The 131791-nt window shown below is 43.2% G+C and overlaps 1 protein-coding gene across 1 annotated transcript; it reads left to right on the forward strand.

The window, feature by feature from the left end:
* The first annotated feature begins 53978 nt into the window (after positions 1–53978).
* On the forward strand, positions 53979–111631 carry DDA1 (DET1 and DDB1 associated 1). Its single transcript, XM_073592161.1, has 5 exons — positions 53979–54155; positions 84931–85011; positions 100695–100746; positions 102906–102967; positions 110172–111631. The coding sequence occupies exons 1-5, from the start codon at positions 54153–54155 to the stop codon at positions 110277–110279; spliced, it is 306 nt and encodes a 101-aa protein (XP_073448262.1). The 5' UTR covers positions 53979–54152; the 3' UTR covers positions 110280–111631.
* The last annotated feature ends 20160 nt before the right edge of the window (positions 111632–131791 follow it).

A 131791-nucleotide genomic window follows, 5' to 3' on the forward strand; every position in this document is an offset into this window, starting at 1 on the left:
GCGAATCTTCAGGAACCGGTTTAGATCTTTGAGACCTAGAATGGGTCTGACATCCCCATTTGGTTTTGGTACCGTGAAAAGGTTTGAATAAAACCCTGACCCCTGCTCTTCCACAGGAACCACCATGATCACCTTTTGCGACAAAAGTCGGTCTAACGCTAGAAAGAGAGACTTCTTTTTCTCTGGATCTTTGGGGACATTTGACCTGAGGAAACGAGGGTCGGGAACTCTCGGAACTCTAGTTTGTACCCTAGAGCTACTGTGGAGACCACCCATTTGTCCCAAAATTCTTCCTGCAAGACCTTTGAGAACTGCAGAAATCTTCCCCCCCACTGGAGCGAGCGGGGGCGCACCTTCATAAAGAGGCTTTAGCATTCTGTCTTGCAAGTTTCCTCCCCCAGGATTTCTTTTGTCCCTGGAGTTGACCCTGAGGTTTACCTCTTGAACCTGACGGTGGAGGCCGTCGCGACTGCCTAGAGGCTGATGCCTCTGGCACTGGAGAAAGAGCCCGTTTAAATGAGGGACGTTTACTCTTTTTCTTAACTGGCAAAAGGGTACTTTTCCCACTTGATATTTTTTGGATATATTTGTCCAAATCCTCCCCAAACAGCTTTTCACTGCGAAAAGGAAAACCAGCCAGGAGCTTTTTGCATGGCGCTTCGGCTGACCAAATTTTTAACCATAAGATTCTACGCATATGTACCAACCCAAGCGTAAGGCGAGAGGTTTGAAGAATAGAATCTCTGATTGTGTCAATTGCAAAGCACAAAGCTGCTGGCAGCTCAGCTAATTTCTGGGCCTGCTGTTCAGGGAACACCTTGGGGTTGATTTACTAAAGGCCAATAGACTGTGCACCTTGGAAAGTGCAATTGCACTCTGCAAGTGCAGCTGCTCCAGAGCTTAGTAAATGAGGCAAAGCTTCACTTTGCAAAGAATACCCAATCACATGCAAGGAAAATAAAAAAAACAGCATTTGTGCTTGCACATGATCGGTTGATGAAAGTCAGCAGATCTTCTGCTCATTTACTAAACTCTGGAGCAACTGCTCTTGCAGTGTGCAACTGCACTTTCCAAAGTGCACAGTCTTTTGCCTTTAGTAAATCAACCCCCTTGAGTACCTGTTTCAAATGGTCTTTCAAGGACTGACATACCCCAATTGCCGCCACTGCAGTTTGAGCCACTGAACCTGCCAGGGAGAAAATGTTTTTTAACAGGAATTCCAATTTTTTATCAGTTGGATCTCTAAGCATTTGCACATTGTCAACCGGACAAGTCAAACTTTTATTCACAGAGGATATAGCAGTGTCAATTGCTGGTATACTCCACATCTTAGTAAATTTTTCCTCCATAGGATAAAGTGTTGAAAACTTTTTAGGAGGAAAAAAGTGCTTATCTGGGCGATTCCACTCAGAATACATAAGCTTTTCTAGTAATGAATGGACAGGAAAGGCACGCAAGGCTTGCAGAGACTTTAGTGAACCCAAACAGGAAGTGGGCTCTTCAACCCACTCCGTTAAGGGTAGCTTAAATGTGGCGCGGACCATTTCAGTAAGAGAATGCACCAGCAACTTCTCAGCATGTGAAGTTGAAGAAGGTCCTTCCCCACTTGATTCCTTGGAAGAGGAATCAGCCTGTGCACGGTCCCCTGAGGGGGATTCATCTTCCCCCTCCCACAGTTCCTCCGTTTGAGGATCCTGGCCTGGGCGGTAGAAGGGGACCTAATGCATTTTCTTCCACTCTGTGAAGACGTGTGTAAAGCCACTAATCTTTCCTCTAAACCACTCATAGCTGAGGAGAAAACCTACTTAGTTATATAGACAGGGGCTGAAGTGTCGGAAGCAATTACAGACCCTGATGACCCTGATGGCTCACTCTGACCAGCCTCCTTAGATCGGGATGGTGTTGCAGAGGGAGGGTCCTTGGGACCTGAGGGCAACCCCTTTGTGTCCTTGGTCTTTGTGGCATTTGAACCACCTCCTCTGTTCATAGTGCTGAGCACAAACGCAGAGGTACCACCAAAAACATGCACCCACTGCTGAGCAATAGTCCAGCCGCTGCTATTAAGCTCAGCCTGATGCTTAAAGTAAATGTGCCTGGGAATGCCTGTGTAACTCACTCACATGCCACCTGTCGGCTCTGTGTCCCTCCTAGCTGTATGCACCTGAAAAAGGCGCATTTTATAGCTATGCAGCCCGAATTGTGGACGCTAAATCGCGCCAACGCCGCTAAGCCCCGCCCCTTCCTCCGACCACCCACTGCGCCCCCTCCCTCATCTATTTTAAAATAGAATGTTTTCCCGCTTGAGCAGGCTCCAATCCTGACCGGACCGCATGGAGGAGGACTGGGGTGGAGGAGACCTGCCAAAGGGAACCGCCGTAATGGGGGCGGGAGCGGCGCGGCACACTGCCGTCTAATGCCATGTTCCCTCTGCCTGGAGGAAAGCTATCCAGGTGGGGGGACATTCCTAGGAGAAGAAAACCCCCCTTTCCCATGACTTTACCTGGAGCCTGGGCCGGAGAAGCGTGCAGCTTGAGACACAGAGGTGAGACTGAGGCTCGATTCACACAGGGGCAACACGATTTCAGCGCGACTTTGTACGGCGACTTCAACGCGGCTTCAACGCGACTTCAGCGCGACTTCAGCAAATTACAACGCGACTTCAAGTCGCCTCCAGGACAGGCGACTTTGGCTGTGGCCAATCACAGGATAATCAGCTCTCTGGGAGGGAGGGGTTTGCCTGGGCAAACTAAATTTTTTCCCTGCAAAGTCGCTTGACTGTAGAGAGAGATCCGACTTGGAGGCGACTTCCATTGATTTCTATGGTACAGGTCGCCTACCAAGTCGGATCCAAGTAGTACAGGGAGTACGCTTTGAAGTCGGAGCGACTTCAGTAGTGTCTATTAAGACGCTCCCATTCACTGTAATGTGAATCTCTTTCTGGGGCGACTTGGGGCGACTTGAGGGCTTACAAGTCGGATCCCAAGTCGTCCCGAGCCTTACAAGCATGGAACAGGTATGAGCTCTTGACAGCCCCCGGTGGTGACTATAGGCATAGCAACATTTACTTTAAAGGAGAAAACCCACAAGAATTAGAAAAATTCCTTAGGAATCTCCCTTAACTTATCCAGCTGCAGGGTTCTGTGGTAACAGACCCAATCTTCACCTCTCATGGTGGGCTACGTTAGAAAACCTTCAGGGACTGGGGCCCCCTTTTTATCGGGGGATCCACAGCCCTGGGCCTGTAAAAAGCACCCCTCCAGGAATATGGCTGAAAAAACCAAATACTGGATCCTGGGGTCCAGCTGTCTAAAAAGAGAAGGTAAAACCATGTTTCTTCGGACACTAAGCCCGGGTACCATTCAATTCAGCCTGGAAAAGACACTTTGAATGGATCCAGTTGCATGACTTGCCCTAGTAAGAAATATTCCAGCGGAGCTCAGCACAGCACATCTTTACTCGTGACCAACACTTAAGACACTGGCGAAAAAACTGAGGTACTCTTGGTAAGGGGAAGGGTTATATGGGGAACTGAACTTCCTGTTTAGGGTGTGCCAGTGTCCATCACCTGAAGGTGCCATATAACCCTTACAGTTATTACTTTGGCTCTGTGTCCCTTGATGTACGATGAAGAAATACTAGTGGAACATAGCAGTAGGTAGGTGGAAGAACATGGAAATACCATTCCAGTCGCACAGAAACTGGTCCTACATGAGCAGATCAGCTCATGCATCAGCTTGCAATCTCACAGCCGAGTCTGTGTCATCAGCTTGCAATTTCACAGCTGAGTCTATGTCCTGGCACACGGGAAGGGGAGCCAATAACCTAGAAACAAATGACCTGCCTTGCAGAATTATTCTCATAGCAAAGTTGAGCATACCCAAAAAGGACTGTAAATCTTTCCTTGAACAGACGGGGACCTAACCACATTGTGAATGGTTCGTTATATCCTATCAAATTTCTCCTGGGGCAAACTAGCAATCATGAGATTCGTGTCTAGAGTAGGGATGAGCCCACGGTTCGAGTCGAACGTAAGCTTCGACTCGAACATCAGGTGTTCGTTTGTTCTTAAACGAACCGAACATATGGGGCATTTGTGGAAAATTAGAGCGCCACGGAACGCCCCATAATGCACTGCAAGATCGCATTGCTGTATGATGATTGGCCAAAGCATGCACCTGGCCACTAAAAGAGGGCAAGCAGCCTCTGTGTCTACAGTCAACAGTGGTGGTCGTGGACATGGTGCATCCTCTGCAGTTGGCCGTGGGGCATGCTTGTCCTTTTTTGCTGCTGCTGGCCGTGTTATTGAGCCACAACATGCAGAAGAGTTGGTGGAATGGATAGCAAAGCTGTCCCCATCCTCCGTCACCCAGGCTCAGAGTAGTATGCCTTCCAATGCAGATGCCAAAGTGGCCTATTTCACCGGCTCCTTGATCACAGTCACTCCTTCTATAGCCCTACCATCATGCACGGAGGAGTCCCCAGAATTATTCGACCACAGTGTCGGTTATATGCTGCTGGAGGATGCGCAGCGATTTGAAGGCTCCGATGTTGGTTCCCAGGTTTAAGAAGGGAGTAACGCAAGCCTAGAGAGAGGGGGTGCCGCAGAAGGACAAGAAACTAGCAGTCATGTTTCACAGCAGGGCCCGTTCTTGCGCTCAACAAGAGTATCTGTGAAGGGTGGTGGTGGTGCCACAACACTGTAACCCAAGGCCCAATTTCTCTGCCCCTGTTTAAAAGGGGCATGTAATTACAATTACAATTATAATTACAATTCTTGATATAATATTTCACAACAGGGCCCGTTACTGCGCCTAACAAGAGTAACTGTGAGGGCTTACAGTGTTCTGGTACCACCAACACCTAAGGCCCAATGTTCTGCAGAGTATATAGGGCAGGCCGTATAGTGTATATACTACTGTTCAGAGTATATAGTGCCTGGGGGACCCAAGCCATTTTTTCTTTAAATTTTGGTTCCCCTTAATATCTATACCAGATCTGAATGGTATTTTTTAGTATTTTTATCTATATTGCCAGGATCCGACAATATATTACAGCCGCAAGCAGTTTTAAATTACATTTTTTCCTTTAGAAGTGTAATTTTCCTGTGGCACTGTTATAAATATGGGAAAGATGCGCTACTTTACAGGCATACTAAGGACACCCCCAGGCACAATATTTAAAGGAATATTTCATTTTTATTGTTTCACTTTAAGCATTATTAAAAATTACTGCTCCCAAAAAAAAGTCAGTTTTTGAAACTTTTTTTGCATTGAAACATGTCCCCTGGGGCAGTACCCGGGCCCCCAAACACTTTTTATGACAATAACTTGCATATATGCCTTTAAAATGAGCACTTTTGACTTTTCACATTCGCGTCCCATATACTTTAACGTGTTCAAACAAATTTTTTGCCTGTTCGCATATTCTGCTGCGAACCAAACCGGAGGGTGTTCAGCTCATCCCTAGTCTACAGTAGGGATGGGCCGAACACCCGCGGTTCGGTTGGCACCAGAACATGCGAACAGGCAAAAAGTTATAGCGAACATTCAAACCCTATTAAAGTCTATGGACATGAACATGAAAAATCAAAAGTGCTCATTTTAAAGGCTTATATTCATGTTATTGCCATAAAAAGTGTATGGGGACCCAGGTAATGCCCTAGGGGAAAAAAAGTTTTTAAAAACGACCATTTTTTCAGGAGCGGTGATTTTAATAATGCTTAAAGTGAAACAATAAAAATGTAATATTCCTTTAAATATCGTGCCTGGGGGGTCCCCTTAGTCTGCCTGGTAAGTGGTGCATCTGTATGATTGTTTAGAACAGTGCCAAAGCAAAATTACATTTCTAAAGGAAAAAATGTCATCTAAACTTGCTTGCGGCTGTAATATATTGCTGGCTCCCGGCAATATAGATAAAAAAATCAAAGGAAAAAATGGCATGCGGCCTCCCCCTAGTCCATGACTTTAAGTGGAACTCCATGCCAAAATGGCCAGGGTTGTCAGGAAGAGGCTCTTGTCCCCATCAACATGGGGACAAGGTGCTTTGGGGGCAGGAAGGGGGTGCTCGCTCGTCCCCCCTCTTTCCTGGCCTGCTAGGCAGCTTGCTCGGATAAGGGTCTGCTGTGGATTTTGGGTGGGACCCCACACCAATTTGTTTTTAATTTTGCCGTGGAGTTCTCCTTAAAATTCATACCAGACACAAAGGGCCTGGTATGGATTTTGGGGGAACTCCATGCTGTTTTTTTTCTTAATTCTGTCATAGGGATCCCCTTAACCACTTTCAATATGCTGTATTATATACTCTGCACTATATACCCTGCACTGTGTATATATACACAGGGCCGCTATCAGGGGAGTACAGGCAGTACTTTTGTAAGGGGCCCGAGCGTTCCAAGGGGCCTGGCGGCGGGCCCGCTCCCCGCCACACTTGACATGAAAATACACTGTCATCTGATCATAGCCGCAGAGAATACAAGCCTCAGCCTGGGCGGCGTCCTCCACCACTCCCGCCTTTCACTAGCAACTCCCCCTCCCCTCAGCTGGTGATCGAGAACGACGCTCGATCCACTTCTATCCCTTGCTAAGGCGGAGCCTGCTAGTTGCTGCTGCTAGGTTGAAATCACATTGGCCAGTAGTGGTGCAGGGGACGTGGACAGCTTCTTAGCCCGGAAAGTGAACCCAGCCCTCTCGAGTGCATGAAGATATGACAGAGCGGCGTGGAGGGTAAGTCACAGAAAAATGGAGTGTGCCCCCTCACTTAGTAGAAGAAAATATTACAGCGCACACATGCAAAAAAGACATTTACCTCAAGCAAGGCTAGTTTAAAACACCTAAACATTTTCAAAAAAACATTATAAAAAAATATGGGGATTTGGTCACACCATATTGCTATATGGTGCTAAGCCCACTTACTGCGACAAAGTACCCCATAATCAGTGGGTCCTACACTATCCATGGAGTGGGAGATCCTGCATCTCTGAACCATGAGAGCATTACACTCTTCTAAATGGGAGAATCATAAGGTCTCCACCCATGACACAAGTGGACACTAATGAGAGGTACTTATGTGAAGGAGTGAGGTGCTCCGCACCCAAAGGGATTTGGTCAGAATCCATACAATATACAAACAAGATACTCACTTAGTCACTCACTTAATCCAATAGCCGGAAGTTGAACACTATTACATATTATTATTATAACACCTGAAGCTGGCATGATGGACTTGCGATGAACTCATATTGTGAAAATGAGGATGATTCTGGGTGGGGATGAGAGTTACATTGTGGAGAGCCTCTTCACTATGTAACTCTCATCTCCACCCAGAATCATGCTCAACCATTGTCACAATATATCTCCACCTCCGCCCTGAATCCTGGAGAGGGATGGATGATGTTGGGCGGAGGTGAGGATCAGTGGTGGCTGGTGCTCAAATTTTTTTTGGGGGGGGGGTGCAAACAAACTGAAAAATTCTGAAATAAAACCTCATCAATTGCAGCCTCACTGTACCATCAATTGCAGCCACTGTGCCATCAAACGCCGCCATTGTGCCCATCAATTGCCGCCACTGTGCCCATCAATTGCCGCCACTGTACCATCAAAAGCAGCCACTGACCATCAAACGCAGCCACTGTGCCATCAAATGCAGCCACTGTGCCCATCAGTTGCCGCCACTGTGCCCATCAATAGCCGGCACTGTACCATCAAACGCAACCACTGTGCCATCAAACGCAACCACCGTGCCCATCAAACGCAGCCACTGTGCCCATCAAAAGCAGTGTGCCCCCCCGCCCGCCGTCTGTACTTACCCTGTCTCGGTGGAGGTGGGACAGCTCCTCGATGTCTTCTCCCGTCCTGTGCTATGATTGGATGCCTGATAGGCATCCAATCACAGCGCCTGTCATTTCAGCCAATCAGGTGACGGGTAACAGATCCGAGCACCTAATTGGCGGAGAGGCGGTTTAGTGTTAGGAAAGCAAATATTAATTCGCTTTTCTAACACAGCTGAGTGACCTGCATGCAATAACTGCGGCGGTTGGTCCTTCAGTGGTTAATGGCTGTGTGTTGAGTTATTTTGAGGGGACAGCAAATTTACACTGTAATAAAAGCTGTACACTCACTACTTTACTAACTGCGGCGGTTGGTCCTTCAGTGGTTAATGGCTGTGTGTTGAGTTATTTTGAGGGGACAGCAAATTTACACTGTTATACAAGCTGTACACTCACTACTTTACATTGTAGCAAAGTGTAATTTCTTCAGTGTTGTCACATGAAAAGATATAATAAAATATTTACAAAAATGTGAGGGGTGTATATATACAGTATCTCACAAAAGTGAGTACACCCCTCACATTTTTGTAAATATTTTATTCTATCTTTTCACGTGACAACACTGAAGAAATTACACTTTGCTGTCCCCTCAAAATAACTCAAAACACAGCCATTAATGTCTAAACCGCTGGCAACAAACGTGAGTACACCACTAAGTGAAAATGTCCAAATTGGGCCCAATTAGCCATTTTCCCTCCCCGGTGTCATGTGACTCGTTGGTGTTACAAGGTCTCAGGTGTGAGTGGGGAGCAGGTGTGTTAAATTTTGTGTTATTGCTCTCACTCTCTCATAATGGTCACTGGAAGTTCAACATGCCACCTCATGGCAAAGTACTCTCTGAGGATCTGAAAAAAAGAATTGTTGCTTTAAATAAAGATGGCCTAGGCTATAAGAAGATTGCCTAGACCCTGGAACTGAGCTGCAGCACAGTTACACAGACTATATAGCGGTATAACAGGACAGGTTCTACTCAGAACAGGCCTCGCCATGGTCGACCAAAGAAGTTGAGTGCACATGCTCAGCGTCATATCAAGAGGTTGTCTTTGGGAAATAGACGTATGAGTGCTGCCAGCATTGCTGCAGAGGTTGAAGAGGTGGGGGGTCAGCCTGTCAGTGCTCAGACCATATGCCGCACACTGCATCAAATTGGTCTGCATGGCTGTTGTCCCAGAAGGAAGCCTCTTCTTAGAGCCCTTGCACACTGGGGCGGTTTGCAGGCGCTATTGCGCTAATAATAGCGCCTGCAAACCGCCCCGAAAGTGCCGCTGCTTTCATTCCAGTGTGAAAGCCCCGAGGGCTTGCACACTGGAGCGATGCGCTGGCAGGACGGTAAAAAAAGTCCTGCCAGCAGCATCTTCGGAGCGGTGAAGGAGCGGTGTGTATACCGCTCCCTTACCGCTCCTGCCCATTGAAATCAATGGGACGGCGCGGCTATACCGCCGGCAAAGCGCCTCTGCAGAGGCGCTTTGCGGTGATATTTACCCCTTTCTCGGCCGCTAGCGGGGGGTAAAACCGCCCCGCTAGCGGCCGCATACCGACGGTAAAACGCCGCTAATAATAGCGGCGTTTTACCGCCGACGCCGCCCCCCACCCCAGTGTGCAAGGGCTCTAAAGATAATACACAAGAAAGTCTGCAAACAGTTTTCTGAAGACAAGCAGACTAAGGGCATGGATTACTGCAACCATGTCCTGTGGTCTGATGAGACCAAGATAAACTTATTTGGTTCAGATGATGTCAAGCGTGTGTGGCGGCAACCAGGTGAGGAGTACAAAGACAAGTGTGTCTTGCCTACAGTCAAGCATGGTGGTGGGAGTGTCATGGCCTGGGGCTGCATGAGTGCTGCCGTAACTGGTGAGCTACAGTTCATTGAGGGAACCATGAATGCCAACATGTACTGTGACATACTAAAGCAGAGCATGATCCCCACCCTTCAGAGACTGGGCCGCAGGGCAGTATTCCAACATGATAACAACCCCAAACACACCTCCAAGACGACCACTTCCTTGCTAAAGAAGCTGAGGGTAAAGGTGATGGACTGGCCAAGCATGTCTCCAGACCTAAACCCTATTGAGCATATGTGGTGCATCCTCAAAAGGAAGGTGGAGGAGCGCAAGGTCTCTAACATCCACCAGCTCCGTGATGTCATCATGGAGGAGTGGAAGAGGACTCCAGTGGCAACCTGTGAAACTCTGGTGAACTGCATGCCCAAGTTGCCAGCAGTTTAGATATTAATGGCTGTGTGTTGAGTTATTATGGGGGACAGCAAATTTACACTGTTATACAGTTGTACTGTTGTACTGTTATACTCACTACTTTACATTGTAAATTGTCATTTCTTCAGTGTTGTCACATGAAAAGATATGATAAAATATTCACAAAATGTACACACACACACACACACACACACACACATACATACACACACATATACATATATACATGTATATATATATATATATATATATATATATATATATATATATATATATATTGTAAAGGAATACAGCTAATAGAGCAAATGTAGAGCTTTAAGAACACCGCCACTCGCTGGTTCTTCTTTTTAAGGGCTTCGTTTGCCCATTTTTATTAAAGGCAAGTTCAGCAAACAAACATAGGTTTCCCACGCAGGGATTTTTCAGCATTCCTTTTTCCATCAACAAAATGACATTCAGCCTAGTTGGCTCTCACTTGCAGCACTACTGCTCTGGCCTTACACTCCAGGCCCTTGTCTGTCTCGTACAGACTGTTTCGCCAACCACCTTGGTGCGATAGCTAGCAGCCTCTTGCTGCACTGGCTCCCATGTGGAGCCCTCCTGACTCCTGGTACTCAGACTTCCTATCTGCCGGGGTGGAGCCCAGAACCATGGTCAGGTTACTACTAAAAGCCCAGCACACACCTGACTAATCAGTATGCTGGCTGTTCTCAAAATCAGGACCAGGGACTTCATCCGACTTCATCGGATCTCTCAGAAATCCCCGAGCTCCAGGTACCAAAGTGGACTTTGCAAAACACTGAGGAAACTGAAAGGCCAGTTTCCTCTTCATGTTACAAGCTCCCTGGAGCCCCTCAACCCATCCGGTTGAGAATTCTGGGTCACAACCTCCTTCTAGACCCTGGCAGGGCAGCGCTCTTTGGCTGGCGTAACACACCAACCAAACCTCTTCAAAGTGGCACCTTTGTGCCAGCTATCACCCACAAGGGCCACACCCAGTCTTATCAGGTGACTTTGACCGTGTCCCCCTGCTACACTGACTTAGTACTACAAAGATACCCCTGTTCCTTTTTTCGGGTGCACTTCCAAAAACGCCATCTGCTAATTTTCTTTGGGGCCACACCTTCAAATACTTTAACACTAGGGAACTTACTAAGATCTTTGACATTTTTTCCCAACCCTTTTCTCTTTACTTCTAAAGTGGTCACATTTTTAAACAACCTTTTTAGCCATAAGTGTGGGCACTTTTATTTGGGAATTAAACTCTTTTAATGACGCCTTGTTAAGCTTTGGGCCAGTGTCCTCAGAACCTTTACTCTTACAACTTGGGAGGTTCCTGGACCTCTGGAAATCTTTCCCAGAATTACACTCCTGAACCTGTGTGGGGCCTATTTCTACTGCACATATTCCCTCTTCTGTGTCTGTCATACCACTATTCATCTTCCTGTATTTTTTAAGATGAACAGCAACCATGTCACCTTGACCATCAGGTCTACCCTTATTTTTGTTGTTACCCATGGTAACCAAAACATTTAGCAGTGCGTTACACTTTTTCTCATTGTCCGAAATATCACCACATTTATTTAGAACTCATCTCACCAGTGTTTTGCAAGGCAGTGTCTGGAGGAGAATCGCACAAGTGGAGTTGTTGTCTACCATGGCAATGTCACTAACCCTCAACTCCACTGCCACAAGATCCTCTTCCAGCAACTGTCCTGATATCTGATCATCATCATCCAATTTTACCTTTGGGTTGATGTCCCCAACCACATCACATATACTTGTGCCCTCTGTGACTTCCGCCCAGACTTCTGTCCTGTCCAACAGTACTCCCGAGTGCCTTTCATACACAACCTCCATATGAAGCAATCCAGCACACATTAACAATAATCGCATTAAATGCTTCCAACCATGGCAATCTCTGCATCGTACAGCCTGTAATATTCAGCTCCATTTATGCATGCCCATTGTACAAGTTCTCCAAACGCAGGAGAGGATGGCAGGATATACACTGGCTGTACACTCTAACATTCTAATATTTCTCTCAGCATATCTGTCATACAAAGGTGATTCCACACCTAAGACCTTCCCGGGGTCCTTCATGTCCCTAGGGATGTGGAAAGACTCATTTACTGATGCCTTAGAGGTGGCGCTTCTTAAATGGGCTTCCTCCCCACTGGAGGTATCCAATGCAATAAACTGGTGCTCTCCTAAAGCGCAGCCAGGTGTGGGAGTCACCACAAAACTCTTAGGCTCAGTGTCAATGATCTGTTCCTGGTCTTCTCTATGGATAACATTAGTTTGGTATACCACACCAATAACTCCTTTATGGGTTGTGGACACAACCTCTGCTATGTGCTCAATCTCTCTTGGCCCCTCCATCTCCTGAGGAACATCCTCTACAACAGCAGCAAGTGAGCCCTGGTCCTGTATGGATGTCACACCACTTCCTCAAACTCAACTTGTCCAAAACCGAGCTTATAATATTTCCTCTCCCATGTGTCTCTTCCCCTGACTTATCTGTCAAGAGCAATGGCACAACCATCCACCCATCAACACATGTCAGCATGCTAGGTGTTATCCTGGACTCTGAACTCTCCTTTCGACCCCACATCCAATCACTTTCCAAAGCTTGCCGTCTCAACCTCCGCAACATCTCTAAACTACGTCCCTTGCTAACCAATGACACCACAAAGCTCCTGATTCACTCCCTGGTTATCTCTCGCCTCAACTACTGCAACTCCCTCCTCATTGGCTTACCTTTAAAAAGACTATCCCCCCTTCAGTCCATCATGAATGCTGCTGCCAGTCTCATCCACCTTACAAACCGCACAGTGTCTGCTACCCCTCTCTGCCATTCCCTCCATTGGCTGCCACTTGCCCAACAAATTAAATTCAAAATACTAACAATAAGTTACAAAGCCATCCACAACTCTGCCCCCAGCTACATCACTAGCCTAGTCTCAAAATACCAACCTAATCGCCCTCTTCGTTCCTCCCAAGACCTCCTGCTCTCTAGCTCCCTCATCACCTCCTCCTATATCCGCCTCCAGGACTTCTCCTGAGCCTCGCCCATTCTCTGGAATTCGCTAGCCCAATCTGTCAGACTGTCTCCAAATTTATCCACTTTTAGGCGATCCCTGAAAACCTTCCTCTTCAGAGAAGCCTATCCTGCCTCTAACAACTGCACTATTTTCTCCATTAGCTCATCCCCCACGGCTTTTACCCTTTTGTATAACTTGACCCTCCCTCCTTGCATTAAGAGCTTTATAGACAAGGTTAACACTTTTCAACGTAAGGGTTTATTATAAAAAGGTCAAGTTGGTACAAATAAAACATTTACAGAAAAAAAGATGTTTCAAAAAGATGACAATATACAGCCACAAAGAAATAAGGTAGAATTGGGAAGGAAGAATACTTGCAATTAATGTCCGAGGGTTGATCAGAGTTCGATCGATGAGCTGGGTAATTGTTTCTCAAACTTATCAGATGTTCCTGCTTGGATGGTAAAAGGAGAACTTCCATCTAAAATAAATCCCTGTCCTCCACCCTGGACAAGCTCGCTCCCCTCACTACACGCAGAATCAGGCCTCGACCCCTACAACCCTGGCAAACAGATGACACTAAAATTCTCAAAAAACGTAGTCATGCTCTTGAGCGTCTGTGGCACAAGACTAAGTCTCTCAAAGACTTCAACCAATACAAATCTGCCCTCCAAAAATACTATTCTTTCCTTCACACTGCCAAGCAGACCTATTTTACAACTCTTATTAACACTTTCTCATCCAGTCCCCGTAAACTTTTCTCCACCTTCAACTCTCTACTTCGTCCTCCACCGCCTCCACCCACTGACTCACCCACTGTCCAGGAGATTGCTAATCACTTTAAAAACAAGATTGATACAATCTTGATTGATGAAATCTCCACTCTATAGGTATCTCCCCCAGTTAAGACCCCATATCAACAGGTACACTTGACATTGCCCTTATTCAAATCTGCTACTACAGATGAAGTTGCTCAACTCCTTTCTAACGCCCACCTAACCACCTACACCCTGGACCCTATTCCCTCTCAAATACTACGGTCGCCCTCTGACTCTATCCTACACTTTCTAACCCACGTCTTCAATCTCCTATTAATACTGTTGTGAATTGTAATGTTTTTTGACAATTGGGAAACTGTATTATTAGTGTGCACTGTGATGGGAGGTTTGTTGCTAGCTTTGCTTTGGTGGCAGTTAGTGGCAGATATGTTTAATTTAAATTGGATAATAACAAAGGGGGGTAGATGGTCGCATGTTTCCACTCAATGTGTGCTTAGCAAACCCCCTGCAAGCTTTAGATTTTTAGAGATGAGCTGATGACTGCGTTAGGTGGATGAGTGGCCCTTTCGCTGATGCTCAAGGTTTGAAAATGATGAGCAGAAAACAGGTAGGAAAAGGAAAAATATGACCTGTGTTTATGCTTAGATTGTGATTACTGCAGTAATATATGTGTTGAATTTAAATGTTGAGCTCTTTTGTTGGTTGTTTAGCTAGCTATTGGTGAGGAAAAGTTACTTGTATAGATGATATGTAAAAATGCATCTGGCTACCGATGTTTATCTGAGTTTTTGTATGTTTAACTGAAAAGATCAGTAGTTAGCAGGAATGGCTGCAGCTTGCAGCATCCCCCCCCCCCCCCCCCCAGACAATGGACAATAGTCCAGCATGTTGTGAAAGGAAGACCTGCAGCTGTAGACTGTTTGTATTTGTGAGAGTCTGCTTGGATGGAGACGATCCCTTAAGAGAGGGAGATTTCCCCTTAACCCCCCCCCCTCCTTAAAAAAAGCTTGTGCCTGTGAAAAGCAGGACAGTGTTGAGCATTTAAGAAATGCTTAATTATGTTGAAAAAAATAACATCCTAGTTGAAATTGTTAGTTTTTGTTATGTAAATCTAGGATTATTTGAAACAAAGAAAGTAAATGGCTGATTGATGTTAACACCCTTTAAAATCCTCAATAGCAGTCATGATTATTATAATTTTATTGGTGAATATAATAGTGTCATGTTCTAGGATACAACACTAATGTTTTTTTTTTCGTTAATACAGAAGGAACCAGATCTATTCCTAGAAGTTTCGTAGATCTGTATGGTATTGAACAAGAGGTTGCAATAGAAACATCAATATGAGTTTGGTGATGTATAATGTTTGTGCACAAATATGATGAACACCATATAATGTTCTTGTGAATTGTTTCAACCATGGTTAATGACAACTTTGAATGGACGTCCTTTAATGAAAATCCACGTTGGTATAATTAATTAAGTAAAATGAGCTCAATTAATATGGGTAATAAAAAGTGCACTCATGAATAACAGAAATAATGGCCATATGTTTTGTAGTTTGTGGAAAGTGTTGGTTAAATGTGTTTGTTGCTAACTATTTGTTACTTTCTAGGAAGGAACTGTAATAATATCACACTAAATATCTTTTATTTTGTTTAGTTCCTAGACAATATTAAACAGCATCAATCCACCTGTCTGATATGGTTTGATGTCCAAGAACTAGAGATGAAGATTACAGTCAAACTGAATAATTTATGTTGTTTTTGTTGTTATTTTTATGCAATATGCAAATGTACTGAAAGTTTTCATTGGAACTGATTGTAAACCAGAGCAGCTAATACTCTCGATGCTGCATAATAGATTTCTAAGGGTTTTTCCTGACTGAGTTGAATATAAAATGATATAGAACAAATAATGTTTGACTATTGATAGCAAGATTGTTTTGATATCTGGAATTATATAATACTTGTAATGGTTTGAAGGGTGTAAGAATATCCAACCATTTACATATTGTTCCTTTCTGTGTCTTCGTAAGCTAAATTATGGCAGCATCTACTTCTGTATATTCTGCCATAATTATTTTGGTGGAACTGTAAGGCATTACCACTGTGGGTGTGTGCCTGGGGTTTTACATATAAAGTACATTTTCCTGCATGACTGACAGTTTAAATTTAAAGTAATCATTTTGTTTATCAAGAAAAAAAGTACTTATGTCTACTTATAATTGTGCATTTAGGTTAATATTATTGCAATGAACACAATTTTTAAGTCTTTCAACATGAGGTGTTCTAGTGGTATATATATGGTCAGTTATATCTGACACTCAGTGATTCTTTGACCACCCTGTTCTATACACCTGATTGAGTTTTCATAAAATTTTCTTGGTAAAAAAAAAGAGTTATAAAATAGGTTCCCAGGTTTTGTTTTTCTCAATTCTCCTTGATTGCTTGGGGTGGGACTGGCATGTAGAGTACAGTGACACATAGGCATGGGCATATTATATGCACATATTGGGATCAGTATAGACAAGAGCCGGTTAGCCTGCCAGAATATCTTCAGAGTGTGGATTGAGATCAAAGTGCATAGAGGAAACACACATGAAGTAGTTTAAAGTTGGGCCTATAATTTGAGACAGAGTAGTGTATAGTTCAGGTGGGGGATAAGTAATATACCTGTAATAATATTTCACCTTTAATGTAGAAAGCTGAGTTTTTCAGTGTTAAGCCAGGTCACTAATGATTATCGATTTGCCTGTTCAGAAATCTATAATGGGCTATATGGGCATTGTTGTTAATTAAGGAATGTTGGACTGACATATTTGGTAACACACCTGCCATGATGTCAACTAGAAGCATATTGGAGAAAGGAGACAAACACTTTTGACAGCAGCAATGGTCTATAAAGTCTTTACCAATGATCAGCAGCTAAACTGTTGGTGCAAGTTCCACCTGTTCTGAGGGTCGAGTACCTGAACTGTTCCATCCGCTATCTGATGGTGACGTACTTGAACTGTTTTATCTGCTCTGATGGTCATGTGCCTGAACTGTCTGTAAAAGTTCCAGCCACTATGTGGTTATGTGCCTGCACGTCTATGACTTGTGAGCTGCAATAGTCCGAAGAATATGAACTTTGTAATCTACAGTTCTTTCAGTTTGCAGTGTTGCAAATGCTATGCTGCAGCTGCAATCTGGTAACCGGATGTCCAAGACCCTGCTGTCCATCACCAGATATGGAGGACTTTGACAAGTATCTATGTGTTTAAACTCTTGGAAAGGAAACTTTGATGCTCATGCCTGTACTTTCAAAAGGAAGTTTGGTGTTATTCTGTTAGTCCAACATATAGTTGTTTTTATAAGCTTGGACATTTTTTATATTTTTCAGCCCTAACATAGCAGAATGAGATTTCCTGGACAGGTAAATCAGACAGAGAAAGTGGGTCAAGAGATAGAACTTTAGATAAATAAGACGAGGTGCGGAAGGATGTAAATCTGTTATACATTGATTTACATGTGGAAAATACCCAAGGGGTGGGATATATGGGAGATGGACCATATTTAATAATGAGGAGTGTTTCGCATACATACTCATAATACTGGAAATGTGAAGGATGAAATTAATGAAGTTAGAAATGTTTATATTGGAGTACAAGCGAAAAGACTACCTTGAGTAGAACATCTTGATATATCTATAAGTAATCTTGAGTATTATAAACTAAACTAGGAATCTTGTCAAGGGGTGGAATGTAGTATGGGGTCTATATTCATATATAACTTTACTTGTTGAATTACAAGAGACTTAGTAATAGTTTTAAGGTGATTACTTATATAATATATATATTTCTATATATGTAAAATGTATGTTTCTGAGCTCACAGATGATCACTCAGAGAGGGTCATTGTCTCGAGAACATTATGGTTAGTCTTTTGTTAGTACAAGATAAAACCAGCTTTTTCGTGCCTTCCATCTAGCCTTTAAAAGGTCAGACAATAGAGAAGGCCAGTGGACTTCTTCTAAGGACATGATTGTGCCTAGAGTTTGAACAGACCATCGCCTTCCAGAACTTTCAGTAGTTATGGGGTCCCCTGGAATTGAATATGCTATATTTATCCTGTATCGTATCATCTGTAATACATCTTTAATCGAAGCTAAGTAAAACTTTTTATTACATTCTTTGTGTTGTGTGTTTTAATCATTGCATTTACTGACCACATATCTGAAAGGGTAAATATATGAATGAACCTATGAATAAATGTAACACAGAATTTAACCCCTTGTTACACCACCTCATTAAGAATAACCTTCTTGATCCCCTTTAATCTGGATTTCGCCCTCAACACTCCACAGAAACTGCTCTTTTAAAACTCACAAATGACCTACTAACTGCAAAATCCAACGGACACTATTCTGTACTCCCACTTCTGGACCTTTCAGCTGACTTTGACACGGTTGACCACCCCCTCCTCCTCAAAAAACTTTACTCCCTTGGTCTCCGTGACTGTGCTCTTCAGTGGCTCTCATCCTACCTATCCCAACGCACCCTCAGTGTCAGTTACAATTCTACTTCCTCCACTCCTCTTCCTTTCTCCGTTGGGGTCCGCAACATCTCTAAACTATGTCCCTTTCTAACCAATGACACCACAAAGCTCCTGATTCACTCCCTGGTTATCTCTTGCCTTAACTACTGCAACTCCCTCCTCATTGGCTTACCTTTAAATAGACTATCCCCCCTTCAGTCCATCATGAATGCTGCTGCCAGTCTCATCCACCTTACAAACCGCACAGTGTCTGCTACCACTCTCTGTCAATCCCTCCATTGGCTGCCACTTGCCCAACGAATTAAATTCAAAATACTAACAATAAGTTACAAAGCCATCCACAACTCTGCCCCCAGCTACATCACTAGCCTAGTCTCAAAATACCAACCTAATCGCCCTCTTCGTTCCTCCCAAGACCTCCTGCTCTCTAGCTCCCTCATCACCTCCTCCCATATCCGCCTCCAGGACTTCTCCCGAGCCTCGCCCATCCTCTGGAATTCGCTAGCCCAATCTGTCAGACTGTCTCCAAATTTATCCACTTTTAGGTGATCCCTGAAAACCTTCCTCTTGAGAGAAGCCTATCCTGCCTCCATCTAACAACTGCACTATTTTCTCCAATAGCTCATCCCCCACAGCTATTACCCTTTTGTATAACTTGACCCTCCCTCCTGGATTGTAAGCTCTAAGGAGCAGGGCTCTCTGATTCCCCCCTGTATTGAATTGTATTGTAATTGTACTGTCTGCCCTAATGTTGTAAAGCGCGGCGTAAACTGTCGGCGCTATATACATCCTGTATAATAATAATAATGAAGACTTTTGCTGTCAGCAGTGACAGACTGCAGTAACACATTGTCACCACAAGCAATTTCAGACATTTTAGTTTTACCATTTGACACATTATCACCAATGTCAAGTACCCTCTTATCCATCAGAGTGGCACCACAGTTGTCCCGGGCAACCTCTGGCTCCAACACACAGAGCTCCCTTGAGGTTTCTAGGGACACCTCTGCAGCCTTATATACTGTCGCTAAGGGGAATAGCCCATCCTGCTTAGCGATCACCCCTACCTCATTAAGCATCACATTATCAGCATTAGTTAACTCAATACCAGTATGATCATACTCCTCAGTAAGTTTCACATCATCACATTCAATTTTAACACTTGCCTCCCCACTGGACAGGGCACTGCAGTGAGGCAAGTCCTTTTCTGCACCAACAGTGGATCTCTCCTCTGGGATCACTTCCACTTCAGTGTGAGCAATCCCACAGTCAGTCTTTCCCATGACTTCTTACCATTCTCTTTGGCAGGTGTTGAAAGCTTCAATTGAGGGAGTTGTCCCTTCTTTGCTGCACTTTCACAAGCTGATGCCCCCACATGGAAACAGGGCAACATTGCATCCTTCTTAGATTTTCCAACACCCCCTGCAGGCCAAACAGATTTCCTGTTGCCAGGGGTAACAGCAGACCTACACACTTGGCCATACCCCTTGCAGGATGCTGGATACGATGCACTCTTCTCTGGGCTGACCACTTCACACATTGACTTTTTCCAGAGCTCTCTAGATTGGATTGCTCCTAGGAAATTGTTGTAATCATCTCGCTTATGACCCATCCAGCGGTACACCACTTGGTACTCCTCCATCACAAATGGTTGCACCAACTCAACCCAGTGACCTTTGGGCCATCCTCTGTAGGAAGCAGTTATCGCAAACGCACCCAAAAAGTCTTCCACCTGTTCAAAAGGCAACATAGGCTGTATGAAGTCAGCAGCACAGATTTCTCCTTTGTTGCCACGGGCAACCACACCCATCTGCTCACTCCTTGCACTGAGTGATGGTTTCCCAGACACAGATGCAGACTTTGGTGGACTCTCCATACTCATAGTCACCTGTGCACTCATTGCACTGGTGTTGCCAGGACAACCCCAGCCCTCTTTCTCCCCATACTCACAGTCACTCCAGAATAACTTTGCACAGTTCAGCAACAAAATGGAGCACTGTCTCTTTAAGGCTAGCTACCGTTCTCTTGCAGGTTCACCTGCACAAACACAGATTATGCAGTCTCATGCATCAAAACACAGTTCATATAACAAATGAACTTACTTGATTGTAAGGATCTCAGATTGTGCCCAAAGCACTTCTCCACCACGTATAAAGGACTAGCGTCAAATGTAGAGCTTTAAGGACACCGCCACTCACTGGTTCTTCTTTTTAAGGGCTTTGTTTGCCCATTTTTATTAAAAGCAAGTTCAGCAAACAAACATAGGTTTCCCTCGCAGGGGTTGTTTCAGCATTCCTTTTTCCATCAACAAAATGACATTCAGCCTAGTTGGCTCTCACTTGCAGCACTACTGCTCTGGCCTTACACTCCGGGCCCCTATCTGTCTCATACAGACTGTTTCACCAACCACCTTGGTGCATATAGCTAGCAGCCTCTTGCTGCACTGGCTCCCACGTGGAGCCCTCCTGACTCCTGGTACTCATACTTCCTATCTGCCGGGATGGAGCCCAGAATCATGGTCAGGTTACTACTAAAAGCCCAGCACACACCAGACCAATCAGTATGCTGGCTGTTCTCAAAATCAGGACCCAGGACTAGGGACTTCATCCCACCCGGATCTCTCAGAAATCCATGAACTCCAGGTCCCAAAGTGGACTTTGCAAAACACTGAGGAAACTGAAAGGCCAGTTTCCTGTTACAAGCTCCCTGGAGCCCCTCAATCCGTCCGGTTGAGAATTCTGGGTCACAACCTCCTTCTAGACCCTGGCAGGGCAACGCTCTGACACAATATTACACTAAACTGCCTGCACGCCACTAACTAACCTGCCTAATCTAGCTCAAGTTCTCTCAATCTCCACATTATCACACTACATACGGCCGCCGTGTAAGCAGCCTTACATAATGTGGGGAGTGGACTTAGCCCCCTGAGCCATGATTGGTGAAAGGCATGGCTCTCACAGCAGATCATGCTGTGATTGGCCAAAGCATGCAGGTCAGGTGCATGCTTTGGCCAAACAGCAGCCGTCAATGCACTGCGATCTCACAATGCAATATGGGGCGCTCTGTGGCATTCCAATTTGCCGCAAACAAACGAATACCCGATGTTTGGGTCGAACTTACATTCAATTTGAACATCGGGGCCATCCCTAGTCTAGAGAAATACCTAAGAAGGGAATGAGGACCTTCCACTTGATGGGCAGCCATGGGGATGTTCAATTCGGAAAAAAGTTCTGTGAGAGATTGAAGATCCCTAGGAGGCTGACCAGGGCTCTCTAATAACAAGAAATCAACCCAATAATGAATAACCCTTTGACAATCTTTGCAGTTAGACAATATTCTATTAAGAGCTTGGACAAATGGTATTGAACAGCCAAGAACTACTCTTGGACCCAAAAGTTAATTCAGTGGTGAAATAATAATGCGCATGCAATTTGAAACCATGCCATTGCCAGAGGGCAGGTTTGATGGGCAGGAGTTTAAAAGCATCAGAAATGTCAGCTTTGGATAACCGAGTACCCCTACCTGTCTGCAGAATGTACTGAATAGACCAAATCCACTGATGAATATTTCAGCAAAAATTCTTCCAAGGGAATTAAAGAATTAAGGCTAGGTATGTGAGAGGAATGAGGAGCGGACAAGTCATGAATTAAATAATATTTATTGGAAAATTTCCCTTTCACCACACCGATAGGGCTGATCCTCCACATGCAAAAAGATGGAAACAAAAGGACTTCTAACAAAACCTTTGACTAACTCTACCTCCAACAATTCATCAACTAACAGAGCATGACTGCCTGCAGATAATAAGTTATCACATTTAAAGGTTTCTGATGGTAGTGCGATGAGGCCTGTGCGGAAACCTTCAGAAAAACCCTGCAGGAGAAACTGTCCGTGAGCTGGGGATAGGTGGTGTTCCAACGAAAACTCCAACGTGGACACATTAATACGGCTCAGTCAGGAAGAGCTGGAAGACTTGACGGGACCGGTGGACTTGGGGTGCGCTTTGAAGCAGTTGGTGCAGATGTGAAGGAGTCTACACTGGTTGTAGTTGCAGACCGTGTAGTTCAAACTATTGCACAGCTGCGCCTTACCCAGATAATATATGGGTCTGCCCAGCTTGTCCACCTGATCTGAGAGTCCTGTAGTGTATCCACTAGACGCCTGCCTGGTGGTACCCATAGGAAAAGAGTGTTTTAAATTGGGACATCAAGTAGTGGTATAAAGCTGGTGACTGACAATTAGCACATGCAAGAGATTTCTACTTGGCAAAGTACTTACAGAAAAGCTCCATATCGATGTTACTCCAACAAGTGGAACTGAGCCCAAGTAGCAGTCACCTTTGCTGAAAAAGATCAGTGGTAATCATAGAACATGGAACAACCATATTTGTGAGCTAAATCCACCACCTTGTTCAGATATAGATCCAATTCCTTTCTCTTGCTGGGACTAACTGAACAAATGACATCTCTATGAACGCCAAAGGCGAGAACGAATTCCGCTAGGCCAAGTTTGCGATTGAATCTTGGATCCCTTGTTTTGAGAACCGCCAAGATCTCCCCACAAGCATTAAACTTGTTCTCAGCAATATCCTGAGAAGCTATGAAAAGGTAAGCCAAGTTCACATCCTTCCCTTCTAAAATATATTTTTTAACATTAGCTGGTATAAAGTGGGCAGGGGACACAGAAGGCAAAACTGCTAGCGGAGAAGGTGCTGCCATAGGTAAAGGTATGCTGACATTAACTGAAAGGGCGCTAGATTGCACAGAGGCTATGGGCGCAGATAAAATGTCTGCTCTAGCCAGGCTGGCCTCAATAACCTCAATCTTGTCTTGTAGTTTCTGCATGGATGTACAGAGTTTTCAGTACTGCATGTATCTGGGTCAGTGACGTAAGCATGGATTGATGTTCTGCGCTAGTAGATGGCTGTGGCTGGGATGGGTTTGGAAATAACTTAAACAATTGCTCGCCGTCACTGGAAAAGGAATGCCCCTGCATTGAAGCTTTGCTATAAGCTTTGGTATGGTCCAATTACTCAGGGACCGAGTGCTACCATGCTCTGAACCCCTAACCGGAGTGGGAGGGATAAAGGCGAATTCATCCTTCTCCGAGACGTCCGACATGTTTGAATCTGTGGAGAAAACCAACTAGACACAGTTAGAAATTAACCAAAATAGTTTTTCAAAAACAATGACACCCCTTTGTGACTAACTATGTATGTAGATGTAGGTGCTGCAACATGAGAAACCAGAATAACATGTGAGGGTGAACCCAGTGACCGTAACCCCCTGTGTGTATGCAGTAAGCGTAACCTGTAGCGCAAGAACAGGTAATTAGAAACAAACACACAGGGCTTGATACCTACAGACCGTGGTAGGTAGGAATGTAACATGGTGAACGTGCAATGTATGATATACAGGTGAGGAGATTGTATGCACTACAATCACTTAAAAATGAAACGGCATTTGGAATACGGAACACGGAACATTGAACTTGGAATTTGGAATACAGAGCAGAAATTTTGAATACGGAACGCGGAATTTTAAATTCGGAACACAAAATTTTGAATTCGGAACACGGAACTTGGAATTTGGAATATAGAATTTGGAATACGGAACATTGAACTTGGAATTTGGAATACAGAACACAGAATTTTGAATTCGGAACACGAACTTGGAATTTGGAATTTGGAACACGGAAGTTGGAATTTGGCATACGGAACACAGAATTTGGAATTTGGAACTTGGAATTTGGAATATGGAATTTGGAATTTGGAACACGGAACACAGAATTTGGAATATGTAATTTGGAACACGGAACTTGGAATTTTTGAACGTGGAATATGGAATTCGGAACATGGAACTCAGAACACAGAACACCGAATTTGGAGTATGTAATTTGGAATATGTAATTTGGAATTCTGAACACGGAATATGGAACTTGGAATTTAGAATATGGAATTTGGAATTCGGAATACCAGTTACCAGTGACATGTACAGGTGACCCCGCCCCCCTCTGATGCCACGGAAAACCCCCGTACTACTTTGGTCCAACTTTGATGCGAGTTGAGGTCCATAGACCTCAAGTTTACACAGGCATTCCTTGGAATCGCGGCAGATTCAAAATTATGGGAAAATTGCGCGCCTTTCCCTGCGACTCCTGCGTCCATAGACCTCAAGGTTACACAGGCATTGCTTAAATTTGCATCAAAATCGTGCAACTTTCAGGTCGCACAAGTGTGAAAGGGGCCTAAGTCATTGTGCTGAGTACTATTATACCTAGAATATAATGTAGTCTCACCATCAAACACTAGTAAACGTATGTTCTCAATATAATTGTGCTCAAATGGCTGAAAATCACACAGATGGTATCACCTACTGAAATCTTGCATTAGACTCAGCAGCATATGCTGAAAAGAGGCGAACGCCTATTAGCCAATGCCACATCAGCATGAGCATGGTTGTTACTATAATATTAATGCCTGAAATGCAAAACATTATTGTATAGAATCAAACATTAGTAAATGTATTTTCTCTGTAGGTATGTTCTCAGCTCTGTAGCATAGTGGTATCCCCTGCTGCCCTCAAAGGTTCAAGCCTTGCGTTCAAATCCCACTGACAGCATCATCTCCTGAAAGCATGCATTGTACTCAGCAGCATATTTAGCCAATGCACATCAGTTTGGTTTATTCCATATTTTAACTCTTCAAATGCATGCAATGCTATGTACTTATTCAATTACATTATGGTGTGGAATTCCAAAAATCAAGGAAAAAACTTTGTAGGGTCCCCCCCCAATACATACCAGGCCCTTCGGGTCCGGTATGGACTTTAAGGGGAACCCCACACCAAAATGTAAAATAAAATTGACGAGGGGCCCCCCAAAATCCATACCAGACCCTTATTCGAGCATGCAGCCTGGAGGTCAGGATAAGGGGGGGACGAGCGAGCACCCTCCTCTTAAGAACCGTACCAGGCCACATGCCCCAAAGCACCTTGTCTCCATGTTGATGGGGACAAGGGTCTCTTCCCGACAACCCTGGTTGGTGGTTTTCGGTCTGCGGGCAGGGGGTTTATCAGAATCTGGAAGCCCCCGTTAACAAGGGGGCTCCCAGATCCTGCCCCCCTATGTGAATAGGTATGGGGTACCTCGTACCCCTACCCGTTCACCAAAAAAAGCAGTGAAATATAAAAAAATCAATAACCAGTTTTTGACAAGTCCTTTATTGTAAAATAGCTCTGAGCTGTCTTCTTCCCTGAGCCGTCTTCTCCAGGCGCTGTCTCTCCCTTCTCCATCTTCTCCCCGAGCTGTATTCTCCCAGAGCCGTCTTTCCTGCCATCACCGTCTTCTCCTTCTGCTGTGTTCTTCCGCATCGCCGTTTTCCCGCTAATAAAAAAAGCCACTCTTCTGCTGTGGCGGTCTTACTCTGCTGTGTTGTCACCTGCTGTGTGGCGTCTCTTACATAGTCATGGAGCGGACTCTCCGGGTAACATTATCGGATGGCCACAAAAGACCGCCACAGAAGAAGAGAGCCTTTTTTTTAGCGGGTAACCAGCTGCGCAGTATGAGGAATTAGAAATCAATGTGAGGAAGCAGTACTAAATTTATATGTACTGAATTGAGGTATATCCACAATTGTGTAAAAGTATAAAAGTCCAAAGTTGTGTATGAATATAAAAGTTAAGGGCAAGGACTCATATAGCGACTAAAAACCATTTTTAAAAATTAGATAAGAAACAGTTCAGATCAATGTCCACATTCAACCCTCTAGGGACCAGATTCCCTAGGCGATATATCCACTTTCATTTTGGGACACTTTTATTCTTTTATTTCCGCCCCTCCAGTAATCTTTAATCATATCTATGCCATAAAAGATTAACCCTGTGGGGTCTCTTTTGTGGAACTCATCAAAATGCCTAGAAAGGTTGTGCTTTGGAAAACCTTTTTTAATATTATTTATATGTTCTCTGATTCTGACAAAGAGGGGCCTAGTGGTTCTTCCCACATATTGTAATCGACAGGGACATTCGATCACATATGTGACATGAGTACTGTCACAGGTGATCAATTCCCTGATTTGGTACTCCTTCCCAGATCTAGATTTGAAAGATATCTTTTTCCTTGGCTGTCATTTTTGGCATCTGTAGAACCCTTTCATCTCAGGTAACAGTCTTATAGTCTTGGGTGGATCGATCACATTGTGTACCAGCTGGTTTCTCAAATTAGGGGCCTTTTTATAAATAAATCTTGGCTTCTTTGAGAGTATCTTTGCTAGGACTCTATCTGATTTCAGAATCGGTCAATATTTCCTGATGATGTGTTCAACCGAACGATATTGGTTGTTGAATCCAGTGATGAAGGCCACATCCATCCCGGAGGGGTGGATGTGGTCTTCATCACTGAAAGCACCTCCGATGATGTCCGTATGACGAAACGCATAAGCCAGGACTATCTTGACACGCACAACGTCACATCCGGGTATTGTGGTTCCGGAAAGTCGACCAGTGGAACGCAAGCGGCGATCCTAGGCAGCGTTGCTTCCCCATGTCGTTTGGAGAGATAGAGAGCCTGCAAGCTCCCTCTCTGATTTTTTAACTTTTATTCTACTAAGTCTACTTCCTTGGATACATTAATATATATTGTTTACAAAAAGGAAACAAGATTTCCGCGCTCACAGACCAAAGGCTTGCAGCCTCCCCTTACTCAAGAAAGGTATATATGAATAGGGGCAAGTGGCGCTACCTAAGTTGGATACGTAAGGTTATGTGTTAGCTGTAAAGCTATATATACTGTGTACTCTCCTAAAAGTGGGCTAAACAATACATTTGTTCAGAAAAATATATTTAAAAAGTGTATATGTGCCCAATGGGATTAGTATCCCGTACCGAAGGGTGCAAACAAATAATACAGGTATAGCAAAAAACTATATATATATATATATATATATATATAAAACAGGTATAGCAGAAAATTCATCAGTGGTGGTGACACCAATTATAGATACTAAGTGCAGCAGTAACACAGCCCCCCTAATGATGTATAAGGGGTTACCATATAATAACCAAATAGTCCTTCCGGCTGTTATACTGGTTGGTAATAAGTCTATAAAAAAATAAGTAAATAAAAATAAAAGTTTAAAAACCAATTAACACTCCTAAGGGAGTGTAGGTATCACACTGCGTAAGGGTGATCAAGCCCGGAGAGGAGCTCGTGGATGTAAGCTAACAGCTGAGCGGCGTGCGCCCCAGCTGCGTTCCACACTCTCTCCGACTTCTGTGTATGACGTAGGTACGTAGCTCCGCCTTACGCGTTTCGTCATCGACGTTGTCAAAGGCGACTTACATCCACGAGCTCCTCTCCGGGCTTGATCTCCCTTACGCACTGTGATACCTACACTCCCTTAGGAGTGTTAATTGGTTTTTAAACTTTTATTTTTTATTTACTTTTATTATTGGTCGTTGTACCTAGCATACTTTTAATAAACTTACTACGGTATCACACTATGGGAGCCCTGTTTTCTTTCATATGAGGAAAAAACGTAACCCTGAAGGATATCCACACCCGGAGCGGAAGCCCCCTAGGGACAACCCCATTGGATTCCAAGATAGCATCGAGGATATTAGATGCCTATTACCCCTGCAGGGGTGCGGGGAGCTGGTGAGTGGGGACCCTTGAGGGGGAGCACCTAAGTCACTGGATATCTATTGCTGTTATCACTAAAGTCACTTCACGCAGGAAATCCTGGATGAACTGCAATCAAGTTAGGACTTTCACAATACTGGCTTTTTTTATTTAATATATATTTTTTTATATTTTCTACATTTTTGCCACGTCTGTTATATTTTTGGCACATTTGGGTTTTTTATCTTTTGTCACATTCTATACTTGTTTTTTTAAGGTGAAGAAGGGGGCTGGGTTTGTTTCACCAGCATAACATATTGTGCACAGTGGAGATATAGTGATAATATTCAACCAGTATATGGCACTGGCTGTGGACTGATTAGAGACTTATTACCAGCCAGTATAACAGCCGGAAGGACTATTTGGTTATTATATGGTAACCCCTTATACATCATTAGGGGGGCTGTGTTACTGCTACACTTAGTATCTATAATTGGTGTCACCACCACTGATGAATTTTCTGCTATACCTGTTTTATATATATATATAGTTTTTTGCTATACCTGTATTATTTGTTTGCACCCTTTGGTACGGGATACTAATCCCATTGGGCACATATACACTTTTTAAATATATTTTTCTGAACAAATGTATTGTTTAGCCCACTTTTAGGAGAGTACACAGTATATATAGCTTTACAGCTAACACATAACCTTACGTATCCAACTTAGGTAGCGCCACTTGCCCCTATTCACATATACCTTTCTCATATATTGTTTACAATAAACGAATTAAACGGAGTCACGCTATGTGGACTATTTTTATCTTCGTTTTATGAAATATATCATGTGGATGTCCGGCTGGGATCTCCATTGAAATAGGAGCCAGTGAAGTTCCTTTCCTCCCTCCCTCCTTCCTGCGGGTGGATGACCCTAGATCGGGCTACTGTGAACCGGAAGGATATCGGCACCTGGGGAATAACATCTTACGCTCGCACCCCTGCAGGAGTAGGGTGCTCCGGTGAGTGTAACCACATAGGGGGATATTGCCATTAATCACTGCACTTCTTCATTTATATACCACTGCAAAAGAGATATTCAGATATATTGGAAGAAACGTCACGTCACCTTTATGAACATTTTGTTTTTGCTTTTTCACATTATATACGTTTTTAACTGATGCACAGCGAGTTGATGAATTATATTTTTACTTTCTGTTTTTTATTGCATATTAATTTTTAGTGCACAGTGTTCATATACTAAGACATATATTCAGTATATTTTTGCACCTGTTACTTTGGATTTCCAAACCGAAGGACTAATTTATATGAGACGTATAAGCACATGTCACTTTAGTTTTTTATGTTTTTTTTTTTGTTTTTTTTCACTTATGTGGTATAGTGATTGTGTTATCATTATTTGCATACTGTTTACAAATTTCTCTTGCACTATTTGGCACTTATCACTTTATATTCACAACTAAAAATTATCGTATTGATACACTTGATTAATTTTAACTCTAGCACCTGTTAGTTTACATTTCTTTGTTTGTTTATTTTAATTCACTTGTACACTGAAAAAATAAACACAGCCCTTACCCTCCCTCTTCTTTTTTTTTTGTATTCTTATTCTTCCCCCGCTACGACTACTTGAGATTTCCTTCTTGAGGGGTGCAGAGGCAACCCCTATCATATAATGAGATAAATGCCTCTGTTAACTCTAATTTATATAATTATGTAATTATAAAGCCTCATGCACACTGGAGTTTTGGCATTTTGCAGCGTTTTTCTGCACTTGCGTTTTTCTGCACTTGCGTTTTTTAGCAAAGCTATACTCCCACAAAAGCTTGAGGCTCAAAAACGCTCACTAAGGCCGCATAGCCATGTTTTTCAGTGTTAGAGCATTTTACAGCAGAAAAAGTCCTCTTCAAACACAGTAGTTCTGGGTTTTTTTTCCAGCCTAAAAATGCCCCTGCCAAAAAAAACGCTGATAACAGCCTATGTGTACATGGACAGGATAACATGCAGGGTAGTTTGCTACACTGATCTCAAATGCAATCTCTGGGCTATGGGTTTTTTTCTTTTTTTTTTTTTTTGCTAGCCCTTTAGCTTCCTTGGGAGTCTCATATCATGCCTACTCTCATATCTTTGCTTACTGAGTGACAGGCAGTAATGTCCTAACTCTGAACCTGCATTCTTGTTCCAGGTAAGTAGCTTATTTCCCACAACCTCAACACTTTAAAAAGGACAGCCATATTTCTAGGCTGACAGGTTCCATTTCATATGGAGAGTATAATACCTGTCAAAGTTCCATGTGTGTTTTCAAACCCTCCTGGCTCCAGTTTAGTCTGTAGTAGGATAATGTATAGGGATATTCTTCTGCTGACTAATTGGTTTATGATCCCTCTGTCCATATTTTAATAGCAGGAATACCTCTTATTATCGATCACATTAAGTACCCATGGGTGTAAGCTTATGCTTTTAGCCGCAGAAGTCAGAGGATTCCTACCAATTAACCACTGGAGATCTCACTGTCAGTTACTGACAATCACAAAGAGCAAGCAGGCAGACTAAAATAAACTGGGTGGCAAATACTCAGGAACATACCTATAGTGTTACAACAGACTTCCTTAGTTACATAAAACTGTTCTCAATTATTTCTGGGGCAAAACAAAAGAGAAGTTCTAATCCTTTCCTGTTCTATTCTAAATAAAAATAAAAATTTTTGTCCGGAGCTGTGCTTTCGTTTTTTTTTTTTTAACGTGTTTATGCTAGTTTTTGAGGTTCTCATTTAAAAATCTTTGCCAAAAATGTGCAATTCTAATTCTGCAATACAAGTCACGTGTACAAATGCACAACAGAAGCTGGTAAATCGCCTGGCTATGCTTATGCTCAAATGTGTATGGGGGCTTAAAGTAGAACTAAGGTCAAAACTTTTTTTTTTTCATTTTGGATAGAGTAAGGGAGGGCTAGAACCTCTGTTAGTTTTTGTTTTGCTATTTGTGTTCCATTGGAGAGACCCCCGTTCACTTCCTGTCCCATAGCTACAACAGGAAGTGTGAATGAATCGCTGGTTGTCCCCGGGTTTACCAAAATTTGTGTCACCATAGAAAGATTTCCCTTACTCCTGTTCCGGTGACAACTCAAAATTTGTGGTTTTCTTTTAGTCTTGGTAATATCGGGAAAAAGAGATGGTGAATCAACATACAGGGGAACAGACAGCAATAAAAACCTGGCAGGTATTCTAATCCCTCTCCCCTCTGCCCAAAACTAAAAAGAAAAAGATTTTACCTTAAAGTGATATTAAAGGCAACTTATTTAAAAATAACAAACATGTCCTACTTACCAGCACTGTGAAGAGGTTTTGCACAGAGCAGCCCTGATCCTACTGTTCTCAGGTCTACCCCCGGTGCTCCTGGCCCCTCCTTTCTGCCGAGTGCCCCAGAGCCAGCAGCTTGCTGTGGGGGCACCCAAGCAGGCTCGCTTCCGAGCCGCTGCTCTGTCTGTCCATTCACACACAGAGCCCACCCCTCTCTTTCCTCATTGGCTCACTGGCTGTGATTGACAGCAGCAGGGCCGCCTTAGGGCACCAGGATAGAGGGAGCAGTAAAATCCGAATCCCTTGCTGCTTGCTGGGGATTTTGATTTTTACAGTGCTGCAGATGTGTTTTTTTACACACTGGGGGTCATTTATTATAGCGCCGCGGCGCTAATTAGCATGAATTAGCGCTAATCGTGCTAATTAGCGCTAAAACAGTATTCACTATAGCGCTGGTAAAAGAATACTCCCAAAATCGAATTTACTATAGTTCTTTGAAAACAAATAGCGCCCAAACCCTTACTCTGCTAAAAACCTGGAGTAGTGAACATGGAAATAATGTTTAGAGCATGATATAATTGCCTAAATGGTACTGAAATATGCGGTATATTGTTTAATGATAATCTGCTTTTAAACTGTGTAAAAAAATGATTTCTACACTGAAATATCTTTAAGAGTCTGAAAAGAGATAAATTCCTGTGTCTGTACAACTAGGTGCCAACACAACTGAGCATGCTCAGACCTGCAAACAGCTCTCATTTTAGCTCCTATGGCTTTTTTACAAGGCGTAGTAAATACCAAAATTAGCGCTGGCCCAAAATGTGTTTTTGAGAATAAAAATCGGCGCTATTATAGTCCAAAACACGTTTCAGCCATTGATTCTAATGGTACAATTGTAACTTCCCCAAATAAATACTTTTAATGTTGTTTTTAAGAATGCTAGAATGTGGAATGCTTTGATGTTTTGGTAAAATATATTTATATGTATTTATGTGTAGGAGGTTTCCTCATGCGGTGGCTTTGTGGCTTAGAGGTTAGAACTTCTGCTTAGTATCTCTGAGGGCCTGGGTTCAAATCCCAAATCATGCTATTTGATGTAGAGAAGTTGTCTCTTCTCCTTATCATGTTAAACATAACTCCTGACTCAGGTCCTAAAACTATGTCTAAATGTAGTATTTGTGTGTAGGAGGGTTCCACCACCATTGTAAAACTTGCCAGATACACTATCTAGCCAAAAGTATAGGGACGCCTGCTTTTACACCACATGAACTTTAATGGCAGCCCAGTCTTAGTCCGTAGGGTTAAAATTTGATTTTGGCCCACCCTTTGCAGCTAGAACAGCTTCTGGGAAGGCTGTCCACATGGTTTAGTGTGTCTATGGGAATGTTTGATCATTCTTCCAGACACGCATTTGTGAGGCCAGGCACTGATGTTGGATGAGAAGGCCTGGGTCGCAGTCTCTGCTCTAATTCAGCCAAAAGGTGTTCTATCGGGTTGAGGTCAGGACTCAGGACTGTGCAGGTCAGTCAAGTTCCTCCACCCCAAACTCCCTCATCCATGTCTTTATGGACCTTGGTTTGTGCACTGGTGCGCAGTCATGTTGGAACAGGAAGGGGCCATCCCCAAACTGTTCCCACAAAGTTGGGAGCATGAAATTGTCCAAAATGTCTTGGTATGCTGACGCCTTAAGAGTTCCCATCAATGGAACTAAGAGGCCAAGCCAACCCCTGAAAAACAACCCCACATCATAATCCCCCTCCACCAAAGATTTGGACCAGTGCACAAAGCAGGGTCCATAAAGACATGGATGAGTGAGTCTGGGGTGGAGGAACTTTACTGGCCTGCACAGAGTCCTGACCCCAACACAACAGAACACCTTGGAGATGAATTAATGCAGAGATTTAAGCCAGACCTTCTCGTCCAACATCAGTGCCTGACCTCACAAATGCACTTCTGGAAGAATGGTCAAACCTTTCCATACACACTCCTAAACCTTGTGGACAGCCTTCCCAGAAGAGCTGAAGCTGTTATAGCTGCAAAGGGAGGGCCAAATCAATTTTGAACCCTACGGACTAAGACTGGGATGCCATTACAGTTCATGTGTGTATAAGGCAGGTGTCCCAATACTTAGGCCAATATATTGTATATTGCTTGTGACACTGAGCATGGCTATGGACTTACACAGCCCATCCCCCCTACAGTTAGAAATCACTCCCTAGTACTGACTTAACCCCTCCCCGCCCCCTAGTGGTTAACCCCTTCACTGCCAGTGTCATTTACACAGGAATCAGTGCATTTTTATAGCACTGATTGCTGTATAAATGACAATGGTCCCAAAAATGTGTCAAAAATGTCCGACATGTCCGCCATAATGTCGCAGTCACAATAAAAATCACTGATCACCGCCATTAGTAGTAAAAAAAAAAAAGTTATTAATAAAAATGCCATAAAACTATCCCCTATTTTGTAAACGCTATAACTTTTGCGCAAACCAATCAATAAAAGCTTATTGCGATTTTTTTTTTTTTTAACCAAAAATATGTAGAAGAATACGTATCGGCCTAAACTGAGGAAAAAAAAAATTTTTAAATATTTTTTGGGGATATTTATTATAGCAAAAAGTAAAAAAATAATGCGTTTTTTTCAAAAATGTCGCATTTTTTTGTTTATAGCGCAAAAAATAAAAACCACAGAGGTGATCAAATACCACCAAAAGAAAGCTCTATTTGTGGAAAAAAAGGACGTCAATTTTGTTTGGGAGCCACGTCGCAAGGCCACGCAATTGTTAAATTGTTAAAGCGACGCAGTACCGAATTGCAAAAAAACGCACTGGTCAGGAAGGGGGTAAATTCTTGCGGGGCTGAAGTGGTTAAGTATGTTTATATAATCTTGCAGATAAAAATGTGATGTGTTGCCCGTTATACACTGAAGGTAAAGCTGTGTCCACTTACAAAGGTTTAGACAAATTTTAGATCGTACGCTCCTATGAGCAGGGCCCTTAAAACACAATTGCTAACTGTTTTGCTAAATGTAGCACCATATATCCTGTAGAATGTTAATTTTTTATGCTAGTAAATGTACATAATTTTGTTTCTGCTGGCAAAATAAAAGTACATTATTAAACTTGTTTGTTGTTTTGTTCTCTTTTCTTTCTGCTTTTTAACCAGTTGCCGCCCACCATCAAATGACGGCGGGGCAGTGCGGCACTCGTTCTGGGACACCGTCATATGACAGCGTCCCAGAACAGCCGCTCTCTTGCGGCGGCCGTGCGGTGTTACTAAGACACGGTGCGACCCGATCTCTGTAAAGAGCCACGCCCGCGGCTCTTTAACCATGTGATCAGCTGTGTCCAATCACAGCCGGTCACATGTAAACATGGAGATGCCTGTAATCGGCGCTCCTCGCCTCACACTGACAGAGTGTGTGGCAAGGAGAGCCGATCAGCGGCATCACCTCAACAAAACATGTAATCAGGGCACTGATCACATTATAGCACCAACAGTGTCACCAATCAGTGCCCACCAGTGCCAGCAATCAGTGCCCACAAGGGCCAGTCAATGCTGACTATTAGTGCTGCCCATCAGTACCACCTATCAGTGCCCATAAGTGAGGCATATTAGTGCCTCCTAATCAGTGCCCATAAGTACCACCTCATCAATGTCCACCAGTTCAGCCTATCAGCGCAAATCAGTGAAGGAGAAAAATTACTTAGTTACAAAATTTACTGACAGAAAAAAAATGTTTTTTTCAAAATTTTTGGGCTTTTTTTTTAGTAAGAAATAAAAAACCCAGCAGTGATTAAATACCACCAAAAGAAAGCTCTATTTGTGTGAAGAAAATTATAAAAATGTAATTTAGATACAGTGTAGCAGGACTGCGCAATTGTCATTTAAAGCGCGACAGCGCGGAAAGCTGAAAAATGGCCTGGACGGGAAGGGGGTGTAAGTGCCCTGTAGGCAAGTGGTTAGTGGTTAATTAGTTTTGGAGGTGGTGGTTTTGGGGAAGTGCAATATCTTAGTTATACCCATAGAAATTATAAGATAATTCTGCACCAAAAAACCTAATCTCTTCAGCACACCTGCAAGTAAATGATAAAGGTGTTTAGGCCGGCTTCACACTGGTACAACAAACGCTCCGACATTGGGAGCTCATGTTGCATGATCTGTGAAAATCAATGTTTCCCTATGAGAGCCGTCTTAACTGGTCCGACACAAGTCGGTCCGACTTTGAAAATGCTCCCTGCACTACTTTGATCCGACTTTGATCCTACTTCAGCCCATTGATTATCACTAAAGTAGGATCGCCATCTTAACTGACCCAACTTTGGCATTGCTCTGAGGATCTTGAAGGGGAACTCCACATCCTTCAGTCAGGTATGGATTTTCAGGGCAACCCCCATGCCAAAAAACGGCGTTGAGGTCCCCCCAAAATCCATACCAGATCCTTATCCAAGCACACAGCCCGGAAGGTCAGGAAAGGGGGTGGGGATGAGCAAGCGCCCCCCCCCCCCTCTGAACCGTAACAGGCCGAATGCCCTCAACGTGGGGCATTGGATGCTTTGGGGCGGGGGGGCCCTGCGCCCCCCCCACTCCAAAGCACCTTGCCCCCATGTTGATGGGGATAAGGGCCTCTTACCGACAACCCTGGCCGTTGGTTGTTGGGGTCTGCGGGAGGGGAGCTTATTGGAATCTGGAAGCCACCTTTAACAAGGGGGCCCCCGGGTCCTGGCCCCGCCCCATGCAATATAAGTAGTGGCACACCTCGCACCCAGCATTAGAGCGGAAGAGAGCATCGAGTCAACATCGGAAGAAGAACAGAGGCAGAAGAGTGAGAATATAGCGGAGAAGACAGCGGAGAAGTCCCGGCAGAGGACAGCGGACAGAGGGAGAAGAACCGGAGAGGGCTAACAGACATCAGCGGAGAAGACCCGGAGAGGGGGGAAGAACCGACAGAGGCAGAAGACAACAGCAGAGGAGGCAGAAGAGCCACAGAGGGGAGAAGAGGTACAATGTACCCCATACTCATTCACATAACAAGGGAGCAGCCGGATCCCGGCCCCCTACCCTATGTGAATGTATATCTCGTACATTGTACCCCTACCCATTCACCTGAAAAAAAAAGTGTCAAAAATAAAACACAGCACACAGGGTGTTAAAGTAATTTATTAAGGCAGCTCTGGCATCTCCTCTCCCCTCTCCGGCTCTTCTGCCTCCTCCGCTGTTGTCTTCTGCCTCTGTCGGTTCTTCTCCCCTCTCAGGGTCTTCTCCTCTGATGTCTTTTAACCCTCTCTGGTTCTTCTCCCTCTGTCCGCTGTCTTCTGCCAGGTCTTCTCTGCTGTCTCCTGCCTCTGTTCTGCTTCCGATGTTGACTCAACGCTCTCTCCCGCTCTAATGCTGGGTGTGCCACTACCTATATTAGCATGGGGCGGGGCCGGGATCCGGGAGCCCCCTTGTTAAAGATTCCAATAAGCTCCCCCCCCCCGCAGACCCCGACAACCACAGAGTTGTAAGAGTTGGCAATGAAATCCAACACCGGCACAGGCGCCAAAGTGGAGCCACGCCAACCCCATCTTCGATGTGAGATGGACCAAGAACATCCCTGTATTGTGGTATCAAAAAGATGCCACAGACAGGTCGTAGCATGACGCCGATGCGCAGGAGGGCCCCCCCACCAATATCTCAAAAGGAGATTCAGGAGGGAAGTACTGCTGTGCATCGCAGCTCCGGAATCAAGACAAGAAAAGGGCTCCCCACATCCCTGATCCAAGCCAGCCTCAGTGTAAATGGAGTCATAAAGAACAACAGAGGCCCAGTAGAAAATAAATTAGGCATGGTGTCAATTAGTGTATCTAATACAGATATTGCATAAGTCATTGTTGTGTATAAGTTTGATTATTCAAATGCAAATATACCTATAGTACAATGTCAAGTATACCACCAGGTGCCATAGCATTATAAATGTCTTGAGTGTGTGGACCCTAAATGAGGTGCACTAACACTGAAGACAGACCTCACACAAGGATGTTCTTGGTCCATCTTACATCGAAGATGGGGTTGGCGTGGCTCCACTTTGGCGCCTGTGCCGATGTTGGATTTCATTGCCAACTCTTACACTCATTCGATGGTGGGCATGACGTTGGTCAGGGACCCACCCCATACCTGGATTGCTTAAGCAGGTGAGCCTGATTGCCTACCATTTCACTGTGTGTTTGACACCAGGGAGGTAACACACACAGCTCATTCACTGGATACAGACACACGTAAGTTATGCACATTTTCTCTTTCCTTTTTTCAGCCTTTTCCCTTTTTCTTTTGACTCATGTAACACACCTACCCACTGGTGTATGTGTGTATTTTCATACATGCACAACACTCATGAAGTTACACACATGCCAAATATATTTTTTATTATTATTTTTTTTTTTTCCCACACACATGTTTTTTTACTTTTAATTTTTCACTTTTTTTCACTGTTTTTACACATATTTTTCTTATTTTAACACAATTTTTTTTTCAGAACACCACACTCACAATCATCCCCACACATGTGGAACGTGTTGCAGCAATCGGGCATGCTATGTGGAGGTTTTCTTGGCTGGGGTGGGGGTCCTGGCAGACGAACATTTGGGATCCCATGCTCCTTGATGCCAGCCAAGCACAGTGCTCCAGCCGACCTGTGAGTATAGATCTTTCCCCATGAGGTCTTTTCTCCCTCTAAAGGGGTAGAATATATTTGCTAACATTATATATTTATTTATATTTACAGTTTACTTCTGTACCCAACTCCTGATGAATGGCATGTAGCCATGAAACGCGTCGAGTTTCCATGGGGTGCTTAGACAAGTGTGGCTTATTACCTACTTACTGGCCCATATATACTTTTTTTATACATCCAAAATTTATTGAGTACTATGTAACTATTAATGTGTACCTATCTTATAGCAGCTCTTTTGCATATGATTTACCAATGCCTGCCAATATGAAACCTCTTGTAGTACATTTATTAACATTTGCTATCTTTTATGTTTTTGTGTTGCCAAGCTAATGTAAATGTATCCATTATGTTTATGCCATTGTGCATGTATATATATGAAAATACTTTTATACTATTGATACAAATAAAAAACGATTACTATATACTCTACCTCCACAAGTCAATTGCCTCATTTAAAGTCCCACACTCCCTTTTTATGTACTAGAAGATGAATGGACTTCGTGGGACATTTTTATTTTTTAATAAAGGACTTGTCCCAAGGTGTGTGTTGTTTTTTTTTTAACATTTTGACACTTTTTTTGTGAAATGGTACGGGTACAATGTACCTGTTACCATTTCAAACAGGCGGGGGCCGGGATCTGGGGGTCCCCTTGTTAAAGGGGGCTTCCAGATTCTGATAAGCCCCCCGCCCGCAGACCCCCACAACCACCGTGGGGATGAGGCCCTTGTCCCCATCAACATGGGGACAAGGTGCTTTGGGGGGCTACCTCAAAGCACCCTCCCCATTTTGAGGGCATGTGGCCTTGTACGGTTCAGGAGGGGGGCGCTCTCTTGTCCCCCCTCTTTTCCTGCGGCCTGCCAGGTTGCGTGCTCGGATAAAGGTCTGGTATGGATTTTTGGGGGGACCCCCACGCCATTTCTTTTTTAATTTTGGCGCGGGGTTTCCCTTAAAATCCATACCAGACCTGAAGGGGGGATAATGGACTGGGGGGGCCTTTTTTTTTAATGACTTTTATCTGTATTGCCGGGACCCGACAATTCATTATAGCCGCGAGTAGTTTTAAATGACTTTTTTTCCTTTAGAAATGTCATTTTGTGCAGGGACTGTTCTAAACATGGGACAAATGTGCCACTTTATAGGCATACTATAGACATCCCCCAGGTACGACATTTAAAGGAATATTTCACTTTTATTGTTTCACTTTAAGCATTATTAAAATCACTGCTCCCGAAAAAATGGCCATTTTTAAAACTTTTTTTTGCATTGATACGTCCCCTGGGGCAGGACCCAGGTCCCCAAAAACTTTTTGTGACAATACCATGCATATAAGCCTTTAAAACTAGCACTTTTGATTTCTCCCATAGACTTTTAAAGGGTGTTCCACGGCTTTCGAATTTGCCGCGAACACCCCAAATTCTTCGCTTATCAGCGAACAGGCGAACACCTGATGTTCGACTCGAACATCGGGCTCATCCCTACATAGGTGGCTATTGGTCCCCTATGTGATAGCAATAAAAGTTATGTAAAAATAAATAAATAAAATTATTATAAAAATGTTTTAAGCATATACGGAGACATATAAAAAAAGTAAAAACAAATTAAAACATTTTTAGAGTCCGCCCACACACACACCCCTACAAAAATGCGTGTGTTGGGAGACCTACTGTACATATGAAAACGGCCTTTGTCCTACACATGTTATATATCAGCACACATGCCAGAATGAGAGCAATCATTTTAGCACCAATGCTCTTGCGTAATTCTAAACTGAAGACCCGAAGAGGCTTTTAAAGCGGTGTGGGCAATTTTAAGGTTTGACATGGATCTCTATTACTCGACACAACCTCATCTTTTATATTTTGTAGAACAGAATTGAAGGTAGTTCACCAACACCAGAGGGGGCGAAGGTGGGTGCTTGTAAAGTATACTGGGTGCCACGTCCTAACAAAATCTGAAATATATATATATATATATGAAATATATAGATACTAACAAACATGGACTTTGGAGGCACCGATTGATATTTATTAAAAAACAAGTATGTTTATTTAGTGCTTTGTTACATAATAAAATATACTGTATATCTTAATAATGAAAATCACGTAGTAAATATACAAGACCACCAAATACAACCGAGTACAAAAACCCTGCTAAATAAAGTATATCCTTTTGCAACAACCAAGCATTGGCGCCGTGGCAGGGTATTTTGGTTGGAATGGGGCTTGTAGAAGAATAAGCTCAACATGTTTCGAAAATGAGATCTCTTCTTCAGGAGCTTAGATATATGTTTTTGGACACACGAAAAGCAGATTATTACAATTATGTGTGTATATATGTATATATATATAAAATTAATGAATGAAGGAATACAATTGTACTAATGAGCGATTAACCATAGATTGATTCCATATGTGATTTTTTTTTTTTGAAAAATGTTAAATTGCAATGTCAGTGATCAAAATGTTAGATGTGTTCTGATCTGAGGAAGGGCGTGAGCATTTGAGCCCGAAACAGAAAACTTTTTGAACACTTTCTGAGATGTAACTTTACAAATCTTTGAACGAATAAACAAAGTTTTTGAGTGCAGCAATCCTTTCGACTTTTTTGCTTTTTATAACAAGAAAACAGCTCTGGGAGGGGGGCAGAACAAAAAAAATGATAGTATCTATAAGGTTACCTACACTTATGGGAACCGCTCTATTCCCTAAGTTATGTTAGGACTATGATATGCATGTTAAAAGGTATACCTCCAAAACTTTAGATTCAGGTATGGGAAGTGGTGGCGTGATCTTGCAGGTAAGTACAATATATGGATAGTACATAGTATAGTCACAGTTCCGTGCACCAGCTAAATAAAAAAACAAAGGTACAGATATAGAATTAGTTATAATTGGATATAAATTTCCTAAATATGTAAGGCATGGCTGGTTCTTTACGGCCGTTATTGTTAATAAAACTGTTATTTTGTCTAATCACTTACATCTAGAATCCATGATATATCGTATAGCCGTAGGTTGTAAGGAGTTGAATCCAGGATATTATAGCTGCAAGTATGTTCAGTCCCACCATACCACCCTACATAGGCAAGTATCCCATGGGTGCTCTACGAAAGAAAAAAAACACAGAACCCAGAGAGGGGGGGGGGGGGGGGGGGGGGTATTATAACATAATTCCCACAGGGTTGCCTTATCCTTATATAAAATCCCCTCTATAAGTATAATCCAGTATAGCAATGCCATCAGGATACCTGTCTATATACTGCCAGGGAGCATGTCTGCCATCTCACCCCAATGTCAGCCTGGTCTCTCTCAGTCCGCCTCCCTTAAATGGAGATCCCGGCCAGACACCTCCCAGCCAGATGTTATCTGGCCCAGCAACCCTGGCTTCGCCCCCCAGACATTCCCAATCCTCCCTTCAGGAAAAGGTCTCAAAACTCATTCTCTGTCAAGGCATTTCAGGAAAGTTCATAACTGTGCTCAATCATGTTTGAAGTTCTGTGGAATAGACATCATCCAGGAGCATTGGAGAGGGTCTAACTGGGTTAGGGACATCTCCAAGAATGAAACATTCTGGAAATTTTTTATTAACTTGTTTATGACCAAATGGATTAAATGTGGAGCAGGACTTAAATTGCTTCATCTCAGATGCATAGATGTAATTAGTAGGATTTGCCATAATATTTAAGTTTTTTCTTTGTGAGAGGGTAGTTCTATCTAAAGGTAGAACTTGTAATATGATTTTTCTCCCACTAGATGGCAACAATGGGATTATGCAGCAATATATATACAGTATATAAACCAGGAAGATATAACCCTGTGGTATTGTTTATAAGTGTAATAGAATATTTTATAATATACGTTATTTTTATTTTAATGCTTTATGGGAATTATTGGATTTTAAGATGTATGTAATGCAATTATGCCTCTGTACAGTGCATCTAGAAAGTATTCACAGCTCTTCTTTCTTTCCACATTTTGTTATGTTACAGCCTTATTCCAAAATGCATTAAATTCATTATTTTCCTCAAAATTCTACAAACAATACCCCATAATGACAACGTGAAAGAAGTTTGTTTGAAATCTTTGCAAATTTATTAAAAATAAAAAGGAAAAAAGATCAGGTCATAAGTATTCACAGCCTTTGCTTAATATTTAGCACCTTTGGCACCAATTACAGCCTCAAGTCTTTTTGAGTATGATGCTACAAGCTTGGCACACCTATTTTTGGGCAGTTTTCCAATTCTTCTTTGCAGGACCTCTCAAGTTCCATCAGGTTGGATGGGGAGTGTCGATGCACAGCCCTTTTCAGCTCTCTCCAGGGATGTTCAATCGGGTTCAAGTCTGGACTCTGGCTGGGCCACTCATGGACAATCACAGAGCTGTCCTGTAGCCACTCCTTTGTTATCTTGGCTGTATGCTTAGGGTAGGTGTCTTGTTGGAAGATTGACCTTCACCCTAGTTTGAGGTCCAGAGTGCTCTGGGGCAGGTTTTCATCAAGGATGTCTCTGTACATTGCTGCATTCATCTGTCCCTTGATCCGGACTAGTCCCCCAGTTCCTGCCACTGAAAAACATCCCCACAGCATGATGCTGCCACCACCGCGCCTGTTTTCCTCCAGCCATGACGCTTGCCATTCAGGCCAAGAAGTTCAATCTTTATTTCATCAGACCAGAGAATTTTGTTTCTCATGGCCTGAAAGTCCCTTTAAGAGCCTTTTGGTAAATTTCAGGTGGGCTGTCATATGCCTTTTACTGAGGAGTGGCTTCCGTCTAGCCACTCTACCATACAGGTCTGATTGTTGGAGTGTTACAGAGATGGTTGTTCTTCTGGAAGGTTCTCCTCTCTCCACAGAGAGATGCTGGAGCTCTGTCAGAGTGACCATCAGGTTCTTGGTCACCTCCCTGACTAAGGCCCTTCTCCCCTACTCGCTCAGTTTGGCTGGGAGGCCACTCTAGATATAGAGTCCTGGTGGTTTCAAACTTCTTCCATTTACGGAATGATGGAGGCCACTGTGCTCATTGGGACCTTCAATGCTGCAGAATTTTTTCTGTACCCTTCCCCAGATCTGTGCCTTGATGCCTTGATACAATCCTGTCTTGGACTTCATGGCTTGGCTTATACTCTGACATGCAGTGTTAACTGTGGGACCTTATATAGACAGGTGTGTGCCTTTCCAAATCATGTCCAATCAACTGAATTTACCACAGGATGCAGTTGAGTTCAATTCTGAGTGTCATGGCAAAGGCTGTGAATACTTATGTACATGTGATATTTTTGTTTTTTATTTGCAATAAATTTGCAAAGATTTCAAACAAACTTCTTTCACATTGTCTTGTTTGAAGAATTTTGGGGTATTGTTTGAAGAATTTTGAGGAAAATAATGAATTTAATCAATTTGGGAATAAAACTGTAACATAACAAAATGTGGGAAAAGTGAAGCGCTGAGAATACTTTACGGATGCACTGTATATTGGAGATCCATAGAGGTTTAATGACTTATGAAATTGGTGCCTCAGTAGAACACAAGGGGTAAATGGGGATGAATTCCTGATAGGTTTCATATGTCTGGTGGCTTCTGGGCAGGCTCACAGTATTCTGGGACAGTTTTCCATCAGTTAAGATGGAGGACTTGGTAACAACTAAGGGCGGCAGTAGGACTATTTATAGATGGCTGGGTGTCTGTCCCGTCTCAGGATTCCCTGAGACTGGAAAAATATTTCAAGGGTTCCTCTGTGTTGAAAAGGTTAAGAAAGGCTGCTTGAAAGTGTAATTATAGGCAACACTTTTTTTAAAATTTTGGATAGAGTAAGGGAGGGTTATAACCAGGGCCGTCTTTAATGCGGGGCAGAAGGGGCATCTGCCTAGGGCCCTGTCATTATGCGCTGCCCAACTCTTGAGCCCCGCACTGCCCGCCAGAGTTCGGCCACCTCCGGTGCTGGTCGTATGCTGGCTACTGTGCTGCTTGTGCATTTCCAAGTGACAGCGCTCCTCTCTGATCGGCCGCTCTGATCATTCTGGTATACACATCAATCTATGAGAGCAGAGGAGGAAGGGGGCGGGGACTCTGCACAGGGGAAGCTGCTCCTGGGACCGGCAGGCTGCACGGACAACGGAAAACACACTGTGAGTGGCATTTGGGGCAGAGGAAAACTGTGTACTGGAATCGGGGGGGGGGGGGGGCGTGGCTTTGTGGGAGGAGAGCCTTGTACTTAGGGGGAGTGGAGCTCTGTAATGGAATCTGGGTAGGAGGAGAGCTGTGCACTCCTGCACTCACCTCACTTCTGCACTCTGCACCCACCTCACCCCTGCCTTCTGCACCCACCTCACCCCTGCCTTCTGCACCCACCTCACCCCTGCACTCGGCACCCACCTCACCCCTGCACTCGGCAATTTGCACTGAGAGGTTATGATGTGTAGTAACCTCTAGCATCTAATCAGTGAGCAATAATGATTTGTAGCAACCTCTAGAATCCAATTAGTGAGCAGTAATGTTGTTCTGTAACCTCTAGCAACTAATCAGCTGTAATGATGTGTTGTAATCTCTGGCAGCCAATCACAATCGCTGCCTGATCTGCTGCAGTAAAATCATTTTAAGTCTAGCTAGGTGGGGGGGGGGGCAATAAAATGTTTGCCCAGGGTCCGATTAATTTTAAAGACGGCTCTGGTTATAACCCATCAGATCAATGATAATGGTAAACAGGACAAATAGAGAGGGTGAATCTTCCTAATGGGGACACAGACAGCAATAAAAGTCTGACAGGTGTTCTAATCCATCTCTACTCTATCCAAAAGTAAAAAAAAAATTCCTTTAGTTGTTCTTTAAGTAAATCAACCCCAATAACTTCCATATTTAGGTTTCTATGCAGTACTGTTGAGAGAATTGATCCAAAAAGGCAGAAACTACTCAAAATTGCCTATTATATATTTGCATTCCTTAAATACCGCATACCTGGACCCCTTAAACCCCTTGGTGCCAATGTAACACAAATATGCGGCCCTGCTGGACTGGGCTTTCTTCTGTGGGGCCGTATATATCTCCCTTTATGCTGGGCGTGCTCCCAGCAAAGAGACCGGGGTCTCACTGAGAGCCTGGGCCCTGTTCTAACGATCAGTACCCGGAACATCCGCTTCCAGGTCACCTGATCGGTGTGATAACCTCTGATTGGCTATCACAGTGATCAGTCACCGTGAAGCCCGCCCCTGTGTTTTCTGTCTCTAGTAAAGGAGTGAGACAGATACATTGTATCATTCTCTGCCCTTGCAGAGAGAGAAAAAAAGTGTGTTTAGAAAAAAATATAATAATAATAATTAAAAAAATAAAATAAAATAAATGTAAAAATATACCTAGATCAAGGTTTGATCTAGGTCAGTGCCAGGGTTAGTGTTTGGGACAGGGTCAAAGGTCAAGGTCAGAGTCTGTATTTTTTTTGACAGGATGTCAGCTAGTGTCAGTGTCAGTGTGTTTTAGGTAGGATAAAAAAGCAAAATGCACACTATTGTTTCTGGACTGTACTATGGGTACAAACAAAAACTAACATACACACATGTAGTATCAGGAACAGAATTTATTTTGGGCTGTTCTTTGGTGGTAGGTTATGGTAGTAGCAACAAACTTACAGCTAAATTAAATATATATATATATATATATATTTTTTTTTTTTTTACTGTTTTGGGCCAGTTTTCCTTTGATAATAAAACAAATATCAGGAGATATCCATTACCGTTTACCACCAAATGAAAGCCCAATTTGTCCTGAAAAAAAAAAGGTATAATCTACCTGGATGCACAAAGTAGTTGTGATGATATGTATGGTTTTACTAACACATGTCAAAGTTGCAAAATTGTGCTTAGGCATTAAGATTTTTTTTACCCTTAGGTGCGAATCGGTTTAATTACCGCATGCATGAAATTATTTATTTTCTTCTGTGAATTGAATTTAAGCACCTGTTCACATCGGCGCGATTTGCACTGGCACTGTCTCAAGTAGTTCCTGCACTACGTTCGGCGACTTCAGGTGCGATTTCAATAGACATCTGTGCAGGAACTTTCAAATCGCCCCCGAACTCACACTGAAATACGGGTCTGAAATCGTGTGAGTTCAGACAAACTCGCACGATTTCAAACCCACGTTCAGTGTGAATGTACCCTCACGCCTTTTCATGCTGTATTTACCGAGCGTTTTGCTGTAAATAGCGCAAAACCGCATAATGAATTGGCAGTTTCAAGATCGCATGTGATATTTAGGCAAAATGTGTCTGGACACACCTACGTACCGCATGCAAATTGCTTTTGTGAATGGAGCCCAGTGAATCATTTACCGGCATATTCAAGAACAGCATTCAGGAGCATAAAAAAAATTTAAAAAGCCCCAAACCTGCGCTCAGAGAAGAAGTTTCTAGTGTAACTTACACCCATACGTGCGTAAATGCGCACTAAACACAAACATATGTGCGTAAATGTATTCTATTGGCTAGAATAAAATTAATATTCTAGCAAATAGAATCAGTGTACACTCATATGCATGTAAACGCGTGTTAGAGGCCAGTGGTGGCTGGTGCTCAAAATTTTTGGAGGGGGCGCAAACAAACGGAAAAATACTGAAACCCCCCCCCCCCCCCATCAATTGCAGCCATTTGTGTCCATCATATGCAGCCACTTGTGCCCATCATATGCAGCCATTGTGCTCATCAAACGCAGCCACTGTGCCCATCAAACACACACATATGTGCGTAAATGTATTCTATTGGCTAGAATAAAATTAATATTCTAGCAAATAGAATCAGTGTACACTCATATGCATGTAAACGTGCGTTAGAGGCCAGTGGCGGCTGGTGCTCAAAATTTTTGGAGGGGGCGCAAACAAACGGAAAAATACTGAACCCCCCCATCAATTGCAGCCATTTGTGTCCATCATATGCAGCCACATGTGCCCGTCATATGCAGCCGCTTGTTGCCATCAAATGCAGCCACTTGTGCCCATCAAATGCAGCCACTTGTGCCCGTCATATGCAGCCACTTGTGCCCATCAAATGCTGCCACCTGTGCCTGTCAAATGCAGCCACTTGTGCCCGTCAAATGCAGCCACTTGTGCCCTTCAAATGCAGCCACTTGTGCCCATCAAATGCAGCCACTTGTGCCCATCAAATGCAGCCACTTGTGCCCATCATATGCAGCCATTGTGTCCATCAAATGCAGCCATTGTGCCCATCAAACGCAGCCACTTGTGCCCATCAAACGCAGCCACTTGTGCCCATCAAACACACATAAATGCACACTAAACATACACATATGTGCGTAAATGTATTCTATTGGCTAGAATAAAATTATTATTCTAGCAAATAGAATCAGTGTACACTCATATGCATGTAAACGCACGTTAGAGGCCAGTGGTGGCTGGTGCTCAAAATTTTTGGAGGGGGCACAAACAAACGGAAAAATACTGAACCCCCCCCCCCATCAATTGCAGCCACACTGTGCCCATCAAATGCAGCCACTGTGCCCATCATATGCAGGCACTGTGCCAATCATATGCAGTCACTGTGCCCGTCATATGCAGCCACTTGTGCCTGTCAAATGCAGCCACGTGTGCCTGTCAAATGCAGCCACGTGTGCCCGTCAAATGCAGCCACCTGTGCCCATCATATGCAGCCACTTGTGCCCATCATATGCAGCCACTTGTGCCCATCATCAAATGCAGCCACTTGTGCCCATCATATGCAGCCACTTACTTGTGCCCGTCAAATGCAGCCATTGTGCTCATCAAATGCAACCACTGTGCCCATCAAACACAGCCACTTGTGCCCATCAAATGCAGCCACTTGTGCCCATCAAATGCAGCCACTTGTGCCCATCAAATTCAGCCACTTGTGCCCATCAAATGCAGCCACTTGTGCCCAGTATATGCAGCCACTTGTGCCCAGTATATGCATCCACTTGTGCCCAGTATATGCAGCCACTGTGCCCACCGACCCCCCTCGTGGCTCTATCAGCCCCCCCCACTCCTGGCTCTGATGGCCCCCCTGCTCACGGCTCTGACAGCCCCCCTGCTCGCGGCTCTGACAGCACCCCCCCGCAGGTGGTCCGGCACTTACCGCCAGACCTGAGTCCACCAGAGCAGCCGTGGTGGAGGGGATGTCCGGCCTCGTGTCTCCTCTGTGCCACCTCTTCCTAAGCGCCAGGCATCCAATAGGATGCCATGGTGCTTTGGCCAATCGGGAAACAGGTCTGACAACCTGCCTCCCTGATTGGCAGGGTGGAGCGTTAGTGTGAAAATAGCGAAAATGAATTCGCTATCGTCACACAATTGGGTGGTATCAGGGAGCGCTCTCTGCGCCCCAAGCCCACCCTATTTTGAAGCCTATTAGTGCCTCTGGCTTTAATCAGGTGCTTCAAAAAGTACCACCCCCTCCCGCCCCACCATAGGAATCCATGCCTCCGGCGTCCTGAAAAGGCCCGGGCGCATGGATGGGGGGCGGCGCCCCTGTGCCCACAATGCACAGGCTACCCCTGTTAGAGGCATTTATCTGCCAACTTCCAGCAGCATATTTGGGGCATTTTCTCATACGTCTGTGGCATGAGGCCTAAGAATCCATGCAGAGGTGTATTATAAAGAACATTTGCAGGTGTTTCATCAGATTAGGCAACCCGTCAGAATTTGTAACAGAAGGCTAGAATAAAATTAATATTCTAGCAAATAGAATCAGTGTACACTCATATGCATGTAAACGCGTGTTAGAGGCCAGTGGTGGCTGGTGCTCAAAATTTTTGGAGGGGGCGCAAACAAACGGAAAAATACTGAACCCCCCCCCCCCATCAATTGCAGCCATTTGTGTCCATCATATGCAGCCACTTGTGCCCATCATATGCAGCCATTGTGCCCATCAAACGCAGCCACTGTGCCCATCAAACACACACATATGTGCGTAAATGTATTCTATTGGCTAGAATAAAATTAATATTCTAGCAAATAGAATCAGTGTACACTCATATGCATGTAAACGTGCGTTAGAGGCCAGTGGCGGCTGGTGCTCAAAATTTTTGGAGGGGGCGCAAACAAACGGAAAAATACTGACCCCCCCCCCCATCAATTGCAGCCATTTGTGTCCATCATATGCAGCCACATGTGCCCGTCATATACAGCCGCTTGTTGCCATCAAATGCAGCCACTTGTGCCCATCAAATGCAGCCACTTGTGCCCGTCATATGCAGCCACTTGTGCCCATCAAATGCTGCCACCTGTGCCTGTCAAATGCAGCCACTTGTGCCCGTCAAATGCAGCCACTTGTGCCCTTCAAATGCAGCCACTTGTGCCCATCAAATGCAGCCACTTGTGCCCATCAAATGCAGCCACTTGTGCCCATCATATGCAGCCATTGTGTCCATCAAATGCAGCCATTGTGCCCATCAAACGCAGCCACTTGTGCCCATCAAACACAGCCACTTGTGCCCATCAAACGCAGCCACTTGTGCCCATCAAACACACATAAATGCACACTAAACACACACATATGTGCGTAAATGTATTCTATTGGCTAGAATAAAATTAATATTCTAGCAAATAGAATCAGTGTACACTCATATGCATGTAAACGCACGTTAGAGGCCAGTGGCGGCTGGTGCTCAAAATTTTTCGAGGGGGCACAAACAAACTGAAAAATACTGAACCCCCCCCCATCAATTGCAGCCACTCTGTGCCCATCAAATGCAGCCACTGTGCCCATCATATGCAGGCACTGTGCCAATCATATGCAGTCACTGTGCCCGTCATATGCAGCCACTTGTGCCTGTCAAATGCAGCCACGTGTGCCTGTCAAATGCAGCCACGTGTGCCCAGTATATGCAGCCACTGTGCCCACCGACCCCCCTCGTGGCTCTATCAGCCCCCCCCACTCCTGGCTTGTGCCCATTATATGCAGCCACTTACTTGTGCCCGTCAAATGCAGCCATTGTGCTCATCAAATGCAACCACTGTGCCCATCAAACACAGCCACTGGTGCCCATCAAATGCAGCCACTTGTGCCCATCAAATGCAGCCACTTGTGCCCATCAAATGCAGCCACTTGTGCCCAGTATATGCAGCCACTTGTGCCCAGTATATGCATCCACTTTTGCCCAGTATATGCAGCCACTGTGCCCACCGACCCCCCTCGTGGCTCTATCAGCCCCCCCCCACTCCTGGCTCTGATGGCCCCCCTGCTCACGGCTCTGACAGCCCCCCTGCTCGCGGCTCTGACAGCACCCCCCCCGCAGGTGGTCCGGCACTTACCGCCAGACCTGAGTCCACCAGAGCAGCCGTGTTGGAGGGGATGTCCGGCCTCGTGTCTCCTCTGTGCCACCTCTTCCTAAGCGCCAGGCATCCAATAGGATGCCATGGTGCTTTGGCCAATCGGGAAACAGGTCTGACAACCTGCCTCCCTGATTGGCAGGGTGGAGCGTTAGTGTGAAAATAGCAAAAATGAATTCGCTATCGTCACACAATTGGGTGGAATCAGGGAGCGCTCTCTGCGCCCCAAGCCCACCCTATTTTGAAGCCTATTAGTGCCTCTGGCTCTAATCAGGTGCTTCAAAAAGTACCACCCCCTCCCGCCCCACCATAGGAATCCATGCGTCCGGCGTCCTGAAAAGGCCCGGGCGCATGGATGGGGGGCGGCGCCCCTGCGCCCACAATGCACAGGCTACCCCTGTTAGAGGCATTTATCTGCCAACTTCCAGCAGCATATTTGGGGCATTTTCTCATACGTCTGTGGCATGAGGCCTAAGAATCCATGCAGAGGTGTATTATAAAGGACATTTGCAGGTGTTTCATCAGATTAGGCAACCCGTCAGAATTTGTAACAGAAGTGACGTTCTGTCACGGCCATCTTGGTACACCCTGCACTCGGCGGCAGTAAGGATACAGTGAGAAGGCGGCAAGCGGACGTATTTGTACACCCACCGGAGTCTTGCATTTCACACTTATTTTTAACAATAAACTGAGCTTATATAGTGAAATACAGTATTTAGCAATCCGTCTGACTGTTTTGATATTGAATTGTAAAATCAGCAGTGTCCTGTCAGATAGCAAACCTGTGAGATCAGCAGGCTTGCCGCTGCTTTTACAATTCAACATCTAAACAGTCAGACGGATTTCTAAATACACTGAGCAAAATTATAAACACTTTTGTGTTTGCCCCTATTTATCATGAGCTGAATGCAAAGATCTACTTTTTCTATGTACACAAAAGGCCTATTTCTCTCAAATATTGTTCACAAATCCGTCTAAATCTGTGTTAGTGAGCACTTCTCCTTTGCCGATCATGACAGTTCATCCAATATTATTCGATTGGACAAGCACAAAAATTTTCCTTGTGCGATTTTCATTTAGTCAGTATAGTTGACGTCCAAAAATACAATACAAATACATTACAACACATGACATCACTTCCGATTTTTTTTTTTTTTCTGTCGTACGAAAATTTTTGTGACTTTATTTGCCTATTCAATTTCTACTTTTTCTACTATTAAGCGAAAACGGTTGTACGATATTCGGATCGTGTTTAGGAGCCATAAGGCTTAATGTACACGGGACGTTTTTAAAACTTCTCCTGAACAGATAGTAACCCAAGTTTGAAACGCCTGTTTTGCCTCATTTACATGCTGTGTTTGCATTTAGAAACGTTAAAAAAAAAAAAAAGTTTTTCTTTTTCAAAATGGCCAAAAATGAAAAACGCCTGTAAACGAAACGTGGCTAAACGTGAGTTACCATGTTTAGAAGCATTTGGTGCTTGAAATGCCTCTAAACTCTGCTTCTGAGCCCATTTTTTTTGCATTCCAAGAAAAGCACCTATACTCAACTGCCTGGAAACAACTTTAACCACTTCAATACCAGGCACTTATACACCTTCCCGCCCAGGCCAATTTTCAGCTTTCAGCGCTGTCGCAATTTGAATGACAATTGCGCGGTCATCCATCACTGTACCCAAACAAATTTTTTATCATTTTGTTCCCACAAATAGAGATTTCTTTTGGTGGTATGTGATCACCTCTGCAGTTTTTATTTTTTGCGCAACAAATAAAAAAAGACCAAAAATTTTCGAAAAAAAAAACAAGTTTTTATTTGTTTCTGTTAACATTTTTGTAAATAAGTACGTTTTCTCCTTCAATGATGGGCACTGATATGGCTGCACTGATGGGCACCGATGAGGTGGCACTGATGAGGTGGCACTGACGGGCACTGATAGGTGGCACTGATGGGCACTGATAGGTGGCACTGGTATGCGGCACTGATGGGCACTCATAGGTGGCACCGACGGGCAATCATAGGCGGCACCGACGGGCACTAGTAGGTGGCACTGATGGGCACTCGTAGGTGGCATTGATTGGTACATATGGGTGGCACTGATGGGTACTTATGGGTGGCACTGGTTTGTGGCACTAATGGGCATTGATAGGTGGGCACTGATGGGCACAGATGGGCACTGACAGGTGGCACAGATGGGCAATGACAGGTGGCACAGATGGGCAATGACAGGTGGCACTAATAAAACATTGGGGGGGCATTGCTGGGCAGATCTTGGACATAATGGTGCCAATCAGTGCCCATTTGTGGGCACTGATTGGCACAGATTGGGCACATGTGGATGGCCATGGGGTACATACCTGGCCATCCACATGTTGCCCATTCCCTGGTGGTCCTAGTGGCGATCCCTGGTGGTCCAGTGTGGTGATCTGAGGGGGGACCCCCCCTGCCAGGAGAGCCGCCAATCGGCTCTCCTCTACTCGCGTCTGTCAGACGCGAGTGAGGAAGAGCCGATCAACGGCTCTTCCCATTGACAGCGTGATCAGCCGTGATTGGACATGGCTCATCACGTGGTAAAGAGCCTCCGCCGGAGGCTCTTTACCAAGATTGGTGTAGCGGTGTTTCAGGCTGACACACCGCTCCACCGATCGCCGCGATGCGCGCCCCCGGGGGCATGCGGCGGCATGTTATCCTGCTGGACGTCATATGACGTCCAGTCAGGATAACAGAACCACTTCCCGGACGTCAATCCGCTATAGGGCGGGCGGGAAGTGGATAAACAACCTTGTGTACATGTACTGATAAGAGAACACAGAGGAGAGTTCAGGAGCAGTTGAAAAAAATGCCCAACTGCTAACGTGCGTTTAACAGCAGCAGTGTACATGAGGCCTTACAAAGATTTAGACAGATTTGTGAACGATATTTGAGAGAAATAGGCCTTTTGTATACATAGAAAAAGTCATAGATCTTTAAGTTCAGCTCATGATAAATATGGGCAAACGCAAAAGTGTTGCGTTTATAATTTTGCTCAGCGTATTATATTTCTCTACATAAGCTAAGTTTAGTGGTAAAAATAACAGTGAAATGCAAGACTCCGGTGTGTGTACAAATATGTCCGCTTGGCGCCTTCTCACTGTATCCTTACTGCAGCTGAGTGCCGGGTGTACCAAGATTGAGTCACCTCCGTGACGGGTCACCCATTCTGAGGAAACACTGGCAAAAAAAAAAAACACACCCAGGGTGTGGCTGTGTTCTGTGAGGAGCTCCACAGTACATGTAATCCAGCGGCCAGTGCATTTACACTCAAACACCATACATATTGTAACATCACATGTGTTTCTGGCTACCAAATTCTGGCAATAAAAATTGCTGTTTATTTTGCTAAGCCCCTGTGTGTATGAGGCCTTTGGTTTGAATCCCACAAGTTATCAGTCATGACATTTCTCAACCACCCTAGGAAAAGCGCGCTCTCGCGTTCCTTGTTGACCTGTGCGGGATACATCACGTGGCTGCCTACGCCTAAAGACTACATCTCCCAGAAAACCTCGCGATGAGCAGCGTACCAACAGCGAGCCTAGCGGCGAGAGCGGACGCCTTTTCCTGTGCACCCTACCCTGTACAGTGCTACGCCAAGAAGGGGGCGGACACCGAGAGCCAGTTAGAGGGCCGAATCGCTGACAGATAGGAAAGGAAGCCAATTCGAGACAGCTTTTTCGGAGCCCAGCGTCCAATGACTGGCAGTTTAGTGTGTAGACGCTCTCTCGGCGAGTTTGTGTGAGCTGGTGAGGCCGGAGGAGCCCTAAAGAGGCGGAGGAGGTAGTTGAAGATGGTATGTGAACCCCTGTTTGGCACAGGAGTAGAGGGCGGTGGGGTGTCAGGGGCACAAGGTGGGCAGAAGCAGTGATGGTACGCTTGGAGTGTGGGGTGCTAGTTTTGGGATTGCTCAGGCTGTATGTCATGGGGTGGGGAGATGACGGAGGGAGTATTAACATGGAGACAGGGTACTGAGGATGGGGTTTTATAAGGAGTACTGCTGTCTCCATTATTCCTACAGCGTTGTGGGAAGAGGCCTAGTCATGCCTGCAATGGGAGGCCCTCGTGTCTGGGATCACAGGGCAGCCTATGGGAAGGTATATAGTGCCCAGTGCAGGCTGGGGTATGGCTGCTTTTACCGTGTGCACTTGTCACTCATTGTACGTGTATGAGCAAACTGCAACACATGGAACCTGGAAATTGTAGTCATCTGCTATTCAAAGCCAACCGAACTTTCAGTTTAAATCATCTAAATGTATGAGGGGGTCTTCCAAATCTTTAAAAAAAAAAAAAAATGTGTGTGTGTTTAGAAACTTTTTTGTATTTCAAGAACCTCATGTTCCAGGGGCATCGGAAAAAAATGTGTGCAAAGTCTCAGGTTTACTTAAGAAAGCAGCCACAGCCTGAGAAGAAAAGACCATCCACCGTGCTCCGTCCACCGTTTCGCATGCTGCAAAGTTAGACCCTTGCACTCTGTGAGGAAGCCATAGTCTCTCTGCAGAGGGCCAACACACTTCTTGCTGAGTTAGGTCTGTTTCACACAGGCTTCAGCTTGTATAAGAGCTGTGTGAACAGCAAGCTTTGACAAAGCATTTGCAGGGCTTTCAGCACAATTCCTTTTTTTTTTTTTTTGGCTTTTAACACCTTCCCATCCAGCCTAAAGTAGAATGACGGCCGGGCAGGGGCTTTATTGTTCTGACTGGACATAAAGGATACACCGCATCACAGATCGCTGTGCCCCCTCAAGGGTGCGCACAAGCTGCCCATTCTGAAGGACATCACATGATGTCCAGTAAGGATGGGCTCAGGCGTGTTCTTAACCCCACGTGCCCGAGCCCACCAGAAAGCTGACACTGCGCAGTGCTAATCACCGGCAATGAGACCTTTCCAGATCTGTGCAGATCTGGATCAGGAAATGTCTCGCTGCACAGTGTCAGCTTCCTGGCCGGCTTGGGCACGTGGGGTTGCGAACACGCCTGAGCCCATCCTTACTGGACATCATGTGACGTCCTTCAGAATGGGCAGCTCATGCGCACTCTCAAGGGGGAGGGCCACATAGCACGGCAATCGGTGATGCGGTAAAGAGCCTATGACAGTTATCGGCCTTCCTCTCCTCACACTGACAGCACATGAAGAGAGCCGATAAGTGGTTTTCCTCACAGGGGAGATCTTCCCCATCTGTAATGCCTGTCAGTGCTGCATATTAGTGCCTCCTCATCACCACACATCTGTGAAGGAGCTGCCCCCTGTAAAAGTTTTATGATTAGCAGTCTGGCACATGGCAAATTAATTCTTTGGTTTCTTGCAGAGCTCCAGGCACTGCTGCCATCTGACGCTTTCAAGTGTGTCCATTTCCTGACTATTGTGGTTGCTCCTGCTGACCCCACCGCATTACAAAACACAGTAGTGACATAGGTGCCTGTGGGGGGAACCACAGCATCAGGGAGGGAACATGCTGTTTAACTCGCCCAGAATTGTCAGGTAGCGGCTGCACCTGAAGCTCTGCCAGAGAAAAATAAATTATTTTGCTGCCCATAGGTCTGGTAAGTATACAACATATTCTTTTATAGGGGAGAAACTGCTGGGGGGTCTAAATACTAGGTCATGGCTGCTTTAATGTTATTTCTAATATAATGTTTAATATCTTTAAATCTGTTTCCATGATATCTGGTGATCATGCCTTGAAGGTCTTATGGAGAGACCAATTTTTTTTCCCCTGACTCTCAATTGCTTTCCTGTGTTGTCACACTATCACATTTCTGGTGGAGACTATAACATCCAGGGGCACTTAACGTTAAGTGCACGCTTGTTCTATCATTGTCACCTTCGGGAAACTGCAGATAAAGTGCATATTGTCTGATATGTTATTCTCTTACACCAAAAAAAGGCTGATGTATTCAACTACTGGTGGATTAAAAGGAAAAAAAAAAAAAAGTTTTCATTCTATGCTGTCCTCTCCAGCTTTAAAACCAAGAACTGAGCAATCGCATGACCACTGATCGTTCAGTTTTTTGGTCTTTGCTCTGCCAGCGCTCACTGGAGCGTTGGCTCTGAGCTGAATGTTGACAGCCAGAACCAGCTGTTGATTAGGCAGTTGGGTGGATCGCGATAATATGGTGAAAAATGAACATATAAATACTTGTGTAAGCAGCTGAATTTGGCTTGCTATTAGCCTCTTATGATATGCGTGCACAGCAGCAATTAAACTAATGCCCCCGTACACACAATTCATGCGAGGAAAATTTTCGTGCTTGTCTGATCGACTAATATCGGATGAAATGTCGTGATCGGCTCTTGAAAGCTCTGTACTAATGATCCGATTATCGTACAATCGCGTCGAATGTGGTATTTTTCCCTTAACGTCTTTCAGGACAGCACTCGAGAGAGTGGCTCCTCTCACTTGTCAGGAAACACACCTCCACCAAACTTTAAAAGGAGGCTCCTTCTCACATGTCAGTTTTTTGTTTCCTCCAGAGGGAACACTCAGTCTTAGTGGGGAGTTAGGAGCTCTCAAGGTGCTGTCCTTAGAGGCCAGGCTCCCTGCTCCACCATTTTATTTATTTATTTATTTATTTTGCCTACCTCAGAGAGCCAGTTCCTCCCATTTCCACAGGATGATGCAGAATCTGTTGGATGGGTGCCTTCTCTGTTGTCAGTGGGAGAGCCTTCTTCCTAGTCAGAGCCGGGACTGCTCCAGGGGTTGCCACTTCCAGGCCACAGCAAACACTTTTTTTTTTTTTTTTTATCAGGTCTGGCCGTTTTCTCTGAACGCCGCCGCCATCTTGGGATGGGCAGTTGGAGGGCTGCATCTGCCGGAATTGGGGCGTCATTTCCGCCGGAAAGCACAGCGGGAGGAATAGGCCTGGTGCCTATATTTCTGGTTCTGGTCCGGCCCATGGAGTCAGGAAGTGGCATTTAAGCCACATACGTGGCGCTGCAGCACCAGGGTGGATTCGGGAACTGCAGCAGATGGGTGTTCTGCTCTGTATTACTTAGGGAGAAGAGAGTGAAAGCCAGAGACCCCAATCTTAGTGGGATTTGATTGGTTTCCCCCTGGTGGCGGGGCCTGTCTGGGCACATTAGGCTTGTGGTTTTCTCACTGTGCACCTGTGGTGAGCATCTTGAATGAGTTCAGGCTGACTCAATAGGATCGTTTTGTTTTTTCCCTTATCACAGCAGACCAAGAGCTCTGACCCGGGGATTAAAAGAAAATGCCCTTCGTGCAAAACAAAATTACCTGAAGGCTGGAAAGACACTGTCAAGCATGCATTGACATTTTAGTGAAGGAAGAGGCTTCTTCCGCATGCAGCGATTTGATTGCATTTGTCAAAAAGGAACTGGATGCCACCATTCAATCCTTTCGATCTCCGCTTGCAAATCCATCCCCAAGTCAGCTGTCCACCTCCATAATCCTCTCAGAGCTCACTGTTAGCCGAGGCAGAAGTAGGTCCTCATAACCAGGAAGGGCATTCCCCCTCACGTTCTAAGAAAGAGTTGGATGAGGTGGAAAATACACCTTCTAAATATAAATTATCTTTGGAGCAAGTAGACGGCCTGCTAGGGGCAATTTATGCTACCTTGGGTTTGAGGAAGAGCAAAAAGAATTCTTTGCATGACAGGATGTACGCAGGATTAGGCGAGCCCAGAAATCACACTTTTCCGGTCCACGCAGTAATTACTGAGACAATTGAGAGAGCGGGCTGAACCAGAAAGGAAGCCTTTCTACCCAAGGGCCCATAAAAGGAGGTTCCCATTCAATGAAGACCCAGCGGCACTTTGGAATAAAGTTCCAAAACTCGATGCAGCCTTTTCTCAGTTTTCAAGATCAACTGATCTGGCATTTGAGGACATGGGGATTTTAAAGGACCCCATGGATAAAAAGATTGATCAACAATTTAAGAGGGCTTGGCAATCCATCATCGGCAACCTCAAGCCAGCAATGGCGACTACTTGCGTCTCTAGGAATATGGAATATTGGATGAATCGGCTTAAAGCTCACATAATAGCTGATTCTCCAAAGCAAGAAATTCTCGATTCCTTTATGATTTTGTCAGCAGCTGTAGCGTATGTTTCAGATGCATCATCAGAATCTATTAGGATGACAGCAAAAGCCACAGCCCTAACTAACTCAGTCAGAAGGGAGCTATGGTTAAAGACCTGGCCGGGAGATGTGGGGTCCCATTCTTAGGGGACTTATTGTTCAGCCCTGATTTGGATTCAGTTCTTGACAGAACTGCAGCTAAAAAGTTGTTTCCTGTCAATAAGAAGAAACAGCCAAATTTATTATTTTTTTTTTTTTTGGCCTCAAAGGGCTCAGGAACAAAGTAACAAACTTCAAGAGAAAAAGAAAAATTGGTCAGGGCAGAGGGGAAAGGCAAAGTATATGTCCTTTTTCATCGTGTGAACCAGCAAAACGCGATGACAGCTGGTTACAAGCTTCAAAGTTTTCTCCCCTATTGGGCAAGCATGACGGAAAACCAGTATATTCTGAGCATGCTGTCCCAAGGTTACATAATAGAATTTTCGGCTCATCCCCCAGAAAGGTACTTTTATAACCTACCACGAGATGCAACAAGGGCCCTAGCTATGAAGAACCTGTTAAAGAATCTGATGAAACAAAGGGTTGTGATGCAGGTACCACTGTGGGAGCATTATCAGGGATTCTATTCCCATATATTTCTGATTTAAAAAAAAAAAACAAAAAAAAAAATCTGGAAGTTTTCGATTTAATCCTCAACTTTAAAACCGCTAAACAGATCAGTGCTATACAAGAGGTTTCGTATGGACTCTATCTTCACAGTCAGAAACCTATTGACAAAAGAGTGCTTCATGGCATCGATCGACCTTCGAGGTGCCTATCTGCACATCCCTGTCGCCCCTCAGTCTCAGAGATTCCTAAGGATAATGATTAAACATGGGGAATGAGGTGCTGCACCTACAGTTCAAGGCCCTCCCCTTCGGCCTTTCTTCTGCCCCGCAAGTATTTACAAAGGTGATGGCAGAAGCTCTCGCGCCTCTCCGCCTTCAAGGGATTGCAGTAATCCTGTACCTGGACAACCTGCTCTTCTTTTCCCCTTCCAGGGAGAAATTGTTAGAAGACCTGGGAAAAGCCTGCAGTCATTTTAGAAGCCTTGGGTTGGATCGTGTATTCAGAAGTCAAACTTCAATCCGGCTCAACAAGTACAATTTCTGGTGTACAAAATCCAGCTCGGTGGAGCAAAGAGTTTTTCTTCCAGAAGAGAAAAAAAAATCAAAGTCCAAAATGTCATAGCTATGCTACAGACAAATCAGGAAAAATCGGTCAGACAGGTTATGTCAGCCCTAGGAACCTTAACCTTGACTATGCCAGCCATTCAATGGGCAAGTCTACATTTCAGACCTCTTCAGAGTTTTCTCCTAAGGGCATGGAACCACAAGACAGAATCTCTGGATGCAAAGGTAAAGATTCCCACCAGAGTCAACTGATCACTTTGGTGGTGGAGTAATCGGGCAATTCTGTCAAAAGGCCTACTGTGGTCTTTCCCTATAGAAAAAGTGATGATGGATGCCAGCGTGTGGGGATGGGGAGCACACTTGGATCAGAACTTGTCACAAGGAGAATGGTCCGAGGCAGAAAGGTCCTCAAATTGGAGGGAACTAAAGGCAGTCGCCTTAGCATTGGATGCCTTCTCTCCAATCCTCCAAAGTTTCCATGTCCAGGTTCTATCAGACAATGCCCCTACCTGAACAAGCAGGGGGAGGCACAAGAACCAAAACTCTTCAGTTGCTGGCATCAAAGATCCTAGAGTGGGCAGAAAATCATTTGCTGTCCTTATTGGCAGTCCACCTCAAGGGCACTCTAAACGTAGTGGCAGATTTTCTGAGCAGAAGACGGATTCAAAAGGCAGAATGGAGCTTGAATCCAGAAGTTTTTGCAATGGTCACCAGAGCCTGGGGCCATCCGCAAGTGGACCTGTTTTTTTTTTCTTTTCCATTCACAAACAACAGTTCTCGGGATAGATGCCTTGGCACATCCTTGGAACTTTCATCTAGGTTATGCCTTTCCCCCATTGCAGCTAATTCCGTTAGTATTAAGGAAAATACAAAGGGGGGGGGGGGAGTGTCAGTAATACTGATTACTCCATTTTGGCCAAAAAGTGTTGTTTACCACCGTTCTGCAGATGGCAGTCAAACCATTTTGGCAGCTGCCTCTCCGACAAGATTTACTTCTGCAGGGTCCAATACATCACCCGGATGTGGCCAGACTAAACCTCATCGCTTGGTATCTGAGGAGCAGTTAAGGGACAGAGGTCTGTCAGGGCCCTTTAGTAACCACTTTACTTTCCAGTAGGAAAACAGTAACTAGAAACATTTGCGCTAAATATTGGAAGGTCTACAACAACTGGTGTCGTTCGACAAATAGAACGGTAGAAAATTTTGTGTCCGTATTGGAATTTCTACAAAATGGCGCAGACAAAGGCCTTGCAGTCATCACACTTAAGGTGCAAGTGGCTGTGTTGGGAGTTTTTCTGGAGAGACCAGTCTCTTCTGAGCACGTGGTCACAAGATTTTTTTTTTTAAGCCACTTACTAGATCTAGATCCAGCTAAGCATTTTCCAAAATGGGATCTATCAGTGGTCCTCCAAGCCCTCACAAAGAAACCTTTTGAACCATTACAAGCAGTATCGCTAAAAGATCTAACCTTTAAGACTTTATTTCTAGTTGCAATTACATCGGCAAGGAGAATTGGTGAACTGCACGCCTTATCGGTTAAAGAACCTTTTTTATCCATCTACAGTACACGGATAGGATTATACTTAAAACAGATCCGGGGTTTTTACCAAAGGTAGCGTCGGCTCACAACAGGTCGCAGGAGATCATCCTACCAACCTTTTGCTCATACCCTTCAGGGGAAAGAGCCAATTCCACAAGTTGGATGTAAGAAGAACTCTATTACATTACCTTGATGTAACAAAGGATTTTCGGTCTTTGGACTCTCTGTACTTTTTTTCAGGTAAAAGGAAGGGCCAGCAAGCTTCAATGGGGTCAATTGCTAGATGGCTAAAATCTGCTATTCTGGCAGCCTACTCTGTCGGGGCTATCTCCGCTGGGAATTATAGCACATTCTACCAGGGCTCAAGCCACTACATTGGCAGAAAAAGCTGGTGCCACCCCAGATCAAATTTGTAAGACGGCTACGTGGTCAAGTTACTTAACGTTTGTCCGTCATTACAGACTGGATCTTCTGTCAGCAAATGATCAGGCTTTTGGCAGAAAGGTCCTGCAGGCTGTGGTCCCTCCCTAGTGGGTGAAGTCTTGTTTATCCTCTCAGGTGCTGTTCTAAAAGGGAAAATTCAAGTTAGACTTACTGGTAACTTGTTTTCCAGGAGTCTTTCAGGACAACAGCAACCCGCCCTTGTTTGTTTTTTTTTTGTTTTTTTTATGCTGTGACTAACCATATTCTGATTGTGTTCGAGGTCGGGCCGGAGGTTCTCTACCACTCCTGACGTGGGAATGAGCCTCCTTTTTAAGGTTTGGAGGTGTGTTTCCTGACAAGTGGGAGGAGTCTCTCTCTCAGGTGCTGTCCTGAAAGACTCCTGGAAAACAAGTTACCGGTAAGTCTAACTTGAATTTTCGTCCGATTTTCGGATCATGTGTACAGACCGTTGGAGAGAAAACGGCAACATTAGAAGCCAATCAGACTTAGTTTTAATCTGCTTATATTTTGCCCTCCGTGGTTCATTCTTTCCCCCTCCCTCATCAAAATGTTTGAATTTTCTAAATGAAATTGTTGTTGTCATTACATAGGAGGCGGCAGGGTGATGTAAAAAACTTTCCTGAAAACAGGTAGCTGTCATTAATCCCACATGATTCTGAGCCTTTGTTGTTATTAACTGAAATCCACTGCATGAAAAGTCTGAGTTAGGGACATTAAGGCGTGGGAGGATAGAGCTAGATGATGCTGGATGTCCTCCAGCTAGGAAATGACTGGCTCTACCTGACTTGCTCCAGGTTCCAATGCACAATGTGAGAAGCTCAAAATGTACAGTAAAATCGGAGAAATCAGTTATATTACAGGAGAGGAGCCTGTACAACTGTGAAAGTTATTTGAAGAGAATACAGGTGATTTAGAACCCCCTGGTAAGGGAGTCACAGGTGGACCAAGCAGCTTGTATAGGGAATTATAAATATTATTCCAAAAAACGATTACAAAAACTGAGCACCCACCACCAGCACCTGAATGTAATATTAAAATAAGACAACGTTGTCCGGTTTAAGAACAACACATCACATCAGACTGCAAGCTCATATTGAATGTACAGATAATATATGGCACATCTACAGGTGAGACAAAGGGTGGAAATAGGCACGTAGAGTTGTGCTCATAGGTTTACATACCCTGGCAGAATTTGATTTCTTGGCCATTTTTCAGAGAATATGTATAACACAAACTTTTCTTTCACTCCTGGTTAGTGCTTGGCTGAAGCCATTTATTATCAATCAACTGTGTTTACACTCTTTAAATTATAATGACAACATAAACTAGCCAAATGGCCCTGATCAAGTTTACATTCCCCAGTTCTTAAGTATTTTTGTGGTATTTGGGGATGAGGTTATTTACCTTCTCAGATGGTAAAGCTGCCCATTTCTCTTGGCAAAAAGCCTACAGTTCCTGTAAATTCTTGGGCTGTCTTGCATGAACTGCACGTTTGAGATCTCCCCAGAGTGGCTCAACGATTTTGAGGTCAGGAGACTGAGATGTTTGCTCCAGAACCTTCACTTTATTCTGCAGTAGTCAATGACAGGTCGACTTGGCCTTGTGTTTTGGATAATTGTCATGTTGGAATGTCCAAGTACGTCCCTTGCTGATAAATGCAAATGTTCCTCCAGTATTTTTGATAACCTACTGCATTCATCTTGCCAACAATTTTGACCAAATTTCCTGTGCCTTTATTTTTTTTTTTTTTTTGGAACTCGCACATCCCCAAAACATCAGCGATCCACCTCCGTACCTTTTCATCATAGGCCTTTTTGACTCCTCTCCAAATGTAGCGTTTATGGTTGTGGCCAAAAAGCTCAAGTTTGGTCTTATCACTCCAAATGACCTTGTGCCAGAAGGTTTGAGGCTTGTCTCTGTGCTGTTTGGAGTATTGTAAGCGGGTTACTTTGTGGCTTTTGCTTAGTAATAGCTTTCTTCTGGCGACTCGACCATGCAGCCTATCTTTCTTCAAGTGCCTCCTTATTGTGTATCTTGAGACAGCCACACCACATGTTTTCAGAGAGTCCTGTATTTCACCTGTTATTTGTTGGTTTTTCTTTGCATCCCGAACAATTTTCCTGGCAGTTGTGGCTGAAATTTTAGTTGGTCTACCTGACCGTGGTTTGGTTTCAATAGAACCCCTCATTTTCCACTTCTTGATTAGAGTTTGAACACTGCTGATTGGCATTCTCAATTCCTTGGATATCTTTTATATCCCTTTTTAATACAGTTCAACTACCTTTTCCCGCAGATCCTTTGACAATTCTTTTGCTTTCCCCATGACTCAGAATCGTCAGTGCAGCACTGGATAAAAGATGCAAGGCTCTGTCAGGAAACGCATTGATCTTTTTATTTATATATATGTGTGTGTGTGTGTGTGTGTGTGTGTGTGTATAAAATATATATATATATATATATATATATATATTTATATTACACACACTGCAAGCAAACAGATCACAGGTGAGAATATTACCTTTTAATAGCCATTCAAACTCATTTGTGTCAACCTGTGTGCATGTTATCAGGCCAAAATCGCCAGGGTGTGTAATCTTTTGATCAGGGTCATTTGGGTAGTTTCTGTTGCCGTTATGATTTAAAAAGAGTAAACCCAGTTGATAAATGGCTTCAGCCAAACGCTAACCAAGAGTGAAAACAATTTGTTATCATTCATATTCTCTGAAATATGGTCAAGAAATCAAATTCTACGAAGGTATGTAAACTTATGAGCACAACTGTAAGTCCTGATGACACGCACCATCAAGACATGTGCAAATCAACCACTAATTACTAGGGCCCTTCTACTGAAGGATAATTTAGATATATGCATGGAGGAACCGAACACTGAGCAAGTTGGCCACAAGAAGCTAATAACAAGGTGATTTCATATGAGAATAGACCAGCTGGTGACTGTCACTGGATGAAGTGGCATATGATAGCAAGAGCATTCAAATTTTCTCAATTTATCAAGCACAGACCGAACTGTATGCTCAAAGGTAGCTCAGTGAAGCAATCTGTGGGTATGGCAGGTAGTAGGAAGTAGCCGCAGGAAAAGGCTTGAAGACACTTTACAGCTGAGAAACAGTCAATGGACCACTGGTCCGCTCACCAGACTGGAAGGCAAGAGTCTCTATGGCTTTTTGGCATCCCGGGTATCCCCGTATGTAGCCACCTGGTGGAAAGTCTCACACTGTCCGGACCTGGTCATCCGTCGGCCTCGATTTTCGAGAGGTGTGACCACTGCAGGTCCACTTTGGCTGTGACATCGTCTAGATAGGCTGTCCGGGTTCCTAACAAAAAATGGCTCCCGCTGTCCTCAAGGTGTGCAGTGCGCTTGCGCTGACGTGCTGAGGTATGTCATCCATGACAGTGTGATGGTCGTGGTGTCATGACTAACATGTTTTGACCAATTACATGGTCTTTATCAAGGAAAAATTAGTTGTTTGTACATGCACTGACATGAAACATGCTAAAAAGAGTTGAGAACCGAGTGGGGAAAGGGGTGAACAGCTGCAGCTGGTTTACTGCCCATTGAGGTGCCATACAAATCTTGGCAATCCGTATCGTGGGCAGAATTGCCGCGATTCTGCCCGCGATTCGAAATGGCAGCAACTCATGCGTTCCCAGTCACTTCCGATGGCACCCCAATAATTGTAATAAACATAATCGAGGGGTGCCTATCGCCCAAAAGAAGTTGTTGTACTGCTATTGGCGTGCCATTTGAAGTGACAGTAACGCAGGGGCAGCCCGCTATTTCGAATCGTGCCGATTCCGCCCATGATTCGGAACGCCAAGATGTGAACGGAGCCTAAAAGACTGGGATCAGTGAGGTTACCTAGCTGAATTACTTGGTGATTGTAAACCTTTCATGGTTGTGTGTTTTGTTATTGGGACAGGAAGTGAAGGGAAATTTCCTCCCCAATGGGACACAGATGGCAATAAACTGGGGTTAAAATCTATCCAAAATAAAGAGATTTTTTTTTTTTTTTTTGTAAAGTAAGTTTGTAAAAAAAAAGTGCTGACAGGCAGGCTTTTTTGACAGACGAGGCCTTGTACAAGTACGTGTCAAAAAATTGAAATATCATCCAAAAGTTTAATTAAAAAAAGTGAAATCTATTTTATGTAGATGCGTTACACAATTCTGGCCAAAATGAGAATCACATGGCTTTTTTTTGTTTGTTTTTTTTTTTTGCTTAGATTAAAGATCACGATTCTCGCGGCATAACATCTTTCACATTTATACAAAAAAATTGGGTAACTTTACTGTTTATGAAAAAAAAAATTGCATTTGAAAGACCGCTGTGCAAATACAGTGTGACAAATATTGCAACAACCACCATTTTCTTTAGGGTCTCTGCTAAAAAAAAAAAAAAAAAAAATAATTATTTTTATATAATACACACACACACAATCATTAACTTGAAACCAAGTGTCAGAAAAAGGTTTTGTCTTTAAGGCTAGGTTCACATTGGTATGACATACGCTCCGACGTTGGGGAGCACATGTCGCGTGACGTGTGTAAATTAATGGTTACCTGTGAGAGCCGTCTTAACTAGTCCAGCACAAGCTGGTCCGACTTTGAAAAAAGGTTCCTGCACTACTTTGGTCCTACTTCAGCCCATTGAGTATCATTAGTCGGATCCTTGTCCTAACCATTTGACTTGTGACATCCAACATGGTGATTACAGCAGCAGTTAAATGAATGTAACACAATTGTTTTTATTGGTCAAAGGACAAATCTGACTATCGCAAAATCTTATCCTGTTCCTTAAAGTAGGACAAAAGTAGAACCGATTTCGCAGGGCAAAGTAGGATGACAGTCTACAACAGTCGTGTTGTACCAGTGAGCGCCTGGCCTAAGTGGTTATACTTTCCTCACTTAGGCTGGGTGACACGACAGTCGTATGACTGGATCCGACTTTGGCCTGTGACTTGAAGTCTGACATCCATCCGATTTCAATAAACGGGGATCTGACTTTGATCCCGACAATACCAGGCACTGTGTGTCTGGTATGAATCTTTAGGGGAAGCTCCACGCCAAATAAAAAAAAAAAAAAAAGCATAGGGTTCCCCCTCCAAGGCCATACTAGGCCTTTCGGTCTGGTATGGATTTTAAGGGGAACCCCCACGCCAGTGGGCCCCCCCCCCCCCAAATCCACACCAAACCCTTTATCCGAGCATACAGCCCGGCAGGTCAGGAAAGGGGGTAGAGTCGAGCACCCCCTACCTCCTGAACCATACTAGGCCACATGGCCTCAACATGGGGGGTGGGTGCTTTGGGGCGGGGGGGGCCCTGTGCCCCCCCCCCCAAGCACCTTGTGCCCATGTTGATGAGGACAAAGGCCTCTTTCCGACAACCCTGGCCGGTGGTTTTGGGGTCTGCGGGCGAGGGGCTAATTGGAGTCTGGAAGCCCCCTTTGACAAGGAGGGGCCCCCAGATCCCGGTCCCCCACCCTATGTGAATGAGTATGGGTTCCATTGTATCCCAACCCACTTGAAGAAAGTGTCAAAAATAAAAACAGTACACTGGTTTTTGACAGTCATTTTTATTAAATCTGCTCCGGCGTCTCTTCTGATTCTCCAGCTCTTCTCCCTCTACCAGTTCTTCTCCCCTCCCCGGTTCTTCTCCTCTCTGCACTGTCGTCTTCTTCTGCTGGGTGTCAACTCTGCGCTGTCTTCTCCCTCTGTTCTTCCTCTGATCATGTCTCAACGCTCTCTCCCACTCTAATGCTAGTTCGTGCCAGGCATGATGGAGCGGTGACGTCACAAGGGTCAGGCCACTGGATGACTTCACCCGGTGGCCCCGTGCCATGCCTATATAAGTAATGGCACACCGCGGACTTAGCATTAGAGCGTGAAAGGAGATCGGAGGGGGGAGATCAGGCGGAGAGAGGAGACCCGGCAGAAGAGGGAGAAGACCTCTGGAGAAGGGAGAAGAAATCAAAATAATTTTTTAGGTGAATGGGTAGGGGTACAATGGAACCCATACTCATTCACATAGGGTGGTGTCCCCTGTCCACAGACCCCCGACAACCACCGACCAGGCTCATCAACTCGCTCGTTCCCACCCCCCTTCCTGACCTGCTGTGTGCTCGGATATGGGTCTGGTATGGATTTTGGGGGTGGGGGGGTTTCCCTTTAAAATCCATACCAGACCGAAGGGCCTGGTATGGTCTTGGAGGGGAACCCTGTGGTGTGTGTGTGTGTGTGTGTGTGTGTGTTTGTTGTTGTGGTTTTTTTTTTTTTTTTTTAACGTGGAGTTTTCCCTAAAGATTCATACCAGGTACGTGCCTGGTATTGTCTGGATCAAAGGCGGATCCCCGTTGAAGTCGGATGGATGTCGAACTTCAAGTCACAGTGCAAAGTCGGATCCAGTCATACAACTGTCGCGCCTTCATGTCCGAAGTTCATTCCTTTTGATCTAAAGAACAAAACATTACAATGTTTATAGTTGGCTCAGGGCCGAGGAATGTTGTGATACATGGCAGACCATTTTGTTTTTTGTTTTTTTTTTTTGTTTGTTTTTTGACAGTTGTCAGCTTGAGCAGAGTCCTCTGCATAGAAAGAATTTGGGAAAATGCTTTAAGATTGCGAGAGGTAAAAAAATCGTGATCTCGATTCTTAATGATTAAGCATGCAGCTCTAATTTCAAGCATTTTTCTTTTAGTGTTGATTATGGCTTACAACTAGTGAAACACCAAAATTCAGTATCTCCTAAATTAGTATATTGTGACAGTTTCCTGGGTCTTTTAAATAGTCTCTAGGTCTGGTTCAGTAGGTTACACAATCACTGCTGACTTGACAGTTGTCCAGGAAACAGTCATTGACACCCTTCACAAGGAGGGTAAATCACTAAAGGTCATTGCTAAAGAAGCTGGCTGTTCAGAGTGCGGTTTCCAAACATTAATGGAAGCTTGAGTGGAAGGAAAAAGTGTGGAAAAGGTGCACAAGCAACAGGGATAACCACATCCTTGAGAGGATTGTGAAGCAAAGGCCATTCAAGAATTTGAGGTAGGTTCACAAGGAGTGGGCTACAGCTGGTGTCAGTGCTTCAAAAGCAACCATACAGATGTATCCAGTACATGGGCTACAACTGTCGCATTCCTTGTGTTGCGCCACTCCTGAACCAGAGACAACATCAGAAGCATCTTACCTGGGCTAAGGAGAAAAAGGACTGGACTGTTGCTCGGTGGTCCAAAATCCTCTTTTCGGATGAAGTAAATTTTGCATTTCATTTGGAAATTGTGGTCCCATTGTCTGGAGGAAGAGTGAAGAGGCACAGAATCCAATTTGCACAAGGTCCAGTGTGAAGTTTCCACCGTCGGTAGTGATTTGGGGAGCCATGTCATCTGCTGGTCCACTGTGTTTTATGAAGTCCAAAGTCAGCGCAGCCCTCTAGCAGGAAATTCAAGAGCACTTCATGCTTCCCTCTGCTGACAAGCTTTATAGAGATGCAGATTTCATTTTCCAGAAGGACTTGGCACCTGCCCACACTGCCAAATGTACCAATACCTGGTTCAATGATCATGGTATCAGTGTGCTTGATTGGCCAGCAAACTCACCTGACCTAAACCCCATAGAGAATCTGTGGGGTATTGTCAAGAGGAAGATGAGACACCAGACCCAACAATGCAGGCGAGCTGAAGGCCGATTATAAAGCAAACTGGGATTCCATAACGCCTCATCAGTGCCACAGGCTGATCACCTCCATGCCACTCTGCATTGATGCAGTAATTCATGCAAAAGGACCAAATATTGAATGTATACTAAAATGTGCATATGCTTTTCAGTAAGCCAACAAACTTTTTTTTTTTTTTTTTTTTTTTTATTCTATAATCAGATTTTCTGAGATACTGAATTTTTAGGTTTTCACTAGCTGTAAGTCATCATAAAAGAGAAATGCTTGAAATATATTACTCTGTGTGGAATGAATGAATCTATATTATAGGAGTTTAGCCTTTTTTGAGTTGAATTACTGAAATTTAACTTTTTGATATTCTTATTTGCACCTGTATATCGCTTCTGTCAGTTGCTTCTACTTGCATTTTTGGGGTTTTTTGTGTACTCTGACCCACACATGTTCACTTCTCAGTTTATCATTTGTCTCTCTTGTGGACTTGCAGGATGCCTATCTGCTTGTTCCAATTCATCTCTTTTCAATGCTTCCTTAGGATTGCAATTTAAATGTATAAGGTCCTGCAACACTGGCAGTTCAGAGTGCTTCCCTTTCGATTACCCCCAGAGGCTCAGTGGTGTGTTTTTGCAAATAATCATGGTGGAGTTGGTTGGCTTTTTACTTCTAAGTTTGTTCTTTTATTTGGACAATTTTCCCAGGGCAGAAAAAAGTATTGTTTGGATCACTACCTACATTTTTAGAGACTATGATGGAGAATCAGTGTGGAGAACTCAACTTGAGCCTGTCTCAGTATGTAATTTGTTCTAGGTTACAGACACAAAGGAAAAAGGATTCTCTTATGGAGAAGATTTTGTAAATTGGTCCCCTTGGGAAAGATCAAGGCTCTTTCTGAGTTATCGATCAGACGCCAGACTTTAGGTCTAATGACAGTCAATCCAGCAGTAGTTTGGACCCAGCTCCATTCCAGAAGGCTGCAGTTTTTTTGCAGTTCATTTAGTTAACCAGTCCTCCAAGAATAAAGCACTTGATATAGGTAAGGCATTACTTTCCTTCAAGGCGAGTGTAATGGTTTGTCTTTCAGGCAAATGATACAACAGCACCTTTTTTGCTAGCTCAGGATATTCTTTTATTGAGAGAACTGTGTCTAACCTCCTTGTTGCCTGTATATAACAAAGGGACCTCATTTAGCAGACCGCAGGTACAGCAAGGAGATTGGGAATTGAGCCCAAACGAACAGGTGGGAAATGCCAGCCATGGATCCCTTTTACCTTCAGGAGAAACAAAGAAACTGAGAATTGCTTCTCTGCACAGAAGGAAGCTTTATTTTGAGGGATGGATAGTCTAAATAACAGATGGGACTTCAGTTTGGGGAAAGATCTTTTAGGACAGGGCTTGGATATCTGTTGGCGTCTGCCCGAGACGGAGTTGATCGATCAACTTGTGTACAACCAGCCTGCTGGACTCGCTTGTGTTTATCGCTAGTGGCTGCTATAGCCGCTGGCAATCACTGTCTTCTCCTGACGAGGACATCTTCCTCCACCCACCACTGCTGGGAGCAGACAATTTCTCACCTGGAGGGATTCCCCTGTCAGCACTGTCTGTGTGGATCTGGGAATCATGTAAATTTCCTTCCTGCAACCCATGGTAGCAGGAAAGAAATTTGCATAGTCTATGGCCAGCCTTTTAGTTTTGGAGGTTTTTTTTTCAGGCAGTTTTCCCTCCTGAAAGTATAATCCGTTTTAGTTTTATCCTTGCTGGTAGCTGTCCTCGAAGACAATTGGGGAAAACTACTTGCCAGTAACAAACCTTTAGCGGTTAGTCATAAGAGCCTTTGCAAGCCATTATAATAGTTTACTGTGTGGAACTGCCTTGAATACAGGTTTTCATTTTGCTGAACTGGCCAAATTTCATTCCATGTATGGCCAGCTTAAGTCTTCGGATTGCTGGATATTAACCAATTGCCGCCTGTGTAACTTATACAGCGGCAAGGTGGCACTGTTGCGCCAGATCACATACCTAGTACGTGATCCGACACTTTCGGGTCTGGGGTGCACATGCACGACTCCGGCAACCTGCAAATCATCCAGCACAGAGGCAGAACGACAATCTTCCTATGTAAACAAAGCACATCGTTCTGTCAGTAGGGAAGGCAGGGATCCTCTGTGTCTGCAAAGCAGGGACATGGATCCTTGCCTTCCCCTAGTCAGAGCACCTCCCACAGTACACACTAGCTAGGCACACAGGTAACCCTTTCCCAGCCAGTGTCTGTACAGTAACAGTGCATATTTTTAGCACTGATCACTGTGTTAGCGTCACTGGTCCCCAAAGTCTGTGTCTGACTATCCACCGCAATATTGCAGTCCCGCTATAAGTTGCTAATCACCCGCGATTACTAGTAAAAAATAAAGAAAAATATCCCATATTTTGTAGACGTTATAACTTTTGCGAAAACCAAACGCTTATTGGGCTTTTTTTTTTTTAACAAAAATATGTAACAGAATGCATATTTAACCGCTTCCGGACCAGCCACCGCAGTTTTACTGCGGGAGGCTGGATCCCCTGCGCGAAATCATGTTACTGTACGTGATCTTGCGGGGTCCGGACAGCAGGCGCGTGCCTGCTGCACAGCGGGGGTGCCGATGCTCGTGGCCGACAGTCGCGATGACCGCTGGCCACGAGCAGTCGTGACCAGGAGACACAGAACAGGGACAAATGTGTGTAAACACACACATCCCTGTTCTGTTCTGACAGGGGTGACAGATCATGTGTTCTTAGCTAGGAACCACAATCCGTCACTTCCTGTAGTTAGTCCCTCCCCCTTCAGTTAGAATCACCTCCCAGGAAAGTTAACCCCCTTCACTGCCAGTGACATTTTTACAGTCATCAATGCATTTTTAATCGCACTGATCGCTGTATTAATGCCAATGGTTCAAAAAAAGTGTCAAAATTGTCCCATGTGTCCGCCATAATGTCGCAGTCACGATAAAAATCGCAGAATTTAGGTAATAATAAAAATGCTATAAATCTATCCCCTATTTTGTAGACACTATAACTTTTGCGCAAACCAATCAATATACGCTTATTACGATTTTTTTTTTTTTTTTTTTTCACCAAAAATATGTAGAAGGATACATATTGGCCTAAACTGAGGAAAAAAAATGTTTTTTTAATATAATATAATAAAATTGTCACTCTTTTTTTTGTTGCGCAAAAAATAAAAACCGCAGAGGCGATCAAATACCACAAAAAGAAAGCTCTATTTGTGGGGGGGAAAAAGAACAAACATTTTATTTGGGTACAGTGTTGCACGACCACGCAATAGTCAGTTAAGGTAACGCAGTGCTATATTGCAAAAAAATGCCCCATCAGGAAGGGGGTAAAACCTTCCAGAGGTCAAGTGGTTAATTGTAAGTGCTAGGCAAATTTTTGCATTCACAATTTTTTAACTGTTTGACCACTAGCCTATACGGCTCTTTCACACCCAATGCAGTGGACCTGTGGTAATCTGCAAAAAATTGTTTTGTGTCCTGTTCACACCACAACGCTAAGAAGGGAATTGTTTAAAATTTGTGTATATATATGTGTGTGTGTGTGTGTGTGTGTGTGTGTATATATATATATATATATATATATATATATATATTATATTATAATTTTTATGAAAAGGTAAATTGTATCTTGTGGTGTTGTCTTTATGCATGGGACACCAGATCACACGTCAGATCGGCCTGTTTAGCAGGCAGACTGGTGTGATTGGGTCATTGGTCCTTCCTTCCGCTATATATGATAACTAGTTCTCAGTTGTGGCATATCCTAAGGAAAAATAAGTTTATTTGGAAAATGTTACAGAAAGATGTGTAGAGAAAGTGACTAGTGCCTCCCCTTGGTGGAAAAATAATTGCTTACAGTTGCTGCCAACATTTATTGCCTCTTCTTCCTTTTTTTTTTTTTTTTTTTTTTTATGCCATTGTCACTCTTGCTTCAGACTAGCATTTTTGTTAACTAGAAGTCGTTCTTGGGAAGATCGTTCTTGAGGATACGTGAGCAGTGAAACTCGCCTGCTTGCATGTGTTACTCCCTCGCTGGCTGGACAAGACCACATTTTGAAACTTTTTGGCAGTGAGGAGTTTTTCTCCTTCAGAGAGGGAGCAGCACATACAAAGCCAGTGAATGTTCTCCCATGCTTTTTTTTTTTTTTTTTTTTTTTTTTTGAGGACCCTTTCCTGCAAACTAATGTAATGCCTTGGGGACTCCCAAGTTACCAGAACTTGTCCCCATTGGAAGATCCTCCTCTGTTACGTTTCTGGGGACAACCCAAAGCTGGGATTTTCTTTTACTTTTCAATGATAATGGTAAACAGGACAAATGGAGAGGGTGAATCTCCTTAACGGAGGCACAGATGGCAACCTAATAAGTGCTTAATCCCTCAACTCCAAACTAAATTAATAAAGCTTTGCGTTTGTACTTTAAGACCTGTTATCGTTTCCGAAGCGTCGCAAATCGCGTGACGCCCTTGCAATCCGTATTATTTTGAATAGCACCAAATCGCGATGCCGAGATTGTCGCCCGAATCGCGGTAAAAACACGCAGACAGAATCGTGGCCTCCCGCGATTTTGATTGCGCGTTCTTACTGCAAGTCGTCGGCGGCAAAATCGTGCCGCTGTTTGGTGTCATTTAAAATAGCGGGGATTGCAAGAGCGTCCCGCGATTTGCAGTGTTTCCGAATCGTGGCGATTTCGCCCACAAAACGAACACCAAGGTGTGAATGGAGCCTAAATCTTTGAAAATGCAAGATAGAAACAGATTGGTTGCTATGCATAACTGCTGCACATTCTGGCTGCTCCAGTCTTTGTAAATTTCCCTGAATGTTCTTTTTTGAACTACAGTATATTTGGCTTGGCTCCTTTTCGCAAAGGGGTCTACTTTTTTATTTTTCTTTAAAAAAAAAATAGCAAAGCCTGTCTAGAATCCATAAATGTGGTTATATAAGGGTCCTCAATTGCATGTTGTGTTGTGTGTTTTTTTTTCAAAAAAAAAAAAAAATCAGTTTTTGTTTAGCAGTGCCACCTGCTGGTGCAGTCTTGTTTTTTGGTGCATTAATAGATCATTCTTTATATTTCAATGGTTTTTATTGGAAGTTGCAAAACATGCTTGACATTTTGGCATAAACTGTTTGCCATAACTCAGTAAAAGTATAGGACAAAATCTTTACAGAAAAGCAAATTATTTACTTCCTGCTAGCACATCTGTTATTATATTATTGCAATTCTGGAAAGAACTTAACACTAACACAACCAATTAACATTTCTGTGATCTAGAAGGCAATTATAAATGTCACCCGGTCCCCCCATTCCCCCACACCCCACTGGGGGGGCGGGAAAGGAAGGAGATTGCACCACAAACGACTCCAGAAGAAGAAAAAGGGAAAGAATAGAAGTAAGAAAAAAGGAATTTCAGAGAGAAAAGAAAAGTGCACTCCCTAAGGTTGGTTTAGTGAATCTCTGATATCTCACAGGGGGTCTGACAAATATCTTATCCAGGGTTCCCACACCTTGTCAGATTGGGCTAGTTCATCCTGTAGATCGCCCAAAGGCGTTTATTTACCATGATTCATGTTAACTTATCTCTAACCAAGTCGAAAGGGATCGAGGGTGTCTTCCATGTTCTGGCAAATGCTATTCTGGCTGCCGTAAAAATGAAGGCTACAAGTTTCCCTGCTTGTTTGGGTGTGCCTTCTACTGGACGTCCCAGAAGAGCTTGTGGGGATTTAATTAAATACACCTGAGTAAGTGAGAAGATAAAATTGTAAAGGCGGATCCAAAAACGTTTCACCTTGGGGCAGGACCACCATATATGAAACATCATTCCTTCCAATCCGCACCCTCAAACAGGAGGGAGAGGCCCCTGGAATGAATGAGGCTATTCTTGTCGGTACCATCCAAGCAAAATCTTGTAATTTGCTTCAATTAATGAGGTATTTATGTGTGATTTTGACGCACACTGCAACGTTGTGGACCTTTCGGCAAGAGTAAGTGTCTCACCCATGTCTTGTTCCCATTTCTTGTAAAACATATTTTTTCTGAAGCAGAGGTCAATATACTATAGATTTTGGAGATGCCAGTGTGCTTATCAAAGGATCTACACAAATACTGAGGTGGACGTGGTTATATCGGCTGCGTGTTGCAAGGAGTGCAGAAAATGAAAGATTTCTGAATTTGGGAGGAGGTACTTCTCTTGAAGGGATCCTTGTGTTAGAATCCCCCTATGATCAGAGGTCGTCTTTATGTATCAAACCCTTGTTTTTCCACCAAGCAAGGGACTTGGAATTGAGACCTGGGGTGAAATCCGGGTTGCCCACTAGGGGGGCCATGGGAGTGCGTGGGGATTTGAAATTATGGGATTTGGACAGTCTATCCCATAGGTTTAATGAGAATGATAGTGTGGGACACATCACGATTGGTCTGTCTTTTGGTTTCAACTACATCAACTGACTGGTTTAGTAGGATGCAAAGTTGATTCAATTTTCATCCAGATGGACGGGGGTGTTGAGGCGTAAAAGCGAATTAGCTGTGCCAATTGCACTGCGCAGAAATATCTAGCTAAATCCGGGACTCCCAAGCCTCCCCCCATCTTAGACGTGAAAAGGGTGCGTTTATTCACCCGAGGTCTCTTGTTCCCCCGTATGAATTTCAAAACCTTGTGTAGTGTTCTGAATAGGTAAACTAACCTCGGCAAGAGATTCATCTTAATTGCGTGCAGTCTACTGAACCACGACGGAGAATTAGTGGCCCAAAGTTGGAGACCAGCCATCATCTTGTTGTAAAGAGGGGGATAGTTTGCCTGATGCAGCTAATCTAGAGTGGGGGTCAGGAAGATTCCTAAGTATGGGGGGGCTTCTGTCTGATAATAGAAATTAGGTTTGTAGTTGTGCTACTGTGTTGGCCTCTAGTGAGAGGTTGAGGGCGACCAATTTCGAGTGGTTGATGGAAAGACCTGAGATCATGGAGAAGTGACGCAATGTGCGGTATAAATTTGGTAGTGACATGACTGGGGACAAAAGGAGTATAAGGATGTCGTCAGCAAACATGGCACACTTGTGCTTGAGCTCACCACAATGTATGCCTTTTATGTCAGGGTGACTCCTAATTTTAATGGCTAAGGGTTCCAGGGCCCATAAAAAAAGAATGGGAGATAAAGGACACCCTTGTCGAGTTCCTCTATGGATATCTATTTGAGGTGACGTGTATCCCTTGACCTGGGTTCTTGCTGAGGGTATGCTATAAAGGGTCCACAGCACCCCAAAAATTTTGGGCCAAACCCATAGCCTTTCAGTGCATAAAATAGGTAATCCCATGACAGAGTCAAAGGCCTTACAAAGGTCTAATGATAACATGCTCCTCCTGGGTCCATGGTTGTCCCAGTTGGACTGAACCGCTGATATCACATCTATTAATCGCCGGGTCTTATCTGGCGCCTGGTGATTGGGCACAAACCCCACCTGGTCCGGATGGATATAACTGGATAGGAAGGTATTCATTCAGTTTGCCAAAACTTTGGTCATCAATTTATGATCTACATTAATTAATGAAATTGAGCAATAATTGGAACAATCCCCAAGGTCCTTCCCAGGTTTGGGAATGACATGAATAAAGGCAGCATTTTCATGTGTTGCTAATGCCGAGCCTCTCTTCAGGTCATTAAAGAAGGAGCATATGTGGGGCACCAACAACTCTGAGAATTTCTTGTAATAAAGACCCGAGAATCCATCAGGACCGGGTGCCTTTTGAGGGGTTTAGACTCTTGATAGCCTCTTTGATTTCGCCCTCTGTAAAGTCTCCCTCCATCAGCTCAATATGATCGTTTTCTACCTTGGGTATAGATGTCCCTAAAGTACTTATAGGCTAGAGTTAATGGGAATACATTTGGAGAGGCGTATAATTTGGAATAGAAGGTGCAGAATTCCTGTACCACCAGTTGTGGGTTCTGGGTTAGTTTGCTGTCGCTGAACCGTAATTTTGGTAGGGCTGGGTTGTACAGGTGAGGAGTGAGTTTCCTAGCTAACAGGGTATTTGGCTTGTCTCCCAAGGTGTAGAATCAGTGTCTAGACCAGCGGAGTTGCTTCTCCGCTTTGGTAGTGAGGCTAAGATTTAAAGCCATGCGCGCCGCATCTATTTTGTGTCTTAAATCTAGCTGGGGTTTTTTTCCGCATAAGGGCCTGTAAATCAGTCTCCTGTTGAATTGTGTATGCGTTTGGGCCTAGAAGCTAGTGGATTAATTGGCCGCGAATCGTGGCTTTGTGCGCTGCCCAATTGATGTTCGGGGTCGTATCGGTGGCCTGATTTTGGGCAAAGTATTGGCCTATGGCCTTTTCAATTTCGGTGAATATAATAGGATCATTAAGTAAAGAGGCGTTAAGGCGCCAAGTCGTTGGTTTCGTCCCCAGGTCTGATAAGCAGATTTGCACTGGGGAATGATCAGACCATGCCGTGGCCAGTATTTTGGCTGATTTGATTGATGGGAGCAGGTGCGATAAGGTAAAAACATGATCGATTCGGGAGTAGGTTTTATGTATGTGAGAGTAATGCGTATAATCTTTAGTGGTTGGGTGGAGCTCTCTCCAGATATCTATTAAGTTGTAGGAGTGTGCCAGCCTGGCCAGTTTACAGCCCTGCTTCGGAGTGTGTTTCAAAACTGGTTTGTATGGATTAGACCTGTCCAGGGCTTGGTCCAAAGGTACATTACTGTCCCCGCCTATTATGGTCTGACCCTTTGCATGTGGGATTAGTGTCGCTAGCATGGTTTCAAAGAACTGTACCTGTCCCCCATTAGGGGCATAGTAGGAGACTATGGTTATGACCTGTTTGTTGATTCTCCCTACCACCATAGTGTATCTCCCTTTATCTTTTATGACCATGTCAGGGGTAAAGGGTACGTGTTTACCAATGCAAATTACAACTCCTCCCTTTTTCTCTGGGCCATTGGAAAGGTAACACGTTGGATATCTGGCATTAAGGTATTTGGGTACCGAAGTCTGGGGAAAAATGGGTTTCCTGTAAGAGCACCACATCCGCTCCCCAGGCATGATATTGGTGGAAAGCCTTTGGCCCTTTTGGTTGGGGAGTTTATGCCCTGCACATTATGGGAGACTACAGAGAATTTGGGTGACGGGCCACTCAACATGGTGGTTCGATGGACTGCACTTGCCTGTTTGTAGCTTTCCATCGTCTCGTCCAAGATCCTGGCTCTCTGAGGGGGGACCACCGGGTTCGGAGTATGGAGTGCACTTAAGTAGAAAGCAAGAGAGAAAAAAAGAGTAGAGAGTTAAGCAGTGTGTCGGTACTATGTTCTATCAGCGTGTCATAAAAAAATTTCAATACATATAAGCAATGTAACGTCTTGTGATGTAACGTAGGGAATTCAATGTTCCCATATTAGATCGTGAGGTTGTCGTCCTCTAACCAGGACAGACAAGCTCACCAAGAAGTGGCATGCGTTTCCTCCCTGGTTTTTTTCCACTCCTAAAAAGGTGAAGGAAAGATGTGTCCAGGAAACCCTCAACATAGGTTTAACCAGGCACGTTGATGGATTAAAAAAAAAAAAATCTGGCCAAAATTATTTTCCATTTCAGCGTAGGACCAGGTTGGGTCCCCCCCCCCCCGTTGTTGAGTCAAGGAGGAACTAAGTGTCCAACATCAGGGAGGAATTTTGTTAAACATCCAACAGGTCTGAATATCGGCAGGCTATGCCGCAACTCTGGGGCAGATGATCGAATTTCAGTTCAGCTTGGTTCATCCGTATGCTCCCTTGGATGTGGAGCGGCCTTGTTGGGACCATATGGGTGAAATTGGCTGTTCCCTTGCTTGCCGGGGAGGGGGCGATAAAGGTTCCCAAGTGAATCAGTCCCAGGTCTAGCAGAGTTTCTTCTCCGTCTCGGAAATTGGCAAACGAATGCGTCTTACCCTTCTAGGCAAATGAGAGAAGAAAGGGGAAAGACCATCACTATTTTATGTGGCGATTGATTATGTGCAACAGTAGTGGCTTCAGGGCACGTCTCTTCTGGATGGTATGTTGGGAGATGTCTGCAAATATCTGGACTGGGTGACCTAGAAAGGATATGTCTCCCTTACTCCTGGCTTCCGACATAATTTTTTCCTTGATTCTATAGAAGTGTGGCTTTACCAACACATCTCTGGGGAGGCCATCCGTTCTTAGGGTGCATCAAGCCCTGACAGCCCCATCGAGCTCCAGATGATGAGGGGAGATTCCAGGGATCAGGTCCTGTATCAGAGTATGTACTGCATCTTCTAGATCAGTGATCGATTCTGGCAATCTGCGCAGCCTGAAATTGTAGCGTCTGGATCTATTATCTAGATCTTCAATGTTTGCGTTTGCTTGGTCAAGCTGGTCTTGCAGGGAGGAGATCATCCTGGTGTTCTGGTTGACCCTACCCACCGTGCCATCCACCTTGGATTCAATCGTGTCCAGTCTCTCCCCAATGCAGTGGATGTCACCTCTTATCTCTGCTGTCATTGCATTAAAGGCTTTAGACAGTTCTTGTTGGAGCAATGCAGAGAATCGAGCCAGCAGGGCTGTGTCTCCAGAGTAGGGAGCAGGGACTGATCCCCTATGGAACCGGACTGACTCTGAGCCATTTCCGTGAGGTCCGCCATGTGCCTGTCCATAGGAGAAGCTGGGAACCCTGCATAGTCTGGGCCTTCTCCCCGGGATCCCATGGATGGGGAGAACTGGGGGAGCTCACCTCTGTGCTGCCCTGTTGGCTCCTCCTGTGACTGGAAAGAAAATGGATCCGGCATATGGGTGTCCTGTTGGTTTGGTGAGGCTGCCGCAGAATGAGGGGAGGACGGGCTGTGGGCTGGCTGTGCTGCCTGTCTCTGCTTCTTCTGGTCCGGTGCCATCTTGGGAGAGGGGGGTCTGGCGTGCTGCAGAGACCTGGTGCTCTGAGCAGGACGTAGGGGGGTAGCGAAGCTGGGTTTTTTTCGTTGTCCTCCGCTGCATCGTTCGGTCCGGTGCCTGGGAATGTGCTTGCTGCATTCAGAATGCTCGTTGTAGCTGGGAAAATCCAGCGGCGAGCAGAGCTCGGTCAGAACATGTCCGCTCCCGGCACCACGCACATAAAATCATTCTTAATGGGAAACCTTGCAGTTCACTAGTTAGTCTCCTAGTAATGTGATTAAAGTAAGGGTTTTAATCCCTAAATCTTGTGAACATCACTGGTATTATAGTGCTTGATAACCACGTATTTCAGCAGCAGGCCTTATCTGTAATCATTTATTACAAAGCCCCTCTTGCAGCCCTACTTCTCAGCTGGATAAAATATAGGTCTTTAACCACTTCTGCCCCGGAAGGATTTACCCCCTTCCTGACCAGAGCACTTTTTACAATTTGTCACTGCGTCGCTTTAACTGATAATTGCGCGGTCATGCAATGCTGTAACCAAACGAAATTTGCTTCCTTTTCTTCCCACAAATAGAGCTTTCTTTTGATGGTATTTGATCACCTCTGCGTTTTTTTTTTTTTTGTTTTTTTTTTGAAAAAAAATATTTTCTACTTTTTGTTATAAAAAAAATCCAATAAACTCAATTTTAGTCATACATTTAGGCCAAAATGTATTCGGCCACATGTCTTTGGTAAAAAAAAATGTCAATAAGCGTATATTTATTGGTTTGCGCAAAAGTTATAGCGTCTACAAACTAGGGTACATTTTCTGGAATTTACACAGCTTTTAGTTTGACTGCCTATGTCCTTTTCTTGAGGTGCTAAAATGGCAGGGCAGTACAACCCCCCCCCCCCCCCAAATGACCCCATTTTGGAAAGTAGACACCCCAAGGAAATTGCTGAGAGGCATGTTGAGCCCATTGAATATTCATTTTTTTTTTTTTTTTTTTTTTTTGTCCCAAGTGATTGAATAATGACAAAAAAACTAAATGATATATTGCTCACACAGGCCATGGGCATATGTGGTGGAATTGCACCCCAAAATAAATTCTCCTGATTCTCCTGAGTACGGGTATACCACGTGTGGGACTTTTTGGGAGCCTAGCCGCTTACGGGGCCCCGAAAACCAAGCACCGCCTTCAGGATTTCTAAGGGCGTAAAGTTTTGATTTCACTCCTCACTACTTATCACAGTTTTGAAGGCCATAAAATGCCAAGATAGCATGACCCCATTTTGGAAAGTAGACATCCCAAGCTATTTGCTGAGAGGCATGGTGAGTATTTTGCAGCTCTCATTTGTTTTTGAAAATGAAGAAAGACAAGAATTTTTTTTTTTTTTCAAAACTTTGTGACAAAAAGTGAGGTCTGCAAAATACTCACTATACCTCTCAGAAAATAGCTTGGGGTGTCTACTTTCCAAAATAGGGTCATGGGGGGGGGGGGTGGTTGTGCCACCTGGGCATTCCATGGTCTCCGAAACTGGTAGGCAGTGAAGATTGAAATAAAAAATGTACGCCCTTAGAAAACCTGAAGGCGGTGCTTGGTTTTCGGGGGTCCCATATGCGGCTAGGCTCCCAAAAAGTCTCACACATGTGGTATCCCCGTACTCAGGAGAAGCAACAGAATGTATTTTGGGGTGTAACCGAACGCTGGCAGAACGTGAAAAAATGACAACAATAAAAAATGAAAAACAAAAAGTGAGAAATAAGTAAAAAAACCAACCGAATGTAGGAGTATGTGAATGATACTGTGATGTGCTTAGTGAGGATAGTGTGGTTCAAATAAAAAATGTAGTTTACCTTGATTCCTAGTAGGCATCAGAGCAGGAAAAGATTGACCATGGATACCATGTACCATGGATACTTACGCTGGTGGAAAGAATCTGTAAGACATTCCATGCATTTGATATTAATTTTGGACCTCCACAGAGAAATGGGGGGGGGGGGGGGGGATGGGTCCCACAAAGCTAAAATACAAGCCTAGGCTGCGTAAGGTAGGATTTTTTTCTGCAAAAGTGGGATGCAATTGAAATGAAAGAAAAGGCTCACAGGTTTGGAGCCCAATTCCACTGACATAAGCTTAAACACTAACTGGCATATCTGGTCCCAGAAAGGATATAATTTTTGAGCAGGTTCAAGAGATGTGCAAGTATGAGCCCTCTTCCTGGCTACATCTCCAGCAGAAGCTAGACGTATTCCATAAAATCTTGTGCAATGTTGTTGGGACCCTTTACCAGTGGCATAAAATCTTGTAGCCCTTTTCTTGAAATTTGTTAGAAATGGAGGTGTGTGTGTGTGTGTGTGTGTGTGTGTGTGTGTGTGAACAAGAAGGCAAGATCCACTTGGGCTGCAGAAAAGGTTATGTGCAGGTCTTGCTCCCACTTGCGCATATATATGATGGTATGTAAACCTTAAAGGTGAGGCCACATGCAGTTTATAAAATTGAGATAAAAGATGGGGGCAATGGACATATCCAAACACAGGTCCTCAAACAGGGTGAGGTTGTGAGAGGCACCATATTTGGCATTAGTGGATTTTAGAAAATGATACATATGCGGATCCAGTAAGTGCTGGATGTCTGTTCAGGAAAGACAGTGGTAAGATGGAGCTAGGTGTAAAAGGCTTTCGCCACATCCTGGTTGAGATTCTTATTGCTGTTGCCCAACGTGAACTCCAGATCCCTTAAAATAGGGCTCGTAGGAAATGGGTGTGGTTAAATGTTGAGGAAATCACCCTAAGTGAGGCCCCGATGGTCGGGTGTGCTAAAAGATGATACGTGTGGCAAGGTGAGCCGGGAAGGCATGACAGAAGAAATGCTCCTGCTCTATCATAACCCACAGTTTAGACTTCACTTGTGTGCACCAACTAACAACTGGAGCCAAGTGAAGGGCTTTGAAATACAACTGAAAATCGGGCAGCCCCACTTTACCTTTCAGTTTGGGAAGAGTGCAGACCCTCTGCCTTTTGTCCCCCGCAAAAAAGTAAAGACGTAATGCCTTAAGTTGAGGAAAGATCCAAATAGGGAGTGAATCAGTTACAAGATCTGAGGTAACGTGGTCATCTTAAAGACGGTACAGTGCCCAAACCAGATTGAATGCAGGGTCCTCCACTTCTGAAGGTCTGTGTGTATCTTAGTCAACAGGCGCCAGATGTTTGCATCAAATAACTGATCTAGATCAGACTCATTTTAACCCCTAAATAATTAAGACTATGAACGGCCCAAAGAAACGGGCAAGCCTGTTTCAGTCTGGCAGGCAGTCAATTGCTAGAGAAATGTTGAGGGCTTCCAACTAACACATTTATCTTGTTGGAGAGAGCCCCATGTTGCTGTTTTTTTTTTTTTTTTTTTTTTTTTTTTTTCTAAATAACAAATAGGTTTATACTTGCCTGCGCTGTGCAATAGAATTCCACAGAGTGGCCCCGAACCTCTTTTTCTCAGGTCCCCTATTGGCATTTATGGCACTTCTTCTGCGAGTGCCCCCAGAGCAAGCCGCTTGCTGTAGGGACACTTGTGTGGGCTCAATCCCGAGCCTCACTGTTTGAGTCCACAGACAGCACAGCTCGGTCACACCCTCTTGTCATTGGATTTGACTGACAGCAGTGGGAGGAAGTGAGAGGAGAGGGCTGCTACAGACAGGACAATGCTGGATTGAGTGAGGACTCTAGTAAGTGTGTGTGTGTGTGTGTGTTGGGGTTAGGGGGAAATGATACTACCTAAAACACTTTTACAAACGAGGCCAAGGATAAATCCAAGGAAGAAACCAAGCTTACTTACCGACCAGCTCACAGATAACCGAATAAACCGGTCTAACGGTATGCGTTTAAAAACAGGGGTTTTGTCTGCACGCATTTGCAAATGCATGCGTAAGCTACAGAGCCTTGAGAGGCTCTGTAGCTATCCTTGGCCTTTTTTTTCTTATGTGCCCTCCAATGCTGCTTAATGGCCAGCTTTAGGTGGGAGCAGTGGTCCTTTTTTTGTATCTAAAACATATTTACCTTAATGCAGGAAATGCATTAAGGTAAAAATGGTTAGGCTTTAGTACCACTTTAAGAGATCACTTCGTATTTGATTACTGACATACCCATCCACTGTAGTCCATACTGTATACTCGTTGGCCTGGGTGCCCGAGCTTAGTATTATATTTGGCAGATTACCTGGTTTAGTAGGTTTAGTAATTTTCCCCATTAGACTTCTAGTATCTCGCCTGTAATGCCAACCAGAGGTAAGCAGTATTTTAAACTTGATTTTTACATATATAAGGGTATTAATTAATTATTTATTTATGTATTTATTTTTTTTACATATGTGTTATATATATAATATGTGTGTGTTTGTGACCGCATGTTAACACTGAAAATCCTAAAAGTCGGTGCATTTGTAACATGTTACACTCTGAATATGGTTGTAACCTGTTATAAAAGGTGGATTTATCCTTTTAAACATTTTACATGCAATATATGCATTTCAATAGTTGGTTACATGGGTTCATCTTTATTGTTCAATCCTCATACCTCCAATTTTAAATTGGGCTTGAAATGCCTAGGCATTTTTTTTACATACTGTATTGCAAGGTTCAGACTTCAGATTGGCTCATCTTTTCCTCCTGCTGAAATCACATGAGTAAATGCTTAGGTTGAGACTCTGAAAGTTGGGAAAGAATGTCTACTTTTCTTTTGTACTCGAACTCACCGTAAATATTGCTGTCTATAAATTAAACTCCTCTCTTCTTTTGTTCCCCAGGCGGATTTTCTGAAAGGTTTACCAGTGTACAATGAGAGCAACTTCAGCCGTTTTCATGCAGATTCTGTGTGCAAAGCTTCAGTAAGTAGTTTCATCAAAAGAAGTGTTTGCCTTTTAGTTCCAGTCTTGGAATCTTCATGTTCACAGTGGACATAGCCGCCACTCCTGGTCTTCCTAATACATGACAGGCAACATCAAAAAGCAGGGATCAGCCTGTTATTGGTCAGAAAAAGTCCACCAGCATATATAAAAGGAAATATTTCCTTGCCATATTGCCTATGCTGATTTTTCATTCTGCATATGCTGATTGACTTTAGCATCTTAAATCCCTCTTAACTAACCCAGAACCTGTAGCCAAGGACTTCTGACTTTTCTAATGATGTTCATACAGTGACTTCAATGAACAAATAAATTTGCTCTCACCTGAACCCTACTCTAACCCAAACCCACTTCAGACTATGGCTAGAATGTATCGCCTTACAAGCAGTGACTATGTGCTTCCTTTTATGCATCGTGGAATCTTTCTGCTTGTGACCTACCCTATGATAGTATACAACAAATTAGTTTCAAAATTATTTTTCTTAAAATACTTTCCACCAGTAGTATGCTCACATTCAATTTTGGCAGGTTCCCAATGCACTAAGCTAGTACATATGGGCCTGGGGGAAAACATGTTTTAAATTAAAAAAAAAATGCTTTGAAACCGGATTAAGGAGTAATATTCACCAATGACAAATCTGTTCTATCCCAGGTGAACCTAATATCCTGCAAATTGTTTCTCATCTTTACTGTAACAGCAGTATAGAGAGCAGTGTTTCTTAACTAGGGTTCTTCTAGAGCTTGTTAAACAATCGCCTTGTAAAACAACCCATTCAGTTTAAAATAAAAATTAAAGTTAAAACATTGGTGTATAGATATAAAAATACATTATAAATACCTTTTAATTTTTTTACTTTTTGGATCACTTTGACTCTGTTCTTTGCTGCATTAGAGCTGGGTGGAAGCAGCAACAGTGAAAAAATGTGCGAAGAAACACTGCGCTAACTAAAATAGAAGGATGAGCAGCTACATACAGTGTGACAAAAACAATACAAAAATAATTCGAAAAATGTAGCGCATGATGAACAAACATGAATAACGTAATAATAAAAAACAGTAAAGTCCATATAACCACAAGTCCTTCGACAAAGTGTAATAGACTTAATAAGTGACAAACAAAAGTCTGACTGGCCAATGGCAAAAAAAGTAAGTGATGTGGTGTCCAGCTGTATATATACACGGATGCAACAACTCAGGGTGATGGATTTCCAAGTGTTGACAAAGAATATGTTGATAGGTGCATGAAAACAACATCAAACGAAAACGGCATCAATGGATGAGTGATAAGTGCATGCTCTTACCAGATCGGGTGGACTCCACTGTCAGCGACATGGAATCTGCGTGTTTCCTATATTTCCTATAACACGTCATCTCTTGCTGGTCTGGACCAGCAAGAGATGACGTGTTATAGGAAACATAGGAAACAAGATTCCAATCGTGAGTTCCACTAGTGACGATTGACCTTGGTGATCCCTGGAGTCTTCGCTGAGTTCGTCTTTGAGGTCCCAATTGCCTGGATACCTTTACATCTTCCCTGTGTGGCACACTGCTTTCAAGACTTCATGTCGCTGACAGTGGAGTCCACCAGATCTGGTAAGAGCATGCACTTACCACTCATCCATTGATGCCGTTTTCGTTCGATGTTGTTTTCATGCACCTATCAACATATTCTTTGTCAACACTTGGAAATCCATCACCCTTGTTGCATCCGTGTATATATTCAGCTGGACACCACATCACTTACTTTTTTTTGCCATTGGCCAGTCAGACTTTTGTTTGTCACTTATTAAGTCTATTACACTTTGTCGAAGGACTTGTGGTTATATGGACTTCACTGTTTATTATTACGTTATTCATGTTTGTTCATCATTCGCTACATTTTTCTAATTATTTATAGAAACAGCAACACCCTGATCTTCCCAATGAATTGTTGTGCAGGGGGGTTGTCAGGACAAGTCTGCTTATTTGAGGAGAATACACTGAGTTCCCAGCACAGCTAGAGAGCTGACCACGCTGTGCTCTCCTGCTTCATCTGGTCAGTTTTTAATAGGAAAGCAAGGGGACTGGTAGAAACACCAGGGATTTCACACAAAGGAAGCAATACAAAGAACAGGATACTTTCTCTGCAGCAGATCACTCAGCGATTGAAATTGGTTGCCAGAGATTACAGCCTATACTTACCGCTCACTGGTTGGGAGTGATTACAGCAGATTACTACTGTTCACTGGTTGCTATAGGTTATTGCTCACTGATTGGGTTGCTAGAGGTTACTGCACAGTGCATACCCTTACCGTTCACTGATTGGGTTGCTAGAGATTACTGCACACCATAACCGCTCACCGATTGGGTTGCTAGAGGTTACTGCACACAATCACCGCTCACTGATTGGGTTGCTAGAAGTTACTGCACACATCACTACTCACCCATTGGTTGCTAGAAGTTACTGCACACTGATTCCTGTAACTCATTCACAGTGTCCCCCTCTGTAAGCTGCTCCGGTCCAGACACTGCTTTATCAATCCATCCCACTCTGCTGCTGACAAAGGGGTGAAGGAGAACAATCACAGCCCGCTCTCTTTCATCTTAGCCCTGCTGACCAGAGAAATGGTGGGGGGGCTGGGGGGGGGGGCACTGACCGTGACCGGAAAAATGGGGGGGGACACTGACCGGAGAAGGGGCGAGCGGGGGACACTGAGCCGCTCTGCCTCACTTCATTTAACAGCTGCTGGTGACTGACAGGGAGAAGCGGGATGAGCGGGCTCCGGCGCATACAGCCCACAGCTTGCCTCTCCCCTGTCAGAGTCAACCGGCCAGGAGAGCAAGTGGGGAATCGGCTGCACCCGCTACACAGGATGAATATTTGCAGGCAGCGTGGGCTCAAGGAGCAGTTGCTTTTGGGGCTCCCCAACTATGATTGGGCCCTGGGCAACTGCCCCTTTTGCCCCGTGTTAGACGGCCATGCATAGAAGTACATGGTACAGCAGGCACATATCGGGAATATGAAGTGTTTTAACAAATTCTTTAACTATTCTTGAAGTGGAGAGTTGATTTCATGGCTTATTGACTTTTACTTTACTGCCTTGGATGTCAAATATTTTAGGGACAATCCTTATTCTTTTATTTAGATCTTTTAATTTTTAGCAGGGATTACCGGAGGCCTGAAAATTTATTTCAAGGCTTCTATTGGGGTAAAAAGGTTGAAAAAAAATGGTGTAGCATGTGAGTAGATCAGTTTTAGTCCTTTAAGATTGTTTACCTTAAAGTGGAAGTTCACCCTAATACTAAAATCTCTAAATCTACAGGCATCCACGGTCTAAGACTAACCTATGTAGCCCTGTAAAGAGGAAATCGCTATACATACTTTTTCTGAAGCCGCTCCGGTCCGGTCTCCAGTGGCGGAAGCTCTGCAGAGAAAAGACAGCCAATAACGGCTGGGAAGTGACGTCGCCCATAGAGTTACTATGGGGCTTCCGTTGTCGGCTGCCTCCTCTTTACCCGCCTCCACAGAGAAGCCGCCGCTGACAGCTCAGTTTAGGACTGGACCAGAGCGGCTTTAGAAAAGGTATGTATAACGATTTCTTATTTACAAGGCTAGATAGGTTAGTCTTAGTTTGTTGATGGCAGGAGATTTAAATATTAGGCTGAACTCACACTTTTAATGCATTCTCTGCATTGAGGTAAAGAACCTTCTGTGTCCTGGACCTCTTCCCAACGCCCACCCCCTGCTCCCCCTTTACACATACTTTATCCCGATCTCAATCCAGCACCGTGCGCGAGAGCAGTGGCTCTTGCGCCTCTTTCCCTCATTGTAGGGAAGATTGACTAGCTGCTTGCTCAGTGGGTACTTGAAGCGCCAGCGGGGGACCCCAGAAAAGGATGGGGAATGCTCTGTGCAAAACCATTACACAAAGCTAGCAAGTATAACATGTTTGTTTTTTGTTTTTTTTAAATAAAAGCTTTAGAATCTCTTTAAGCCCTTGAACTCAGTATGTACACAAGATATGCAGGATAATTGATATTGATTTTGTAGACCAACTTAAAGTGGAATTCCAGCAAAACCTGACTGCTCTTAAAAATGCTCCCTCTCCCCTCCTAACACCTATTCTGACCTGTGTAAGAAAGATCTGTATATTTGCCTAGTTTCAGGCTGCTTTGGTTAAGTACAGGCATCCTGCTCCCCTCTCATCAGCCAGCGGCTACTACAGGAGAGAGAAGGGAGCGCTGACAATGGATGGGCCATAGGAGCCTATTGGTTGTTTCACTGCTCCCAGGCAATTGCAGCTGTTGTCGAGCCCTCTCTCTCCTGCAGCCAGTCCTGGCAGACACGGGAGATTGTGACCGGACCAGAGTAGCCTGAAAATAGGTAGGTGTACGGATCTTTCTTACACAGGTTAGTCAGAATAGGTGTTAGGGAGTATTTTATTGCGCCCAGACATATTTCAATTTTCTGATTACAGATTTTTCCCCAGGATTAAAATTTACTGTCAGCAATCCTTCTAAGTTTATATCCCTGTGTTGGAACTTAAAGAGGAGTTCCACCCAGGGGGTCCAGTAAAAAAAACAAAAATTAAAAGTCAGCAGCTACAAATACTGCAGCTGCTGACTTTTAATTGGACACTTACCTGTCCCTGGGTCCAGCGATGCGGGGGATCGAAGCCCCGCTCGTCTCCCCCTCCGTTCAGCGGCACCGGCATTGCAACTGTGGGCGCCGGGCTGTGGCTTCAGACTGGCACCCACTGCGCATGCGCGAGCGGCGCCGCGCGCTGTGATTGGCCGCTCAGTCACCTGGGACCTGTAATGGGTCCCAGATTGACAGGAGGGAGGAAGCAGAGCGGAGCCCTTCCTGTGCCGAGGGGGAAGTGATGTCACCAGCCCAGGCACTGGAAGGGGCAGACTACGAGGGACCCCTTAGCAACAGGCATTTAGTTTAAAAAAAAAAAAAATATCCAAATGTTTTTTTGTTGTTTTGGGATTTTTCATGTATTTTTGTTTTTTTGGGTGGGACCCCACTTTAAGAATACAGTGCAGTATAAAGTAATATAGCTTTTAGAGTCTCTTATTTTTATTAATTTAATTTTTTTTACCCGAACTACCTTGAGTGAAAAGAAAAGCCTGTTTTTCTGAGCCATTTATTAGATTCACTTTCTGCTGAAGCTCACAGAATAACTTCCCACTGTGTTCCAAATGTGACGGATCAATGTGGTCACCTTTTTGCCATTTCTTCTGTTATCTTTGTAGACCCCTCTGCAAAATGGGCTTGAGGTCAGTCCACCCATTTGATGCAATTATTTCCCTGGTTTAGCTATTTTTTCTAATAGATTCAATTTTACCAATTAATTTTCAAGCTTATGGCATGATCTTAAAAAGCAGTTGGATATCTTCCCTAGAGGGTCCCATTTCATTTTGTAAGATCGCAGTTCAAAGTGTTGTATATCTACAGTTTTAAATTATTCACATTTTGTCATGTTACAACCAAAAACTTAAATGTATTTTATTGGGATTATATGTGATAGACTGAAGCAAAGTGGCACATAATTGTGAAGTGGAAGAAAAATGATAAATGGTTTTTCAAAATTTTTTACAAATCTGTTAAGTGTGGCCTGCATTTGTTTTCAGTACCCCTGAGTAACTATGTAGAAGCATCTTTCATTGCAATCACAGCTGCAAGTATTTGTGGTGATCTCTCTACCAGCTTTGCACATCCTAGAGAGTGAAATTTTTTCCCATTCTTCTTTGCAAAATAGCTCAAGCTCGGTCAAATTGGATGGAGAGTGTCTGTGAACATCACTTCTCAAGGTCTTGCCACAGATTCTCAATTGCATTTAGGTCTGGACTGTGACTGGGCCATTCTAACACATAAATATGATTTGATCTAAACCAGTGATATGCAATTGGCAGACCTCCAGATGTTGCAAAACTACAAGTCCCATCATGCCTCTGCCTCTGGGTGACATGCTTGTGGCTTTCAGAGCCTTGCTATGCCTCATGGGACTTGTAGTTCTGCAACAGCTGGAGGTCCGCTAATTGCATATCCCTGATCTAAACCATGGATCCTCAAACTACGGCCATCCAGCTGTTTCAGAACTACACGTCCCATGAGGCATTGTAAAACTCTGACATTCACAGACTTGACTAGGCATGATGGGAATTGTAGTAACTGGAGGGCCATAGTCTGAAGACCCCTGATCTAAACCATTCCATTGTAGCTCTGGCTGTATGTTTAGGGTCGTCATCCTGCTGGACGGTGAACCTTTCTTGCAGACTCTAACAGGTTTTATTCCAAGATTGCCCTGTATTTGGCTCCATCCATCTTCCCATCAACTGACCAGCTTCCCTGTCTGCTGAAGAAAAGCATCCCCACAACATGATGGTGCCACCACCATGTTTCATGGTGGGGATGGTGTGTTCAGGGTGATGCGCACTGTTATAATACAGTGATATTCCCGCGCTACCAAATGTGTGCGTTTTTTAACAATATGATGCAACACTGAAGGAAATATCAGAACCTAGAAAATATATAAAGTGAAGGTAGTGCTGCGCTATGAACCTAAATACTGTGCGTAATAAAGTGCAAAGGTGCTCAATAAAAGATATGGGAGCTCGCCCACGTCGCTTCCAGTGCCCTGTGTTAGGGAACACGAGGCACCGGAAGTGACGTGGGCGAGCTGGCAGCTCATTTGTTATATGCCTGTTTGATACTTCTCATTGTGAGTAGGGCTGCAACTAATGATTATTTTCATAATCGATTAGTTGGTTGATTATTGTTTCGATTAATCGGTTAATAACCTTTAAAAAAAAATTGGTGTATAATTTAGTTAATATGTAAAGTTTAAAAAAAAAAAGGCCATTTATTCTTAAATATCTCTATGCAGCGGTAAATATAAATAACCAACTATATGATTAGAGAGCAAAATATCGAATCCACTCTGAGAATAACAGACAGAAGAGATATACTGTATACACTATTAGAGGAGAGAGATGCTGTATATACTATTAAAGGGTGAATCTGGTAAATATCATCATACTCAGATCAATTTTTTTTTTATTTACAAAAACAATGTCTTCCTTCAAAAAAAATGTAATTTTAAGAATGTTCGTTCAATTTTCTAATTGTTAGTGGGGTCAAATCGACGTTCATTTTCAACCACAGTGACGGGAAAATTTGGAAATAATAGAAAACTTCTTGGTCAAAGGAATTTTCAGACAGTGAATGTGGTTTTCGTTCAGAAATTACATTCATTTTAAAAAACAATGTTAAAACAAGTGAAAATTTCAAACAACATTCTTTGATTCAGGGAATGTACAAAGATGTTTCCTCTGAATATTCTCATCTGAAAATTGATCCGTGTGGCCAGCATAAAGCTCGGTACACACCTATGCAGTTTGCTTTTGATGTGTTTCTGCAGTGCTTTTTGCTGTGCGTTTTTGTGCACGTGATTTTGCTGCGATCTGCGTTTTTGCATTTCTTTTTGCCAAATTGTTGGGCAGATTAAAAAACACAAATTGCTGCAAAAACACATTACATTCGTTTCTGCAGCTTCTCCATTATTGTATATTGAACCAAAAAAGCACCGTTTTGCGTGGGGAAAAAAAAAAAAAAAAAAAAAAGTCCCTGACCCTTTCCAAATACGCAGCTGCTGAAAAAAGCAGAACTTGTCCCATAGGAAACCATGTAAATGAACTGTAGTGCGTTTCTGCAAAAAGCACCAAAAAACATAGATGTGAACCAGGTCTAAGACGTTTAGTAACAATGGAGTTAAAAAACTGAAATTAGCTCTTTATAGTACAAAAAAGCAAATAATCACTACTGTAAGGGGTTCATTTTTTTACTGTAGAACTGTGAAAGTAATATTTACAGCAGCGATTATTTGCTCTTTTTGTGTACTATAAAGGGCTCATTTTATTTTTTTTTTAACCCCATTATGTTACTGGCCGATTAATTGATTATGAAAATAGTAATCGATTAATTTCATAATCGATTAGTTGTCGATTAATTGATTAGTTGTTTCAGCCCTAATTGTGAGTACCTTGATTTTACTTTTACCGTTTCGTCAAGAAAAAATTGGCAATACCAACACTATTGTGCATCCCCCTTTACACCCCCCTCATGCCCCATTGCGAGGTTCATTGGATGCGGACACACCAGGGACAATAGGGGGACTCTGATTCCAGACTAGAGACACACACCAGTGGAGCCGGATACACCATACTGGGAGGCTACCAAGAAACACATTGAGATATACCCACATGCTGTTACCTTACAGCGGTAAGGTTACATCTATACATTACTCTGCACAGGAACCAGGAAGTCACCTATCATCAGCATTTTATGCCAGAGGATTGTCACCAGCACCTTGTCATTTTATGCTGACACAGCTAATATACAGCCACTTTACCTACTTTGCAGCTTATATGGACACTACTTATTATTTTTTGCTTTCACCTATAAGAACACTTGCAGCATATACCTATATGAAGGAAACTTTTTTGTATGCTTTTATATGCCGTTTAGGATTTTACCTATTCCTTCAGGATTTATTGCGATTTTAGTGCACCTTCTTTTGAGCACTGTTTTTTCACTTCGTTTGTACACCATATGGACATATTTTCTATCACTGTTCTATGAAGAATCATTTGAGTGTTTGATAAACTTTTATTGTTTTATCCGAAGAAATCGCAGGGCATGCAATATGTTTTTATACTGCCTAGGATTTGGATATATTTTGACCTTTGAACATTGCCTCTTTCAGCCATATCTTGAGCACCTTTGCACTTTATTACGCACAGTATTTAGGTTCATAGTGCAGCACTACCTTCACTTTATATATTTGATGAGCAGTGTTCGTTTTCCGCCACACATAGCGCTTTGCTTTTTAGACCAAAAAGTTAAAATTTGGTCTCGTCTGACCAGAGCACCTTCTTTTACATGTTTGCTGTATCCCCTACATGGCTTCTCGCAAACTGCAAACGGGACTTCTTCTGGCTTTCTTCTTGCCACTCTTTCATAAAGGCCATATTTGTGGAGTGTACGATTAATAGTTGTCCTGTAGACATATTCTCCCACCTGAGCTGTGGATCTCTGCAGCTCCTCCAGAGTTACCATGGGCCTCTTGGCTGCTTCTCTGATTAATGCTGTTCTTACCCGGCCTGTCCATTTATGTGGACAGCCATGTCTTGGTAGGTTTGCGGTTGTGCCTTACTCTTTTGTGCTCCGTGAGATGTTCAAAGCTTGGGATTTTTTTTTATACCCTAATCCTGTTTTAAGCTTCTCCACAACTTTTATCCCTGAGATGTCTAGTATTGGCCTTCATGTTGCTGATTGTTCACTAAAGTTCTCTAAGGCCCCTTTGACTCTGGGGCGGGGGCGGCGTCGGCGGTAAAGCGGTGCTTTACCGACGGTATTCAGCCGCTAGCGGCCGAGTAAGGGTTAAAAACCACCGCAAATTGCTGGCGGTATAGCCGCGCTGTCCCATTGATTTTAATGGGCATGTGTATACACCGATCCGAAGATGCTGCTAGCAGGACCTTTTTTCCTGTCCTGCTAGCGCACCGCTCCATTGTGAAAGCCCTTGGGGCTTTCACACTGGAGAGACAGCAGCGACTGTTTCGGGGCGGTTTGCAGGCGCTATTTTTAGCGCAATAGCACCTGCAAACCGCCCCAGTGTGAAAGTGGCCTAACAAACCTCTGAGAGCTTCATAGAACAGCTGTATTTTATACTGAGATTCAATTACACACAGGTGGACTCTATTTACTAATTAGGTGACTTTTGAAGGCAATTGCTTCCACTAGATTTTAGTTGGGGGTATCAGAGTAAAGGGGGCTGAATACAAATGCACGCCACACTTTTCAGATATTTATTTGTAAAAAAATGTTGAAAACCATTTATCATTTTCCTTTCACTTCACAATTGTGTCACTTTGTGTTGGTCTATCACAAAAAAAACAATAAAATACATTTACTTTTTGGTTGTAACATGAGAAAGTATGCAAAATTTCAACGGATATGCATACTTTTTTAAGGCACTGTATCAGCTTTGTTCTTGGCAGTATTTTAGCAAGCAGCAGTGTGTAAGTAAATATTGCGCCTGAATAATTTGATGGCATTGCAATTCAATTTATTGGCATTCTTGTTGTCATGCTTTATTTGCAGTACAAAGGTTTTTGGCTTCTGAAAACTGACATGGGACTGTCAGCAGCAGAGTGATGGATCTATATAGATTTATTTTTTTTAACAATGTGTTTTTTTTTTTTTCCAATAAAGTTTTAAAAGTATAATTACAACAATTATATTCGTCTCACATCTCTTTACATCATGTTATTTTAGGCATAGTAAAGCCTATAATGGGAACAGAAAAACAGTCACAATGACAAACGATTAGCATAAATTTGACACATGGAATGATCAGGATCCTGAATCCAGAGATACAAGTGTACGTGGATTTGAAACCCATCTACCCTATATTTATCAAAGGCCTGTAGCTTTTTCCTGAGGTTATTAGTGAGTTTGTATAACCAATTGTTAGTAATCAGTTTACCATATATTTTTTTTTAGTAGTAATTTTTAAGGTGAAAGTTTATTCTAAAATTATTTATTACCCCCCCACTTAGTGGACATAGGAAAAAAAAAAAAAACCTGGTAACCAGTTACTGACTGACTAAAGTTTATCTAAAGGCTAAACCTATGCATCTTAATCATGCTTGCTAACGTGGTAAAACTCACTGCTGCCATTGTGCAGGTTCTTTTCTGTTTCCCTGTGCCCCTTTTGGGTACAAAGAAGCCATAAAAATTTTTTAAAAATGTTCCCTGTTCATAAACAGGATGTCCAATCTGATAATTGGGTCACTTCAGAAAGGAATTTAATTCTTCCCAAATTTTTGCTAAAAACTCTATCCAGTGGAAAGCATTCACAAAGAAGTGGCCTATCTCTGGGTTTGATTGTGCCGTCTGTCTTACATCTCGTTGTACCTGAAAATGTTTTTTTTTTTTTTTTTTTTTCCTTTCCTTCAAAGTATCTGAAGATTTGAAGAAAGTTTGAGACTCCCTTAAAGTGATTTTAAAGCTTTATTATTTAAATAAACTAACAAACATGTTTTACTTGCCTGCTCTGTGCAATCCTAATCCTTCTCTTCTGGGGTTCTCCATTGGTGATCTTGGCTCCTCCTCAGCAAGGACTGCAGCTGTCTATGGAGGCACTCGTGCTGGCTGGCTCCCGAGCCACCCTGTCTGCTTCAGACAGTGCGAATTGGCCCCAACCCCTGCTCCCTTATCACAGTATTTGATGGACAGCTGTGGGAGCTAATTGCTCCCATTGTTATCATTCTGCCCTATGAGGGAGGGAGCGCAGAGAGCTGCTGCTCTCATGCATGGCGCTGGATCGCGATCGGGCTCAGTTGTGTATAAGGGGGTGAGGGGGACAATCCTGTGACAGAATTTTTTGGAGCTAGTGTTATGTGTGTCTTTAATTAGATAAGGCACCTCATCCCAAAGAGTAAATAGAGACAACAGGTGGAGTAATGGGATTATTGCGGTGCCAAAGATACAGCAAAACAAAATATTAAAATTTATTTTATTACAAAAAATCGTTTAAAAATCAATGCATTTAATTTGCAATACAGATACATACAGGAGCAAATACGAAATTATTACAACCAATGGATGAAGGAATTATACAAATCCCAAAATTTAAAGGCTCTTTTTACCCTTGCAGGCCAAGACCTGCAACCAGCTTTCTTTGCAATTTCAGTATATCAAACTGCAGCTGATTGGACTAGGGCAATGAACAACCAACGTGACCCTGTTTTTCAGGATTGTGTGTTAACAGAGCATTTACAGCAGTTACCTTCTTCTTTGCTTTTTTTTGTGTGGATACCCTCAGATATATCATGAGACAAATTTCCAGAATGGTCCTAATCATTTACGTGTGCAGAATCTTGTGGCTAAAAACTTAGACTGCCTGTGAAAAGTACCTCACTTGTATGCCTTTTCAAGGAAGACATCTGTTTGGAGAGGCACTGGACCAGGTCTTTAAAGATGTCACAGGAGGAAAGGTTTTTCTCTTACATCGGAAGATTCTAAAACCCACCCTTATCAGGATCTTCTACCTCCTCAAAATGCAGCACACCTAATTGATCTACCCAGGCTTCAACTTTAAAGCCTAAGTTCCCCCTTTCCTTTCAGCGTAAGACTTGGGCAACAAAGCCAAGCAAGTCTTCTCCAAAGCCCTCTCCCCAGTGAAAGTGCGCCCTCACGCCTGTAAGTGGAGGGAGACATCAGTTTTTGTTTGCTTCTTTGCATTCTTCTGGGTCCCAGACCTGTGGGTTTATTCGGTTCAAAAGGGTACAAAATGGAGTTCAACACTCTACCCCCAGACTAGATCAGCCAAAAATAAAAAGGACAGTCAGATTTGCACAATATCCTGAACTATTTTGCCTGTACCTCCGCAAGACAGATTCAAAGGACTTTATTAAAGCCTGTTTATGGTACAAATGACCAAACTTTTTTTTTTTTTTTTTTTTTTTTTTAACATATTCTGGATTTAAAATCCCTCAACAAATACCTTGAAGGAAATTATGTCCTAAAGGAGATTGTACAATCTGTCTAGTGCAGCGGACTCCAAACTGTGGCCCAGGGGCTGGATACAGCCCTTTGCTTGTCTTTATCTGGCCCTTAGAGCACTATTTCTCCCACTGACCATTGGGGCATAATTCCTGCCAATGACACCAACAGTGGGGCACTAGTCCTCCCACTGATATCGACAATGAGGCACCATTCCTCTCGTGGACACCAATGATGGGGTATGGTCGTCGACGCCAGAACATTTTCTACTCCTACTGGCCACAGTCTGGCCCCTCTAATGTCTGAGGGATAATAAACTAGCCCCTCGTTTAGAAAGTTTGGAGACCCCCTGGTATAGTGTGTGGTCAGCTTTTAAAGACCTGTGTTGACTGGCCCTTAAAATGTTGTACTTGCCTGCTTTGTGCAAGTGTATTGCACAGAGTGGCCCCTTACCACCTTTTTGGCAGTCTCCTGTTGACGCTGTTCACTCCTTTCTCCAAGTGCCACCTTAGCAAGCCGCTAGCAGGAGAGCTTTCAATTTGGGCTGGGTGTCCACAGACACACACGGAACCGGTAAGCCATGCCCCCCACTCCCTAGGAGCTCCTCCAGGCAAAAGGAGCCTATGGTTTCCTCTGTTGCCTGTGTCTCCTGTGAGACTAGAAAGTGAACTGCTGCACCCGGGACAATGCTGGGGTGAGGCGACATGACAGGTGAGTGTTTAGGGACCAGGTGAAAATATAGTGGGGTGTTTTTTACCTAAATGCATAAAGAGCATTAAGGTAAAAAAACATTTTGACTTTAGAACTGCTTTAACCTCCCTGGCGGTATGATTATTTCATATTTTTGCGTCTCAAAGCGGTACAGTTATTTTGCATAGAAATTTGGCGTTTTTTATATTGTAGGCCTGTAATTCTTAGCCATAACACTTAAATCTGTCCAAACAAGAGTCTAGTAGATATTCCGGGTATGATGGAGTTTGAAACACAAAATCATAATATAATAAATATAAATAATAATATAATACATTTCCCCATGATTCACTATTGCTCAATTCTGCAAGTGTTCTAATTTGCTATCGCTGTTTTCTAGCTGGTCTAAAACCACTTTTGACGTAAAGGGACACGTTTTGGTTGCTATGGACAATCTCCAGTTTCCAGGCAGAAAGAACAATGTATATTAGGGCTGAAATAACTAATCGATTAATCGAGAACTAATCGATTATGAAATTAATTGATTACTATTTTCATAATCGATTAATCGGCCAGTAACATAATGGGGTTAAAAAAAAATTTAAATGAGCCCTTTATATTACAAAAAACAAATAATCGCTACTGTAAATATTACTTTCACAGTTCTACAGTAAAAAGAACCCCTTACAGTAGTGATTATCTGCTTTTTTTGTACTATAAAGGGCTAATTTTAGTTTTTTTTTAACCCCCATTATGTTACTAAACGTCTTAGACCTGGTTCACATCTATTTGTTTTTTGGTGCTTTTTGCAGAAACGCACTACAGTTCATTTACATGGTTTCCTATGGGACAAGCTCTGCTTTTTTCAGCCGCTGCGTATTTGGAAAGGGTCAGGGACTTTTTTCTTTTTTTTTTAACGCAAAACGTTGCTTTTTTGGTTCAATATACTATAATGGAGAAGCTGCAGAAACGCATGTAATGTGTTTTTGCAGCAATTTGTGTATTTTAATCTGCCCAACAACAAATTGGCCAAAAAAAATGCAAAAACGCAAATCACAGCAAAATCACGTGCACCAAAAGCACTGCAGAAACACATTAAAGCAAACTGCATAGGTGTGTACCGAGCCTTATGCTGGCCACACGGATCAATTTTCAGACGAGAATATTCAGAGGAAACCTCTTTGTACATTCCCTGAATCAAAGAATGTTGTTTGAAATTTTCACTTGTTTTAACATTGTTTTTTAAAATGAATGTAATTTCTGAACGAAAACCACATTCACTGTCTGAAAATTCCTTTGACCAAGAAGTTTTCTATTATTTCCAAATTTTCCCGTCACGGTGGTTGAAAATGAACGTCGATTTGACCCCGCTAACAATTAGAAAATCGAACGAACGTAGTTAAAATGACTTTTTTTTTTTTTTTTTTTTTTGAAGGAAGACATTGTTTTTGTAAATAAAAAAAAAAAAATTGATCTGAGTCTGATGATATTTACCAGATTCACCCTTTAATAGTATATACAGCATCTCTCTCCTCTAATAGTGTATACAGTATATCTCTTCTGTCTGTTATTCTCAGAGTGGATTAGATATTTTGCTCCCTAACCATATAGTTGGTTATTTATTATTTACTACTGCATAGAGATATTTAAGAATAAATTGCCTTTTTTTTAAACTTTACATATTTAACTAAATTATACACCACAATTTCTTTTTTTTTTTTAAGGTTATTAACCGATTAATTGATTAATCAAAACAATAATCGACCAACTAATTGATTATGAAAATAATCGTTAGTTGCAGCCCTAATATATATCATATAAAACTGCATGCAGGGCATTGGACAAAGCACTGGGGACAAAAGGGATACAGTACTGTAATCGGTAAGATTACAGGGTACTGTATGTTATGAATTTTCACTTTTTTGAATTTGCCGCCAGGAGGACAGAGCCCACGGACACAGCTGGGGGACATCGCAAGATCCTGGGGACAAGGTAAGTACACCGCATCAGGATCCTGCAATGTAATCCCGAGTGTGGCTTGGGGTTACCGCTAATGGTGCTGAAATTTAACCCCGAGCCACACTCGGGAAAACCACCAGGGAGGCTACAGCAGGTCAAGTGTAGATCTGAAGGTGAGTTGCAGGTCAAATGCACCTGTCCATGTTAGGAGTCCACTATGTAACATCTTGTTAGCTTCTGAATGGTTTTCACATGTAATGTAGTAAATACGTCATTGCCTAGTAATCAGATGTGTCGTCTTTGTGTCTTTGAGCACAGATGGTCACTGAAGAAAAGCTATTCACTTAATGGAGCTTACCATTTTTAAATCTTATCAGTTGTGTGAGATTCTGACAGTGCACTTGCGTGTAATTAATAATGCTGGCTTGGTGTATTTTACAATTGGTGAATTGTTTTACAGAACAGACGGCCCTCAGTTTACCTCCCCACAAGAGAATACCCTTCAGACCAAAGTAAGTGTAATGTGTTATACCCTGTTCTCTCTTTGCTTTGGCATTGAAAGGATATTTGCATATTAATGTTTATTAAGTTTATTTTCCTCCTGCGCATCATATAAAATATATACACACCCACACACACCCCTCACATTTTTTATTTATTCTATCTTTTCATGTGACAGCACTAAAGAAATGACACTTTGCTACAATGTAAAGTAGTGAGTGTACAGCTTGTATAACAGTGTAAATTTGCTGTCCCCTCCAAAATAACTCAACACACAGCCATTAATGTCTAAACCGCTGGCAGCAAAAGTGAGTACACCCCTAAGTGAAAATGTCCAAATTGAGCCCAAAGTGTCAATATTTTATGTGGCCACCATTATTTTCCAGCACCGCCTTAACCCTCTTGGCCACAGAGTTCACCAGAGCTTCACAGGTTGCCACCGGAGTTTTCTTCCACTCCTCCATGACTACATCATGGAGCTGGTGGATGTTAGAGACCTTGCGCTCCTCCATCTTCAGTTTGAGGATGCCCCAGAGATGCTCAATAGGGTTTAGGTCTGGAGACATGCCTGGCGAGTCCATCACCTTTACCCTCAGCTTCTTTAGCAAGGCAGTGGTTGTTTTGGTGGTTTTTGGGGTCGTTATCATGTTGTGATACTGCCCTGCGACCCAGTCTCTGAAGGGAGGGGATCATGCTGTGCTTCAGTATGTCGCAGTACATGTTGGCATTCATGGTTCCCTTAATGAACTTTAGCTCCCCAATGCCAGCAGCACTCATGCAGTTCCAGACCATGATGCTCCCACCACCATGCTTGACGCACTCGTCTTTGTACTCGTCACCTTGTTGCCGTCACACATGCTTGACACCACCTAAGCCAAAAGTTTATCATGGTCTCATAGGACCACAGGACATGGTTCCAGTAATCCATGTCCTTAGTCTGCTTGTCTTCAACAAACTGTTTGCGGGCTTTCTTGTGTATCATCTTTAGAAGAGGCTTCGGGTCGACGGCCAAGCAGACCAATTTGATGCAATGCGCGGCATATGGTCTGAGAACTGACAGGCTGACCTCCCCCACCCCTTCAACCTCTGCAGCAATGCTGGCAGCACTCATACGTGTCTTTCCCAAAGACAACCTCTGGGTATGACGCTGAGCATGTGCACTCAACTTCTTTGGTCAACCATGGCGAGGCTTGTTCTGAGTGGAACCTATCCTGTTAAACCGCTGTATGGTCTTGGCCACCGTGCTGCATCCCAGTTTCAGGGTCTTGGCCATCTTTTATGTAGAGCAGCAATTTTTTTTTTTTTTTTCAGATCCTCAGAGTTCTTTGCCATGAGGTGCCATGTTGAACTTCCAATGACCAGTATGAGACAGTGTGAGTGATAACACCAAATTTTACATGCCTGCTCCCTATTCACACCTGAGACCTTGTAACACTAACGAGACACATGCCATGGGGGAGGGAAAATGGCTAATTGGGCCAAATTTGGACATTTTCACTTAGGGGTGTACTCGCTTTTGTTGCCAGCGGTTTAGACATTAATGGCTGTGTGTGTGGAGTTATTTTGAGGGGACAGCAAATTTACACTGTTATACAAGCTGTACACTCCTTTACATTGTAGCAAAGTGTCATTTCTTCAGTGTTGTCACATGAAAAAATATAATAAAATATTTACAAAAAATGTGAGGGGTGTACTCACTTTGTGAGATTTTTGTAAAACCAATTACACAAGCAGGAAATTATGTTTCTGGGGAGTGGTCAGTACACATTCTGTGTACAGAACAACTCAATTGAAAAGGGAAAACTTGAAATCGCAATTGTACACGCTATATTTTTTTTTTTATTATTTGCTCCCCGCCCCCATGAAAGTGGAGTTGCCCTTTAAGCTTTGACTGTAAAACCTGGAAGTTTCTGTGCACCTCTGCACCAGATTTTGCATGCTCCGGTTTTAGTAAGTCAGCCCCAATGTTACACATGTATGGTGATTGGATGGTTAGTTGGTTTTTAGCAGCACGACATTATTGATAAAGTTTTTTGTATTAAAATATTTTCCTTATTGCTGAGATTTACTTCCATGTTACTCTGTATGTGTAATATATTTGTTGTTGCTATGTTTTCCTCCTGCAAGAAGGTGGAAAAAACATTTCCTTCATAGTTTCTTTTGTTTTCAGTCATAGTAACAGAAAAAACAAATATACTTTTGCGTTACCTACACCAACAATGGGACAAAAAGGTAAGGATAATTTTTTTTCTATTCCTTCTGTTTTTTTGTTTTCAATAAGGTAGAGCTGCACGATTAATCGTTATCGCGATCTTGAAAAAAGTATTTCCTGATTCTTTCTATGTAGAGAATTCTCTCTGCTATTCTAAAGCCGACAGCCATCAAAAGAAAGGAAAAAAAAAAACGGGCAGTCTGCCAAGAATCACAACATTCTTTAGCAGTGAAACTTGAATATAAACATTGTTACAAGTTGTCCTTTAGATCAAACACATCCTTTTGGTGTGAAAATGAAGTTTACCCGCTTCCTGCCCGCCGTACGCCAAATGACGTCCTCTGTTTTGAGGGGGGATTTCTGAATGATACCTGTAGCTACAGGCATTCAGATATCGTCTTTTAGAGCCAGCGAATCTGTGCACCATAAGAATGATCATAGCGGCTGTTCCGCCGCTTGATCGTTCTTACGGGAGGCGAGAGGGAACGTGCCCCCTCCCGCTGCCATCCGGTGCTTCTACCGACTCTACGATCGGTGGGTCGGACACAGGATCCGCCAGCCCTGGATGTTCAGAATAGAGATTTCCGGTGGACCAGATGGTTGCTTCCGATGATCATTCGGAGGCTGGGCGCAATGTTATGACGTCACGTCCAGCCTCTGTGTTCAAAAAAAGGCGCCGCTTCGGCTGGGAAGCGGTGATTTTTTTTTTTTTTTTTTTTTTTTCAGGCTTCCCAGCCTAGAGGCCCCATATCTCACTGTAAAGAGCACCTGTCATGCTATATTACTATTACAAGGGATGTTTTATATTCGTTGTAATAGAAATAAAAGTGGTCAAAAAAATTATTTTGGGAAAAAGTGTCACGCTAAAATTAAAGTAAAATTAACAATAAAAAAAAAAAAAAAAAAAAAATGTTAAAAGCGCCCCTGTCCCCGTGAGCTCACACGAACAAGCGAACGCATACGCAAGTCTCGCCCACATAGGAAAACGGTGTTCAAACCACACATGTGAGGTATCGCCGCAAACGTTAGAGCGAGAGCAATAATTTTGGTCCTAGACCTCCTCTGTTACTCGAAACATGTAACCAGTAAAAAATGTTTAATGCGTCGCCTAAGGGGATTTTTAAGTAGCGAAGTTTGGCGCCATTCCACAAGCGTGTGCAATTTTGAAGTGTGACATGTTGGTATTTCTTTACTCGGCGTAACTTCATCTTTCACATTATGCAAAAACATTGGACTAACTTTCTGTTTTGGTTTTTTTTTTTAAAGCACAAAACTGTTTGTTTTTTTCCCAAAAAAAGGCATTCAAAAAATTGCTGCGCAAATACTGTGCGAGATAAAAAGTTGCAATGACCGCCATTGTATTCTCTAGGGTCTTTGTTAAAAAACATATATGTTTGGGGGTTCTATGTAATTTTCTAGCAAAAAACTAAACCTTTTTCTGACATTTGTTGGTTTCAAGTTAAAAATTACTTAGAACCCCCAAACATTATATACATTTTTTTTAGTAGAGACTCTAGAGAATAAAATGGTGGTTGTTGCAATTCTTTGTCACACTGTATTTGCGCAGCAGTCGTTCACATGCAATTTTTGGGGAAAAAAATTACTTTAATGCATTAAAAAAAAAAAAACTAACCAATAAAGTTAGCCCAATTTTTTTTTTTTTTTTTGTATAATGTGAAATATTTTACGCCGTGAGAATCGTGATCTTTTTATTCTAAGCAAAAAAATTGTGATTCTCATTTTGGCCAGAATCGTGCAGCTCTACAATAAGAGGTATAACTTTTTTTTTTTGGTCTCAAAATCCCTCAATTGGGTTTGAAGTAAATGATCTTACAATGCTTTTCTAATCGTCTAAGATTTTTATTTCCTACCAGGACTAACTTCCTGACCAGAGCACTTTTTTTTACAATTTGGCACTTCGCTGCTTTAACTGGTAATTGCACGGTCATGCAATGCTGTACCCAAACAAAATTTGCATCCCTTTTTCCCATAAATAGCGCTTTCTTTTGGTGGTATTTGATCACCCCTGCATTTTTTTTATTTTTTGCAATATAAACGAAAAAAGATTTTGGGAAAAAAAAAGTGTATTCTACTTTTTGCTATAAAAAAAAATACAATAAACTCAATTTTAGTCATACGTTTAGGCCAAAAAACATTCAGCCACATGTCTGGGGTAAAAAAAATTCAGTAAGCGTATATTTATTGGTTTGCAAAAAAGTTAGCGCCTACAAACTAGGGTGCATTTTCTGGAATTTACGCAGCTTTTAGTTTGACTTTCTTCATCTATCTCATTTCTTCAGGTGCTAAAATGGCAGGGCAGTACAACCCCCCCCCATGACCCTATTTTGGAAAGTAGGCACCCAAAGGAATTTGCTGAGAGGCTTGTTGAGCACATTGAATGTTTTTTTTTTTAATTTTTTTTTTATCATAAGTGGTTGAAAAATGGAAAAAAATAAATACATTTACACAAAGTTGTCACTGAAATTATATATTGCTCAAACATGCCATGAGCATATGTGACATTACACCCCAAAATACATTCTGCTGCTTCTCCTGAGTACAGGCCTACCACATGTGTGGGACTTTTTGGTAGTCTAACGGCATACAGGACCCCATTTTGGAAAGTAGACACCCCAAGCTGTTTGCTGAGAGGCATGTTGAGTATTTTGCAGATCTCGCTTTTTGTCACAAAGTTTTGAAAATGGAAAAAAAAATCCTTTTCTTTCTTCATTTTCCAAAACAAATGAGAGCTGCAAAATACTCAGCAAGCCTCTTAGCTAATACCTTGGGGTGTCTACTTTCCAAAATGGGGTAATTTGGGAGGGGGTTTGTGCTATCTGGGCATTTCAGGGCTTCCGAAACTGTGTTGGGTGAAATAAAAAATGTACACCCTTAGCCCGAATGCGGTGATTTGGTTTTCGGGTCCTGTACGTGGCTAGGCTCCCAAAAAGTCTCACATGTGTTATCTCTGTACTCGGGAGAAGCAGCTGAATGTATTTTGGGGTGAAATTCCACATATGCCCATGGAATGTTTGAGCAATATATCATTTAGTGACAACTTTGTGAAAAAAAAATTATAATTTTCCAGAAACTTGTGGCAAAATGATAAAATATTCAATGGACTCACCATGCCTATCAGAAAATAGCTTGGGGTGTCTACTTTCCAAAAAGGGTCATTTGGAGGGTTTTCACCTGTCCTGGCATTTTATGTACAGCATTAGAAGTTATGTCACACATCACCCACTCTTCTAACCACTTGAAGACAAAGCCCTTTCTGACCCTTTTTTTGTTGATACCTAAAAGATGATACCTAAACCTGAAGGCATCATTCTGGTATAACCACCCAAAGTCAAGTAACGTTGCTGGTCCTTGTTGGGCATTTATTGTAATGTTCGTGTTATTTTTTTTTTTCATGCAGCCTGTGGGCTGAACGAAAAAAAGATATTGATCGGTGGGTATGCCCACCATTAGAATACCGCCCTGCATCCTCCCACTTGTAATGATGGGCATAAATGCACCGTGTTTTTTTTTTTTTTTTTTTTTTTTTTTTTTGTTAACTGTGGTGGTGAAATTACCTCCTACAACTGTAACAGTTCCAGGTTTGGGTCTCGAAATATTATGGCATCTTTGATGACCCTGTGAAAGTGTGCTTTAGTCTGTGCTGTACCCTATGCTAATACTCCCACTAGTTTGTGGTAGTGTTCAAAACATTCTCCGATGCAAAGACCAGGATGGCCAGGACAGGAGGGACAATAATGGGTGTCACGCCTATATCCGTGTTTCCTACAGACACAACGTTTTCTTTGGGGTGATTGTTGGATAGGGGTACCAGGGAGGACATAGCAAAATGCCTCTCATGCAGCTGGCTCACTGAATTTGCGTTGGGAAGGTGGGCCACAGCACCATCTGGAAACAGAAGGGCTGTGACGATCTCTTCCTGGAATTTAAGGAAAGATCCAGTTCGTCTTGACGCTTTGTATAGCACAATAAGCGTTCAGCAGAGCCCATTGGAATAAGTATACAGACACTTTTTTTGTTACAGGGTCTGGTCTTACGGGCAGTTGGGTACGGCGCCAACAACTGGTCGTTGAGGTTCACCCCTCCCATGTTAAGGTTGTATTCGTGGACACAGGGGTTTCTCCACAACACTAGTCGCCGTTTGAATTTGGACTGTCGTATCTGCATAAGGGAGGACAGAGCGAAAACCTTTCCGATTTTATCCCTCCACTTCACTGCGAGCAATTACTTCTCGAACATGCTCTCTCCCCCAGTCTAAGCTGGGACTCTACAAATCGCTGGGGTAAGCCCCGGCGATTAGATCGCACAGTGCCACATGCGCCAATTCCATGATCAAACAAATGGCACTCTTGTGTAATTATCCTTGTACAAGTGGTACCCCTTTCTGAATAAGGGTGACACCAAGTCCCACATAATCTTGCTAGCGCTCCCTATATAGTTTGGGCAGTTCTCCGGCTCCACGTGACTATCTTTTCCCTCGTAAATCATAAAACTATATGTATAGCCTGTTGCCCTGTCACAGAGCTTATACATCTTGACTCCATATCTGGCACGCTTGCTGGGAAGATACTGTTTGAAAGACAAGCAGCCAGAAAACTTAACTTAATCAGGGACTCAATGCAGACAACTTGGTCGGGAGTGAACAAGGCTGCAAACTGTTGGTTGAAGTGGTTTATGAGGGGCCGAATTTTGTGGAGCCGATCGTACTCAGGGTCACCCCGAGGACTACAGAGTTCACTGTTATTAAAATGCATGAACCGCAAGATCTGCTTGTATCTACCCTGGCCATGGATGCAGAGAACACTGCATATGATGAATTGGGTCAGTGGACCAATATGACCGCAGCTCACTTTTTTAGCTATGCCCATGAGGAGGGATAGTCCCAGAAAGGTCTTAAATTCAGAAACCATAATTGGTTTCCATTCTCTGGCAAGGGTCGAATGGGGATTAGCGGCGATGAATTGACCAGCATACAAATTACTTTTGGTCCGCAATAGATCTATAGAGATTTTCCGTGAAAAATTGCGAATAAAAATCCAAGTGACATAAAATCAACTGTTTCCACCTGAATTTCGGGTTGACCAGGGAATGGGGGAAGTTCAGCAGAAGTGGTGGGCTCCCAATTCGGATTGGCAAATGCAGCAGGAAGGGCACTATGGGCTCCACGAGCCTGTGTTTGTGGTCTTGGTGGCTGCAGGACACTACTTGTTCTAGCCACCACACCAGCTTGAACTGCACTTATGGGACTCGCCATGTCACCGCGTATTACTGCAGTGCTGGTTTGACTACAACCGGGGTGTACTAGGCCGCTGCTGCTTGCCAGTTCACAAGAAGGATTAGCGGTACTAGTACTGGCTCTCTGCTCCATACGAGGGCCCTGCGGTTCTTGCAAGTCAACAGCAAAAGAATGAGGTTAGGTATGCCTGACCTTAGCAGGGACCACTACTCCGTCGTCGGAGCTATCTGTCAGGGTGCCGCTGCTGTGTACTTTATCATATTCTGAGCCTGAATCTGACAGATGAGTGACTTCCTCTTCACTCTCATCTGTCATGCTCAGAAACGTGTAGGCCTCTTCACTAGTGTACCTCCGAACGGACATTGTGGCCTCTAAATTTACTGGTACCATTAGTGAAACTCGCAGGAAAAAAGAGCACCTGATTGTCAGCGACTGCTTCAGTCGCTACCAAAAAAACTGGTAGTGTTCGCAGCGATCAGGCCTGATCAGGTGTTTTGTAAGTGACCGTGATGGGTTGGTACTGCACTTGGGTGGGCTGGGCAGAGGGGCTAAACACAGGTGCTAGCAGGTATCTGGGCTGAGCCCGCTAACACGGCATTTTTGGGAACCCTGAACTACTGGGGACACTAGTATAGATCAGATCAAAGATATTGATCTGTTCAGACACTGTACTACTAAGGGAGGTTATGGTGCATGCATGGGTGTTGGCGCTAATTTGACGCTGCCTGGGGCTGACGCTTAAACCTAACTGATGTCACCTGCCGGGCGTTCAGGGGTTAAACCTTTATTGGGTAATATAATGCGGGTGCCCGGACGCTATAAAAAACTAACTAAAAAAAAAAAAACCTAGAAACCACCTAGATTTTAAATGTTGCCCCCCCACTATTATATTTTCTTACAGTTTATTATACAAATGTGAATACCTTTTTTTTTATATAACAAAGTTATACTTGCCCCGATCCTCTTTTTCTGGGGTCCCCCGGTGGTGCTCCTCATCGAGTTCCCTTATGGAGAGCCGCATTCCATGGGGGCACTTGTGCAGGCACACTCCCAAGTCTTGCTGCTGCGTCCATTGACACAGACATCAGGACTCGGCCCTGCCCCCTGGCTCCCATGTCACTGCATTTGATTGACAGCAGTGGTAGCCAATGGCTCCTCCTGCTATCAATCTAGCCAATGAAAACCCAAGACAGCGGCTGGAGCTGCTCTGCTCGTCCTCAATGCTGGATCAATCAGGCTCAGGTAAGAAAAAGGGGGGGCTCGGGTAAGAAAAAGGGGGGCTCTGGGAGGCAGTTGCACCACAGAAGGTTTTTCATCTTGATGCATAGAATGCAATGAGGTGAAAAACCCTGATGATTTATGACTCCTTTTAATAGTGAAATCAAGCCCTTGTAACAATTGCACTACTTCAGCGATGGGCCCCCAAAAGAGACTATTCTAGTGAAGAAAGGTTACATGGTTACATAGCTTGAGAAAAGACACAAGTCCATCTAGTTCAAGCAAAGGTAATAGACTTCTGGTGGTGTCTATTGATGGACAGGCTTTTAAAAAAACCTGTCCCATCAATAGACACCACCAGAAGTCTATTGCCTTTGCTTGAACTAGACTCGCATGTAACTTTTCTTCACTAGAATACATTTCGTAGTGTCCTTGGAAATTCGTATACCGTGACTGTGCAGTGACCATCTTCCATGTCATTGCTTGTGGCTCGGCCCTTCTTGCCTCCATATTGATAAATAAGGCTACCCATCACATTGATGGGCCAGTAGTAAGGTGCAGGAAGCTGATAATTGTTTAAGGAGAAGATCACAGGTGTGCAGGCACACAGTACATATCCTGTAAAATTATATACAAGCCAGTGCTCATTTAGTTTACCAGTCTGCAGTTTTTGTGTTGCTAGATATTTAACATAATATGATCTTTTACATTGCACTGTACATATTTTTTTTTTTTTTTTTCTTTTTTCATAGAATGCCGCAAAGAAAAGAGACCAAGACCAGTTAGAAATAGGCGAGACATCTGCCCCTCCACGAAAGATTGCCCGGACTGACAGTCAAGAAATGAATGAAGACACATAGGAGCCACTTAAAATCCTCTTCGTCAACTTTTCAGTTCACGTCTCAGTTTTTTCCTCCATTACAGCACAGGATCACCCTGTATTGTGGCTGGGGAGCATCACAAACTTTTTTTTTTTTAATTTTTTCTGCGTACATCCCACTTCTGTCTGGATCTCATAGGAGCCAAAATTCTATTTATTTCTTCCAGATTTTATTTATGCTGTGCTGAAACTCGTTTGGAGAACAGGTGGTGTTGACATATTTCCCCCCTCCCCAGCTTGTTGTGTGTTTTTTGTTTTTTGGTTTTTTTTCGTTTTTGTTTTTTAAATGGCGCCACCCGCAGCTCGCCACAAAGGAGTGCATATGTTTTTAACTTCATTTGTCTTGGTAATGCTGGACTCTGCTTTAGCTTTTTTGCTGTCACGATGGCTGTGACCAAGTGCAGCCAAGGTTTTGCTGGCAGTCAGTGGATTAATTTATGTAAGGATGCAAGAAATTTGTTTGCTGGTTTGCTATCAGCTGCTGACAAAATCTGCTTCAGTTAAGTTTGATAAAGTTTTTGCAGGTGTATAATTCACAGTACACAGCCACAGTGGATTTTAGGAAGGATAAAGTAGCATTTGCATGCAGGTTTTTTTTTTCCCCGTTTGTTTTTATCCTAAACATCGGACACTGTTATCTAAGATCTTTTCTTCTGCAGTTTAGAAAGACCATGCCATTTTAACTAATTGTTGGCTAGTCTGTTTTGACTGTTTTCTTGTTCCCTTTTCCCTACTCAAGACCTAAGTAGTGACTGATGTGCCATAACAGGGTTTCACATTCTGTTTCAGAGATCTCTGCATGACCAACATTATTTTTTGTGAAGCATTGGACTTTGTATAGCTGTCTTAGATTAATCACTGCACTGCGTCATCAACCAAGAGCCCTTTCTGTTTGTCCACTCCTTGGTATCATTAACTTAATGGAGAAGTTGGATATTCTCTCTGATGGAGACTGTTAACAATTGTAACATGGACACACTGTATATTCACCTGGATGATTACCAGTACAATTACATGGGATTTCAACAATGTGACTTGCATCCCAGCTAAAGAAACTCAAACAAATGTCAACCATCTACATCTTGACAATTCTTTTGTATATTTTGCTTGTCTTGTTTAAGGTCTATAAAGCAAAGCAACTGTTTAGCTATGTGATCCAGAATGTTCTTGGAGCAAATTTGACACTCATAACCCATAGTTGCCTGAAAGCTCAGATAGTGCTTCCTGATTAGAAATGTTGCCTAGAAAATTTTTGTTGCACACTAGTCAACCATGTTCTATTCTGTGATAAGGAATAATCCTGTGGCCTTCCAATAAAGTCTCTGAAGCAGAGATGGTCTGTGTTTTCAGTCCATTTTGCACACCAATTGTTTTATGGTTATACATAGGGGTGTTTATTCATTGCAATCCTTTTTTCAGTTTATGAACTAGGTTTTTTTTTTTTCCTGTTTATCTAGAACTATGAATGTCTTTCAAGACTTAAAGCAAAAGTTTACCCATAACAACTTGATAAAAAAAATGTTATTTAGCAAGAAACATTCCACATTAATAATTCTGCGACCAACTTTCTTGTGTGCTGTAAATTGTGTCCAGCATTGCACCTGGCTCTTCTTGCTGGAGGCTGCCATTTTGCTGAAGCCCAAAGCCCCTGAACAGCAGTAAATCATTAAGTGGAACTAAACCCATCGAATTAACAGTTACAATACTGGAATGCCAGGATTGTTAACTGTCACATTTGCTTGTGTCCTCAACCAGACTGTCAAACCATCAAATGGCTGGTGTCATAACTGATCACATGTGAAGCACCATGGCAGTTACAGACCACACACAAGCAGGTTTCTTGGCTGTGAAGGATAGGAGTGTATAATTTTGCTTTAAGGCTGCCAGCAGATCGGCATTTACAAATTCAGCAGTGCCTAAATATAGAGAGCAACTGGACATGTGCAGAGCAGGGTGTGACTGTGTATTACTGGATTTTAAACAGTATAGGCACTTATTTTTAATGTTTTACATAGCTACATTTGAGACGGAAAGTATTCAGACCCCCTTAAATTTTTCACTCTGTTATATTGCGGCCATTTTCTAAAATCATTTAAAGTGGTGTTCCGGCCAAAATGATACTTTTTAAATAAAAATACCCCTATATTACACAAGCTTAATGTGTTCTAGTAAAGTTACTCTGTAAACTAAAGTCTGTTTTGTTAGTTTATAGCAGTAGTTTGTTATTTTATAAACTTACAGCAGGCCATGGCCATCTTAAGTGTGGGCATCTGAAGCCAGACTATTTCTTCCTGGATCTCATCCTTGCAGATCTCACACATGCTCAGTGCAGCACAAGCAGTGTAAATAGGTTTCAGGTCAGGTTTCAGGAGGAAGTGAAAAATGAATACAGCAGATATACAGTATGTGCTGAGAAAAAAAATATCCAATTTGTTTACAGTGCACAGTTTAGTGAGGGATGCTGAAGAGTTGTAAAAGTGGGTGGAACTCCACTTTAAGTTCATTTTTTTTCCTCATTAATGTACACACAGCACTCCATATTGACAGAAAAACACACAATTGTTGACATTTGTGGAGATTTATTAAAAAAGAAAAACTAAAATATCACATGGTCCTAAGTATTCAGACCCTTTGCTGTGACACTCATATATTTAACTCGGGTGCTGTCTATTTCTTCTGATCATCCTTGAGATGGTTCTACACCTTCATTTGAGTCCTGCTGTGTTTGATTATACTGATTGGACTTGATTAGGAAAGCCACACACTTGTCTATATAAGACCTTACAGCTCACAGTACATATCAGAGCAAATGAGAATCATGAGGTCAAAGGAACTGCCTGAAGAGCTCAGAGACAGAATTGTGGCAAGGCACAGATCTGGCCAAGGTTACAAAAAATTTCTGCTGCACTTAAGGTTCCTAAGAGCACAGTGGCCTCCATAATCCTTAAATGGAAAATGTTTGGGACGATAAGAACCCTTCCTAGAGCTGGCCGTCCAGCCAAACTGAGCTATCGGGGGAGAAGAGCCTTCTTGAGAGAGGTAAAAAAGAACCCAAAGATCACTGTGGCTGAGCTCCAGAGATGCAGTCGGGAGATGGGAGAAAGTTGTAGAAAGTCAACCATCACTGCAACCCTCCACCAGTCGGGGCTTTATGGCAGAGTGGCCCAACGGAAGCCTTTCCTCAGTGCAAGACAGATGAAAGCCCGCATGGAGTTTGCTAAAAAAAACACCTGATGAGACCAAGATGGAACTTTTTGGCCTTAATTCTAAGCGGTATGTGTGGAGAAAACCAGGCACTGCTCATCACCTGTCCAATACAGTCCCAACAGTGAAGCATGGTGCTGGCAGCATCATGCTGTGGGGGTGTTTTTCAGCTGCAGGGACAGGACGACTGGTTGCAATCGAGGGAAAGATGAATGCGGACAAGTTCAGGGATATCCTGGACGAAAACCTTCTCCAGAGTGCTCAGGACCTCAGACTGGGCCGAATGTTTACCTTCCAACAAGACAATGACACTAAGCACACAGCTAAAATAAGGAAGGAGTGGCTTCATAACAACTCTGACTGTTCTTGAATGGCCCAGCCAGAGCCCTGACTTAAACCCAATTGAGCATCTCTGGAGAAACCTAAAAATGCCTGTCCACCAACGTTTACCATCCAACCTGACAGAACTGGAGAGGATCTGAAAGGAGGAATGGATCCCTAAATCCAGGTGTGAAAAACGTTGCATCTTTCCCAAAAAGACTCATGGCTGTATTAGATCAAAAGGGTGCTTCTACTAAATACTGAGCCAAGGGTCTGAATACTTAGGACCATGTGATATTTCAGTTTTTCTTTTTTAATCTGCAAAAATGTCAACAATTCTGTGTTTCTGTCAATATGGGGTGCTGTGTGCACATTAATGAGGAAAAAAATGAACTTAAATGATTTTAGCAAATGGCTGCAGTATAACAAAGAGTAAAAAATTTAAGTGGGTCTGAATACTTTCCATCCCCACTGTATACCTGCAAAAGGGGCCAGCCTGAAGTGATCTAACAGGACTTCATTTTCTGACTACTGTTCCACTTTAATATTTCTGCCAGTTGAGCAGCAGTTGTAACCTATTTTCCTAATCGTACAGGACACAGTACGATTAGTTAAAACCATGGACATCTAGGTTATATGCAGCTACCTGATTGGACATTGGCGAGCCGAGCTGCAGTTACTCCCACTCCCAGCATTTCTCCATTTTTTTTTTTTCTTTTTTTTTCTTTTAATTCAGAGAGATCTGAGATTTTTGGTTTTCCTGAACTTTTTCCTTTTCAATAGTTTTTTATTGGATTTTTTTCCATAAGGAAACATTGGTGCATAGATTGGAACAGTAAATCCATAGTAAGGCAACATATAAAATACTTTTTATCAAAGTGATAGTCACCTTTTGGTTAGTGGGCACAGGCTCAACTTCCAAACATAAGGAGGGTAAGTGTCGCCCACCTCCGGACACCCCAAATGGGTACAAGCTTTGTCATGTAGAGGGGCGACACACCCATCCTACAGATTAAATTCTACTTAAATTGGTGGGAATGTGTCCTCCTATAGTCAGCAACCCACCGTACAAGGAAATATTTAGAAGAGATGGTATAAAGGAGTAAGAATAGGAAAAGAAAGAAAGAAGACAGGTAAGGAAAGAGATATGAGAAAAAGAATAGGATGTCCTTCTGGAATGTTCTGCCTAGCCAGTTTTATCCTAGTCCTACGAGGGTGTTTGTGGTATGCGCATGTAATTTGCCCATGGTTCCCAAGTGGCCTCAAATTTGTTGACTATCTTGGAGGATACTGACCATTTTCCAGGGCCATGATCCATGATGTTTTTTGTTTGGCCTGGTTACTAGATACCGTGGGCTGTTTCCATGCTTTCGCTATCGTTATTTTAGCTCCTAGGAGGATAAAGTGAACAAGGCTCCTTTTTTACTTTTAGAGGTCTTTACTATTGAGAAGTTCAGCAAAGCTATGTGGGGGGACTGAAGGATGGACACACTGTAGTCTTTCTGATTGTAAATATTCTGTTCCAGAACCCTCTTAGTTTATGGCATTCCCACCAAACATGTAGCCTATGTGTGTGCATCCTCTGAAGCATATACAAAGGGAAGTTTTTTTCCTCTTGTGGGACTTTAAAAGGCAGGAGTCTTCAAACAGTAATTAAATCAAAAGTATCAATTTATTACAAAAGATTAAAACATGACAATGATAAAAGAGATGGATGCAAATAGGGTCGGATGTTAGCAAAAAAGGTTTGTATATAAATCTGATACAATACTGAAAAAGCACCGCACACAACTGTCCAAGCAGTGGGCTAGGACAGAAAGGCCTGACGCATTTCAAAGTTGTAAGTAGTGAAACCTCTTCTTCAGGGACTGATAGTGAGGTGTATGTTTATCTGAAAGTATTTTGCAAAAAATACAGAGTAAACAGACATAATAGATACAGAACAATTTTATAATCGTATACATTGAACATGCAAAAAGCCTAGTTAGCACATTATGAAATATTCTGACCGTGTCACTTTTGAGCCAACATCAAATAGCATCCAACTTCAGAAAAATGGGGATGAGTAGTTTGCCGCCAGGGATCAGGTCCGTAGGCCAAAACTTCACATCAGGGGACGCACAGAACCAACCCCAGGACTGAACACAAAGGGCATCCTAACACCGAAAAATAGCACCACAGATTCGAGAGGCCCCTTACTGTTTGGTCATCTAAGGAAGAAATGGGGAGCGTAGTAACTAACCCCACAAATAAAAGGGACATGGCAGTAGAGTAAGCCTGATATAGGCTTGCACCTGCTGGAGTTTGACATAAATATAAAAATGATAAGATGAGTTTGTCCCTCACATACCTGCTGGTGCATAAAGAAGTATCTTATGTAGACGGAGAGGCACCTGAAAAGTGTTTTTCCAGGGCCATGATATTTTTTGTTTGGCCTGGTTACTGGACACCATGGTCTGTTTCCAAGCTTTCGCTATCGTTATTTTAGCTCCTAGGAGGATAAAGTGAATGAGGCTCCTTTTTTTACTTTTAGAGGTCTTTACTATTGAGAAGTTCAGCAAAGCTATGTGGGGGGGCTGAAGGATGGACAGACTGTAGTCTTTTTGATTGTAAATATTCTGTTCCAGAACCCTCTTAGTTTTGGGCATTCCCACCAAACATGTAGCCTATGTGTATGCATCCTCTGAAGCATAGGGAGGGGGGAAGTTGAAGGATATAATTTTGCGAGTCTAGTGGGAACCATGTACCATCGAGATAGAACTTTTAGGTCTGCCTCTCTAGCAGCGATACGTTGAGTATACCTCGGACTTCCTGTTTGTTAGTGACTCGTATGTCAGTGATTTTTTTTTCCCCCCCACCCCCCCGCTCTGTAAGCTGACTGCACCATTGTTCATATGGTGTGATGCTGGGTGATAATGGTTTGAATTTCCAGATGGCGTGTAGGAAGTGAGAGATTTGTTGGTGTCTATATTTTTCAGTTGAGGGCATTTCAAGGTTATTGATACAGTGATTGAGGGTGGTAAGTGGTCCAGATGCATTAAAATAATGACCGATTCTGTACAAACCCTTGTTCAGCCACCACCGAAAGGCCCCCGATGTTCATGCCTGGGGGGGAATTGGGAATTGTGGAAGATATAGACTAGTGGCCTAATCAGAGATACCAACTCTGGATTAATTTTGTTTGTCCCATATTGTCATTGAATGAGATAATGTTGGAGCAAGAATTGCGGGTCATTCACTTGGGTGACTCCACAGCAGGAAATCTAGCGTGAATTGTGATACAGCTTCCCTTTTCCATATGCATCCAATTGGGTTTTGCAATCTGGGAATAGACAACTGAAATCTGGGCTAATTGGGCTGCTTGGTAATATCGAGTAGGTTAGGTAGTCCCAACCCCTCCCTTGTTTCAGGCTCGAAAGAGGACCCCCTTAGCTAGTCTGTGCCCCTTTGATCTCCAAACAAAGGCTATAATTTTCATCTGGAAGCTTTACAAATGATCCGTCCTAATAGGTATGGGTAGAGACCAGAAAAAGAGAATACGTAGAAGCAATGTCATCTTTATAGCGTGCACCCTCCTTAGCAATGACAGATTTAGTCAAGACCATTCACGCAAATCTGATTCCAATTTTTTAAATAATGGTGGGTAATTGGTTACATATATCTGGTCTATCCTGGATGGTAGGTGTACCCCTAGGTAGGCAGTGTAGAATCATGCCATGTAAAGATGAAGTGACTTTTTAGCTGGGAAACGAATGAATCTGGTAGATTTATGTTGCGGGCCTGTGACGTTAACATGGAGTTCCGAAATGTTTCCGAATTCGTCTAGTAGATGGCAGACATTTGGTTGAGAGATTAGTGGTGATGTGATGAAAAGTAGCAGGTCATCTGCAGAGTGTGCATTTGTGTGATTTTGGGCACAGCATATGCCATGTATATCCTGGTGGTTCCTGATTGCTATGGCTAAAGTTTTGATCACTATTGCGAAGATCAGGGGGGATAGGGGGCATCCCTGTTGTGTTTTTAGAGATTGTAAATGGCTCCAAGTAGTATGCCTGAAGATGTACTCCTGCTTCGGGATATGAGTAGGACGCTCTTAGAATGTTAGTGAAGTGTTGACCAAACCCCCAATGCTGTAATATATTGAATAGATAAGGCCAGGAGACAGTCAAAGGCTTTATGTAAATATATAGATAAAAGAGGTCCTTGAGGTTGCCCCCCATCCCGATAACACCAGGGAGATCATGTCCATCGCCCGTCTAATCTGATCTGGGCTTTGTCTACCCGAGATGAGCCCTACCTGATCTTTATGGATGCATAAACTTATGAAGGAGGAAACCATCTGCTAAGAGCTTGGTTAAGATCTTTAGGTCATTATTTGGGCTGGGAAAATGAAAGATGAATTCCTCGATTCATCGTTAATTTTTTTGATCGGTACTCACCTCTCTGCCGGTTTCCAGTTTTCAGGGAGTTCCGTCGGCGATCCGGTGACGTCACGGACATTGACGTCACCGGACTCCTGCCCCCTTCCCCAAGTGCCTCCGTCTGCTAACGAAGAGAAGGGGAGGAGGAGTCCGGTGACGTTGTGATGTCTGTGAAGTCATAAATTGAGGAAGATGGATCCTCACTGGTCAAAGTATTCAAATAAACATCTATGTAAATCCTGGACTTGGCTATGAAAATCAACATATCTGAGGGCTTTCCTGGCTGTAAGTCAGTTTGACGATAAACTGACAATTGGTTATCCAGCAATCGACAAACATTTATGATGAGGGCACTTTTTTTCCCAAAGAGCTGACACTTTGCTGTCTCAGCAGGTGATGGATATCTCTGGCTCTCCATCGGTCCCCCTGATGCACAACGGTGCTATTTAAATAGACTGTAGGGTGACGCCGTAGCCCAGCCCTGCTGAGGAAGTTCTGAGGAAGTTCTGATTGAACGTAATGCATATGGGGGAGGAGCTACGCATGACGTCAGCTAAAAGTAGTTGGATCTGTATGTGCGTTATAATTGAAATTAGTCAGTCTATTTTTTTTTCTTTTTTTTTTTTTTATTTATTTATTTTTTTTTTAATTGATTAATCGAACACGAAAATTTTTAATCAGTAACAGCCCTATTATTCGGTGATATAGGTCTATAGTTGCTAACCTCCCCTGGGTCTTACCCTGGTTTTTGGAATTTACTGTGATAAATGCTGAGTTAAGTGAGCGTTCCAGGGTCGCACCCTTCCTCAAAGCGTTAAAATTTTAAAAGAATTGTGCTAGATATGGGGAGGATAGAATAGATGCAAACTTTTTATAGTAGAGGTTTGAGAACCCTTCTGGTCCAGGAGCAGACCCCCGTTTCAAGCTGAACTTTTTCCTAAGTGGATCTTGCTTCAAATACTGGGATAAACAAAAAGCCTCGCTGGCTAATGCCACAGTTTCAGGATCGGTACCCTAGGCACGCCAATGGGTCCATACCCAGTCCTTCATAGGCCTCCTCCCTTGAAGCCGATTAGTGACATTCCTATGGATGTTCTCACACACAAGATGGTTTTTCCTTTGTAGCAATAACCTCTGTCTGGCTTTTTTCAGGGCAGGCAAGGAACCGTTTTTGGTAGAGGACTAGGTTGTCTTTCCTCCTACCTACCTCATGCCCTACTCTGAAGCATTGGGGGGGGGGGGGGGTCTCCACTATCTGGATTTGGTTCATGCTGTGCATGTTTATTTCTGTGGCCTTGTTCGGACAATATGGTTGCCTATTTTCCTTTCAGGGAGGCCCGTGCATAGGGCTATCTGCCTCTCAATCCATCATGACTAGGTGCAATAAGACAGGTCATTGTGTTAAGGCGTATTCAATCTTCTATAGTTTCGCCTGTGTCCTGGTACTGTGCGATTTTAAAAAATTGGATTTTTGACTTGCCTGTAAAATCTGTTTCTTGGAGTACAGGACATGTGACCCTGTTCTCTGTTTTTGTATTCTTTTTATTACTTAAAAAAGAAAAAAAAAAAACCTACCCATTACTAGGAGTTTAATGGGTTATATGGGGTCCTTAAGCTCTGCTTGTCAGTATCCAGTCACCTGAAGGTAGCTGCATATAGCACAGTCTGTGGTTTTGCTTGTGTCCTAGACTGTACTCCAAAAAAAAAAGAAAATCGATTTTACAAGTCAAAAATCCATTATTATAGAATTTTCTCTCCACAGGCATAAAACCGAGCTCCTTTGAATACTGTGCCCACTCACCTAATTAACAGAAGCAGTTTGCCTTTAAACATTTGTTATCGATCTAGAAGAAAAACTAAACAGTTTTATCTGCCAAGGCATTTTTAATCCAGTTCAGTCTTGAGATTCCCTCACCACTGTCAGATGGCTACACCCCCCCCCCCCCCCCAACTTTTTTCTCCACTGTAGTTAAAGCAATACAGATTGGTCCAGGACTTGTGCTAGCTTTTAAGTAGATGGTGTTGTACCAGCAACACACTGTTGTTGCATCTGTTAGGTTGGCAACACTACAGTTCTATAGAGCATGATTGTCTTCACAATCCTGTGCAATGCTGTATAGCATGACTGGCTTACTATGCTGCCCCTTATATATTCCTTCTGTACAAGGATTACAGAAGGCTGATATTTAATTTATTTTAATATGTATATAGCTGGTTCTTTTGTATGTGCCTGTAGGCTTGCTTTAATCTGAAGATACTTTTCAGACATAAAATTATCAGCTGACCTGGATGATAATTGTTAGCTACTTTGACAACCTTGCATGATATGCTTTAGGAAATAATTAATCAACTAGGTTACATATTTCAACCAATTACTGTATATACTCGAGTATAAGCCAAGTTTTTCAGCACTTTTTTTTTTTGTGCTGAAAAAGCCCCCTCGGCTTATACTCGAGTCATCTGAAGCCTCATGCGCCTGATCTCCCGGCGCTGTGACATGCAGTCTAGTTGGCGGCCGTGCAGTGTAACAAAGCCCTGCCTTCTCCTCGTCCGTGATAGGCGGAACACTGACTCTGCTGGGAAACTGAATCGGTGTTCCGTCACAGATGAGGACGAGGCAGGGCTTTGTTACACTGCACAGCCGCCGACTAGACTGCATGTCACAGCGCCGGTGTTGAGGAGATCAGGTACATGTGTCTGCAGATTGACACAGTGGGGCATGGAGGTGGCACAATGAGGCTGCAGATGGGCATTGTTGACCCTCTTTTTCATTTACAGTAGCTGCTGCATTTCCCATCCTAGGCTTATACTCGAGTCAATATGTTTTCCCAGTGTTTTTGTGGTAAAATTATGTGCCTTGGCTTATATTTGGGTCAGCTTATACTCTAGTATATACAGTACTCTGGCTCTCCTTATAAGATGTGCTGGAGGGGGCAGCAGATTTTTATTACATCAGAAGATGATTCCTGTTTATAGAAACCAGGTAACCGCTAAACATGAATTATCCAGTGACCTAAAAATGAATATTTTTTTGCAAAGTTCTGATTGTAGCTGTGTAAGGCTGCTTTAGATAATGGAGCATTCCGTTCTCAACCAGTGTGCCGTGGGATCACGGGAGAGAAGGGCTGTCAGATGAGCCCTATCTTCCAATCCCCTGGCAAACTACATCGGCACTATGAGAAGCTCCATCAGCCTCAAAATTGAAAGTAAAGTGCAGGGGCGTACGCTGTGCTGTCTGCTTACCCCTGCAGTGCAGTACCCGGCTAAATGAGGAAACTGGAAAGGTACTGTGCTAGATTTGCTTTAAAAGGGCTTTATACCTGTGTACATGCGCACGTGTGTGTTTGTATGTTTTAATCTAAACCCCCCCCCCCCTATTCCTGTACCATCAGAACTGCTTTTGTAGGGCTGGTTTATGATGGCAACAAGGACTGCTGCTCCTCTCAAAAGCAATTCATGCACAGATTGCTTTTCAGAGGCATTTGACAGGTGGTAAAGAGGCAAGATGTGGTCTCCACCACCTGTTTTAAGCCCATAAATGCAGCACCACTACACTGCAACTGTGCAAGGCACACCATTGCGGGGTAGTTGCAGTGCAGCCCCATTTACCCTGAGTATACCTCCAGCTGCAGCCACAGCATGTGTAAACCTCCAGCTGCTGCCTCTGCATCTAAAGGGGGAGAAGTTGTGCGTGGTAAAAACAGCTCAACCATGTGGTTTTACCACCACTCCAACCTGACATGTGAACAAGCCCTTGGTTCACATCCGTGTGGCTGCGTGTAATGCAGCCCATTCATTTCAATGGGCTTCCCTACCTGCAAAAATGCAGGGAAAGAAGTCCCCGACTTTTTTTTTTTTTTTTTTTTTTTTTTTTTTTTTAAATTGCGCCGCACCAAAAGCACCCCATTTTTTTCCAATGTGTGGGGTACCATTAGGTATTAATCGCACCCCTAACAAGCAGAGCATTTGTCTCTGTGTCAGGAACAAGCGTGATTTTGTGACACACTAATGTGAGCCAAGCCTTGGACTGGGGTGCCTCAAGATTGAAAATACTTTTCAAGGGCACCCTGACTGGAAAAAGGGTTAGAAACACTGATCTAAAAAACTAGTGACCAATTAGAATTGCTTTTATCCTATAATGTATGGGTATAAGTCATCAGAGTACTCTTTTTAGTTCTGTTGGGGAAGGCTTAGTCCTGTCTTTTTGCTTCTACTGCAGTCAGATGAGATTTTGTGCTTAAATTCAGCCAGTTCTTCATTAACACTGACCACAGAGACTTGAGTACACTCCCATGATACCCCTGCAGAATCCATCTATGATCTTGATGCAGCCATAGAACAGACTGGGCCACCATTCACAATGACCATCTCTGACTCAGACTCTCTCTAATGAGATTAGGTTTGAGGAATCGGTCTTCAGTTATGTTTCAACCCTTATTTATACAGATCATCCTACTCTGTGTTTGTAGGATCAGCCTGCTGTCTTTATGCTTGGGCCTTTCCACTACATCTGCTATTTGATGGATTCCTGTATGTGAACTGAAAGGACCCTGACGAGTCCTGGACCCCACCCATATGTTTGGACACTTCTCTTTTTAGAGATTTTTTTTTAGGGTGGAATGTAGCTATGGTGGATCTGCTGCCTTAACAGGAAAACCACCTAAGTGGGGAATCTTCCCTGTTGCCCCCTGCAAACCTAGTACTCCTAAGGATGTTGGCTCCTATGTCTGTACTAATACCCTTATTAAGGCATACCTATTGTGGGACACTAAAATGGCGACCTGTGAAAAAAGCAGTCACAGGGATCCCTTGAGAATGACGTTCACCCAAGGACTAGCACTAATTGACGGACCAAGGTCTGGACATGGACCAAGCAACAGCCCTGTTTGGACCACGGCTGCACCACTTAACAGCCTGGGTGGACTCCACTTCTGTATGTACTCGCCTGTCTGCCACTCTTCTATTAAACTCACAGCAGAGTAGAGGGTGGGAGGCACGGTAAGTCTGCGGGTTTTGTGTCTAAGCAGATTTATGTTAGTGCCTTTAGGAATCCACTGTTTCCTGGTCTGATCTGTCAACTTCCCTATCGAGGTTCCCCTTATTGGAGAATTACTGGCTATATGCTGGATTCTTCCTTCTACATCCTGGGCTATGTGCTTAGGTTTCATGATTTGGACATTCTATTAAAGTACTGGTGTATCTTCACCACAGGCAATGAACATTCTGGGAGTTGTCCTTGCCTAAAGAAAGGAGAGTTTGGTTTGAGTTGTACGGGACACAATGGGGGTTATTTACTAAAGGCAAATCAACTTTGCACTGCAAGTGCAAACTGCACTTGAATTTGCACTGAAAGTGCACCTGGAAGTGAGGTCCAGGAACCAAGGGGGACATGCAAGGAAAATAAAAAAAATTGCATTTTAGCTTGCATATGATTGGATAATAAAATCGGCAGAGCTTTGCCTCGTGTCAGATCTACCCCTCAGATTTACAATGACTGCACTTACAAGTGCACATTCAGTGCAATTTCAAGTGGATTTGCCTTTTGTAAATAACCCCCACTGTTTTTTATTCTTTCCTGCACTGATTCTCTTAGTGTGATCCACTAGAGCAGGGATATGCAATTAGTGGACCTCCAGCTGTTGCAAAACTACAAGTCCCATCATGCCTTTGGGTGTCATACTTGTGGCTGTCTGTGTCTTGCTATGCCTCATGGGACTTGTAGTTCTGCAACAGCTGGAGGTCCGCTAATTGCATATCCCTGCACTAGAGGTATGTTCTTCCCAACTGGTAGCTTCTGGATATGGTGGAGAGGTTCATGCACCTAGGTGTATCTCAGATCCTGCCGTATGTCACCCTGGGTGTTTTCTGAGCAGAACAAACAAATCTGCTGTAGGCATCATCTAATGGGAACAAGGACTGCCTTACGGACTTTGTTGGGCCTGTCCACCTGGCGTTCAACCCCTTTTCCTTGGTTCGCAGAAGTGAGGACAGACTTTATGACAGTTAACCATTTTAGGTTTACCAAAGCAACTGTTTTTCACTGACCTGATTAGTCTCTTGTACCTTGTTCCGTGGTTACTGTCTTGTTGAGTCTGGGGAGCCAGGAGCATTTTTAGCACCATGGCCCCTAAAGTCAAGAATAGGCACAATTATTTTTTTTTAGCAGGATCCCTCTTGGAGCCCACCCCAGAAGTGCCTCTTGTGTATTTGGTGTGCAATGCATTCTTGAAATTTAATTTCTGGTTCACTGGTGGACTCAGGAGTCATTTTTACATCTGCAGATTGCTGTTTCTAGTTTATTTCAGGATTCTTCCCTGAAAAGTCTTGCCTTGATGAGGTGGTGGTTTGTTCAATCTTTAATGGTTTGAAGTTCATTCTGTGGTTAGGCAAGTAGAGGATTAGGGCCATCCTAATTCGCCTATCTGGTCTTTTCTTTTATAACTGACTTTTTTTTTTTTTTTTTTTCCCCCCAGGTTCCTTGTCTGGTACCTGTTCCTACTAGGGCCTAGATCGCTTTCCTTTTATGCTTCTTCCACCCCTTAAATGGGCTCCGATTGTCCAGCTTTTCACTTGGGCTATGACTTGGTGCTCCATTGTGTTGAGTTTTTCCTGTCTAGTTGGTGACAAGATTGTGTTTGCCATTTTGGGCTGCCGGCTGTACCCACTTCTGTTTTGTTGGGCCTGTTATCAGTTGTTACGGTTTACCCACTCCTCGGTCTAGCTGATTTTTGGATATCTCAGCATTATAAGGCTTTTTGACTTGCCTGTAAAATTGTTTTTTTGGGGTACATTCCAAAACCCATGATCTTAGAAGATTGGGATATATGCTACCCTTAGGTGCTTTGATACTGACAAATTGTAAGGCCAGCCCCAATAGAACCAATCCCAGCAAGCAATAATAAGTGAAATATTGAGAGGAGATGTCCTGTATGGTACTTCAAGAAACAGATTTTACAGGCAAGGTAAAAATCATATAAAAACAAGAGAGAGCGCACGCCAGCCCGAGTGTGTTATCGTTTTAATAGATGAAGGTAAGTGTATAAAAAACGAGGGTTGCACTCACAAACATCCAGCGTTAAATGGCATAAACAGCTCCATAATGGCCTCCTCTGTGCTTACTGGAATACTTTACTTTATCACGCTGCTAGTTGCTGTGAGCTAACTGATCCCTACAGACCAGGAGAGGAGGCTATTATGGAGCTGGTTATGCCATTTAACGCTGGATGTTTGTGAGTGCAACCCTTGTTTTATATACACTTACCTTCATCTATTAAATGATAACACACTAGGGCTGGCGTGCGCTCTCTTGTTTTTATATATTTTCAGAATCATGTCTATCACCCAGTGGACTATTGGGAGAGCTGCAACACCTTAAGCGAGGATTATACATACAGACTGTTTACTGTTGGAATAGGTATAGTGGGGACAGCGCTAAACTTGGTTTCTTGTGTGTGTTAAGGTAAAAATCATGTAACAAATTGGTAAACTGAGACTCTTCCAAAACTCAGATCGGTGCCTGAAATGCTGGGGTAACATTTTTTTTTCCCCTTGCTGTGAAGCAAAGTACCAAGGCCTCAGCATGTCTTTAACAGGTGAAGGGGGTAGGTAAAACGGAATCAATCCCCTATGTTCCTTCTTTTTACACTGTTTCTCTCTCCTATTCCTTCCTGACTGCAGGTGTACACTAGGCTTTAATGATGACTTGTCTAATCTACTTGGCAATACTGGCATGAGAGGCAGGATATCCCCCTATAGGAACTCTCAGTAATGACAAAGAGTTAATCCAGTGGTTTAACAGAAGTTGTAGCTGAGAGGTAGACTCATGCCCCATCCAGACTAGAGTGAAATTTTCCTCAATTGTGTTGCAACAGGAAAGGAGAGAGGTTTGGGGGTAGAGCAGGAAGAACAGTGATTGGGAGGTAGAAGGAAGAATCTTCCAGGGTGTGCCATAAGCCATCCTTTATAGAAAGACATATGCAAAAGGTGCTTAGTCCAGAGACTCCGCAGAGCAATTTAGGGCCTACTGCTCTCCCACGTAGAATAGGGACAAACTCTAATAACTTATTGTTGCGATTCAACAAAGGACCAACAGTGCAGTACTAAAGAGGTGCCAATGCAGGATTAACATTTCCATACAGACTTTCTTTGCCCTTCTGGCAGGCATATTCAGGATCACACCAGGCTGTATTACCACGGCCCTGGACCTAGATAGCATCCTGTGGCTTATTCAATGTGTTGCACCACATGCCTAGATGAACACCAAAGGCTGGGTTCAAACTGAGGAACGGCGTGGCTCAGAGCAGGGGTCCAGTGCTTCTCCATCCACCATTTCAGGTATGATTTCAGACCAAATTTTTGGATGAATTTGGACCAGAAAAATGCACAGGACTCCTGTGCAATTCTCTCAGGAGATGTGTGAACTGGCTCCATAGAGAGCCGGTCACAATCTCCTAACATGTGAATTGGATGCAGGGGCAAATTTGCAATAGTGTGACCGCAGCCTTATGCAGGATTCAGTGCCCGAAGCAACAGACCCTGCTTCTTCCTCCTGACAGGGTCTAGGTAAGGTCCCCCAAGGCTCAATCAAGTGGTCAACCGATTCAGAAAGCTGCAAAGAGGAAACTGTGGTGTCTATGTAACAGCTTGTAAACTTGATAGAAGAATAATAAAAGGAAAGGGTCTGCCCCATAAAGTGGATGTAAACCCCAATTTTTATCTATCTATCTATCTAGATAGATAGATAGATATAGATATATATCTCAATCATACTGTAGAGTATAAGATTTGCTATCATTTGAGCCCAGTCTTGCCACACAGAGTTAATCCATCTCTGAGCAATCCCCTTTTATTGTTCAGTGAGACAATTCTTGACAAACTGAGAAAAACTTTGTCAAATCCTCCCCCTTGCTGTGAGTGACAGGTGATTTACATATCTCGTGCACTAGCCTAAGAGACATGCATTATTTTTTAATTCCCTCCCCCACTCCTTTCTTCAGCAGCTCTGCAAGGATTGGCTGTTCCACACCTCACCATGATTTGGCATGCTGAAGTCATGTGGTTACTTTCCTGTCTTCACTGGATGTTAGAGATCATAGCAGAAGTTCAGTGTTAGAAATACACAGGAGAAAATGCATATTGACAAGGGGAGTGTAGAGGTGGGCGGGGAGTCTACTGACATCATGACTCCAGCCACCGAGCTCCAGACAACAGACCCACCCACAGAATATGCAGTTTTTCGAGTCTAATAACAGACAGACAGAGGGGAGACATTTGACAGGTAAAAATACATGCAGGAGGCATGTATATCCTTATAGATAACCCCTATGGCAGTAGTTTAGAAAGGATGGCATTGGGTTTACATCCACTTTAAGGAGCAAAGAAAAGACATCCATACACCTAAGGACACTAGCAAAAAAAATGCAGTTTACTGGGAGTGGCAGGGGCTATCCATACAGCTTTGTCAGTGTCCAATCACCTGAAGGAAGCATATAACCCAGTCATCTAAGACTAAGGTCCTGTAATGTATTATTAGGAAACTGGTGTACTTGGAGTCCATTGCAGGACACAGGGCTCACTCCTCTGTGTTTTGATGTTGCTCTTGGTAATGCTTGCTACAAACTGAAGCATGCTGAGTACAGGGGAATTATTATGGGCTGGCCTACAGGTTTTTTGTTTGCCACAGCCCTTAAAGATTTTAAGGTGATCGATTTTGTGCTTTTTTCAATAAGGCTGGGTCCACATGTGCGAATTGGATGTGGTTTCTCTGCATCCAACTCGCATGACATACGAGTGTAACTGGCTCTCAATGGGGCCTGTTCACACAGGTTTGGTTCAGCTATGATCCGCATTTTAAATGGGTCCTGTGCATGTTTTGGTCTGGTTCAGGTGCAAATTAAGGCAAAAATTCAGGCCTGATTTGCACCTGAACCGGGGAACCAGGAACCCACTGGACTCTATGCTGGGCACCGTGGCTGCACATATGTGAACCCAGCCTAAAAGGTTGACAAAATTCCTTATGCAAGCTCAAATTAACAGATGTGAATGAGCCCTTTAACCCTGCCTGCCCTACGTCCCCGAGTTCTCAGGGGTCTCCCAGCCCCCTAAGACCACCATACTATTAACAGATCAGTTGTCCATCACTGGGTTGCACTATGTTAGGCCTCCACTCTTGATGGTACCACACTGTACTATCATTTGTATCTGTTCACGGTTTCTCTTCGCAGGTATGTTACTATGCCAGTTTATTACGCACAGGTAAAATTGCTTTACTTCCCCTTTTACTTCTCCTTTTCTCTCCCCTCACCTTTGACCTTATTTGGGTTCCTATATCTGGTAAATGCCTTCACTGTAACTCAGATTTACAACTTTGGGTCTTCTGGGCCCGTGCCATGTATCTGTCTCTTGTATTTTGTTACTTGGAAAACCTAATAAATGGGTTAATAACCTAGATGGTCAGTAGATCACACATTCTTTGTATAACCCCTATGATATTTACAAAGTAGGGTAGTGCAAAGGCTCAGCACCTAAGCAGTTTATTAAATTTATATATAGCTGTTCGATTTAAAAAAAAAAAAATGTGAAAAAACGCAACCAGATTTAGTTACTGAAATCTCTTCCAATTTCTTTATGGCTTCCTTATAGCCACCCCACCTGTTGCAAACTGATCTTGTAATCTGTTTACCAGCAGCTATGTAGTGAAATGGTTTACCTAAACAGACCATTTAATTCATATCCACAATTTAACCTATGTCCATTTTAACCGGTTGCCGACCAGCCACCGTCATTATACTGTGGCAAGTTGGCAGGGCTGCACGAATCGCCGTAGATGTAGGTCAGCCGCTTTAAGATCCCTAGGGAGCGTGATGCCGGAGGAGATGCACGTGGCCGTAATGTCCGCCGGCAACCCATCAATTGCTCGGGAGAGAGACAGAACGGGGATCTGTCAATGCAAATCTGTCAGGGAAGTAGAGGGACATCTGCTGTACCAAGTGATCAGTCCACTCCCCCCACAGTTAGAAACACCTCCCAGGGAACACCCCCTTGATCGCCCCCTAGTGTTAACCCCTTTCCTGCCAATGACATTTATACAGTAATCAGTGGCTATTTTTTTTTAGCTCCGACCACGGTTTAAATGTTAATGGTCCCAAAAAAGTGTCTGATCTGTCCGCCACAATCCCGCTAAAAATCACTGATCACCGCAATCACTAGCAAAAAAAATTAATAATAAAAATGCCATAAATCTATCCCCTATTTTGTAGACTTATCTTTTGTATAAATAACGATATTTGAAGCGCTTCACAATGTGCATGAAAATGAATATATAAGAATAAATATAAATACTCGAATAAATCCAGCGGTGAGTAAAAAATCCAGCAATCAAAATAGTGTAAAATTATAAAAAATTAGTGACACCAAATGTGTAAAAAAATTCACATAAAAAATCCACATAAAAATAAATATATAGGGATGTATTCAGAAGGTTCAATTATACAGGTGTAGAATCCTGATTGGTATAGAGCTTTTGATCACTAGCAAAGCTGTTTAAAAACACTTGCTTAATTAAGGTGCTCATTGACCTTTAAAGTAACAATGTGTTTTTTGCTTCTGTTCACAACCAATGTGAGAATCATAAACAGGTCTCATTAGACAGGCAGATAAGAGAAAAAAACAATCATTGTGCAATAGTTAGGATACCAAGGTACACAGGCAAACTTCAATCCACTCACGTGTGCCTTATAATGATAAGGCAAATGCAGGTTTTACTATAGCAGTCAGCCGCCTTAGACAGGAGCAGATTTAGTGCAGTACACTGTGTGATACTGCTGATCTGCACAGAGCGTCCTTGGCAGTCTGTGCTCTGTGCAGATCAGCAGTATCACACAGTGTACTGCACTAAATCTGCTCCTGTCTAAGGCGGCTGACTGCTATAGTAAAACCTGCATATGCCTTATCATTATAAGGCACACGTGAGTGGATTGAAGTTTGCCTGTGTACCTTGGTATCCTAACTATTGCACAATGATTGTTTTTTTCTCTTATCTGCCTGTCTAATGAGACCTGTTTATGATTCTCACATTGGTTGTGAACAGAAGCAAAAACACATTGTTACTATAAAGGTCAATGAGCACCTTAATTAAGCAAGTGTTTTTAAACAGCTTTGCTAGTGATCAAAAGCTCTATACCAATCAGGATTCTACACCTGTATAATTGAACCTTCTGAATACATCCCTATATATTTATTTTTATGTGGATTTTTTTACACATTTGGTGTCACTAATTTTTTATAATTGTACACTATTTCGATTGCTGGATTTTTTACTCACCGCTGGATTTATTTGAGTATTTATATTTATTCTTATATATTCATTTTCATGCACATTGTGAAGCGCTTCAAATATCATTATTTATTCTTTTTAAGTGACTCTGAAAACACTCTCTTTTGATAGCAGCCTCACTTGGTTTTATGTGTAATTATCAGCTATTTAGCATCACAGCGCTTTGTGTTTTATATATATTTTATCTTTTGTATAACTTATGCGCAAACCAATCAGTATACGCTTATTGTGATTTTTTTTTTTTTTTTACCAAAAATATGTAGAAAAATACATATTGGCCTAAATTGATGAAGACATTTTTTTATTTTTTTTTTTTTAATTTGGGATATTATAGCAAAATTGTTGCTTTTTTGTTTATAGCGCAACAAATAAAAACCACAGAGGTGATCAAATACCACCAAAAGAAAGCTCTATTTGTGGGGAAAAAAAGGACATAAAGTTTGCTTGTGTACAACGTTGCACGACCGCGCAATTGTCAGTTAAAGCGACCACAATGCCGTATCGCTAAAAATGGCCTGGTTATTAACCACTTGCTTACTGGGCACTTAAACCCCCCTCCTGTCCAGACCAATTTTCAGCTTTCAGTGCTGTCGCACTTTGAATGACAATTGCGCGGTCATACAACACGGTACCCAAATGAAATTTTTATCATTTTTTTCCCACAAATAGAGCTTTCTTTTGATGGTATTTGATCACCTCTACGGTTTTTATTTTTTGTTAAATTGAAAAAGACAATTTTTTTTTTAAAATTATTTTTTTTTATATTTTGTTATCAATTTTTGCAAACAGTTAATTTTTCTCCTTCGTTGATGTACGCTGATGAGGCGGCACTGATGGGCACTGATGGGCACTGATGGGTGGTGGTTATGGGCACTGATGGGTGGCAGTGTTGGGCACTGATTGATGGCAGCACTAATAGGTGGCACTTGTGGGCATTGATAGGTGGCACTTGTGGGCTTTAATAGGTGGCACTGGCAGATGGCACTTGGAGGCGCAGATGAGGCATCTGTGCCTCCTTACTCTTCGGGACCGATGTCCCTTTGACATAAGCCGGTGATCGGCTTTTTTTTTCCTCCTCACGCTGTTAGCGTGAGGAGAAAACGAAACCAATCACTGAGATTTTGTTTACATCATGTGACCAGCTGTCATTGGCTGACAGCTGATCACATGGTAAGGGGCCGGGACCGGCCCCTTACTCGGATCTGTGATCAT

Source organism: Aquarana catesbeiana, linkage group LG01 (genome assembly GCF_042186555.1).
Source record: "Aquarana catesbeiana isolate 2022-GZ linkage group LG01, ASM4218655v1, whole genome shotgun sequence".
Lineage (NCBI taxonomy): Eukaryota > Metazoa > Chordata > Amphibia > Anura > Ranidae > Aquarana > Aquarana catesbeiana.

Coding starts and splice junctions, on each gene's coding strand:
- DDA1 (XM_073592161.1), top strand. Junction 100,747..102,905: donor AGAATACCCTTCAGACCAAA/GTAAGTGTAATG, acceptor TTTTGTTTTCAG/TCATAGTAACAGAAAAAACA. Junction 102,968..110,171: donor ACCAACAATGGGACAAAAAG/GTAAGGATAATT, acceptor CTTTTTTCATAG/AATGCCGCAAAGAAAAGAGA.